General features: G+C 42.5%; 2 protein-coding genes across 2 annotated transcripts; one reads left to right on the forward strand and one right to left on the reverse strand.

The window, feature by feature from the left end:
• Positions 1-573: 573 nt before the first annotated feature.
• RASGRP1 (RAS guanyl releasing protein 1) lies at positions 574-76,002 on the forward strand. Its single transcript, XM_084891246.1, has 17 exons — positions 574-789; positions 5,348-5,532; positions 40,937-41,042; positions 48,140-48,202; positions 49,575-49,706; positions 51,735-51,888; positions 54,988-55,161; positions 56,249-56,365; positions 59,216-59,491; positions 60,814-60,894; positions 62,108-62,212; positions 62,994-63,103; positions 63,995-64,139; positions 64,840-64,876; positions 65,612-65,764; positions 67,166-67,551; positions 73,485-76,002. The coding sequence occupies exons 1-17, from the start codon at positions 755-757 to the stop codon at positions 73,617-73,619; spliced, it is 2,394 nt and encodes a 797-aa protein (XP_084747372.1). The 5' UTR covers positions 574-754; the 3' UTR covers positions 73,620-76,002.
• A 4,060-nt stretch (positions 76,003-80,062) lies between these two features.
• FAM98B (family with sequence similarity 98 member B) lies at positions 80,063-119,330 on the reverse strand. The gene is made up of 8 exons (XM_084892270.1): positions 119,221-119,330; positions 110,867-111,012; positions 109,130-109,264; positions 106,073-106,251; positions 103,260-103,340; positions 101,826-101,942; positions 85,197-85,364; positions 80,063-80,811 (listed from the first exon to the last, which is right to left on the reverse strand). The coding sequence occupies exons 1-8, from the start codon at positions 119,289-119,291 to the stop codon at positions 80,458-80,460; spliced, it is 1,251 nt and encodes a 416-aa protein (XP_084748396.1). The 5' UTR covers positions 119,292-119,330; the 3' UTR covers positions 80,063-80,457.
• Between the last annotated feature and the right edge of the window lie 24,849 nt (positions 119,331-144,179).

Consider the following 144,179-nt stretch of genomic DNA (forward strand, 5'->3'; position numbering starts at 1 on the left):
CAGGGACAACAGGGGGATGGGGGCATGCGTGGGGAGGGGTTTGGGATGGGAATAGGGGAAATGAGGACAAATATGTGATACCTTAATCAATAAATAAAAATTTTTAAGAGGCCTGGGAAAGCATAAGAGGCGCCCAGGAGCCATGCTGAAATACAGAATGACAAGGGGCCTGGGGGGACGAAGGACAGGGTGAGGAGGATGGAGGGAGGGAGGGTGTTCCCGAGAGCCGCTGAGTGAAACTGGTGCCCTTGGGAGCACACCTGCTGTCCAGCCGCGGGTTTGGGGGGGGGGGGGGAATCCAAGGCACCGGGCGCCTCCCCAGCCCTCCTGCTCCCCCGGACCGCACCGTCGGGCTGGGAGAGGGAGAGGGCTACGAGAGGGAGAGGGCTGGGGCCAGAGGCGAGGACGGGGAAAGGTGCTGGCCTCTGGGCACTACCCGGTGCTGGGGGCAGGGATCGGCAAAGAGCCGCAGCCGCCGCACAGCTCCTACGGCGATAGCATCAGTGGGCGTGCCCGCGGTGCCGGCAGGGAGCGCGCGGCGGAGGCAGGAGGAGGGCGCGCGCACAAAGTTTGTGCGGCGGCGGGTGCGCGGCGGGCGGCTCGCCGGCTCCGGAGCGGCGGGTGGGCGGCCCGAGGGCGGGGAGGCCCGGGGCGAGGGCCGCGCTGGCGGCGGCGGCGGCCGTGCCGAGGCGATGCGCCCCGCCGAGCCCGTCCCGCCGCGCTAGGTGAGCCGTCCGCACGCGCGGCCGCGGCCATGGGCACCCTGGGCAAGGCGCGAGAGGCTCCGCGGTGAGTAGCGGCCCAGGCCCTCGGGGGCGCCAGGGTCCTTCATCGGGGCGGGGGCCGGGGTGCGGGCAGCCTCCGGAGGCCTCTCTGGGGGGGGTGGGGAGGAAGAGACTGTGGGGCGGACGACACGGGAGTCTTCTCTAGGGGAAGTTGCCGGCGACTCATGGGGACGGCAGGCTGAGGTCTCGGCTCATGTCAGGGGAGATGCGCGCAGCGGAGACCAACGCAGGGGACGGTCGCGCCGGGAGCGTCCAGCTCCGCGCGTGGGGAAATGGGGAAGGGAGCTGGGTCGTGCGGCCGGAGTTCGCCTGGCGAGCTCCGGGGTTGCAGGGACCGGCCTCCTCCCCCCGCTCCTCGCTGCCCGGCACCTGGGACTCCCACTCGCGGACTTTCCCGGACGCCCGCACCTGCTGGGGCTCCGGGCTCCGGGCTCCGGGGCGCCACCTGGTGGTCTCTGCCGGCCCTGCGGGTCTCGGGAGGGCCCAGGAAGGCCGGCAGGGCTTGCAGGGAACAAGCAGAGGTCAGGGAACCATGGAACCTGGGGGAAAATCTGTATTCCCCACTGCCTGTATTCCCCTCCACCCTACTGTGACTCCGGAGAGATGTTTCAGGGGGCCCTTGGGGTGCAGAATATGAAGAGTGACCGTTAGTGAAAAAGCTCTTGTGAGGAGAAAGAGGCCTGGAAGTGCCAGGTACTTTTGAGTTTGTCCCCCCAAAATCCTGGAATGGGACAATTGCCTGGACAGGGGCCTGGTCAGCATAGGGCTGGGCACAGTGTGCACTCCCCACATCTGTCCACATGGACTCTGGGTGATGTGCCGGCCATGCCCAGCTGCACAGGCATGCCCAAAGATGCGGGAAGCTTTGCCCTGCTGGACTGTCTAGCTAAGGGTCCTTGGTCTTTTATGCACCCGCCCTGTGTCCCCGAGGGTCCGACACCGTACCTTGCACTAGATGGAGGCGAAGGGCCTCAGTACTTTAAATTGAGCCTTTTGGGGAAGGGAAGGGAGGAATCCTCACTAGAAGCCAATAGAAGCCACCTTGCACGGCAAAGAAAGCCGTGGAAGTTGCCATACAAAGTTGAACCTTATATTGTGACCTCCACTGAGGCCACCTGTGCCTGGAGAGGATTTCATTTGAACCATTTCTGAGTGTTGACAGTGTCCTTCAGCTACCTTCACCCAGCCTTAGCCAATATTGGCCTCAGAAACCACCTTAAGTTAATTTGTTTCTCTCAGGGATTTTTTTTGTTTGTTTGTTTTGTGTTCTTTTTAATTCACAAGGGAATGGCGACTATCCTTGAAAGATAAGCCTCTGAAGATTAGGTCTATTTGTTCCATGGGTTACAACACCTTCAAGACCTGACTATAGAGAAGTCTTTTATTAATCCTATGTGCAGCCATTTCACCGGAAGAGACAGTTTTGAAGGTTTGTCACAAAGTAGCCAGTCAAGAGGCTGCACAGAAGAGCTGAGTTCCCCAGGTCATGGTTCAGATAACCCTTCTCCCTAGACCTCTCAGGTCACAATTTGGTTTCTAGCAGCTCTTTTCCTCCCTGGTTTCTCCTGCCCCCGGGCCCTCAAATCTCTCTGGGCTCCATAGTTCCCAGGTTGCATTTTTCACACACACACACACACACACACACACACACACCAAAACTCCCTTCACGTTTTCTCTTTCTACTTGAATCTACCCCAGTCCTTTTTAGTTCCGGTAAAAGCATCTCACCTTGTGAAACAAAGTGGTTTCTGTTACTGCTGACATGAGGAACCATCGCTAGAGTTAGAACCAGGGCAGTTTTCAGGGTCCTCAATGATCATTGCTACCACCTGAGAGAGAAAGTGGCATTTTCCTCGTATCCACCAGCTGAGAGACCGAGGGAGACACCTCCCGGCCCCCCGAGGGGAGAGCCGTGTGTGGAAGCCCAGCCTCTGCTTGCAGGGGCCCCTTCTCCAGGGGTCAGAGAGAGGCACTGGCAGGCCTAAGAGAAAAAGAGGCTGTACTGAGAAGGACTTTATTGTTCTCTTTCCCAGCTCCGCCTCCGGTGGAGATCTTCATGGTAAAAAGGCAGCCGCTAAGGCAGAAAGCTGACTAATCCCAACAGCTGTCAACCAGCCCCGGGTTTGGAGACTGTCAGTGCCTCCTGGAAGGGCAAGGCGTCCCGGTGGGCACAGGAGGCCTGCCTTCTGCCTGTCTCCGCGCTGGTGGCCTGTCCCATCGCCCTCCTGATCCTGGACCCCCACACATCCAGTGAAGGGCTCGGAGATGACCATGGAGGCCCAGGCAGCCTCTGGTCTGAGGACTGCCCCGGGGAACAGGCAGGAGGAGGGGCCCAGATCCAGCCTTTACATGATCAGCTGTGATGTCAGAGGATGTTACTTTTGTCTTATGGTTGAATTGACCTTCCAGCCTCTCTCGCTCATTCTGATAGAGTGAAAAGTGCGTAGTTCCAGGCACAGTAAATCTCGATTAAGCAAATAGAGCCAGAGAGGTGCCCTGTACAAACCCCAGATCTAGCACAGAGGAGTTGTACTTGAGCAAGTCATTTAGCCTCTTTCAGACGCAGTTTCAGCATCATGAAATGGGGATGATGTCTCTCTGGGATATACGCTTTAAAGACCATGCAGATCCCCAGCCCAGTGCCTGCAGGGTCATAGGTTCCCAACCCATGGTGGTCATTTTCAGGGACTGATCTGCTCCTGGGGCTATCTTAGACCCAGGGTAAAAATCAGTAATGGCCAGAGATCCTGTAACACCACCTTTCAGAAATCCCTGCCTCTGGTCAGTAGATTCCTAATAGCCAATGGCTGGTTCGGTTTCGCAGTTTCCCTGGGTCCACCCTCGGTGGGAACAGAGCTCAGCAACCGCTGCCAGCCCAGCACCCTGCAGTGGTTGTGAAATGCAGGGTGCTCCCTCCACAGGTCTGGCTGTGTCCTGAGGGGCCCCACCGTTCAGCAGTCTTCCTTCACAGGCTGTGTATGCCCCAGTGTTTTCATTTTGGTTTCAGTACTCTTTTAGCCTCTCCTGGGTGGGATTTCTTGTCAGAGAAACTCTCCCCAACACTCCAGCTGTAGCTGGCTCCCCCTTCTCTGAGCACATCACTGCCCTTCCCCTCCCACTCACAGGGCACTGAGGATGGACAGAGCGCTCTTTCCTTGGTCTCGGTATGATTCTCCAACGAGAGTTGTGCAGTGAAGAACTTAGAGATAGATGACCGTTAGACAGCATCAGCTAGCATGTAGTCAGTATGATTTCCAGTTCACAGAGAGCCCTCACTGTCCTACTGCCTTCTCTGACCCATCACCATGTCTTACCCATGGAATAAGCACTTTCTGATTGATGGGTGCCCTCCTGTGTTCAGCAAAGCACAGAGGGAGTAGCTAATGTTATGGGTCTGAGGCATGTTTCTTTTTCCTTTGCTTCTTGCCTCCTCTGTGTAAATTGAGAAATAAGCAGGCCCAGTGGGGAGGGAAGAGTTAACGATATGCTCAAAGAAGTTACAAGTAACAAGACCCATCACTATTGAGCCTTCAGAGATGATGGACATGTGCCTGTGTGTGTGTTTATGTTTTTTAATGGAAGGGAAAACAAAATGCTCAATTAACCTTCACGTATCATGTTGCAAGCAACGTGACTTATACTGCGAGGTCATGAATAAAGGAAAAGCTAGGTGGGAGTGGGCAGAGGTGACCTGTAGGCACTCCTAAGCCTTTCCGTATCCAGGTGTGCTCTTTTGGATTCAGTTCTGGCATGAAGCTCTCATGAGCTCTGCCCCTCCACACCTCCTCCTCCCCCAACAGGTAAGGACCCAAGTACAGGCTTAATGGAATGGTATTTAATGATAAAAATGACTCATAATGATTAACTGTATTGTCAATCATGAAAGACAGAATCTTAAACCCCACCAACATTTGTGAGAAAGGCAGGACTAGCTTAAAATCTAAATACCACCATCTTCCCCCTCCCCCCTCCTTGCCCCCCTGCACACGGTCCTCAGTCTTTGACACACACACACCCCCCCCCACACACACAAAGTCCTTAAAGATGTTTTTGAGGCCATCTGAGTTTCTACAGGGTGTTGCTCACGATGAATGAATTTAGCCAAAGATGAGGTCTTCTGAAACTCAATTCTGAAGACGCAAGCCAGTGGCTTCGAGGCTGAAATGGAAAAGCATTTCTAGGACCGGAGGACAGCCAAAGCAGCCCTGCCCCTGCCCCTGCCCCTGCCTCTGCCTCTGCCTCTGCCTCTGCCTCTGCCTCTCCCCTCAGGCAAAGGAGACAGCAGGCCGAAGCAGTCCCAACCCCCAGAGGACCAGCCCTACTTGCAGCCCTGAAATCTCACCTTGTTGTTTGCTTGGGAGATGTCTCTTTAACAGCCAACCAGTCCGTTGGGTGCATTTGCCAAGTGGGAGGGGTGTATCTTCTATCAGCCCAACTCCCAGAATTAATTGTCTTATCTCCAGTCCTTCCCTCTCTAATCTGCCTTCAGAGTGTGGAGCTGCCCCGGTCTCCTTCCCCCCTGGCCGCTCCGCTTGCGCTCACTGCCTCCTCTCTTCCCCCAGGAAACCTTCCCATGGCTGCAGAGCTGCCCCGAAAGCAAAACTAGAGGCGAAGCCAGCCAGCAGCCCCTTCCCCTCCCATCCCAGCCTGGCCCAGATCACCCAGTTCCGGATGATGGTGTCTCTGGGACATTTGTCCAAAGGAGCCAGCCTGGACGATCTCATCGACAGCTGCATTCAGTCGTTTGGTGAGTGGCCCACATGCATGAAAATCACTATCCTACTTTCTGCGTCCTTAACAAGTGCTTTATAGAATAGCAACCTAGACTGCATTTTGGCTTTAAAAATAGCTTTTTGAGCCTTTGAAATGCTGGAGAGGGTGCGCGGTGCCTGCGGCACATGACTGTGTGGGTGTAACAGGTCGTGATGAGAGGTGTGATTTAAAGTGAGAAAAGTTACCGAGGAGACTTTACATTTTTCTTCGGATGGAGGTGTTTTTTTTTTTTGTTGTTGTTTTTTTTGCGCGGGGGCGGGGGGGGGGGAGGGGGGGATTATACGATGCTGTTGTGCTCCTGGTGCTTTGACTTTTTGCCCTTGTGTTCTTGGGGCGCCCAAAAACCAGGTTCTGTGAGCAGACTCTATTATCAAACAGAAATGTGAAAGTTTTTGAATCATTTGGACAAAAAAGTCTTAATAATTCCCTTTACAACCTGAACGGTACTTACAGAGGACTGGGTAGGGATAGGGTAAAGTTGGAATTTCTGTGACTGGGAGATACTGATTAATAAGCATTGCCATTGGGGGTCAAAGATCTGAGCAGCATGCAGACTCACGCCGGCAGTGAATTACCTAAACTCGGTCCTCCATCATCACCTCATCACCGTGAAGGATGCACCCCTCAGGGCAGCTGACAAGCAGCTATCTGCAAAGATGCCCTATTTTTAAAAAATTGTATAATCAGTCTTTCCCTTGGTTGTTATTTGTGAAATAGTGATGGAAGAGTACTAAGTATTTTCTCCCTTCAAAAAAAGGAATGATTAAAATTGATGGAAAAGTCATAGATTTCCCCTTTGCCCCCCCCCCCCCCATCCCTCCTTTTGAGCCCCTCATCTCCCATCATGCAGCAGAGGAGTGAGCCCTAGTGGCTCAGCTCAGAGGCGCCTGCCCAGCCGGCTCCAGGAGCCGAGCCACCGGGGAGGTGCTCCTGTCCCAGGTCGCACGGCATGCAGAAGCGCTGGAACTCAGAGCTGGGACTCCTGGCTGGACTTGTTCAGTGCTTGGCCAGACCTTAATTCTAGAATTGGGAAAGGCTTGACACCTCAGGAACACTCACTTCGTGCGCTTTATTACAACACTGAGAAGAATAGTTTTGATGATTTCAACACTGTTTAAAGCAGTTGTGCTCAAATGTTAGTGCAGAATCGCATGGAGGATATAATGCATTTACTCCACCTGCAAAGTTTCTGCTCCAATGGGCCGGGGGTGCGGTCCGAGAATTTACATTTCTCACAAGTGGCCAGGCGGCGATGCCGATGGATGCAGCTGATCCAAACAGACCGCTTTGCTTTTTAACCAGGAAAAGAGGGAGGGTTTTTATTGTTTGTTGGACCTTAACTTTAATTGAGTTTCTATTTATCTACATGTTAATTTTTCAGTGGGGAATGAAGTCGGGGGCAGAATGAATGGTTTCCTATTTCAAATGAACCTCCGTGGGAAATACACGGGCAGGGAGAGGCGCTGGGACACGGGGAGAGGCGCTGGGACACAGGGAGAGGCGCTAGGACACAGCGGAGCCTGGGGGAAGCGCGGCTGTGACAAGCTGTTCTGTCACCCCGTTTCCAGTCTAACACGCCACAGAGCTCCTCACTCGGGCCTGGCAGTCGGTGTCCTGGTCGTTAGCAGGGCACTATGACTATTTCCTGCACGAAGATGTTTATGCTCTTTCCATCTCACTGTTGATGAGAAAACGGCGACCAGCAATGTATTTAGTACTTATCACGCTTTCTTCCTCCCATGTCCGTCACGCCGCTGCTGGCTGAGTATTAGCCTTCCAATAATCATGACATCAACCTGAAAAATACGTGACTGGTTCTGCAGTCCTTCCCTGAGAAAACCAAGCCCAGCCCACACCCCTCAGCAAATAGTAGATTATTTCCTAGACTATGTTGAACTGAAGGATGTACCTTAAAATCCCAAAGCTGTAACAATCCCATGGAGCCTGAGAGTCTTCGGCAATTGACCGAGAAGCATGGAAGTCCCTGATTGCCTGTGACGCTGTGCTGGGCAGTGCACCCAGAGAATGGCAGGGACTGCACACCTGTCCCATTCCTAGAGCTTAGAGCACCTGAGATGTGCCCTGTTCAGGGAAAAAAAAAGAAAATGATACAAAACCCAGGGCAGTCATAAGCGAAGTGCAGGGAGAATAAATCCTTTATGCCATGTAGAGTTTGAGTCAGTTCACCTCCAGGGTGAGGGCCTAGATTCGGGAGGACAGCCAGTGTTTGTTCAAACCCCTCTTGGGGCCGTGGGAATGTTTCAGGAGGGCAGGAAGGTGAAGATCTCAGGGCTTCTCGTATTATACTCTGCGGAGTTTCCTGCCACAGAATTTACATGAAAGGGGAAAAGAAGAAAAGACACCGAATGTCTGGAGAGAATGGGAGACAGCACGTAGCCTGTGATTTTTGAGTGGTTGGTAGTCAGTTGACGTGTCTAGGGGGGGGAGGGAGTGCGATTGAGCCGCAGAGGTAAGTCGGGGGGTGGGGATGGGCAGCAGCAGCAGAACTATGTCCTTGGGCTCCTACCTGTCAGCCTCCTCAGAGGCGATGGGAGAAGGGTGCAGAGTGAGGTTAATGTTTCTCTCGAACCTGATCTCACTGGTTATTTCTCAGCCTTGGGTAGAAAAGTTGTCCTATGGTAGTGGTTGGCAAACTCATTAGTCAATAGAGCCAAATATCAACAGTACAACCATTGAAATTTCTTTTGAGACGCAAATTTTTTAAACTTAAACTATATAGGTAGGTACATTGTTATTAACTTAATCAGGGCACGTGGTATTTTGTGGAAGAGCCACACTCAAGGGGCCACATGTGGCTCACGAGCCGCAGATTGCTGACCATTGTCCTATAGATTAAAGTCATCTAGTTTAGCTTTGTGTTAATGAGTTTAGATGCCATCACAGTTTAATATTCATGAAAGAAATGGGAGGAAATAGTACTGGAGGATTAGGGAAAACTGTTCTTATTTTATGGTAATCTCTCACTTCAGACCTTGATATTGGCCACTTCTTCCAATGTGGAAAAAAAAAATTGTTTTGAACATCAAGACTGTAATTAGTTCATGTATGTTCTACTGCTTTCCCAGCCTCACTTGCATGCAGTTTGCTTTGAGGGGGGTTGAATTGGCTAGAGTTGTGCTGTCCAATATGGTGGCCACTAGCCCCACATGGTTGTTTACATAGATATTTCCATTAATTAAAATTATATCAGATATGAAATTTAGTTCCTATTTCAAATGCTTAACAGCCACAAGTGGTAGCTGCCCCCGGACAGAGTAATAGAAAGATTCCCATCATCGCAGGAATTCTGTGGGGCATACTGGACAGGGTAGATGACCTACTTGGAAAGGAAAAGCAACAAATTTTCTGGAAACTGAGGGATTTGCTTTTTTCTAGCATCTCTAGGTAATAGTCTGAGTACTCCCTGAGGCCTCGTGTGCATTTGGCAGTCTTTACTGATGGCCCTCTCTTGAGTAATATTGGCCACTAGTTACCACCCACACTGTTCTCAGAGGAAGGACTTACTACAGTGCTTTTAAGAATGGGTGATCAGCCGAAACCGGTTTGGCTCAATGGATAGAGCATCGGCTTGGGGACTGAAGGGACCCGGGTTCGATTCCGGTCAAGGGCATGTACCTTGGTTGTGGGCATATCCCCAGTGGGGGGTGTGCAAGAGGCAGCTGATCGATGACTCTCTCTCTCATCGATGTTTCTAGCTCTCTATCTCTCTCCCTTCCTCTCTGTACAAAAAAATATATAATATATTTAAAAAAAAAAAAAAAAAAAGAATGGGTGATCAGCCCTGGCCTGTTTGGCTCAGTAGGTAGGGGATTGGCTCGTGGACTGATGGGTCCTGGGTTTGATTCCAGTCAAGGGCATGTATCTCATCTGTGAGTGCAGGAGACAACCAATCAATGTGTCTCTCACATCGATGTTTCTCTGTCTATCTCTCCCCCTCCCTCCCAGTCTCTCTAAAAATCAATGGGAAAATATCCTCTGCATGAGGAATAAATAAATAGTTAAAAACAAAAAAGAAAGGGATGACCAGCACCCACAAAGTAAGTGTCCTCTTGCAGGCCTCGGGCAAGCCTTCCCGTGTCACATACAAGGTTACAGATTTGGGACTAGAAACTCAGAACCTTGAGCAGTTCATTGCTTTACCATGAAGCAACCACCCCCGCCTTCTGTTTCAATCAGAGATCACGCTTTACCTTCTCAGCCTGTTATGGGGAGTGAAGTCACTCTTCAGCTGAGCACAATGAGGCAAATCATCACAACCTGGTACATTGATGTCAGACGCGAGTGAGTCACACCCTCTGTTCCAGAGGTAGAAAAGACTGACAAAATCATCTGGGCTTTTTAAAACGTTTTCACTTCGTAGGAGGGCTGCCAGCATTGGAGACTGAGTGGAAGGCTTCAGACGTCCAAATTCCCAAAGCTCTTCTCTTGTCCTCTTGTGAGTACAAGACAACTCTGACAGCATCAGCAAGAAGGCGGCAAACACATGCCAGAAAGGGACCCTCCAGAGGCAGCTCTGCTGCTCTCCGCTTGGACGTGGGAGGAAGCTGCAGGTCTTTGTCTTACCTGTCAGCGTGTGGGGAAACGCAGCCTGGCCTCGTATCTTATATTCAGAACTAAGAGGCCCGATGCACAAATTTCATGCAAGGGTAGGCCTTCGCAGCCCCGGCCACCTCCTGAGCAGCCCTGGCTGCCTCGGCCAGCCCCCCAACCCCGGCTTTTTCCAGAAGGTCATCCGGATGGTTATTCCGCGGATAGGCCATTTAGTCGATTTGCACATTATGCTTTTATATTATAGATGATTATAGATGTTGATTTTTTTTTCTTGGAGTCCCACATGTATTGATTTCTTTTAAACTCAAAACAACTCTGAAATAGGCAGGTCAGCTCTTATTGTCTCCATTGGACAAATGAGAAAGTTAATTGAGCCTCATGCCCCCAATCTGAGGAGAAAACATGCTACTCAGGTGCTCCTTCCTCTGCCCCAGCAGCCCCTGGGCCCTGAGCTGAGGCAGGCGCAGGTCCCTCTCCTAGAACAGGCTTCCTCTGCTCAGGGGAAGCCCACAGGCCACACAGGGCCTGCCTGTCCTGGTCCCTCATCCTCCCCCAGGATGGAAATTAAACTCCATGAAATACAAGAACTTTATATTTGGATCTCATCTTCATAACAGGTGTCTGCCTGAAATGTTCTCTTGAACAAAGTGTTAATTGATTAAAATTACCAGGTGTTTTATATTAATGCTATCCAAAGACCGCCCAAATAGAAATATCCCAAAACTTCAGGTATATATCCCACACCATGGAGCAGCTGGATGTTAAGGGTAAAACACTACACCTGTTTTTAAAGTTAGAGCCAAAGAAGGCAAACACTCACTTGGAACCAAACACTCCATGGCAAAGGGAGGGGTAGGAATCCCTCACCACTCTGCCACTTAAGAGTCTGCACCAAAGCGAGGTGCCCCTGGCAGCAGGAGCACCAGACCAGAAGCCCGGGACTGACTGTGAGAGCCAAGGGCACCCGGACCCACGAATGGGCAACTCCAGGCTACAACGCCAGGTGTGAGAGCAGCGAGGGGCTCACGCCTGGGCCACTGTTGATGACATTGGGAAGACCACAGAGAAGACCACAGCAGACCAGTAGCATCCTCAGTGGAACCCCCAGTTGCTGGAAGTCCTGGCCACAGGTTTCACATGTAGAGGATGGTCCTCCGGGCACTCCCTTCCTAAGGCTTCCAGGCGTCAGAGCAGCTCGCAGGCATGGCTGTCCTTTTTTAAAGTCATGGACTGACTTAATTAGCATTCTGTGATCAAGACGCTGTTTATTCCAAGGAGCCTCTTTGCTGCATGTTTAACAGGCTGGCAACAGCCCGTGCCCTGGGCTGGCAGGTCTGCCTCTCACGGGTGTGAGATGAGGAAATGGGAAACACCTTTTACGCTCTCATCTGTGCTCTCCTGTAGGGTATTTATTGCCAACCTCCCACAGTAGGAGAGGACAGCAGCAGTCATAAAAATGCCTGTGCATGGGGTTGACAGTGTCTCGGGAATTCTGAGCACTGTAGGTCAGTAAGTCCATCCAGAGAGATGAGATTGACTGCTGAGAGAAAGAGAAGGCCGACAGATAGGTCTAGATCAGTAGGCAAACTGTGGGTCAAGAGCCACATGCGGCTAGCAAGCTGCAATTTGCCACTCTGTTGACTAATGAGTTTGCCACCCCTGACCTAGACTCTTGATTCCAATAATTACAGGCTGTTGTATCTTGTGATTAAGCCTCTATCCCAGTGGTCAGCAAACTCATTAGTCAACAGAGTGGCAAACAGCAGCTTGCGAGCCGCAGTTTGCCGACCACTGGTCTAGACTGATAGTGGTTGGCTCTGTAAGCGGCTGAGCCTTTACCTGAATTGGTGCCATGAATTTTTTTTTTCCCTCTTTCAATTGATAGAAAATGGAAGCTCAGGGACATTGGGGAACCTGTGGGTTGTGGCCCAGCTCATTAGTGAGAGGGCCCCTGAGATGTGAACTCGGCCATTTATGTCCCGGACCCACGTTCTTCCCTCCCATTCTACCAGAGGTTCTCCGCCCTTACCATGAGCGGGCATCGGGGAGGGGGTTCATCTCTCAGGTTCCTGCGGGCCCATCCAGGGGTTCCCACTCAGTCGGCCGTCACTGTGCTGCTGATGAAGGTGACACGTGAACCGATGGCATGCTTGCTTCTTGGACACCCCAGGTCAGTGGTCGGCAAACTGCTGCTCTCGAGCCACACGTGGCTTATGAGCTGCAGTTTGCTGACCACTGCCCCAGAGCCTCCTGCATTTCTATTCCTTCTGTATGACAGAAATTCCCTTCAGAACCTCCAGCCTGTTCCTCTTTGGCCATGGAAATAAGGAGGATGCAGGTGTCTGTTATCACTGTGGTTTGGTCCTTCCTCTTCTGCATTTTCACCTTTACATTTACTGTGGTTCTATAGGGCCTTGCTCCCTGTCCCCCTCGGGTCAGAGGCCAAAAGTAGTAGCTTAGCTGGTTGAGGAGTAGGGACGGGAGAGGTGCTTTCTATGAGAACTCCAAAAGTACCACTTTTCCAGCAGATTTTTTAAGGCCATAGGTTGACGTGAGAGTTATTAAAGTTCATGATGGAAACACGTTAGCAAATAGTGTGAAAGCAAAAGCCATGTGCTCAGTGATTGACGGAAGCAGCAGTGGTTGGGCAGTGAGACCTGGGAAAGGTCCTCCGAAGTGGAAGCCACCCCCAGATCCACCTCCTCAGGGTAGGACCTGCCTGCCCGTGCCTGGAGCAGTTACAGCTGCTGGGCCTGGGGACCTGTTCTGCACATGGTTGGGGTCATCCTAGAGTGGTTGGGAAGGAAACATCCGGGAAAGAGAAGAGTGTAAGCTGGGCCAACTGCAGGGGCACACCCCGTGCAGGCATGCAGGCTCCCACGCTTCGTTAAATACTGTAACCAGCCTTGAAAGACTTAACCTGCAAGAGCAGATTGCCAAATTTTCAGAAATTTTGCAAGTCCATTGTTAAACACGGCCATCATTAAAAATTAAATTGTAGCCTGGACAGTATGCTTCAGTGGTTGAGCATCAGCCCATGAACCAGGATTTCATGGTTCCATTCCCAATCAGAGCGCATGCCTGGGTTGTGGGCTCGATCCCCTGTAGGGGGGTGTGCAGGGCAACCAATAGATGATTCTTTTTCATCGCTGTTTCTATCTCTCTCCCTCACTCTTTCTCTCTCTAAAATCAAATTTAAAACATTAAATTGTATAAACCTACAAGATAAATTCTCAAAACTCATCATTGCCTAATATATTACCACATTTTACTGTCATCTATGCTCTTGAGGTTGTCTGTTGTTCCCATGTGGTAGGAATGCTAATAGTGGTGAGCAATAGTATGCACAGCTCTTCCCAGCTCCATGTTCAGTGAAGTCGTGCTAGTAGCTTGACATTGTCTGTGCTGGGAGTATTTACCCCATGGAAATGGACAAGCACTGCTAAGGAGGGCTTCTTCTTTTGCCCCACCCCTGGAGAGGCCAGTGTTGAGCACCACTTTGCCCAGCTACAAGGGTGCTTACATTGCAAAGTTCTGAGGTGAGAAGGCAAGCTACAACTGGACATTGAATTTTGTATAACCTAATTAGAAGGTAATATTTGCCATTGTTTTTGCTCCTTTTATCTAGTATCTTATAAAACAAAGAAACATTATACCTTAAAGAAAAGGAAAGCAAATATCAGTGAAATTGAAAACTTTTCTTAAAGAAGTGACAGTGGAACTTAAAAATTAAAGCTGAGATTCTCATTCTGGAGTCAAAGTTACCACTCTGTAGGGTTTTCTTGTTTTGTTTTGATTTTGTTTTTATTTTACATTTACCTCCTCTAAAAATTTCTCATGGTTTAACTATCCCTTATTTTTGACCAACCAACCCTCAATTTTGTGAATTTCTATTCTTCATGTCTCACACGCTGTCTCTATTTGTTTCTGATTCCATCTGTTTAATCATTTGCGTTCATTTCATGCTACATGGTAACAGGGTGTATATATAACCAAGCTTTTGTTGAGTGTGTTTTCATAAGTTTGTTTGCTAACTATATCTCCAGTTTTGCAAACTATCTGTTCATATCCTTTGCCTATTTATCACATTATTATTAGATGGTTGCAAAAGCTTTCTACAAAAAGAAAAAAAAAAGCTTTTAACTCTTTGAATACCACATGCTTCAGGAATTTTTTTCCCTCTCATCCATTTTTACATTGGGGATTTTAATGTACAGAAATTTTACATTTTTATGTAGTTAAATTTTCCATTTTTTCTGTTTTATTTTATTAACTTGAAAAAAAAATCCCTATTCCAAAGATTTGGTGAATATTCCATTATGGTTTTCATCAAGGTTTTATTAAATCCATTCTGTGATATACAGTAATTCTATAATCCCCTGTGTGGATGGTCAATAGAAGTTTGTCAGCAAGTGTTTGCTGGAGAAAAAGAAGCCTTCAGCTTTGTTTCTGAGATTATCACTGGCTTACCACCAGAGTGCTTAGACAGTCACTCTGCAGCACAGAGCCTCCGTTTCCTCTCCCTGTGGTTCTGCTGAAATGATTTCTGAGACCGAAAATATCTGGGAGAAGTTGTAATGAGGTCTTAAGCGTGAATTTGAAGAAAGTCCTATAGGAATTTTTATATTTGAAGAAAGTACTTTTTTCCTATTTGCAGAGCCAATATCCTTAGGGCAGAGACTTAGAAAACCAACCAAATTTAAACCCATTATTTCTAAATTATTAATACACACTGAATCTATATTGTTATTACATAAAATTTTTATTATGATAACATGTACACAACATGAAATTGACCACTTAAATACATTTCTAAAACATTATTTTAGTAATAGTTAACCCTTGAGTATTTACTATGGACAACACACGTTTCATATTAGCATATGTTATATGCATATTCTTATTTAATTCCCACTCTTTTGTAAGTTTATGTATTTACAAAAACCTAATTGCAACTCTGCTCTTATATTTATTTTTTTATTTTACTTTTTAAGTTTTTATTTATTAACTAGAGGCCCAGTACACGAAATTCATTCGAAAGTAGGTCTTCCTTCCCCTGCTGCCAGCACCAGCTTCCCTCTGGCACCTGGGACCTGGCCTTCCCGAAGGTCGTCTAATCTAATTAGCATATTACACTTTTATTATTATAGATTGGTTTGAGAGAGAGACACACACATTTATCTTTTTTCCACTTATCTATGCATTAACTTTGAAAATTATTCCTGCTCACTTTAGAAAAATTAGAAAATACAGACTAGGAAAAAAAAGGAAATGGCAGTCATCTATTCTGCCACCAAGAGCAAGATAAGCAGTGTCAACATTGTTGGGAAAACCTTCCTAGATTCCCTTCTGTGCATGTTGATATGTACTGTAATCACGTGAGCTCTTTTATGGTAAACTCACTGCAATTAACTCCACTTTCCATAATTCACATTTTAAACAATTAACACTCTTAAAATCGTCAGTTTTTATAAATAGATGTGCTAGCACAGAAAGTTGCTTATTCTATCCTAAAATTGATTTTTAAAATAATTCTACCTTAATCCTTTCAAATGTGGGACATAAAAGTGACAGTTGCTTGGCAACTAAAATGATTCTAATGAGGAATTAAAAACATTGCTAGAAGTGTAATTACTCATTTCTTTCTTTTCAAGGCCAAATGCTAAATATGATAACCAGGTGACTATAGTTATAATAAATGAAGAAAACAAAAAAGTATTGCTATTAAAATTCTAGGTGTGGGCTTTTTTTTTTTTTTTTTTTTTTACTGTATGAGGGAAGTTAGATGGGTTTTGTGGAAGAGAAGCTTTGTTTTCAGAAACAATGAAAAAATCTTGTGTCCCCTAACTTTCTAAGTAGCAGCTGCAAAAGATCGGAAACGTGAGGTTGTTACAGTTTGGTCCATCTGTGATTCTTGTGCAGAGTAGAAGAGATGGCGGCCAGTGGTGTGATGGAGACCACGTTGCCCATTGTCTTTTTCCAGAGAGTGGTGAAGGGCCCTGGAGAGATTGCCAAGGTTCTTACCAAAATCTTCAGGCAGGAGATGCTGCCAGAATGGAGCTTGGGTTGGAGGGACACGGGCGATGAACTGAAATGGACAGAAGGAGTGGTGACGGGAGGCGCTATTCCTGCCAGTTTTGTAGTGAAGGAGAGAACGAACGGGGTAACCAGAGGTGTGAGGTAGTCAGTGATGAAGTCACCGGGGAATCTGGGGGGTGGAGGAGCAAAGGTAAACATTCCTGGCATCCTTTCACTGACCTCTCTGAATTGCTGTCCAGGACTTGTATTGTTTTTTTTAATCTTGTGAACAGCCCCGTTTAAGGGGACTACCAGGGTATTTAGGGAGCCAAGTAATGCCCTGCATTATCATTCATGAGTCTATCTTGTTAGAATATAATTACAGCCTTAAATATGATGAGCAATTAATCATTTTGGTTAATTACACATTCACTTATTGAATGCCAAATGCATTTTCCTGCTTCCTTTTCCTCTTCCTCCCCAGTTTGTTGGCATCATGATACCTCTGATTTTTTTTCTTTCTCAAGATTTCTTTGGCTCTTTGGAGTCTATTGTGATTCCATAAACATTTTAGGATCATTTGTTCTAGTTCTATTGAAATTGAAAATGCCATTGGTATTATTATAGAGATCACATTGCTTGGGGTATTATGGACATTATTAATTCATTCTATCCATCAGCATGGTATATTCCTCCCCTTATTTGTGTCTTCAATTTCTTTAGAATACAGATCTTGTATTTCCTTAGGTAAATGTATTTTTAGGTATATTATTCTTTTTAATACAATTAAAAATGAGGTTGTTTTCTTCATTTCTCTTTCTGATAGTTTATTTGTATATAGAAATTTAACAGATTTCTGAGTATTAATTTTATATCCTGCCACTTTACTGAATTCATTTATTAATTCTAATAGTTTTTGGTAGAATCCTTCAGATTTCCTGTATAGTATCATGTCTTCTGCAAATAGTGACAATTCTACTTCTTCCTTTCTAATTTAGATACCTTTTATTCCATTTTTTTTGTGTCTATTCCAGTACTATCTATACTAATAAAAGGGTAATATGCTCATTAGAACAGATAGACCAGACGTCTTCTTCCAGACATCCTTCCAAACAAAGCCACAGTGGCGGGGCTGAGGCAGAGGCGGTTAGAGGCAATCAGGCCAGCAGGGGAGAGCAGTTAGAGGTGATCAGGCTGGAAGTGGAGAGCCATTAGGGGAGCTCAGGCAGGCAGGGGAGCAGTTAGGGGCATCAGGCAGGCAGGCAGAGTGGTTAGGGGCAATTAGGCAAGCAGGCAGAGTGGTGAAGGGCAATCAGGCACGCAGGCAGAGGCAGGAGTGATTATGCAGGCAGGTATGTGGTTAGGAGCCAGTGGTCCCAGATTGTGAATAGGATCCCAGATTGGAGAGGGTGCAGACCAGACTGAGGGATGCCTCCTTACAACCCATGCATGAATTTCATGCATCGGGCCTCTCGTGTTAAGTAAGAGTGATGAGAGTGGCATCCTTGTCTTGCTTCTGATCTTAGAAAAGCAGTTTTCAGCTTTTCACTGTTGAATATGTTAGCTGTGAATTTGTCACATAAGGCCTTTATTATATTGAGATATGTCCTTCTGTACTCACTTTGTAGAGAGTTGTTGTTTTTTAATCAGAAATGGGTATTGAATTTTAGTACTTTTTCTGCATCTAATTTTAGAACCATGTGATTTTTATCCTTCATTTTGTTTGTGTGGTATATCATTTGATTTGTGGATATTGAGCCACCTTTGCACCTCTGGATCAGGTATATGATGTGTTGAAGTCAGTGTGCTAAGATTTTGCAAAGGATTTTTGCCTCTATGTTCATCAGGGATTAGTCTGTAATTTTCTTTCAGTTGCAGTGTCTTTGTCTGATTCTGATATCAGAGTAATGCTAGCATTGTAGAATGAGTTTGGAATCTTTCCCTACTCTTCAATTATTTTGTAATAGTTTGAGAAGGATAGGTATTAATTCTTCTTCGAATGTTTGGTGGACAAATCAGATGGTTTGTAAAGCCATCTGGTGCTGGACTTTTGTTTGTTGGAAGTTTTTAATTACTGATACAATTTCATATCTAATCTGTCCAGATTTTTTTTTTCCTAATTCAGTTTTGGAAGATAATGTCTCTCAGAATTTATCCATTTTTTTTCTAGGTTGTCCAATTTGTTAGCATACTATTTTCTTATAATCATTTGTGTTTCTGCCATGGCAGTTGTCACTCCTCTTCTTTCATCTCTGATTTTATTTATTTGGGCCCTCTTTTTGTTCTTGATAAGTCTGAGAATTTATTGACTTCGTTTATCTTTTCAAAGAACTAGCTTTAGTCTTATTAATATGCATTTTCTATTGGTTTTGTTTAGTCACTATTTAATTTATTTCTGCTTGATCTTTATTATTTCCTTTGTTTGGGCTTTTTAGTTTTTCTTTTTCTGGTTCCTTTAGATATAAGTTTAGATCATTTATTTTTTATTTATTTCTTCATTGCTGTGAATTTCCCTATTAGAACTGCTTTTGCTATGTGCCCAAAATTTTAGAATTTGTGTTTTTATTTTCATTTGTTTCAAGATTTTTTATTTCCTCCTGATTTCTTCATTAACCCGTTGATTATTTAGTAGCTTTTTGTTTACCCTCTATTTATATTTTTCCGTTTTTTTTCTTGTAATTGATTCTAGTTACATACCATTGTTATTATAGAAAATGCTCCATAGGATTTCAATCTTCTTAAATTTCCTGAGGCTTGATTTTTTGCCAAACTTGGACTATGTCTACTTCTGATTTTTGGGGAAATGTTATAGAGCAATCTATTAACTCTACCTGGTATAATGTGTTATTTAAGGCCACTCTTTCCTTGTTTATTTTCTGCCCAGATGTTCTATCCAATGATAAAGTAGGGTATTAAAGCCCCTTACTATTATTGTATCCATCTCTTCCTTTATGTCTGTTAATATTTGCTTTGTGTGTTTTAGTGTTCCTATTGGGTGTGTAGATGTTTACAAGTGTTATATCCTCTTTAATCTCTTCATCATTATATTAGAGGCCCGGTGCATGAAATATAATGGGTTCCTCAGCCCGGTCTGTGCCCTCTCACAGACCAGGGGGATGTCTGATTGCTGCAGAGGCAGGAGAGACTCCCACCACCGTAGCTGCGCTTGCCAGCCATGAGCCTGGCTTCTGGTTGAATGGTGCTCCCCCTGTGGGAGCACACTGACCACTAGGGGGCAGCTCCTGCGGTGAGCATCTGCCCCCTTGTGGTCAGTACACATCATAGTGACCGGTTGTTCTGGTCGTTCTGGTTATTCCACCGTTAACAGTCGCTTAGGCTTTTATTATATAGATAAGTCCCTTCTTTTCTCTTGTTACAGTTTTTGTTTTAAATTCTACTTTGTCTGATATAAGAATTGCTATTTCTGCTTTCTTTTTGTTTCCTGTGCATGAAATATATTTTTTTATTACTGTTCTTAACCTGTGTTAACGTGTTAAGTCTTGACAGTGTTAAGCATAAAAGTGTTAGTCTGAGTTATTTACTTCCAAAAGGACAGATATGAAATATAAGTGGATTCAAATTTCAGCAAGAAACTGCAGCTTCCCATTTATAAAAGTATTCAGGATCAAAACAAAAACTTTCAGTCTGGTCATAATGGAATATTGGGTGTTGTTATTATGTTCCTGCTATAAACAACGATAAAAATGGACAACATATGTGAAGCAACTATTTTCAACTATTGGAATGTGGATAAAATGAAAAGCCATATCTTGGCTTTTGCCTGGAGGCACTGTACAAATTTTGGTACAGGGAGCTAGGCCCTGGAGAGCAGCATCTTGCTTGGCAGAGGAAACAGAGTTTGTGTTCAGAGCTTCAGGGATTGCTGGAATTTGTGGAATAGGATACTGGAGAGAAGGGATCTCCTTTAGTCTTTGGCCAAATACTAAACTGTGTATGAATATGCTAAGACTCCATGACACCAATTAGTCACTGGAGGTCTGTGAGTCAGAGGAAGCCTCATAAGTATCATATCACAGTTCCAACCAATAGGATGGAGAGATATAACACCTTGTGCATTCAGTTAGGATCTGAGAAAGACTGCAACCTAGGAGTTGAGTTACTCTAGCCCTAGAGTAAGAGCTACCCCTGACCCACACTAGCAAAGCCTAAACCCAGACCTTGATAGTACCAATGTAAGGCTCAAGCAAATTAAATGTCTCAACATTGTATGCACCATGCCCAGCATGTAATGGAAAATTACAATACAGATAGAAGCAGGAAATAAGAAGAAAATAAGTTCATAGAAATGAACTCAGAGTTAGCACAAATGTTGGAGTTAGTCCATAAGGAATTTAAAACAGCTTTTTGTAAATATGTTGAAAGACTTAAAGTAGGGTGAACAGATGGGTAGCCTCAACAGAGAAATAGAAACAATTACAAAATGGAAATTCTAGAAGTGAAAAATAAAATACACCAAACGGAAAAATTCGCTTGTTGGGCTTCATACTTCATTGAACTCTGGCGGGGGGGGGGGGGGGGGGGGGGGGGGAAGATCATTGAATTTGAAGACAACTCAATAATTCGAAAAAACGGAAAACAACACTAGAGTTTCAGGTGATACAACTGGAGCTTATATGGAAATGAAAGGACCTAGAATAGCCAAGACAATCTTTTTATGTTTTTTAATACTGCAGAGGTCTTTCCCCCCTGCACTTACATTGCCATGACTTCATAGGGAGTGGGTTCCCGCAGCTCAGCCTCCCTTCCATTGGCTCACACAATCATTTCTGCTTGTCATCTACCTGCTTCTCTGGGTGGAGCAGGCTGATGCTTCAGTGGAACCCAAGTCCCTTTCTCTTTTGGCTTCCTTCCTTTTCTGATCATTTTCCTTCACGCATTTCAGGGAGCTGTCTTGGCTCTTAAGAGTGCCTAATATGCTCAATACATCCATTAATTCTGTTGGCAAGACTCTTGCCCTTAACTTGCTTGTTCACAGTAATGCCCACTGCATGCTGGGTGACACTGTAGACTCTTCCAGTTTTGCCATGGTAACATTTGTGGGGCACTCCTTTTTGAACCGCTATCATTCTCTTAATGTCCACATTATCACCTTTCTTGTAGTTGCATATGTATGTGGGCAAAGGAACAATTCCATGTTTTCTGGAAGGCCTAGAGAACATAGCCCTTTGCGTTATGTCATTTTGGCGAATTACTGGAAGATGGCGGTTCGGGCCAAAAGGCCAAAACAATCTTGAAAAAGAAGAATGAAGTTGGAAAATTGACAATACCTGATGTCAAAATTTACTATAGAACTGTAATAACTTAGACCATATAAGTATAGACAAATATATCAGTGGAACAGAATAATGAGTTCAGAAATAAATCCACATATATGGGCAATTAATCTTCAACAAAGACACCAAAGTAAGCATGGAAAAAGGAATGTCTCTTCAACAAATGGTGATGGAACAACTGCTACCCATGAAAAATAAATGACTGTGAACTGTATTTCACACCATAACTCAAAAAATAATTTGAAATGAATCAGAGAGCTAAATATAAAGTTAAAGTAATAAGGCTTTTGAAAAGTAAATAGAATGTTTTTGTAAACTTTGGGTAGGTAATTTTATACAGGATGCAAAGGATTTACCATAAATAATTTCTGCTCGTCAAAAGAGCCATTAAAGAAATGAATGACCAAGTTACAGAATGGGAGAAAATACTTGGTAACACAACTCTTTGACAGGAATACATATATATAAACTCCTGTGACCCAATAATAATTTAAAAAAAAAACAATTAAAATGGACAAAAACACACACATCACAAAGGAAGATACATAAATCCAAATAGACACATAAAAAATCCTCATCATCATTAGTCACTGAAAAATGTGAATTAGAATCACAATGAGATACCACTGTTACAGCCACTGAAAAGGCTAAAATTAAAATATAACACCAAGTGTTGGTGAGGATGTGGAGCATCTGAAACTCTTAAGCATTACTGATAGGGCTGTAAAATGATATAATCACTTTGGAAAACTGCTTAGCAATTTCTTATAAAGTAAAATATTCACCTACCCTGTAGCCTATCAATTCCACTACTAGGGCTTCATGGAAGAGGAAGGAAAACATATGTCTGCAATATGACTTGTACCAGAATGTCCATAAGAGCTTTAACCATAAAAATCTAAAACTGGAACAACCCTAGATCACTTGACAGCAAAAGAATAAACAGTGTTATTATTCAACAGAATACCAATATATCCATGAAAAGGAATGAACCGCTGATACAGTTAACACTGCTTCATCTAAAAAAAAACATTTTGCTTCATGAAAGAGGCATTGTGAACACACAAAAATACATACTGTATGATTTCAGTGATATGAAGTGCTAAAACAGGTAAAACTAATCTGTTGTTTTGCGTGTGTGTTTTTAATACTGGCTTTATGGTTGGAGGAATTGACTGGGAATATTAAGAAATTTACTGGGTCATAGAAATATGCTAGATCTTAAAAAGGGTTTGATAGAGAAAGTTATTTTTAAAAAGGAAACAAACACCGAAACAGCCTATCAGAAACAACAAAATAGTTCCTTCTTTAGGAACTTTAAGTGAAGAAAAATCTTATCACAATTCATGCCCATGAGGTCGAGCTTGCTAGAAGGCAGCAGCAGGTGGCAAGTGGTGATGACTGACTTCTGCTTCAGCCGGGTTACTCTGCGGGGCCCCTCTGTGATGGTGTGTGATCAAACATTCGAGGGCCACAATCTGAGGGCAAATTTCTAGTAATGCAGAAACTAGAGACCCCTTCTGATGACTCACTCAGCAGGGCTGGGAGATAAACCCCCCCTTATTTAATCAGGTGACCTGCTGCTAATGAAGTACTCTTTGACAACCCCAAGAACTAAAGAGGTACCCTAACCGGTTTGGCTCAGTGGATGGAGCGTAAACCTGCTGACTCAATGGTCCTGGGTTCAATTCCGGTCAAGGGCATATGCCTTGGTAGCAAGTACATCCCCAGTAGGGTGGGGGGGGGGGGTACAAGAGGCAGCTGGTTGGTGTTTCTCTCTCATCGATGTTTCTAGCTCTCCCTCTCCCTTCCTCTCTGTAAAAAAATCAGTAAAAATATGAAGAGGTGAAATGGCAAATTCCTTGAAGGAGGGGTTCATTGAAATGTGCCAAGAACCCTCACGTTGTAATCATCCTTTTGAGCCTGTTGCAATTGTTTTCCCAGAGAGGAAAACAATTGGAACAGACTGAAATGCTATAAAATAACCATGGGTCCTCTCTCAGCACAAGTGTTGTCAGCGGTAAAAGACCCAAGAGCTGGGTGGCGGGAAAGGGGCCGAGAAATGTTTCCCTGTCCTGGATGCTGTGCTCCTGTCCAGAGCAGAGCCGAGTCATCTGGGATTGAGCTTCTGGTGCCCCTTTGCCAATTAACACCTGTAAAGTCATAGACCCCAGGGGACACCTCCTCAGACACCAGAGGCTAGGGGGAGAGAGAAGCTGCCCACACCCACAGGCAAAGATCAGGGGCGCCGGAGGCCTTTATTTTAGAGTATGAAGGGCCAGGGTCTCTGGCTTCAGGAACAAAGTATCATCCCAGAACGTGGCTGTGCAGGGGATAGGATAGGGAAGGGGAGGGGAGAGGGGGAGAGAGAGAGAGAGAGAGAGATTGCTTTGCTAATATCCAACAGGAAACTGCCCGTGGCCCAGGCCTGTTATTTTTATCTTGGTCCCTGGCTCACCACAGACAGTGCTGGCACCAAACCCCCTATTTGTTAAACGCTTCCCTTGTATCCAACCCTGAAAACAACTGAAAGACCGCCCCACTGGGTTCTGAAATCGGAAGTGACTTCCTGGGCTCACTAGTAGCTTAAAAACCTACTACCCCTGCAGGGCAAGGAATGGGCTCACTGGGCTAACTCAGCCCAGTCAAGCAGATTGCTCATCAGGTCCCTGGAAAGATTGCAAAAAATACAAGTTATGTGCCCCGTTCCTGGACATCCTGATGTGATAGATATGAAATCAGGACTTGAATTTAGTGGTGGTGGTGGGGGGGGAGGGTGGGGAGGGGGGTAGCTTATTTTTATTTTCAACCTACCCAGGACATCTTGAAGTCAGATTTAATATATTTATTTGCTTCTGGATAAGCCAGAGCATATTCATCCTGAGATACAAAACCATTGTTTTTTATTTCCCCTGAAACTCCCCATTAACACCAAAGCCTACTCTCTAGAAAAGGGGGAAAATTCCCCAAATTTTACCTATTGTGAATTTTTTCATTTTGTTGTGTCATTGCCTCTCAGAGTGACTGTTACCATGCAAATATGACTTGCAGAGTACTGAAGTCTCCAACACCTTAACACACTCTGTCCTCCGGTTTCCAAGGGTGGCTGTGCAGGTGGGAGGTAACGGGAAATACTCACCACGTGGGGAAAGCATGGCAGCCCTTACCTGCATCGCAGTCTTCCTGGTCCATTTGGACAGGCCACAGGTCACAGCTGTATTTAAATCAACAACAAGGACCAGGGACAGATGTACCAGCTGGTGCATATGAGGGACCAAAGGTGAAATAACAGCACTTACCCCACTGTGATACCGTGTTTCCCCGAAAATAAGACATCCTCTGAAAATAAGATCTAGCTCATGGAAAGATAAGACATCCCCTGAAAATAAGACCTAGCGCAACTTTGGGAGAAAAAATTAATATAAGACACTGTCTTATTTTCGGGGAAACAGGGTAAAACTCAGCTAAACAGGGGGCACCAAAGTCTTGCCAAATTCCAACCCATCCTTGGTGGCTTCTTATACATTTTTGGGGAGTCTGACTTTGCCTAAAAGTGAGTGACAGACTTGGGAAGCCCTCGAGTCGATGCTCCCTGCAGCATGGATGGCCTTCCGTACAGTTACTCAGCTCCCAGAGCAGCAGGGAAGGATGTGGGGGGTGAAGATGCTAACGCTGGCAAAGTGGGGAAGGAAAAGAAATAGCTGTAAGTAACCGGGCTTCCTAAACAACAAATCAGTTGAGTTCAGCAAAAGCCACTCTTTATGTCATATTGGGATGTGGCCTCACTGTAGCAGCAAGCACACACACACACACACACACACCCACACCCACACTCATTCTCTCTCTAGCCCTCCCCTGGTGGCTGTGTCCCTTCAGGGGCTATGCAGTTAGGGAAAGATATGCAAGTAAAAATTACAATCAAGTTCAAGGCTCTCGCACATTTGTCAAACACAAGGCCCGCGGGCCAAATCCAGCCCGCCAGGCCTTGCAATGTGGCCCGCACCGCGCTGTCATCACTGCACTCCGCTGTCAGTTTATGACATTGTCAGTTTATGACTGTTCAGTAAACCATTCGGCCCGCGATTTAGGCTGGATTTTAGATTTTGGCCCCTTCTCTGATTGAGTTCGACACCTCTACTCTAGAGTGTTCCACCTTGAAAAGAGCCCTGGGCTCAGGTTGTAGGTGTAACAGCCTAGCCATTTGATAGGTTACTAGGTGAGAGGATGCTGCTTTCCTTTTTCGTCGCAGAATTTTAAGATAAAGATCAGACTTGGGGCCGCTCCCCGATTAGTATGTGAGGTCCCCATACCCTGACCCTGACCCATTCCCACACTTCCCTCCCTGCCTAACTAAACTGTGCATCTTCTCCTGAATATATTGTAACTCCCTTGTCCAAAAGTAGACACCATTTCTCCCCCACCCAGAACACCCTTTCCTCCAGCTTAGTCTTTCCAAATCGGACCCCTCCTTCAAAGCCCACCTCAGATGCCACCCTTTGTGAAGGTTGAGCCATTGCTTCTAGTGAAATCTGCCTTTCCGCCTTGCCCACACCGCCTTGGCGATGTATTTCCAGGCCTTACCGTACTCCTTCCACACCAGACCCCGTACTTCCTAGACCTGGAGCTCCCTGCAGTGCCCAGCCCAGGGCTCTCCCAACAAAAAACCCAGGGCTCATGATAGTGGCATCAGCCAGGAACACCAACTTTGCCACTGGCGTTACCCTTAGGCCAGTTGCTTATCTGCGGTGACATTCACCATAGTTAACTGGTGCGGCACAGGCCCCACCCATCGGAGGACCAGACAGATGGAACATCCCTTTGTGTGCCTCTCTCGTCCGTAAAATAGGCACAGTCCCTGCAGACCGTACATGTGAAAGTGTTCTGCAAAGTGAGCATTCTGCGTACATCAGGCAGGGCTGTTCAGTGGTATTTTCATGGTTTGTGTGTGGCGTTCATGGCCCTGCCTCAGCTTTCCCTCTGCCCTGCTCACCGCTCGGGCTCCCAGGAGCTGACCAAGGGGTTGTGCCCATGGAACAGGACAAATTGGAGAACTCAGAAACCAGTGGTTAGGTCCCACAGACAGACAGGACGCTAGCTTCTGCAAGCATCACTCCTTACCGTTTCCATCCTGAGAAGGTCAATGTTTCAGTAGATAAGTTTTGGGCGATCTAATCGAAACCAAATGCCTAGAAAAGGCTTTCTGAACTTGAAGCTTTTCTCACTTGAGGACGCCTGGCGCTGTTGCACAGTGACCTGAGAGTCCGGGTTCCTGAAGACCTCGGGGACCGCTGGCTGCTGTCGTGTGTCAGAGGGTGGCTCTGTCTGACCCTGCAAATGGAGCAAAAGGCCAGGGACATTAACACACCTGGAAAGAACAGTCTGAATCTTAGCTCCTGCTTTGTCCTTATAGTGTATTAACTCTTCCTTTTACCCTTTCTTAAAAACCATTGTTTTTTTCCTTCACTATTAGTTCCCTGCATGCCCTCATGTCTCATCCTGGGAATACAAAGCCGTAGCTATTTCTTCTTTCCAAAGACATTTAACTCTCTCCTCTTAGTTGGTGCTCAGGGGCTGTTTTGTGTTTACTGATGGTTGCTAGTTGATGTCTAATCTTCTCAACAGCAATCTGAGTGAAGGAAAGGGCCGCAGTGTAATGTGTGCAGCGGAGACCACAGGCTGTAGGAACCGATAGAAAATAGACACAACCTTTGCCTTATCCTTGGAGGATCTCCACTGAAAAGGCAGTGCAGGCCCTGAGCAGTGTTTCTAAGGGGTTAGAGCATCTGCCCAGCAACTGAAGGGTTTGATTCCCAGGCAAGGGCATATACCTCAGTGGCAGGTTCCATCTCTGGCCTACTTTCATATTCTCTCTCTCTCTCTCTCTCTCTCTCTCTCTCTCTCTCTCTCTGTATGTGTGTGTGTGAGTTTGTGTGTGTGTGTGTGTGTGTGTTCTTCTCTCTACCTCTTCCCTCTCTTCCACTTTCTCTATAAAAAATATGTTCGGTAAGGATATAGAAAAATAAAGGCAATGCAGGACTATCACATCAAAACCCCCTAGAATCAGAACGATGAACCAGGACAATCCCCTGCAGCACCTTCCTGCCAGTTCTTAGCTGTGGGACCACGGATGAGTTCTCTTCCCTCTCCTGAGTCTGTTTCTTCATATGAGAAATGGAGAGCTGGGGTAAAAAGTGGAGAGGGTGTCTGCAACATGGCCCTGGTTGGTGGTGATTATTGTTTGTCTTCTCATTGAGCAGGTAGGCTGGCTCCAGAAACCCGCAAGTGCTCAGGAAAAAGGTGTGCCTCTCACCCTTACCACTCTCAGGATGAGAAGCAGGGGGAGAGGGTTGGAAGGGCAGGGCTCCAGGCAAATGCCCAGGACTCAAGTCTCAGTACTCACTCATCAGATGTGTGACTTCAGGCAGGCCCTCCCCTATAAAATAACATTACCTGCCCCACAGAGTCACTTTGAGGCTCCAATGAGCTAACTAATGTGCAAGGAGAGGGGAGTCGGAGAAAAAGCACTAATAAATGGTGTTACTAGTGCTTTGACAACAGCCTGAGGGTTACATGTGCCTACGTGACAACTGTCAGGCAACCTAGATGTTTGGGACCTGCAAGTCAACCAGAAATCATAGCGGTTTAGACTCAGTGCAAGGCTTTGTTCTCCCCCAAAAGATAAGAAAGCTTCCTTATCTTGGCTGGTCTCCTATCTTGACTGGCCTCCTGATTATCTCCCTGCTGAGAGGAATGGGGGCAGGACATTGTCCAGCGCTCATTCCGTAGATGAGCAACCTGAGGCTCAGACACGATCAGAACTATCCCAGGGCTGCACAGTCTGGGTTCAAGTCCCAGGACTGCCACTTGCCAGCTAACCTTGGGGAAGTTACCTTTGCCTCTGTTTCTTCATCCTTAGATGACCGTAGTACCGCCGACCTCATAGCGTTAACACACGCAAAGACTCTCTGGGGCCCAGGAAACACTCGGGTATGTGGACAAAAAAAAAGCAATGCAGAGACAGAAGAGCCAGGGAGAAATAGTAGGTATTTTGGAGAGAGAATCAGGCTGACCTTTGAATATAGTTCATTTCTTCAGTCAGATGCTACTTTTCCTCCCCAGTACCTACTATTTCTCCTGGTTCTTCTGCCTCCCCATTGGCACCAATATTGTGAGTTTCGGTGTTGCATTTGGGCTTTTCCTGTAAGACGGTGACAGGGCACCAGCTCATGACTTGAGGTGGTTTGAAACATTCTTATTTGGCTCCTGGCTCCTGAGTAGAGGGCAGTTTCTTCTTTCACTCAGAGAATGAGAGGCTCCTCCCCCACCCGTGCAATTCCCTTTTTCACAGTCATTCCCCCCGGCCCTCCTGCGGTTTCTTTCCAGCACCTCAGTAAACTCTAAGACATCTGTCTGCCTTCAAGGTCTGAGGGCAGGGTGCAACTAAAACCCAGGAGGGACAGGAAGTTTGGGCTGCCCCCGATGGAGCCAGAACCACCCTTGAGGGGAAGCCGTGTCCGGGCTCATCGGCACGGGCAGGGTGACACCCACAGAGGCAGCCACTCTCTGAGTGGTGGTCAGAGGCAGTGCTGCATGAAACATCGAGATCCCATCTGGAATAGCTGGAGACTAACAGGAGCAGAGAGACGAGTGGAATGGTGTTCCCGATCCAGCAAGGGAAATAAGACCATTCACCGTTCAGTGTGCCACAGTGACTGGCACTTTCCTCCATGCCCTCAAACGCAATCGAATCCTAACTACAACCAAAGAAGGGTCAGGAGACTTTCAGAATAACTTCAGTCACACAAGATGAGGCTCAGCAGCACAGCTAAACGCTCTTTTTCACTTTAGGCCAGTGGTGGGCAAACTCATTAATCAACAGAGCCAAATAACAACAGTATAATGATTGAAATTTCTTTTGAGAGCCAAATTTTTTAAACTTCTTCTAATGCCACTTCTTCAAAATAAACTCACCCAGGCCATGGTATTTTGGGGAATAGCCACACTCAAGGGGCCAAAGAGCCACATGTGGCTCGCGAGCCATGGTTTGCAGACCACGTGTTTAGGCAATTCATATGATGATGCCTGGTGATATGATGATGTTTTGGGTACACAACTCTTCACTGCAGAGAACTATAAACCAGGGACAGTTTTATGGTGAAAGCCAATTTGTGCTAAGATTGTACTCAGTATAGCTATTTTATGTCAACATACCCCAGGGCTTCAGCCCTGTTTTGCACTGGATTGAGGTTACTTGGGGCTCTTAGGAAGTAGCCACACATTGAGTTTCTGGAGAAGACAGAGTTTAAGGCTAACCAGTCTCAGCAAAGCCTTGTTTTACAGGAAGTTCCCTAAATCGCTGCCCCAGATCTTCCTCCCCGTTTGTTTGCATCCTTGTTCTTTGGGTCCGCTCCTCCTCTGCTGGCCTCTCTCCAGCCACCTGCTGGCAGCTCGGTGTCCTTTGTACGCCCCCAACCGTTGGCCCCGCCAGGCACATTTCTGTGTTGCTGTGGTGGGGATGACCCCTGTGTGTGAGCCAACCAGTTTGCATCACCAAAGAATCAATCCAGGTCATGTGATTGTTCGCAGGGCGGATGGGCCCCAGAGAAGCAGCCACCCCAGGAAGTTCAATGGGTGCTACCTTCCAGCAATGGCTCTGAGAGTCTGAGGTCATGGAGTCATCCCAGCCAGATCCCTGGGTCTGCTGGTCCACCCCAACTCCTCCTTCCTCTTGTTGCTTAGTGCCAGCCCAGCCTCCCAACTCCCAGTCCCAAAACTGGAGCCAGTGTGCAGACCCGAAGAGGACAGCTGCCCTCGAGACTTCCAAGGCCTCTGATTCCTCAGATGTGACAAGTCCAGTGGAGATGGCAATCCCCAAGGAAGGCTGGCGGCTTGCTCAGCAGAAGCAACACAGCTAAAAGCTCTTTTTCACTTTAGGAGATTCATGCGCTTGGTTAGACATTTATTGATTGCAGTCGCTCATCCAAAAAATCTAGGTCACCCTTCTCGCAGAGCTTTGTGCTTGTGCAGAGGCGCGGTGCCCAGGGAGGGATGTGCCTGCTGCCATCTGGTTTGGCTGAGGGAGTGGAGTGTCTGCCACAGGAGGACAGAGGGGCCAGCACAGGGGCTGTGAGCTCTCAGGGGACTTGGTATTTTCACCCACACAGCCTTGGCTCACAGGCTCTCTGGTTTCGAGCTGCCCTAGCTAAACGGTGTCAGGAACAGCTGCCCTGTGATGATGTATATGACGAGTGGTGGTGCTATGGGTTCGGATCTCCAGAGAAATGTTTAGAGTACATGAACCATAAATGCAATGAAAAGAGGGAAGAGGTTGGTCTGAATGGGTGTGGTGCTTCTTGGGGAGAAAGGGAAGTGGGTAGGGGTTTAGCTTTATACCACGGATGGCTGAAAGTTAGAGCTCTTCCCTGCATAACTAGTTTTCACCGCACCCATCTCTTAATTCCTAAGGAGAGTCAGGTTCCGAGGAAAGAGCCTGAGGCTAGGGGCCCGATAGCCATTCCTGTCCAGGAGCTGTCACTCACCAGCTCGGGGGCCATAGCCAAGGCACAAACCTTGGTTTCCTCATCTTTAAAATCCTCAGCAAAATGGGAATAGAGGGATGAAACCTCAACATAATAAAAGCCTTATATGACCAACTTATAGCCAACATCATACTCAATGGGCAAAAACTAAAATCATTTCAACTAAGAACAGGAATGAGACAAGGATGCCCACTTTCACCACTCCTGTTTGACATAGTACTGAAAGTGTTAGCCATAGTGATTAGACAAGAAGAAGAAATAAAAGACATCCAAATTGGAAAAGAAGATGTAGAACTATCATTATTCGCAGATGACATGATACTGTACATAGAAAACCCTCAAGACTCCATCAAAAAAATTATTAGACTTAATAAATGAATTCGGCAATGTAGCAGGATACAAAATTAATGCCAAGAAATCTATGGCATTTTTATACACCAATAGTGAACTTACAGAAAGAGAGACTAAAAAAGAAAAAACCCATTTACCATCGCACCAAAAAAATTAAGATACCTATGAGTAAACTTAACTAAGGAGGTAAAAGACCTGTACTTGGAAAACTACAGGACACTAAAAAAAGAGATAGAGGAAGACAAAAACAGATGGAAGAACATACCATGTTCATGGGTTGGTAGAATCAACATAATTAAAATGTCCACACTATCCAAAGAAATCTATAGATTCAATGCACTACCCATTAAAATACCAATAGCATATTTCACAGACCTAGAACAAACTCTCCAAAACTTCATCTAGAATAAAAAATAAATAAATTAATTAATTAAAAAAAAAAGACCCTGAATGTCTGCAGCATTGAATGACTGAATGTCTTCTGAGAAAGAAGAACAAAGTAGGAGGGATCTCAATACCAGATATCAAGCTTTATTATAAAGTCCCTGTTCTCAAAACAACCTAGTACTGGCACAAGAACAGACATATAGATCAATGGAATTTAATAGAGAACCCAGAAATCTACCCAAACCACTATGCTAAATTAATATTTGACAAAGAAAGCAAGAACATACAATGGAGTCAAGACAGTCTTTTCAATAATTGGTGTTGGGAAAATTGGACAGGTACATGCAAAAAAAAATGAAACTAGACCACCAACTTACACCATACACAAAAATAAACTCAAAATGGATAAAGGACTTAAACATAAGACAGGTAACCATAAAAATATTCGAGAAATCCATAGGCAGAAAAAATCTCAGACATAGCTAAAGCAATTTCTTCAACAATATAGCTCCTAGGACAATGGAAACTAAAGAGAAAATAAATAATTGGGACTACATCAAAATAAAAAGCTTTTGCACAGCAAAAGAAACCATCAACAAAACAACAAGAAAGCCCACTATGTGGGAGAACATATTTTCTAATGTTATATCCGATAAGGTTTTAATGTCCAACATTTACTGGAAAATCATACAACTTAACAAAAGGAAGATAACCCAGTTAAAAAAAAAAAATGAGCAATGGACCTAAACTTTTCAAAAGACATAAGGAAGGCCAACAGACATATGAAAACATGCTCAAAGAATCATCCCAGAGATGCAAGTCAAAATGACAGTGCGGTATCATCTCACACCTGTCAGAATGGTTATCATCAACAAATCAACAAAGGACAAGTGCTGGAGAGGATGCGGAGAAAAAGGAACCCTCTTGCACTGCCGGTGGGAATGCAGACTGGTGCAGCCACTGTGGAGAACGGTATGGAGTTTCCTCAAAATACTGAAAATGGAACTCCCATTTGACCCAGTGATCCCACCTCTAGGAATATAGCCGAAGAAATAAAAAACACCAATCAGAAAGGATATATGCACCCCTATGTTCATAGCAACACAATTTACAATAGCTAAGATTTGAAAACAGCCTAAGTGCCCATCAGCAGATGAGTGGATTAAAAAACTGGTACATCTACACAATGGAATACACACTGCAGTAAAAAAAGAAGGAATTCTTACCCTTTGCAACAGCATGGGTAGACCTGGAGAGCATTATGCTAAGTGAAATAAGCCAGTCAGAGAAAGATAAATATCACATGATCTTACTCATGAATATAATGAACAATGTAAATTGATTAATAAAAACAGATCCAGAGACAGAGAAGCATTGATCAGATCGTCAAACCTCAGAGAGAAGATAGGGGAGGGTGGGGGTAAAGGGGAGAGATCAACCAAAGGACTTGTGTGCATGCATATAAGACTAACCAATGAACACAGACACCAGGGTGGTGTGGGCATAAGTGGGAGTGGGGCAATGAGGGAATAAGGACACGTTAATCAATAAAAAAAATTTTTTTTAAATAATTAAATGGAGCCCACAGTCCCTGCTGTTGCAGAAGTGTGCAACTTGTGTTCAACACAGGTAAGGGTTTGCTGAACCCAAGTGCTTAAGAGCATGATGTGTGGCTATCAGGTGTTCTCATCTCGGGAGAATAGTGGTTCTCCAGGGCTGGCTGATTTCAGGTGCTTGCTGGTGTGTGTGTGTGTGTGTGTGTGTGTGTGTGTGTGTGTGTCTGGATGCTGTGTCCCGGCTACACCTGCCCCTCCATTTCTCCTCCCTACTCTTCTGACCCAGCCGGACAGTGACTACATGTGGACAGAACAAAGGGAGGAGGCACAGGCTCTTTTCTTCACCAGGTGTCTCCCCAGGGGGCCTCTCCAGGACAGGAGTGGAGGGTTAGACCAAATCCCCTTTGTGTGGGGGTTGATCATCAGGCTTTTCTTCCCTGAGTCCCTAGCCTTGGCTATCATCTCACCCCAGGGGTTAGGTGGGAGCAAAAAAAGGTGAGCTTTTTTTTTTTTTTTTTTTTTTAATAAATCTTTATTGTTCATATTATTACAAATGTTCCTCATTTTTCCCCCCCTCCATTTCTCCCCTCCACCAGGTTCCCACCCCACCCTCTACCCTTTCCCCACCCCCCATTGTCCTCATCCATAGGTGCACAGTTTATGTTCAGTCTCTTTCCACATCCCCCACTCCCCTTTTCCCCGAGAATCGTCAGTTCACTCCCCTTCCATACCTCTGATTCTATTACTATATTCACCAGTTAATATTGTTCATCAGATTTTTTTTTTAATTCCCTTGGTTTTTAGATTCACTTGTTGATAGTTACGTATTTGTTGTTCATAATTTTTTAAGACTCTGCGTATAGGCCTGTTGCAGAAGTTTGAAATTGCAGGTCGTGGTTAAATTGAGGTTGTGTATTTTCTATCTATATCATTGATGTCCCCTGGCCATTGCAAATAAATGGTAAGATTTGGAAACAGCCTAAAGCTAATTATAACCAAGATACTCAGAGCTTCTGGACACTGTACTGGGCCAAGGAATAGAAAATGCTCTGGCTAGACATACATGTGCTCACTAGCGTGGCAGACCCCACACCATCGGCCTGGGCAAGACACAACAGCTTGTCCCAGCAGAAACAAGAGCAGGGCTAGATTTATAAGAAACTGGGAACTTCTCTTCTCCCAAATCTCACTTTATGTTAAATTTTTGTCCTTGGCTTGGAGCACTAGCCAGTCCAAGAAATCCCTATCACAATGCATATCTGAAAGGATTCACCCTTGAACAAGTCCAGAGGAATTTGCTGATAGGGATTAACTCCTCAATCACCAGGCCATGCCCAGAGGGCATAGGTCAGGGGTCAGGTGGAGAGTGCAGTGGTACAGGAGCATCCAGGAGCCAGGACCCCAGGTAGGAAGGAATACAACAGGAAGCTACACAAGCACTGACCCTGGGACCTCAGGTCCGCGCTGAGACCTGCAGCCGCACCTTGATGCAGAGCTGAGGGCAAGCATCTCTCCGGGCTCCACGGCTTCACGTTGGTGGCTTGGAATGTGACGTAAAGGCAGTGTTCACACCACAGAAATCTGCAACCACTACAAATCGGGGTCCCCTTCTCCCACCCCCAGGAGAGCTGTTATCTAAACTCTTCCCAGACCAACACCGCAGCAGCCAGCCTGCTGCTCACACTTGCCCTGGGAAGTGAGACTCCTTAGCAGACAGTAGCTTTTCCTGATTGTTCTCCTCCCCCGTCCTGAGGAGCTGGGGACAGAAACAATAAAGGTGGTGCAGATGCCTGTGTTAAGCTGCTCGGGTAGTAGATAGAAGCTATGAGTTCCAAGTACGTGTCGCCATGTTCTTCACGTGCACTTCCTGCCCCGTTTGCAACTGTCGGCACTAAAAACAACAAACAACAAACTAGTGACCTTTTCGGCTTGCCAGCTTTTGTGTACTTTCCACACAGGATTTAATGGATGTTGTAGACTTGCTGTCAAGTAGGTTTTGTTTCTTTGAGGCATTTACCACATTGTCATACCTAAAGATTGTGTGTGTGTGTGTGTGTGTGTGTGGTTGTGTGTGTGGTTGTGTGTGTGTGTGTGTGTGTGTGGTGTGTGTCGGGGTCCCCCCCAGAGCCAGTCTTCTGATTTATGAAGATGTTGACCTCCAAGAGCCGCGTCAGCCCGCCTGAGGCTGCAGGTCTAACTCTGCCTGCGTGTTTTTCTGACACTGGCTCTCCCATTACCATCTTCTGGGCCCCATTTAGGACACTCCTGTATTTTGGGTTATGCCCCCTGTGTTGACAGCCTGCCTGCCCTCCATATACCAATTCCTGACATCTGCCTTTAGAATACTCAGGATCCTACGCACATCAGCAGATTTCCATGGAAACCAAGACAAAGGGGAAGGAAAGACTGCTTTGGCATCTCTCTGGTGTGGGATGTGCTTTGTGTCCATTTTGCAGTGAGTAGTTTCCACCACATCCCCGACAGGCCCCCACTGTAGGAGTCACCCCACCTCCCGTCAGTATGAAGCAAGTTCAGGCATGCAACCCTTTGCAAATTTCATCACAGGATTCTAACCATCGGGGAGCAGTTCATTGCTCTCAGGGGCAAGCAGCTTATTTAAGATTAAACCACAGAAAGGGGAAGAAAAAAAAAAGTGTGCAGGCTGATTTAGAGGAAGAGGGCTGGATCATAAGGCCTCTTAAATCTTGAAGTTCTGGGTCACCTCACCATGTATATTAGGAGATGCTTACTGAGCCACCACACTGGATAGGATCTCTCTCCTCTGAACTTGACCACCAGTCCACCGCTTCACTCTTCTTATTTACTGTCTAGTATTGTTTGGCGTCTTGGGTGTGTGTCTCTTTCCCCAACTAGACTGTGAGCTCCTAATGGTGAGTTCGGAACCTAGGATGGTGCCTTGCGCAGAGCGGATTAACAATCAGTGTTGACTAATTATGTCCAGTACTGTTTTTAATCTAAGTAGAATGAGACGTTGCTATATAGAAAAGGAATATCCTCTCATTGGAAGGGTACAAGCAGAAGCTAGAGAGCCACTTGCCTGCGACACTTTTAGAAGGAAACGTTGCATCGGGTGGAAGGTCGAGGTAGATGACTAAGGTCTTTTCCACCCCAGGATTCTGTGATTCCATGAAGTGTCGCTATTGCTGCCACTGAGTCTAATGATGGAAAATGGTTTGTTGCTTCAAAGACAAATGACTGTCCAGAAGCCACATGACTTTCCTGTTTGCTTGAGGAACAAACGGTCCCCAGGTTGGGTGGGTCTTTAAGCTGTATAGCTCTCTGGCAGCATCCTTTATTCTCCAAGATGAGGATAGAGTGTGTAAGACTGACATTTTGTACCCACTGAGTTTTCACCCCTTTAAAGGAGTCTTCCCCTGAAGTGTAAGGAGAAGCAGATGGGGATGAGAAAAATCTGCATATTTTATTATGCATTGCACATTTTACTTATTAGAATTTTTAGTTTGACACCTTGCATTTTTAAAAAGCTTCAAGATGCAAACAAAATGAAATTATTCATTGAAATATTTAAATCACCTTACCCCAATTACATCAAAATACCAATGAAATCCAGCAGCCTGGCGGGTAGATTCCCCTTGACTTTCAAAACGAGGCTCTCCCCCTCAAAAAGGAAGAAGTGCTTGCTCTGAGAGGAGGTCAGGCAGGAAATGCACCCATGGTGAGGTCACGTGGGGGGAGATGGCGGTGGGAGGAGGGCAAGTGACACACCCAGGCATTCTCCTGCTGAGAAAGGCGAGCTCAGGACCCAGGTGCCCAGGTGCTTCTTCTGTGGCCCGTCTATGCCTCCCGCTACTGAGGGACCATCCCCTCCTGGCCTTGCCCTCACTCCACAGAGAGCACATGAGGATTAACAAGCCATGGCGGGGAGCCTCATGGAACTGTGTAAAAGCTAGGGCGAGGTAAAATGATTGTGAATCTTAGACACAGCATGCTTCTTACTTTAAAGGTAATGTTAATGACCAATATCAATTAACCAAAGCATGTAAGAGATTTTCAAAAAATACTAAAGTCCCAATCCCACACCCCAGTGACATCTCTTACACTTGTATCCTAAAGACAGGAAGAGTTCTTTTAGTTCATCCACTTTGGCCTCCCATTTAACACTCAAATCCCTTATCCCAGTGGTAGGCAAACTGCGGCTTGTGAGCCACATGCGGCTCTTTGGCCCCTTGAATGTGGCTCTTCCACAAAATACCAGGGCCTGGGTGAGTCTATTTTTGAAGATGTGGCATTAGAAGAAGTTTACATTTAAAAAATGTGGCTCTCAAAAGAAATTTCCGTCGTTGTACTGTTGATATTTGGCTCTGTGGACTAATGAGTTTGCCGACCACTGCCCTATCCTAAGAAATGGTTGTGCCCTGTGAAGCCAAGCGCAGTGGAAGGAGCAAGGTTTCCAGAATCCAACAGACCTGGAGCAGATCCTAGCTCCTCCGCCCATTGTCTCCTTCACCCAGAACAAATCACCCAATGTCACCATGCTTTCAGTTCCTCATCTGTGCGCCATGAACAACACCAACATTGCAGCGCTGTGAGCATTAGAAATGACATTGTTAAAAGATGCTTGCCAACCACAAGAAAGAGCTGAGTCAAAAGCCTCAGATCCTGTCCACATGAAAGAAGCCTGGGGCTGTGTCCATAGCTTCTTTGGACATGCTAATGCCCTACAAGTACATTTCACAGTCTTTCCTGCTCTTTACCATCCTACATGGGAAAGGGAGCACTACTAGCTGAGGAAGGAAAGCTGCGTCATGAAAACTATATTGTCAGATACTGAATTGAGAGGTTACCTCTCTAATTGTAGTATAAATGATTGCATAAGTAGGGGTATGGAAAGGAGTGATAAGGTATAAAACAGGAAATAAAGTGGGAAATGGTAAAAGGGGCCAGAACCTGTGGAGCTCCATTCGCCATTTGTAAGGATTTTGAGTTTTATTACCAGTATAATGGAGTTCATTAAAGTATATTAAACACGTGACCTGATTTATGGGTTTTAAGAGCTCATTTCTGACTTCTGTGCAGAGGGTTGACTATAGATTGGAAGCAGGAAGGGCATCTAGGCTATTGCCTTGCAATCATGGCTACAACTAATAAAATGTCAGGGATGGAGAGAAATGGACAGGTTTGACATACAGTTTGAAAGTAACATTTGAAAGACCTCCATGGAAACAGCAGAGGCTTGCTGATTGGTTGGCAATGAGAGAAAGTGAGGCATGAAGGATGACTCCTAGGTTTTTTATTTAAGAGGATGGTTGGTGGTGCTATTTGCTGAGATGAAGAAAAATGGGGGAGGAATGAATTTGGCGGAGGTCAGGGTGGATGGTCGGGAGTTTTGTTTGGATGAGTTAAGTTTGAAGCCAGATATCTGAATGGATTTGCCAAGTGTGTTGGACAGACTAATTTGGTACTCAGGGCTGAAGATATAAGTTGGGCAGTCATCAGCATATAGGTGGTATTTTAGCCAAAGGACTAGATGAGTTCACTTAGGAAAAAAAGAAGTTAATTTTTTTAATTTAAATTTTAAGGAGTTTTAAATTTTAAAAATTGTTAGAAAAAAAGAAGTGGGAGGAATAAACCACAGAGTACAGTGACATTTAAAAGCTCAGCAGAGGAAGAAGAGGCAGAAGAAGAGCCTGAGAGAGAAGCTGAGAAAGTGCGATGTTATGGGAGCCAAGAGAAGAAAGTGTTCCAGGAAAGAGAGAGTTGTCAACGTGGGTTGGCTTGAATGCAACTTGAGTCATAAAGTAAGCTGAGGACAGAGGCATACACTACAGGGTTTTGTGGAGCTGGTTGGTGACCTTGAAAATACAATACATAGTGGAATGATGGGGTTAGAAGTCAGAATGGGATGGCTGGGGAGGAATAGGAGTTGATAAATTAATGACAGTGAGGTTTTGCTGAAAAGGGGGACAGAGAAATGGAAAGGTAGCTAGAGAGGATGCCAGTGTAAGGTTTTGCTTTATTTCATTGTTTTAAATAGGAGACTCTGATGCATGTTTATTAAATGCCAGTGGGAATAAAGTAGGAAAGAGAAAGAGAGAGGAGAGAAAGGAGGGGGGGGAGAAAAAGAGAGAAAGAGAGAAGTTGATGATGGAGAGAAGAAAGTAGATGAAGGCAGGATCAGAGTCCTTGAGGAAGGAGATCCAGAACTCATTGGAAACCACGGCCTCCCATGGGAACAGCAGGCAGTGATTGAATGTGTGTAACTCCGTGGATTTGGTGTCAGCAAGGAGAGTGACCCTGTCAGCTTCCTTCCATGTTCTCAATGAACTGTGGCTTCAGGTCATCTTTTGAGAATGAGCAAGGACTTCTGAATCCTGAGTTCAAATGCACTATGTCTTTTACTTACAGTTTGGCACACTTGGAACAAATGAAATGACAACCGCTTTTGTATAATTTACTTTAAAGAGCTATCAATGATAAAGCAATTCACATTTATTCTTCATTTGATACTTGATCCGGAATTATTCAAGTTCCCAACAGAGAATAGAATTCGCATGGTTTGTTTAATTGAAGACACATAGATGAAGAAGCTAGTTACAGAGATAAAGTAGAATTAACAGATGTTGCCCCCAGAGATTGACAGCAGCCACAAGTCATTGCTAGTCTTAGGGCCAGAGGGCCAAGGCCAGGGCCAAGAGCCAAGGAGGTGAGCAGTGCTAGATCCCAAGGGAAGCCGGGGTCACAAGGGGCCAACCAGCGGGATGGTCCATGGGAGAGACCTGCAGCCCCTTTCAGGGAAGTGGTGCAGAGCAGAGAAGGGAGGGCAAAGACATGGCCTGTCTTCCCTTTTCCCATCTCTTGCTGATGCTTCCTCCTGGCCGAGCACAGCTGGAAGCTATCTGGCCCTGGTGATGCAGTCCATGGTGAAGGACAGAGAGCAGGTCAGGCAGCAAAGGACCGGCACAGTCCCTAGTACCTCATGCCATCACTATTGAAAAGATTTTGAAAACCACTCCAAGAGAAATCTTTATACCCAATGCCAGTGTATAGAATGCATCTTATTGTTTGACATCAGCTGGGCTTTGGAAAACCTAGCTAACCATGTGTTTGGATATAAAGCATCATGGACCCTTGTAACTCACCCATAATCTCCAAATGCAATGTCTTCCTCCTTTATTGTCAGGCAGAGGCCTCCTGCCCATAAAACGAGGGGAGCTTGTTTCAGGACTCCTCCGCGGCCATGGGAGAGTCCGCGCCATGTATTCAGATGGTCATGTTTTGGCCAGTTCCAAAAGGAAGGCATTTTAACTGACATCTATGAACACTGTGCTTTGTGGACTGTGACCCTGGGAAGGACCCCCATCATGTGTGCTTTAGGCCCCACAAATCCTGGATCTGCTTCTGCTGCTTTCGGGTACACTGATGCAAATGTTATCCCTTTCCCAAGATTCCACCACCTCCCGGTGGGTGGGTAATGGGCATCAAAATGGACATTTTGCGAAGGGGAGAATACAGCAGGAGGATGAGAAAAGCAAGGCAGGGAGGGAGTGTGGCGCCAGAGGCAGCGAGAGAAAAGCACTGTGCCTGGAGACCCCTGTTGGGCCACACCATCCTGTGATGGCGGGTGGTCATGGCTGGTTTCTCTCTGGGGCCTCACTCAGATGTTGCTCTCTCTGTTGCAGATGCAGATGGAAACCTGTGTCGAAGTAACCAACTACTGCAAGTCGTGCTGACCATGCACCGAGTTATCATTTCCTCCGCGGAGCTGCTCCGGAAAGTGATCATCCTATATCCTTTCAGCAGCCCCCCTGCAGCCCCAGGCGGGAGCGCTCAGAGGAGCTGAAATCGGAAGTGTGCTTTAATTTGGTTGGTTTGGAATAATTCTGAGTGGTAAATGGGTTCACATGTCACACGTCCTTTCAGGGGCACGGTGTGTGTGTGTGTGTGTGTGTGTGTGTGTGTGTGTACATACATGTGTATGTGTACCTTCGGTTGGGCAGGGCGATGCTATTGATGCTGATTGCTCGGGGAAGCAAAGAAATCAGCATGCAAACTGTCTTCTCTGGCTCGTAACAAAACTTTTCTTGTAGACTCATTCAACTTCACAGTCGCCCTGTGCAGGTTGACAAGGGTGTAAACATGACTCAAGTGATGACATGCATTCTGGCTTTTCTGACCAATTCTGGAACCTTCCCCAGGTTCTGGCCAAGGCTTCCTGGTGCCACAGCAACTGGAGTGTGCTGGTGCCTTTTGCCTCGGGCAGCAAACCCAGCTGGACTGTAACCTCCTTGTGGGGTGTGGACCGAGCGGGGTGGGGAATTGCCTGCCCTCTCTCTCCCCCTGACTGCACTGTAAGCTGTGGCCTCCAGAGAGAAGCCGTGGGCGGGTAAGACTGTTTAGCACCCGAAGCCCAGATCCCCGTCTCTGAGTCATGACTTGCAGCTCTTCTCATCTTCACCACCTCTCCTGGCCCTACCTTTTCACCTTATGGCAGGTGCGCGCGTGCACACACACACACACATACTCACACTCACACACACACATACTCACACTCACACACACACATACTCACCCTCACACACACACACACACACACACACACACTCACACAAACACACACACACACACACACACACACACACACACACTCACACACACTCACACACTAACCCATACCAATCGGGACCGAATCCCTTTTCTACACCCTTATATGTCTTTTTTTTTAAATATTTATTTTTGAAAGTATTAAGTATGTATGTCCCCTTTGTTCCCCCATTAACTCCCTCCAGCCGGCCTCCACTCCACTTATATATCTGTACCTCTCCTCTCAGAGGAGGTGTCTCCAGGGCCCTCCAAGGGCGGGGCCTTGGGAGGGGTTCACGCCATCAGAGGTGCAGGTAATAAGTGGTGTCTCGTCTGCAGAGAATTTTAAAACCGTAATAAAACCGACTCAGAGTCGGTCTGCTTTTTATTAACTCCATGTACCAGCAATTCTAAACAGTGCCAGGGATGAAGTATTTCTCACTGGAGAAACTGTTTGTTGGTCTAAGGATTAGATTGTACCTGAGATGCCCACCCACACGGCGAACGGACGCCTCTCCCCTTCCAGCCTTCCTGCCCCTGGCCACAGAATCCACCCCATCAGTGACCTCTCCTCTCCTGTCCTCTGAAACTGCCCCGTCAGTGGCACCTGACCCTCAGCCTAAAACACATGGAAATGCCTCCAACCTAAAAATAAACCCTCAGCCCCACCGCCCCTTCATTCCATTGTTAGGGTTAGCAATGTGATGTGCAAGCTTCTTAAAATAGTCTGTACCCACTATCTCCGATCTCCCCGCTCCCTCCCACTCCTCATTCAGCCATGGCCCCCACCCTTGCACTCAGACTTTCCTCTGATGTCACCGGCAGCCTCCCAATGGCTTTTTTCCGTGTCTCAGTTCACGCTGAGCTCCCAGAAGCCCTGGGCTCTGCTGACACCGCTGCCTCTGTAAGCCCGCCCTCCAGGGTCCCCCTCCTCCCCGGCACCCCTCCAGCTTTCCACCCAGCACCTTCTCTGAGGGCCTCTGAACCACCGGAAGAGCATCCTGGTTGTTCTCTCACCTCTTCCTTCCCTGGGCGATGTCTCACCAGGATTTTCACCGCCATTCCTCTGTGTTGATGACTTTCGAGTCTATATGTCTCTAACCCAAGTCGTTTCTTTAAAAAGTGTGGACTAGTTTGTCCTGTAGGGACATCAATTTTAATATGTTCAAAACTTAACTCATTAACTCACCACCCCCTCTGCCCAACTACCACCCCATTAATTCTGCTTTAACACCTGTATTTTCATTTTCAGTTTATGGTGTCATCACCCACTCAGTGGCCTAAACCACATCAGAAGCACCCTCAAGTCCTTCCTGCCTCTCACCTCCTTCAGGCCATCACCCAATCCCAGGGTTCTGACTTCAGAAATGACTCTCATCTGGTCTCTCCTCTGCATTTCCATGCCAGGGCTGGCTTTGGTCCCAGGGTTTTCTCACCTGTGTGCCTTCTTCCCCCCCACCCCCCACCCCACCCCATTGTCATCCTCTGAAGTTACTTTCCTAAGAAAGGGGGTAGCCTTTGCTTCAGAGCCTCTGCCCACTAGGGGCTGACATCAGACTCCTCAGTTGTCAGGAGACAGCCCTCCAGGGTCTGAGCCAATTCAGTGTCTCTCCTGCTTTGTCCTGCAGCTCCCAGAAAGCCTTCCTGTCCAGCCAGTGTGGTTCAGCAGTTGGGCATGGACCCAGGAACCAAGAGGTCCCTGGTTTGATTTCTGGTCAGGGCACATGCTTCGTTTGTGGGCTCCATCCCTAGTAGGAGTGTGCAGGAGGCAACCAATCAATATTTCTCTCATCGATGTTTCTTTTCTTTTTCTTTTTTTAAAAATATATTTTATTGATTTTTTTACAGAGAGGAAAGGAGAGAGATAGGGAGCTAGAAACGTCGATGAGAGAGAAACACCGACCAGCTGCCTCTTGTACACCCTCTACAGGGAATGTGCCCACAACCAATGTACATGCCCTTGACCGGAACCAAAACTGGGACCTTTCAGTCCGCAGACCGACACTACCACTGAGCCAAACCGGCTTCGGCTCATCGATGTTTCTATCACTCTCTCCCTTCCTCTCTCTCATTAAAATAAAAATAATAATAATTTTTAAATAAACCTTTTTCCCTCCACACTGAGCTTCTCAAATGCCCCAACTGTCATGGGTCCTCACCCAGTTCCTGGTCTGGAGCGCCTTTTCCTTGCTGCAAGCCTAGCAAATTCTTTTCTGACCCTCTGAAATCTTTCCTGACCTCTCCACCCCCTCCCCCTTGGAAAATACATCTCGTGCTTTAAAATACATCTAGTGCCAGTGATGTGAAAACCTATTTAATTCCGGTGTCTCTCGTTCTGTATCATGTAAGTGGTCAGTGTCTCTCTCGTGTGTGTCTGCCTGGGTGTCATCTCATCTCCCTTGAGGGACTTTTCTTTCCGTTCCTTTAACTAAGTACATTGATCTGCCTGAACTTCAGTTTGCAACTTTTGAAATGTAATACCTATATTCTCTTGTATTTATAGATGACATTTAAGGAAAACTCAAAACCTTTGGTCTAGTTGCTGTCCTTTGAATTGTGTTAGTAATATGGAATTTTGCATAAGGGTATTGAAAAATTAATTAAATTACAAGTTACTTTAAGAGAAAATAAATATAGTTTTAACCTATATACACACGCCATATTGTAACTTACCTATTTATGAATTGTCTCCCCCAGAAACTGTGTGTCTCCCTCAAGGGCAGGAACCAAAGGCGTATTTTTCTTCTTGGTTTCTCTAGAACTTAGCTAAGTGGCTGTCTCATGCTAGGGCTCGATGAATGTTGCACTGTTGTGGATGCAAAACACTGAGATACTTTTCCTGTGTCTGTCAGGACCTTTAGGTGAGAAACCTGGGCTTTGCTCAAGTCTGGGGTCAGGGGAGGGATTCTAAGAAGGGAATACAAAGTAAGATCTTCCGTCATTGAGACTCAGGTTAAATATTAAAAGCAAAACTGTTTTGTCTTCACAGTTAGTTCACCTGTTCTGGCTTGGAGGTAATAGAATTGTTAATAAAATAAGCTCAGATTGTTTCTTGCTTTTCCATTGTTTAAAAAAGAGAGGAAGAAAAAACAAAACAAACAAACATGCTTTGAATAGTTCAGATGCCTGAAGAGCACAGTCAGAACTGCCCTGGTACTTCCCAGGCACAGGATCATCTGGGAAGGGAAGGAAGAGGGGTGGGGCCCGAACTGTCAGCAACAGGGACCTTCACCAGGTCGCAGGTGCCCAAGCCTCTGGTTGCTGGCCTGTGTCATCAGCATTGGCTTCCAGCTCCAAAGTGAGAAAGCGGTGCCCTGCCTCACCTTGGGCCTCCTTTGCCATGCATCGGGGCTCTGATGGCCTTGGAAGGCCCTGCCACCCGGCCTGGCACCCCACATGCCCACAGAGGCTCAGCCCCTGCCTGTACCACTGGGTTTGCAGATGCTGCCCACCCCCCATTTGAAGAGGATAAGAAACCACCAGAGGAAGGTCAACTTCACATAAAGGGCACCATGTTGATTCATATGTCCTTTAGTTGTTTTAAAATAGATTGGTTTTTGTGCCTTATTAAAAAGGAAGAATAAAAATTTCGCCAAAACTGGTTTGGCTCAGCGGATAGAGCGATGGCCTGCAGACTGAAGGGTGCCGGTTTGATTCCGGTCAGGGGCATGTGCCTTGGTTGCAGGCACATCCCCAGTAGAGGGTGTGCAAGAGGCAGCTGATGGATGATTCTCTCTCACCAATCTTTCTAACTCTCTGTCCCTCTCTGTAAAAAATCAATAAAATATATTTTTTTTAAATTTCAACAAGTTGGTCAAATAATGAAAATATAGAATCTAAGACATAGCTATCTAAAATGTGCCTTCTGTATGACCCTCTTTGCATTCAGGGGATGCATTTTTTTTCTTTTTTATATGTATGTATTTTTATTAATTTTTTACATAGAGGAAGGGAGAGGGATAGAGGGCTAGAAACATCGATGAAAAAAAAACATCGACCAGCTGCCTCTTGCACACCCCCCACTGGGGTTGCGCCCGCAACCAATGTACATGCCCTTGACCCGAATCGAACCTGGGACCTTTCAGTCCCCAGAACAATGCTCTATCCACTGAGCCAAACCGGTTTTGGCAGGGGATGCATTTTCTTAGCGATGTGGCATTAAGACATGTAAAGTCACCTCATTCCCACTCCTACCTTTTAGGCCCAAAGGAAGGCCCGTGTCTAAACCTGTTACTTCATGAAGTTTGCCAGTTGGCCAGGCTTATTTTAATCTCTATTTCATTTGTCGATGTGGGTGTGGTTCTGTTTTGATGCCGTCAAAGACAGATTTTATAAGCAGTAAACCTATTTAAATAAGTTTTTAAAATTAATTTTATTGAAAGTACAAATTTCACAACCATAGTATTTTCTTTAGGGACCTGATTTTAAGCTTACAAGTTGTATTCTTTCTATAAGTCTCACATGTTCCACCAAATATTTTTAAGGGACCTTGAAAATGTTTTGGTTAATTTGGAAAACGCTAATTAAATACTCCCGATGGTTTTAAACAATTATGAATTTTACATTTTAGCTTACTTTTAAAGACTTCAGAGGCTCCCCTGAATTCGAAATAGTTTTTATAACTCTAGTACACATGTGTCAAACACAAGGCCCGCGGGCCAAATCCAGCCCGCCAGGCCTTGCAATGTGGCCCGCACCGCGCTGTCATCACTGCACTCCGCTGTCAGTTTATGACATTGTCAGTTTATGACTGTTCAGTAAACCATTCGGCCCGCGATTTAGGCTGGATTTTAGATTTTGGCCCCTTCTCTGATTGAGTTCGACACCCCTACTCTAGTAGATTAAAGTTATAAACAGGAAAGCCAACATTATCTTAGATGTGCCAAAGCAATGCATAAACTTAATAAGTTTTCAAGTTAAAACCACAATTAATTATATATTCCAAATTGGAGTTTCCATGCTATCATTCTAATATACTCTTAAACTTTATAGGCATATAAAATCTCAACATGCACAGATGCCTTCCTAATAAAAACATCAATAATGTGCTTTGGGCTGTCTTTTACTTGGCTGTAGTTAACTCTGAGTTTCGGAGGGGGTAGGTACAGTATGCCCTCCCACTGAAGGAAGGCCGCTCCCGTCTGGCTATTTGAGATCTCTGCTGGCTTCTCCCTGGGTTCATTTCAGGGGCCCGGCTGCAGGTGAAACCTAGATGGCCATTATGGCACAGTTTTTAGATGAGAAGAGGGCAGAGTCTTGCAAGGCACACAGCCGACTTGGCCTGCTTGCTCATTCTGTTTGTGGAAGATGGTAGGGCCTGCCCGGGTTCATCACTGGATTGGATTTTGCATTTATTTAAGTGGATATTCTTTCCATCTAAGCTCTAAAGCAGCAATTTTCAACCAATGTGCTTCAAGACTTTTTAAAACATACAATACCTGACTACTTAGCTAGGAGCTCTGATTTCTGTTTCCTTAGATTGTCAAACAAACAAACAAAAAATGACAGTAGCCAACACAACAATAATTGTCCAGTGTAAATGAATTAAAATTATACCTTTTTATTTGTCAAATTGGCAAAACAATATATTTTTTGGTGCACTGCAGAATTTTAGTAATCAGTTCATGTGTACCATGGGATGAAAAAGGTTGACAATCGCTGCTCTTTAACATGTGAACTTGATGGAATCTGCTCTTCTTTCATATTCTTAGGATGGCACCATTTCCTGGAATATTCCAGGTGGTATGGATCCTTAACATGTCTCTGATTGTATTTTGGCCTTATTCACATTAGTCACATGGCTTTGTCCAACTTGTCATCCTACTTACAAGGTCAACCTACTAACATCCTCTAGGCATATATTGTCATTTTCCTATTATTGTCATGGCACTAGATCTGAATACTTCTTCCTTCCCCCTCTTCTCTAATCCACTGCACAAATTGTTTACCAGTTACTCGAAGCATTGTATACGATGAGAAGGGGCTGCTCTCTTTAGCTGGTCTCATTGGACTCCTGGTCTCCTGGTCTCGGGCAGGAGCTCATTGCTGCTCTGGCACTTCTTATAGTCACCTGTGCAGGCCTCTCCCCGCCATGCACTTCCTAGCTCTACTTCTGCAGAGGAGACGCTGTGGCCGCCTTCCACCGCCATTTCAGTGTGAGCACACACCACGTTGATTTTTATCTATGGCCAGAGAGATAAGAAAACATTTTTCTTTGAAAATTATTTCGGGAGGGGGTTGGTTTGGTGTGAAGCTGTTTGGTTGCTATAGCAGAAGCTCCATTTGCCTTAACCACAGCCCACATATAAGGATGCCTGGGCCAAGAAGTCACCAGGGCTGTGCCTGAAGATCTGCTACTTTGTAAGGTAAGGACTCTGCATGCACTTGGGTCTTTGTGGCTTGGGGTGAAGGAAAAGACTGCAGCAAGGTGAGCTAGTTCTTCCCCATGCCCCTGCCTTCCCCTTCCTGACCGTCTTCCTGCGGGTCACATCTGGGCAACCTGGGGGGGCGGGCGTTTTTCCTGGTGTGCCTGAGCTTAATGTAGGCCAACACTTCCCTCAGTCTCACAGTTTTTTGGTATCAAAGGACATGGGGAGAGGTTATCTTGTTTGTTTTTAGTCTGAATCATAAAAGTAATATAGCTCCTATCAGAGCCTTTTGAAAATACAGAAAAGAATATAACTATAGTAATAATCTCTCACATCCAACTACCTGTTTTGGCATTTTTTCTTTGTCTTTTTTTCTGAGCAGATTTTTTTATCATAGTTGCAATTAAAAAACATAAAGTTTTCTATCCTATTGTTCTCACTTAACTTTAATATCATTGAAAGTGTCTTTAGTCATGAAAAACTTTTGTAAGTATTATTTTTAATGGCCATGTAATAGTCTGAGACCTGGTAAGTGTAATCTACACATACATGCCCACCTTGGGACCTTCGGCTTGTCTGTAGTTGTCTTATTTATGCTTATCTCTGATGCACATAGCTGTGCCTAGACCTGCCATGGCTGCGAGACACCTTATCCTATCCAAGCCTTCAACACGAGGAGAGGCAGAGAGCTGTAGACAAGTGGTTTTTTTTTTCCCCCTCCCCACTTCCCCACCCCCACTCATTATGTTCTATGTTCCAGCAGAAACCGGTTTGGTTCAGTGGTAGAGCGTCGGTCTGCAGACTGAAAGGTCCCAGGTTCGATTCTGGTCAAGGGCATGTACATTGGTTGCGGGCACATCCCCGGCAGGGGTGTGCAAGAGGCAGCTGGTTGATGTTTCTCTCTCATCAACATTTCTAGCTCTCTATCTCTCTCCCTTCCTCTCTGTAAAAAATCAATAAAATATATTAAAAAAAAAGAAAGAACATATATTCTAGCCTGACCGGTTTGGCTCGGTGGATAGAGCATTGGCCTGTGGACTGAAGGGTCCCAGGTTTGATTCCGGTCAAGGGCATGTACCTTGCTTGTGGGCACATCCCTGGTGGGGGGTGTGCAGGAGGCAGCTGGTCAATGTTTCTTTCTCATCAATGTTTCTGACTCACTCTCTCTCTCTCTCCCTTCCTCTCTGTAAAAAGTGAATAAAATATTTTTTTAAAGGAAAAGAACATATATTTCATGTTCCCAGGAATATAGAAGGGCAAACCCACCTGTCTTTTTGTCAGTCCTCTTTGAGGGAAGGACGCAACAAAGTGACCTTGCCTTCCGCTTTGGCCTGTGTTCTAACCTCCCCCCCCCCCGCCCCCCATACAGGTATTGGATAACGGAATTCTGGACCATGTTCAAAATGGATGCCACCTTGACAAACACCATGGAGGAGTTTCAGGAGCTGGTGAAGGCTAGTGGGGAGGAGTTACACTGCCGCCTGATCGACACAACTCAAATGTGAGTGCCAGGGTGTAGAGGCATCTCTGCTCCGCTGGCCCGGACACCCACCTGGTGTGGCTGTGGCTGTGGCTCTCCCGCTGGGAGAGGCCCCTCAGACAGGCAGGTTCAAACCACCTCACCAAGTGCAAAGCTTGACATTTGACAAGCAAGCAGAGATGCCCTGGTGGTAAAGCTGTGGGTGACTAATACTCACGAGCAGAAACCATGTAAGGCCCAGTCAGAAAGAAATCGGGTAGCAAGACAGTGACTAAAACGTGCCCAGGTTGTGAGAAACTGAAAGCACAGTGTCTACACGCACGCAGGACCACGGGGCGGCAGCTAATGCCTGGAGGCCCCTGAACTTGAAAACGGGGAAGGATGGCTGACGGTGTATTGAACAGAGGGCGTCTGGCCTGTGGAGTCTGTGAAAGACACGTGGACTTCGGGACCTGGAGAGATCGCAGGGATATTTCCCATTACTTCCTGGATTTCTTATTTATGAGGTCAACCCACTCTGGAAATACAGGGCAGGGTAGGCTGCACACATTGCATACTAAAATTTTCACAGGGTGGCCACTTTATTTCCCAATAGTGCAGATCCTTAGAATATAGAATTCTGGAACTGAAAGGAATTCTAGAGATGGTTTCATCCAACATCCCAGGAAACAGACTCAGCAAGGTTGTCTGGCTCATCTGGGGTCACAGAATGCTAAGCTCATGGCCGGACACAAGCTCAGTGCACTGGGTCATAGCCGTGCAGAAAGGTAAATGTCACATGTCATAGTCCCCAATACATCAGTTTGTCACTTTGGACTCTCTGGACCTCTACTTAGAATAATACAACTCAAAAGATACAAGAGGCCGAAACCGGTTTGGCTCAGTGGATAGAGCGTCAGCCTGCGGACTGGAAGGTCCCAGGTTCGATTCCGGTCAAGGGCACGTACCTTGGTTGCGGGCACATCCCCAGAAGGGGGTGTGCAAGAGGCAGCTGATCGATGATTCTCTCTCATGGATGTTTCTAGCTCTCTATCCCTCTCTCTTCCTCTCTGTGAAAAATCAATAAAATATATTTTTAAAAAATACAAGAGATTTTCAAGTAACAATTCCCTCATTTTAAAGATGCAGAACCTAGGCCCCAGGGCACTTCTCAAACCTTAATCTCCTTGTCCCAATGCACTGCCGGTGTGACTTTCCTCTACCAGTATCTCTCAGGCTGTGCTTTAGGAATTAGTCAGCGAGGTATAGCCTCACCAGATACATTTGAGAAAGAGTGAGTTAAACTTGCAAAATTTGCAGTGCCTCTCAGAGGCTGTAAATGCTCATTGGACAACAGGCTGCAGACTTTGTAGCATCTCCCAAACTCATTTGGCCACCGAGCCCTCTGTAGAGAGAGACGGGGTTCTCAGGAATACCAGTTTGGGAAACACACATCTGCAACCTGCTACCTCACAAACGGCTTTTCCCCTTTGCTTCCTTAGTGTAGGAAACAAGCTGAATCAGACACACACGAGTTAGTTACAAGAAAATAGCGGGGAGGAGGGAAGAGCGCTAGCTCTCTTGGGGACTCAGCTAGGAAGTGGAGGGAAATGCCAGCAGTCATTCAGTGTTCCTCCCCATGACCCCTGTAGCATGACCCCTCGCCATGGTTCTCTGTGCCCTTCCACCATCTTGAGATTTCCAACCAGTTAGAGTCCCTATGACCCTTATGAGAACGATGGGCACTGAGGAGGCATGGAGAGAGCAGACGTGCCGGAACTGAAGACCAGGAAACTGGGGCAGTGCCTGAGCCCCGTTTCCCACGGCCTTAAGCCCCTGTTCCCCAGTCCCCATGTGCATTGTAAAGGTTCACAGGAAGCCAGCCAGGCTTCCTAGTTGCTGCCATAGAAGAAGTTGATTTGGGAAAACTGTTGATGCAGAGTTTTGGCCAAGGAAAGTGAGCTAATGGTTCTTTGTATAAGCTCGTGCAAAACTGGACTGACTTGTATTCAAAGGCAATTTTGATGTATTCTTTTCCCCCCTTCTCTCTTTCACGTTTACTCACAAAAGCAACGCCCGTGACTGGTCCAGGAAACTTACTCAAAGGATAAAATCGAACACCAGCAAGAAACGGAAAGTCTCCCTGCTCTTTGACCACCTGGAACCGGAAGAGCTGTCGGAGCACCTCACCTACCTGGAGTTCAAGTCCTTCCGGAGGATCTCCGTAAGTTCCCAAGGGGCAGGAGAAAGCTTCCCTGGGACAGCTGGGCATTTCTGCAGAGAAACAGCAGCCCCTTCACCTCCTAACCCCCCGAGGCCCTCTGCTGGTGGACCTTCCCATTAGACTTTGTACCGTCCAAAGAACCAGTGCCCTAAATTCCTGGGCGGTCCCTCCCCCTCCATCCTACATGCCCACCCCTCCCCCCCAAGTGACAGTACAGTGGGCATACATCTATAGTGTGTATACACACACACACACACACACACACACATACACACACACACACACACACACACACACACTTTTTAACCCTGTGTATCATTAGGTTGCCAGAAATTTTATCGTCTCATTTTCCTCCCTCCAAAATGGAGCTATCCTCTAAGACTTTGAGTTCATTCTAGGGTAGGTCTGAATGGCTGTGGAACATGCCAAAATAAAGTAGATGCTACTGGTCCAGCCCAGAATATACCTAAGCCCATGAAGTGGCGCTGACATGGCCCAGCCATTGCTGATGATTCTAGAGATACACTTTGCTGACCCAAACTTGCTCCTTACATCTCCATACAGAATGCCAAAGCACACTGGTGCCACACGAGATAGCCTGACTGCACGCAGGTGCCACCGACCCTCACTGACCAATATGCTTTCCTGGGGAACGGCACCTTTAACCTGCCCTACCCCAAAATGATCTCTAGCTTTGCTCTAAATTAGTCCACCTCAGTCTCTTGTTGCTGGATTTGTTTCATAGAGTGACAGGGTGACCAGGGTTTCCCAGGTGAGGGGATGGAGGCCTGGAGATTAAGAGCTGGGGCTGGAATTACATGCCTGTCTGTCACTCAGCACCAACTTACTGAGTCTGGTATTATTTGTTGTTGGTTTTTTTGTGTGTTTATTTATTAATCTTCACCTGAGGATATTTTTCCTATTGATTTTTATAGAGGAGGAGGGGAAGGGAGACAGAGAGAAACATCCATGTGAAAGAGACACATCGATTGGTTGCTCCTGCATGTGCCCCAGTCGGGACCAGAGATAGAGCCTGCAACTGAGGTACACGCCCTTGGCTGGAATCGAACCTAGGACCCTTCAGTCCATGGGCCGACGCTCTAACCACACTAGCCAACCCCGCTAGGTAGAGCCTGGTTCTACTTGAAAGGAGTCCGGCAGCCAGGTGACAGAGGTTATTTCATCTTTCTCCCATCATGTTGACATCTGCCTTTACACAGCTGTCTGCCAGCCAGGAACCTCCCAGCTCCCTTTTGGAAATAGTCTTCCAGCGTGAAGACTCTGAACTGGCCCCGGACCCCTCATGGCACCCCTGACAGAACCAGGGGACTTGCTGGAGGCCCCAGCTGGGGAGTTTCCATTTGGCAGTGCCTTCCCATCACAGGAGGGACACTGAAAGGAGCCATTCTCAGACTGAAAATTGCGCTGCTCCGGGCCCAGCTGGCAGGGAGCCCCGTGCTCCCCGGGTGCAGCAGAGCTGTTTGCAGAGGAGCACAGCATTTGGAAGCCTCCTGGCTGTTGAATGGTGCAGCCCCAGAGAAGACGGCTGCCTGGAGACTTTGTTCTTCATGCACAGCTCTAAGCAGTTTCCCAGCCAGCAGTCTCCTCTCCGACATGGACCAGAAGGAGATGGCTTCCTGCTGTGAACTGATGGCATTTGCTATTTCCTGTTTATTGTAATACTTGGGGTGAGAGGAGCGAGATTACTGGGATAATTCTTTTAAAAAACAAGTAAATTTGGTGTTATTTATAGTGGGAGGAATATATAAATGAATTCACTGGAATGAGTCACGGGAATTTTCTGTTAGAACCAGGAAGATTTTTGCTTCGTGTGTGTCTCCTAAGGAGTAGTTTTGGTCCTACTCAGAGTTTTCGCCCTGAGTCATCACAGCACCGTGAAATAGGCTCTGCTCATTTGCATTTATTTTATTTAGGTTGTTTCTCATCAGTGTACCCCTAGTCAGGCCGGACTAAAGTTACTACATACTGAAGTAACCCCCTGCTCCTCCCTCACAATCCCGTGGCTCGACAAAGCAAAAGTGTATCTTTCACTCACACGACATATGTAACATGGGTCTTGCAGGGACCCATATGCGGAAGGCTTCATCTTACACAGCTTCTGCAGCTGTGGACCGGCAGCATGGCGGATGGTTCAGTGGCTCTTACACCTTTCCCTCAAAAGTCCCATCACTTCCACTCCCATGCTGCTGGCCCAGCTCTGAATACATGGTGAGCAGTGCCAAACGTCCAGAGGAGCACTGGAGCAGGCAGGCAGGCGCCGCCTCCCTTTGGTTATCCTGTGAGGCAGGATTGTTTGGGGTGAGGCCACGATAGCTCCAGTCGCCGCTTCTACAGCTGTCTCTGGCACCTGTTTCACATGTGTTGTTTGTCAACCACAGTCAGTGCTGTTGTCCAGTTGGGAAACTCTGGTCATGGAATTGGCTAACCAGGTTTCATATACCCAACTCACTTGGCCTCTGTTCAAGTTCAAATTTTCCATTCAGGCAGGTTTGTTTTAGCATGAAGGTAATAATTATCCCATTAGCACCACCTCACATTGATGTAGCACTTGGAAAAGTTAAAGTGGTTTCATACCTTATCATGTTTAATCTTCATAACAATTTCATGTGCTAGATAGAGCAGATGTTATCATCCCATCAAGGTAATAAAACAGCTGGCGGAAAGGGAGGGAGAAAGGAGAGAGGAGGGAGATGGAGAACAGGGGGGAGAAAGTCTTGTGAATTCCTTTTTTCCCTTAACCTCGGCAGCAGACGTGAGATTAGTCCTGAAATTTTTCTTCTATTCTTTAGAATTTAGAGGTACCAATGTCAACCCAAAATACCAATGTCAACCCAAAATACAGTATTTGAATTACTCGTGTGTTGGATGAATTAGCACACATCCATGTATGCCTAATGACTTTTGGTGTAGAGACCATGCTGTGGGTAGATTTCCTTCCCACCATTTTGGTCAGCCAAGTAGAGGACATACAGGAGAGGTGGGCTCCTCGGTCCCACAGCAGGTCCGAGCCATCAACTGATGCCCCTCCGATGCCTCAGAACACCAGAGCGGCAGTCTGATGGGGTCCTTTTCCCGCAGTTCTCCGACTATCAGAACTACGTGGTGAACAGCTGTGTGAAGGAGAACCCCACCATGGAGCGGTCCATAGCGCTGTGCAACGGCATCTCCCAGTGGGTGCAGCTGATGGTGCTCAGCCGGCCCACCCCGCAGCTCCGGGCGGAAGTCTTCATCAAGTTCATCCAGGTGGCTCAGGTGAGTGGCGGAGCCAGTGTGGCCTGGGCTGAGGTGAATTTCCCCTCCTCCCACAGCCAAGTGTTCCCCTCCGGAGCCACAGTGGGTCAGTGTCCTTGAACTGTCCTGAGGTCTAGATATGGCACCTTTCCTGGTTCCCACACAAGGGCACTATGAAGAGGACCATCTCGGGGCTCGGGGTTCCGTTTTAGATCTGTTTAGATATCTAACATTTCTTAGAAGGTGCTTACCTGCCTACATGGTCTTCTCAAATGGGGCCCCCATGACAAAGGAAAGGGCAAGTCCAAGTTTTCCTGGGGCTGGAGTTGTCTTAGGTCTCCAAGCCCACAGTTAAATGTCTGAGCTGAGTTTGAGAGGCAGCATATTAAGAATTTGATAAGAGGAAATGGTACACTAAGTCCTCACTTAATGTCATCAATAGGTACCATGATGTATAATGAAACCAGTTTTAATTAATATAAATTTATTTAGTGCGCTAATTGACATGGCATTTCATCAACATAATAATGAAGTGATGTTGACTGAAATTCAAGGACCTGGAGTTCTATGAACACATATTTGAAATTCCTCAGAGATTCTAGGTTCTTTGTCCCAATTATTGACCAATATAGCTACTGGCACTTGTTCCTAAAAAATAAAACAGTGCAGAAGATATAAAGGATTATGCTTATTTGTCCAGTACTAAATGGTCCAGTGTCCTCAAAGTTTGGTACATGGACTGCCTGCTCTGATATTAACTAATGGGATATTAAAAGCTCAGATTCCTAAGCTCCACCCCAGATCCAGGCAATCAGAAAATTTGGACTTGGGTCCAGAAATCTGGTGCTGACAGACAAGTACTTTGGGTGGTTCTTAGAAATCACTGATTTCGGTGGTCCAGGACCAGCAGAGGGAGGGAGACTGACGCCTTGCCAGGCTTGGGATTCCCGGGTCTGGATTAAGCCTAAGGGGAGATCAGGAAGCTGCAGCACCTGGTTGCTAGTGCTCGACAATGTAAGGAAGATGAGGCCCAGAGACAGGGCGGCCTCTGAGCTCGCATGTAACAGGCATGTTCAGTGACTGTTCTCACCTGTTTTGTGTGTCACAGAAGCTCCACCAACTGCAGAACTTCAATACTTTGATGGCTGTGATAGGCGGCCTGTGTCACAGCTCCATCTCCAGGCTCAAGGAGACAAGCTCACACGTCCCCCACGAAATCAACAAGGTCAGTGCTACTGTCTCTTCGGAAGCCTCAGCACATTCCTGGGACAGCGCCCTTTCCTCCTCCAGGGGTAACCCAGGAAGAAGCGTTTGCCAACCACACCATCCCGTCAACCGGGCAAAATACCCAGGAGGCAAACCCCAAGGAAACCCACGGAGTGGGGATGTCACAGATCAGAAAGTGCCTGTGATTCAGTCTCTCTGTGGCCGCCAGTGCCCCCGCTGGTCAGGTGAAATATGTGCCTCCTTCCCATGCTTATATGCCACTGAATGTTCATTTTGTTGATAATCCTCACCAGAGCATTTTTTCCATTGATTTTTTAGAGAGTGGGAGGGGGAGAAACATCAATGTGAGAGACATCCTGATTGGTTGCCTCCTATACATGCCCAACCAGGGCTGGAATCAAACCCTGACCCTTCAGTCTGAGGGCCCACACTATCCACCGAGCCAAACCGGCTAGGGTTGTTATTGTCTTTAATACTGACTCTCTTGCCCAGAATATTTTCCCCAAAGGACCAGTGTTTCCGTCTGCATGTCAAGTACACTTAATACAGGGACACATTGAAATCCTAGCTCTCCAGATCCCTTGGAGTGACATTCTGGATAGTTGAATTTTCCCAGATTAATTGGAAATGAGCTTTTCAGGTGCCATTTTGTAACAGTGTTTCATTGAGGAATATTTTTCTCAAGGGTCCAATGCATTTTCCTACATTCTTAGATTTTACAGGACCAAAGTTAATCCTTTATAAGTCTGATGTAAATATAAGGCATGATTATACTGAAGGTATCGGTGCAGCTGTGTGGTATGAATTAGATAATTTGAGCATTTTCACCTATTTAAGAGGGCCACCCCTCCCTTCCTAGCCCCTAACCCACTCCTCCCAAGCTGGCACAGAGACTCCCTTCTTAGTGAGAGACATCTGTGCCTCGTGGCCTCGTCTGTTTTCCCAGGTGTTCAGCCTCCTTTTGGGGGTCTCCAGTCAATCACCCTGCTCTCATAACACTCGGCTATGAGGACACTGACTCACCCCCTCCCAATGGTCTGGTCACCTCGTAATTAATTCCCTAGGACACATATGTCAAACACAAGGCCCGCGGGCCAAATCCAGCCCGCCAGGCCTTGCAATGTGGCCCGCACCGCGCTGTCATCACTGCACTCCGCTGTCAGTTTATGACATTGTCAGTTTATGACTGTTCAGTAAACCATTCGGCCCGCGATGTAGGCTGGATTTTAGATTTTGGCCCCTTCTCTGATTGAGTTCGACACCCCTACCCTAGGAGTTCTGCTGAGACCAGCCCATGTCTCAGAGGTGGCAGAGGAAAGCCACAGAGACTTATCATTTCATTTATAAGATACAAACTCGCTCCTCTTCAGCTCGGGGTCCCAACAGTGCTTCCTGTCTGTGGCTGCTGGCCCCTAAGGGTGGTCCACATAATCAGTTTAGACCAGCTTAAAGCAGGTGTCCCCCAGTATTTATTTCACCTTCCAAGGAGAGCAAAAATACATTATTTTGCTGTTGGTCTCTCATCGGTGAGCACCTTCCCTACTCACACGCCCCTGCACTGTTTGCTAGAGACGTGTGAGGAGGAGGTGTTGCCAGCTCAGTGGCTGAGGGAGGCTATTCCAGAACCTTGGGCTCTTCACTGGAGAGAAATGGTACTACTTAGGCCACACTTTTATTAAAAGGATCTGTGGCATAGTGTTTAAAAAGATAATTTTGTGTTGTGACGTGGTTGGCAGACAGTCTTGACTTCCCTTCTTTGCTTCTGAGAAAGTTGGTCAGCACAGTGGGGAACGGGGTCCTGTGAACGGCTGGCTGACCTGCGCCAGGCAGGTCAGAAAAGAACACAGGTCGGCTGCTGCCTTTGGTGCCAGTGAGCAGCCCTGCCCCTTCCGGGGCGGGGGAGGGGTGGGTCCTCTGCCTCATCCTCTGCCTGTCCTTTCCTGGGAATTGGTCTGGTCTATTCTGTCTCTCCGTGTCAGAGTTTCAGTGGGCAGATGGAATGTCACCTGCTTCCTAGACAAAGACCTGCAGTGAGCATCACTGAGAGAGGCCCAGAGAGCAGCATGAAGAGTAAACTGTGCAGGAGACTGAGGCTCTGGTGCCTTCCCCAGGCCAGCAGCACTGTCAGCACAGCCTGTATCACACTCCAAATGGTAAACAATGTCCTTCTGGCCTAGGACTCAGAAGACACTGGGAAAAGGAAATGCGTGACTTAGGGACAGAGGTCAGACTGACACACTAGTCTCTGTTCTCTTGTTCCTTTTTTACTTTCATATCAGATGCTTATGTTTTTGCTTATGTTTTTGTTTATATATATATATATATATATATATATATATATATATATATATATATATATATTATTGATTTTTTTACAGAGAGGAAGGGAGAGGGATAGAAAGCTAGAAACATCGATGAGAGAGAAACATCGATCAGTTGCCTCCTGCACACCCCCCACTGGGGATATGCCCACAACCAAGGTACATGCCCTTGACTAGAATCGAACCCGGGATCCTTCAGTCTGCAAGCCGACGCTTTATCCACTGAGCCAAACCGGTTTCGGCTATGTATGTTTTTAATAGAAAATTTTAATGTAAAAGCAACAAATAAGACCTCAGTTTTCCAGTTATGTTGCAGAATCAACTAAAGCACACCTGTGTTTGTAAATACTCTCTGAGCCTTTTGACATAAGCTGTAGTTTTAATTGGGGATCATGATCTGAACCTTTTGGATGAATCACTTCTTCCCAACAGATTAGGGGTGGGGTGCAATCATGATAGAGACTGAAAGCAGACAATACAACCTGCCTGGCAGGTGCAGTGATGGGGTCTCCTCTTCCGCTTTTTAGGTCCTGGGTGAGATGACTGAGCTGCTGTCGTCCTGCAGAAACTATGACAACTACCGGCGAGCCTACGGGGAGTGCACCCACTTCAAGATCCCCATCCTGGGGGTGCACCTCAAGGACCTCATCTCCCTGTATGAAGCCATGCCCGACTACCTGGAGGATGGGAAGGTGAACGTCCACAAGCTGCTGGCCCTTTACAATCACATCAACGAACTGGTCCAGCTGCAAGAGGTGGCCCCGCCCTTGGAGGCCAACAAGGACCTGGTGCACCTGCTGACGGTGAGGCTCACCACTGGGTGTGTGCCAGGCATCACTCTCTGCACCTTACCGAACATTAGCCCAGCTAATCCTCATACAAACTAGGACGTAGGTACTGCTATTATCCCCTTTTTATGGGTGGGGATACGGAAGCACAAAGACATAATTTCCCAGAGGACCAGACATTAATAAGCAGCAGAGCCTGGATTCAGACCCAGGAGGTAGGACCCTAGCAGCTGTCCTCTAAAGCAGCATGCTTGACTCCTGGAAATGTTCCCCTCTTTCTGCAAAAGTCAGTCCTCAAGCTCTCTGGGAGGAGCTGAGAGCAAATCAGGATACAGGCTTGGTAAGCGATGGGGACTAAAACAGGTTCATTATTTGATTTCTGTTCCTGGAAGTGTTCGAGCTAAGGGGAGGCAAACACTGGTGCAAGGACCAGGATCTGCACTTCAGGTGCAGGGGGAGAGCAGATGGACTCCCTTCCAGCCCAGCAACTGTGGGCACCTAACTCTAAATATCCTGTCTCCTCCTCTGTAAAATCAGGATTATTCTGTGAGATGACTTCTAACTTCTTTGAGTTCCAAAATTATACAATTTTTAATGTGCTTTTTTGGCAGAATGAAATAATTATAACCTCTTCCTACCTCACAGGATGATTCCAATGGGGCCCTGAGCTTTGCATCCAACTAGCCCTTTCTCTAAAGGCCAGGTGACCTTGGTCTTGGCCTTAGATGTCATCTGTGGAAAGATGTACAGAATCCTAACTTTGGGGGAATCACAAATCCTGTAATGAAAGCTGGATGTTGTTCCCAGAAAAAAAGATACATAACCCAAGTATTTTTGAGTTCTGAACCTCCTGAAGCCCATCCATGGACTGTAGGATCAGAACAAGAATATTTGTAAGACCTCTCTCCTCTAAAATGTTCAAGCTCTACTAAATATGGAATTTATTAACTCTGAATATGGTTTAATAATACCGTTATTTAAACTGGGTGCTGGTGCAAGAACCAAATTTTAATAGTATCAGACCATACAAATTATCCTTTCAGATTATCTGTCTGTCTGCTTTGGGGAAGAACAAGTGAGGTGTGGACCTTTTGACCAAACATGGCCTAAATTCTACATAAAGGCTTACAGGTTAAATTTTCATTTAAATGAGGGCATCTTGAGATTTGTCCAAAATTTAAAAACATTTAACAAAAAAGAATTAATGCTTGCCCCATTGCCCTACTGTGAATTTTAAAAACAAACTACTAAGAGCCTAGAAGAGTAAACCACTGGAGAGGAAGAACCAAGAAAGAAATACAACATCCTAGCAGTTAATCATCGTTTCTGATCCACAGTTATCCCTCGATCTCTATTACACTGAGGATGAAATCTACGAGCTCTCCTATGCCCGGGAACCAAGGAACCACAAAGCCCCCGTGAGTTTTCCTATTCCGATTCTTGCAGGTAACGGGATCGGCCTTTTAGTTCAGTTTTATAAGAGTATTGTGTGTCTCCTTTGTGCCCCAACCTGTGCTAGGCAAAGGGAAAACCTCCACATGTGTGAGGAACAGTTCCTGACCAAATAGTCTTCTTGAAGGGGTAACTAATGTGTGAACAGTAAATCACTAAATACCCTAAGAGCATCAGATTGCATGGTGGATTGGCCAGTGGTTTGCAGATGAGACAGGAGAGAATATTGTGGGACAGAGGGCCCTCTCCCTCCTGTGTATCATAAAGTGGCCCCGCATCAGTTTCCCTCCTGTGATTTGTTAGTAAGAATGTGAGCAATATACAGACTACCAAAAAGCTAACTTCAGAGGATTTCCAGCTTGGTAGACAGAAAAGCCCCATCATTCTGCAGTCATCTGGGTCTGAAAGACAGTCTACTAAGTGTTTTGGCCCCTGTGCCAAGACCTCCAACAGCACAGAGCTAGCGCTGCACAGTCGGAACATACCAGGTTATCTGACTCTGCCTCTCCTACCAGTAACTCCCCACAGTGGTACTCCTCCCTTGAGTACCTCTTCCCAAAACAAGTGGTACTCAAGGAAAGATTTGCCTCCACAGAAGAAATTCAGCTTACCTGTGGCTAAATTTCATCTTATCTATACAGAAGATCAAGTTCTAGCTTCCCATTGTAATTAACAATGTTCACTGAAAATACCTGATAGATTCCCTTTTCAGAATGTTGGAAGGCATTTCAATGGAAAGGGTACCTTCTGTTTTTAGAAGAGCTTTTAATTTGGGCCAAGTCTTAAATACTTAAGAGTGGATTCCATCTCAGCTTGTCTAGGCCTCGGATTTTTTTTATGCACCTTCCTGCCTTTTAGCTATTTTCCTCCTCATCCTATCTCTATTAGTAGCCAGTAGAGAACGGAGAGGAAATTTAAGTGATCCACTTTCTTTTTGTTGATAGCTCTGACAAAAGGTTTAGAGGTCATATATGTGAGGAGCATAAACAGTAAAACATAATGCTTGTGAAAGCCAAGATTACTGTTCTAACTTTCAGTATGTGGGCACTCTGCTCCCTGCCACGGGCATAGCTGGGGGTCGTCCGCAGTTGGTCGCAGCCTCAGGTAGCGGGAGAAGAAGGGGCTGTAGATTATACTGCATTTATAGTCATGGGGATCTCTGTGATTATTTCATTTCAGCCACTAACACCTTCAAAGCCACCAGTAGTAGTGGACTGGGCCTCTGGAGTATCTCCCAAACCTGACCCAAAGACTATAAGCAAGCATGTCCAGCGGATGGTGGATGTAAGTACAGCTTTCACCAGACAAAAGCAAGGCCCTGCCTGGCTTCGTTTTGTGTGTGGGGATAAGGGGAGGGGGTGCAGTGGTAAAAACACAAGGTGAGGAACTGGAGACTTGTTCACATGTGAGCCCAGGGACAACTGCTTCTCACACTGTGGCTGCAGGACAGCTCAGAAGTCACATCGTGACAACACTCTTTGGCCTTATGTGGGGGGAGGTGAGCCTCCTCTTAAAGACCCAGCAGGAGAGAATACATTTAAAGTTTGTCAGTTGATCTGGAGGCAGAAAGATGTTGAGAAAGGTTTGAGTAAAAGATAATGACAATCTACAACTGAAAATCTTGGCACCTGTTTGAGTGCACTGTGCTAAATGCTGAGGGGCAGTACATTCGGTTCATATTTCTACATTCATCCCCATGGACCATTCCAGCATAACAACAGAAAGTAAGCCAGAGAGTGTCAGGACAATGAGTGAGGATTAAGGGAGGGAGCCCTTCCAACTGCGCTACAGCTTCACAGAGGAAGTGCCATCTGCTCTGAGCAAGGACAGAGCGAGGGAGACCACCCGCACAGCGAGCACGTACACTGGCCAGGGTGGTGGTGTAACTGCTGTGCTAATGGGTCCACAGCCCCTGGCCACCCTCCAGAGGTGACACGCGCTTCTTGGCAGCCAGCATTTCTTCATCCCTGTCTCTCAGAGGGGGAGAAGGCGGCTCCTACCAGGTGCCCCAGCCCCTTTATCACTTGCCTAAAGAATGATCACCAAAGAAACTCCTTTTTCACAGTCTGTCTTCAAGAACTATGATCTTGACCAAGATGGATACATTTCTCAGGAAGAATTTGAAAAAATTGCTGCGAGTTTTCCGTTTTCCTTCTGTGTGATGGACAAAGACAGGTGAGTTTGTGTACGGGAATGTGGCTGTGAGCCCTTCAGTAAAAGTAGTTTGTGCATAACTAAAAAGAACTCATAAACTTGGATGTGTCGCTGCCATGATTACTTAATGAATATTCAGGCTAAAGAGCAATCATCAAATGAATGCCTGCCTATCTGGCTTTGGATTGGACCACAAGCAATCATGAAGCCAGTTTAATAGTCAACTACGAATTTTATAAAGTTTAGTCTCCTTGTTTTGTCCTTCCAGATCATGAAAAACTAACATTTATTAATGATCTGCATATTTACTTTTCATAAGATTACATCTTGCTGGGACCGGTTTGGCTCAATGGATGGAGCGTCGGCTTGGGGACTGAGGGGTCCCGGGTTCGATTCCGGTCAAGGGCATGTACCTTGGTTGCGGGCACATCCCCAGTGGGGGGTGTGCGGGAGGCAGCTGATCGATGACTCTCTCTCATGGATGTTTCTAACTCTCTATCTCTCTCCCTTCCTCTCTGTACAGAATCAATAAAATATATTTAAAAACATAAGATTACATCTTGGTTCTATATATAAAACCAAATATATGGTTGGTAGGTTCAAGTTAGGTATTATTACTGTCTGAAGTCAGAAACTGCAGCATAAGGTATTTCTATACACACAATTTCCATAATTTTTCTTAAGTCCAATAATAGTGGTTAAATTTATTGGGAAAACCTAGGTTAGCCAAAGAACAACTCCATAAAAGTGAGTAATGCTGCCTCTGCTACTTATTACAAGCTATTCATGTATGATGAAAAGGACTGCTCATGGCGGTAATTATCAGGTAATACATCATGTCCTTCCACTCAAGGATGAAAAGGTGAGTTCTCCCCCTCCCCCCTCACATCCTGGTCTGTCCTTTGCTGGCAGGGAAGGCCTCATCAGCCGGGATGAGATCACGGCCTACTTCATGAGGGCCAGCTCCATCTACTCCAAGCTGGGACTGGGCTTTCCTCACAACTTCCAAGAGACAACCTACCTGAAGCCTACTTTCTGTGACAACTGCGCTGGATTTGTAAGTTGTCCTTGGAGTGCTTCAGGGTTGAACTTGGGGAGGGGTATAAGACAGGTGAAATGACTAAGCCACACACAGACCTCGGAGCCCTTATCAGCTCATCCCAGCTTAGAGCCTAAGCAAACACCTAGAATAACCTAGTCCTCAAATGCATTTATGTGCATTCATCTTTTCCAATTCCTTCCTGATTTATATTTCCCTCTGGTACGGGGCCCTGGATAAATAAGTATTAAATATGGGATATATATTTTTAAGTATTATATATTCCTATGTTGTTCCAAATGTTAGGAAAAAACATCCTCACCCATCCCTACTTCCAAGGAATTACCTTTAAGAAGTCATTGGGCTCTGCCCATCCTCTGTCCCACCCCTGACCCAAGAGTTTTCTCCAAACCCAGTGCCTGACCCGGTGGTTCTATAGACTTATTCTTAGTTTGGGGTCCTGATATGATTCCGCTTGAGGCCTAGAGAAGTCCTGACTCATAAATCCTGTGAGCTTCTTGAGAACATTTGACTGATCAGCACGAACTCTTCCAGTTTTTAATTTAAGGTCAGGAGGGACAATACATAAGAGAGAAATGAGGTTTCCCTCCCTCTTGAGGTAGGAAGTAGAATGAAGGAAAATCAAGAGTGATGTCAATGCCTTGCCTCCTATCAGATAGATGAGTGACATTGGTGCATTCTGTCTCTTGTCTCGTAGCTCTGGGGAGTGATCAAACAAGGATATCGATGTAAAGGTAAGGCTCAGCTTTGTCGGCTGCATTGTTTTTCCCTGGTCTTAGGTATTTTCCTATAGATAATTTCTTCATAGTAGTTGTCCATTCAGTCCACAACTTCTGAGCATGGCCTATTCCTCAAACTGGCTTCCCTAGAGCAGTGGTTCTCAACCTTTATAATTCCGCAACCCTTTAATACAGTTCATGTTGTGGTGACTCCCAACCATAATATTATTTTTGTTGCTACTTCATAACTGTAATTTTGCAAGTTAATGAATCATAACATAAATATGTGTTTTCCGGTGGTCTTAGGTGACCCTGTTAGTGGTTCTCAAACTACTGTAGAGCCTAAGACCATCGGAAAATACAGATGTTTACATTACGATTCATAACAGTAACAAAATTACAGTTATGAAGTAGCAACGAAAATAATTTTATGGTTGGGGGTCACCACAGTATGAGGAACTGTATTAAAGGGTCAGCAGCATTAGAAAGATTGAGAACCATTGCTCTAGGAGGTCTCCTTAGAGTAGGCAGTACATGTGGGATAATCAAGACACCACCCCTTCCCTCCTCGGCAACAGGGGCCCCTTCCTCAACTTGTGGTAAGGGCTACAACAGGACTGACCAAGTGAGAATGCTGGGTTCGCTGGGTGTCCTCGCTCCAGAAGACAGGGCAGGCATGTGTGACAAGAGGGCCCTAGAGAAGAAAGCGATGTGTGCTCAAAGACTCTGACTGGGCTGTCTTGTCCACAGACTGCGGGATGAACTGCCACAAACAATGCAAAGATCTGGTTGTGTTCGAGTGCAAGAAGCGAGCCAAGAACTCAGCAGCTCTCACTGACAATAACACCTCCGTGGGGCCAACATTCAAACTCTGCTCATTGGGAGCCAAAGATCTGCTCCATGGTAAGGAGGCATTGGGAACATCTATCTTGGAAAGTGAAATCGGAAGGATGAAGATTTCAGGGAGGAAAGATTACCTTTATCCTTCTCTTTCTTTTCTTTTTGTAAATATATTTTAATTTATTTTAGAAAGAGAGAGAGAAACATCAGTGATGAGAATCACTGATTGGCTGCCTTCTGCACGCCCCACACTGGGGGATGAGCCTGCAATCCTGGCATGTGCCCTGACTGGGAGCCGAACCATGACCTCCTGGTTCATAGGTTGAAGTGCAACCACTGAGCCATGCCATCCTTCTCTTTCTTAATAGAAATCAGCACGAATACCATTATGAAAGACATGCCTGTATATTATGTACCCTCTATTTTAAGAGTTGCATCATCTTTGGGTACAACTGCCCAAATTTTCATGCAGAGAATAACACAGAGGTCTGTCTGGGGTCTCAGCGTGAAGTCTGAAAAAGACAGTATCTTTTTATACTTACTTTACTCCTCCAAAAGAGACAGTGAAATTATTTCAGAGTAAATATAACAATCTAACAACAATTAAATAACAGTATAATTATGAGCTTTATTTGGAAAAATATTTAATGTTAATTTAAATTATGTTCCCCTAGAGAAAAATTAAACTAGGTAGGATCCTTAAAAGTATTACAAGTATTTCTAGTATTACAATTGTTGATTTAGATTACAAATGGTAAGAAAAAACTCTCATTGTCCAGAGCCATTTTACTTTACCAATCCAATGTCTTAGCTAGAAAATTTGCTAATAGGAAAGCATATTTAAAAATTACTGCTGAATCTTTGCAAAGCAGTAAATATAGATGATTTGCTACCTATCTTAAAGCCTACCACCCATCTCAAAGTCATCTGTTCCTACTCTACATCTCCTGGAACTTACTTGGTTAATATCTAGACTGGGTCCTGGATAAGGCTGTTGGTTCAAAGAAAACCAGAATGACTCCTCTCTCCTTTTCTAATATCATAGGAGGGCAATATATTTGCTAGAACTTCCCTATCACAGTTAAGCTGCGCCTATTGTACAAATTTGCAAATAGGTGCCACAGAGAATTCCTAGCAGCTAATTAAGGCCATCTGTATCAAGACCAAAACCTGAGTGCTGACAGATATTTATGAAACAGTAGAGGCTACTGAAAAGGCAGGGGCTTCAGTTTTCCCTCTAGGGGAAATAGAAAAAGATGCTCTTTCCTCAGGGTGAATGAGCCTAATACCGGAAACCATGGATTGGCCAGCAAAATCCCTAAATATCAGTCCCCTTTACCCCCTAAACTGGGTGCCTAAAAATGAGCCCATTTGGGGGGCCTATGAGCTTTCTGAAACTAATGTGTCAATACGAGTCTCTGCTTTTCTGAACTAGATCACTAACACGTCTCATGTCTCCCTCAGCACCTGAGGACGGACCTTTTCCATTCCCTAATGGGGAGGCTGTGGAACAAAGTGAAGAGAGTAAAGATCGGACCATCGTGCTCATGGGGGTGTCCTCACAGAAGATTTCTGTTCGGCTGAAGAGGACTGTCGCCCACAAGGCCACCCAGACCGAAGCACTGCCTTGGATGGGCAGCGACGGCCCTTCTGGTCCTTTTGCACCACCTTCCCCAAGGAAGACAGCCCAGGACACTCTGTACGTGCATCCTAGTCCCACATCTCCGTGCCCCAGCCCAGTCTTGGTCAGAAAGCGGGCTTTTGTCAAGTGGGAGAATAAAGACTCCTTCATGAAATCGAAGGAGGAACTCCGCCACCTCAGACTCCCAACTTACCAAGAACTGGAACAGGTACCTTTTCCTTTGTTTTCAGACTTTGAAAGAAATGGGGCTAAACCAGGGAAGGGAGTGTAAACTGAAGATTCAGTCCAGGTTGATTACTAGGAGATTAAAACAAGTAAAGAGATCCTGGCTTTCTCTCAAAGAAACAAGTGGGGACACTGAGTCACATTACATGACTACAACAGGACATATACAGGCTCCCTGTTGCACAGAAGTGACAGGGCCCAAACTGTTCACAATAGGCTCCAAAACAACAAGTGATCAGTTTTACGGTGCTGACCGCAAACCCCTTTTCTATATGGCACTTATAGTGAACTTGCCTAAGTCCTCCTTCCTTATAGTTTTTACTCTATTCATCAATGTTATGTTTGGGAACCTTCATGGTTACCTAGACATCTTCCTAAAAGAAGGCAGGTGATCAGTGTGCTACAAAAAAAAAAAAAAAAAAAGTGTACTATTTCACCAACTGAAAGGGCCTCCCTCTTAATGTAAATGAGGGAGATCATTTCTAACACATCAGGTAATGTACTGAAGAGCTAAGTCAATAGTAGTTGGCAAGTGCATAGCTGAATATAATATACAGCAATATAATCCATAAAATGGTAAAAATTGTGTTTTTTCTGTTAAGCTCACAATGTCTAATAAGATACCAAATGGTGGCAAAAAAGGAGTTTGGTGCCAAAGATTTGAGAAAAGGGAATAATGAGGTTAAAAAAAAAAAAAAAAAAAAAAAGGAAAATAGGAGATAGAATAACAGGTAGTTTCCAAATACTCTACTCTGTAAGGTCAATTACTATAATAGCATATTTATTTTTATTTAGCGTACAAAGCTCATAGTGAGCTGGCTTACAAGACCTCTTGTTTATAGATATAGTTTCTTACCAATGGCAGGTAAGTTAAGTCATTTTAGAGATCATTCACTTTATTACAGGGAGGAATGCCTATCTACCCCCCTCCCACCCCACCCCTGCCAGTATCAAGGTTGGCAATGTCTTTTTGAAGATCTATCACTATCATTACAAATATAGAACCAACGTTCACCTAGGTAGAATGCCTTACATAAGTCTATATAATACACAGTGAAGTTGTGCAAGATGGCCTCAGGATTCCCACCTTGTTCTCAGTGTTGTACCTTCCCTGTCAACACTATTTAAAGAAACAAGTTATCTTTAATAACTTAGAGGCACTGACTTAGAGGCACATTTAAAGAAACAAGTTACTGACTTAGAGGCACATTTAAAGAAACAAGTTATCCTGGCATGGCTCAGTGAACCAGGAGGTCACAATTCGATTCCTGGTCAGGGCATATGCCCAGGTTGCTGGCTATCCCCAGTAGGGGGGCATGCAGGAAGCAGCCAATCGATGATCCTCTCTAAAATCATTAAGAACATATATTAAAAAAAAGGAAAGTAAGTTATATACATAATAAGAAGAAAATTTTGGTTTGGTGTCTGGAACAAAAACATATAACATTAGGAGAAATGAACAGATATTTTGGATAAAAGGTACTCTCTTACTCAGAATATTTAAGACATGTTTTAAGTCGATCAAAAGGTGAAAGAAATCTTAAAAAGCGAACCCAATAGAAGAGAAAGAACTTTACAAAGAACTGTGTTTCTAGCCCCCAGATGTTTCTTGCAAACTACCCATTAACATCTGTGACCTATTTGGTCCTCTGTAAAATACAGGGCCAGGATTCCATATGCTCTCTTACGGTTTGCTTTAGAGCTTGACATTTTACATGTCCATGAAAAGGAACAGTGTAGAGTAGACAGCAACAATGACTTCCTGATGCAAGAAATGGGTGGTAGAGAGATTTCAGATGAGATAGGTCCAGAATAATTACTAACATCTAATACCAGAACTCATAAACCCTCTTAGCATTTGCCTCTCTTTACATTTATTCTTGTCATAGGGATAAGAATTCACAATTATGTTTTAAAAAAACCCACACCAATGAGTCCCAAAATCCTTACATGATTAGTCTACCTACAATTCAAGAGCCCCATCCACCCTGTAAACTCTAAGAAGAAGTACATTATTAGTATTGATCTTACAGAGTATTTAGAAAACTATTGGCCCAGTTGTCCCATAACCTATTTTCCTACATTACTCTAGCAATAAACAGAATTAGAAAACCTGTAACTATATATTAGAAGGGTGTGTTAACTACTTGTTATAGCACTAAAGGCCTGATGCACAAAATTCGTTCAAGGGGCTCAGCCCTTGCAGCCCGCTTTGTCCGGAAGGTCGTTCAGCTGTCTGGTCTAATTAGCATATTACAATTTTATTATTATAGATAAAGACTTAACGAGTATTAAAAAGAATTATCTAATTTCATTTCTCAATGAATTGAAAGCATAAAGAGGTAAATTGTGATATCAAAAATATAAAAGTTGAGAAGTAAAAAGGTAGAACCTTTATAGACAAATGAAGATAAGGTGCTACCAGGATAAAACGACTATTTTATCTATGGTATGCTTTTTATAAGCCATATGGTATCCACAAAGCAAAAATCTAAAGGAGAGTTGTGAAGAGCTAAAGTGAAACATAAAAAGGGAGACTAAGCAAATTACCATGGAAAACTACCACTTTACAAAGGTAAACAGAGAAAAAGGAACAGTGCAGATACACAACAACCAGAAGGCAAACAATAAGATGGCAGTAGTAAGTCCTTATACATCAACAATCACTCTGAATATAAATAGATTGAATTCATTAAATTCAAAAGGCCATATGGATTTAAAAAGAGGCCCAACTATATGCTACCTATAGCAAACTCATTTTAGTTTAAAGACACAAACTCAAAATGAAGGGATAGAAAAGGAAATTCCCTATGAATAGAAACTAAAACAAGGTGACCATAGCCACACAAGACAAATGAACAATTGTAAATATATATATGCAGCCATCATTGGAGCACTGATATATATTAAGCAAATACTAACAGATATAAAGGGAGAAATAAACCATACAATACTAATAAGGGACTTCAATACCCTACTGTCAGCAATGGATAGATCATCCAGACAGAAAACTAACAAGGAAATTGTAGAACTGAACCACACAATAGAACAAATCAACAAATATACATAGAAAATTCTCTCCAACAGCAAAATATAAATTTTCCAGCATAGATCATATGATAGGGCACAAATCACAGCAAATTTAACCCTTTGCACTCCGAACCATCCTGGACATTGGCTACCAGCTACTCGACGCTACTTTGCGAAACGTGTGTTGAATTAACTCAATTCCCCGTAATCACTAATAAACTGCAATGTCCCCTGAGAGGGGACATCCGAGTGATATGCTAGAATTCCGATGTCCCCTGAGAGGGGACAGCGGAGTGCAAAGGGTTAAAAACTGAAATCATACCAACTATATTTTCAGATCACAATAATATGAAACTAGAAATTAACAAGAGGCAAACTGAATAACCATTAAATCAAAGAAATCAAATTATATCTAATTAAATGGTAATATGCAAATTAACCATCACTCTGTCACAAAGATGGCGGTGCCCATAGCCACAAGATGGTGGCCACTGAGAGCACGCAGCATGAGCGTTCCACGCCCAGCTGCGAATGGGCCTCTGGGCCACGGAGAGCCTCTGGGCAGTGGGCATGAAGCAGCCACGCCCCTCAGAGAGCTACTGGCGCATCGATTTGTGCGCAGGGCTACTAGTCGGAAATAAAAAAATTACCTGTACACAAAGGGAAATACAACATATCAAAACTTACAGGATGCACCAAATGCATATCTTAAAAAAAATCTCAAACAACCTAACTTTACACCTCTTGGGACCTAAAAAAAGAACAAATTAACCCAAAGTTAGAAGAAGGAAGAAAATGATTATGATCAGAACGAAAATAAGTGAAATAGAGATAAGAAAAATAATAGAAAAGCTCGACAAAACTAAAAGCTGGGTTTTTGAAAAGACAAAATTAGAAATGCAAAATGTGATATTACAAGTGTTACTATACAAATACATGACACCACAAGAAACTATTATGAACAATTATATGCCAATAAATTAGATAACCTAAAATAGATACATTTCTAGAAACATAATATACCTAGACAGAAATAGAAATCTGAACAGACTAAAAATGAACAAAGAGATTAAATAGTAATGAAAAACCTCCCAATACAAAAAATCTCAGGATAATGAAATGGCTTCACTAGCAAATTCTACTCAAAGAAGAATTAACACCAATCCTTCTCAAACTCTTTCAAAAAATTGAGGAGGAAGGATACTTCCAAATTCATTCTACAAGGGTATCACAATAAAACTACAGATCAATATCACTGATAAATATAGATATAAAAATTATCAACAAAATTCAAGAACACATAGAAAGGATTATATACTGTGGCTAAGTGGGGTTTACCCTTGGATGCAAGGATGGTTCAACATATGCCCAATCTTATTGAGTATAGTACTGAAAGTCTCAGCCAGTGATTAAACAAGAAAAAGAAATAAAAGTAATCCAAAACAGGATTGTCTGTGGATAATATGAGTCTGTATTAGTATATAGAAAATCCCAAAGATTCAATCAGAAAACTGTTGGGACTAATCAACAATTTCAGTAAAGCTGCAGGATATAGCAATCAGCTGAATTTCTATATATCTAAAAAAAATCCATTCACAGTAGCATCAAAACCAATAAAATACTTGGACTATATTTAACCAAGGAAGTGAAAACTCTATACAATGAAAACTACAAGACTTTGCTAAAACTGAAGAAGATATAAATAAATGGAAAGACACCTGTATTAATGGCTTAGAAGAATTGTTAAAATATCCACACTGTCCAATGCAATCCCCATCAAAATACCAGCGGCATTCTTTAGGAAACAGAAATAACAATCCTAAAAATTGTATAGAACCACAAAAGACCCCAAATAGCCAAAACAATCCTGATTTTAAAAAAAATTGGGGGAGGTACCTGATTGCAAACTTCACCATAAAGCTACAGTAATAAAAATAGTATGGTACTGGCACAAAAATAAACATGAAGACCAATGTAGCAGAAAAGAGAGCTTGAATGAAACTCCTGCTTATACAGGTCAGCTAATATTCAATGAGTGAATAAAATGGTTGTTACCAGGCAATGGGGGTAGGAGGAGAGGACAGATGTTAAGGGTACAAATTTACACCAAGTGATAAATTAGCCATAGAGATATAATGCACAGTACAGAGATTATAGACAATAATATTGTATCATCAAACTCACTAAAACGACTAGAATTATTCCAACTTCTAAAAAGAATTATGTAACATGATGGAGGAGTTAATTATAGCGATCATGCAATCATATTACAATACATAATTATCAAATTAATAGGTTGTACACCTTAAATTTGTTATGTACCAAATATATTTCAATTAAAAAAAACAAAAAAAAACCATCAAGACTGGAAACCAACTGTTGTCCATATAATTAAATCACTGAAAATTAGATAACTGGATTCCAGTTTAGAGGCTGAAAAAAAATTCCTGTCTTTGCCAAGAGTTCATTAGTTTTCAATGATTTGGGGGTAAAAATACTTGAAGAAAATGAACTATGATATATCATATTACAGTATTCTGAATCACTGCTTTCATACCTCAAACCTGACCAGAGACTTTGTTTCTGCCAAGTTGAAGTCTCCTGCTACACAACTTGCATAGGTTGTGTCATTATCCACCTACTGCCGGGAATGGTTTATTCTGCCTGTTAGCCATCACATCACTGATATGCTTAACAAAAACTAATTGCTGTTTGTACATGTTCATTTGTTATTTAACTTATTATTTTATATTAAGGGTAAAAAATTTTTAATACTCAGCCAACAATGCATGGAAGATGCTAATCAAGTGTAGTACTCACAATATTGTAACTGATTTACTATTCATTGCTGCTTTATTAACATACCTCATTCTCCTTTCTCTTTAGGAAATAAATACACTGAAAGCAGATAATGATGCTCTAAAGATCCAACTGAGATATGCACAGAAGAAAATAGAAAGCCTCCAACTTGCAAAAAGCAATCATGTCTTAGCTCAGATGGAACAGGGTGACAGTTCTTAGCCCAGAAACTCAAGCAGCACAATCTGTAGATAAATGGATTAGAGATCTCATTTCCCAAACCAGTTAACACAAAGATTGGGGAACCTTAGAGTGACCAGTTTTAAAGGGGGTACTTTAAAAAGGAAAAGCTAGTCTTCCCATCCCCCACCCCCAATGTGTGATATTGTTTTCTCTCCCAGTCAGTTGAATCAAAGGGGAGGAAAACTGAAAAACACAAAATTTTTGCCATTCATACCACGAACATGTTTCCCTGAGACTAAAGGCAAAAGCATGATAAAAACATGACTATAGTTTTCTAACAAGGTAGCTTCTCTTATGTGGCCTGCCTGGCTACTGCTCCTTAGAACTAAAATCCCTGGAAAATGAATTTGCTTCCTTCCCTGGGGTTTTCTGTAAACTGGGAAATTTACTTGTTCCACTCAAAGCTTACTTATCATATTAAAGTAGATTCACTTCCTGTACATTCCAGCATTCTTTATGAATCTGGTTTCCAATTCACTACCTCAAATCTAATCAATTAGCCCTTTCCCCACCCCCATCCTTCCTTACTGTGCTCATCATATACACAAGGGTATCTCCCTAGAGCTGAACTTCTAGAATATAAGTTCAAATTGTGGGGACCTATTCAACAACATGACACTATCCAGTTGCATATCAACTAATAGTTTGTCACAAAGTCATAATAAAATAAGTAATCAAATTAAATACCTGAAAACATGGCTATTACCATTTTATACATGACTTGACTAATTAGCTAAAATAAATGTAATGCAAACATGTCTGTCCTCTTCAGTGAATAGAATTAGGACTTTATGGCTATTTTTTTAAAAAGCAGAGTCTGCTTAGCTCTTTGTGTGCCATCTTTACCCTTTTTTTTTTTTTAAGTAATTTTTTGAGCTGAATTTGTGCTTACCAGTATACTCCCTTCACTATTAATACTATTTAGAAATAAGCTAATTGTATCAGAGCCTTCAATAAGAGCTGACAGCATGTATATATGTGTATATATTATGTATATACAGTACCAGGCATGTATGTGACTTGGAATTTTGTTTCCTCCTTCATAAAATGTGGAAGTGAATTAAACAACTTTTAGTCATTTACATAAATTCACAAATATAAAGTTCAGTTTGTTATAAGATGAAGGATTTACTTACAATGTAAATTGTATTATTTGCAAACTCAAAAGAGCCCTGTAAGTTATTATTAATGAAAGCTAATGATAAATGTGTTCATTTAGCTGTCTGGGCAACTGATCACAAACTCCTTTGTTAGACTCTTTATTTCTCTAAAAAAGTCCAATGATAATTTTTTCTTTTCTTTTTTTTGGAGGGGGGTTGGGGGAGTGAGAACACAACTTACCTTCCATGCTTGGAAAGCCTGGTAACAAATTGACTTGAAATTCATAAACAAGTTGAACATGCCAAGAATATAATACCAGCCTTTAGAAGTTCCAAACCTAAAGCCAACAACCCCAAATCTTAGAGTACAAAGTACATATACACAGTGTAGCTTCTTTGGAGGATTCAGACTATTTAAGAAGTTTATTTGATGAAAACTGCATACCTCCTTATACTGAGCTTTAGTGACAAAGCTAGTGACTAATTTTCCTTTGTGTTTTAAAAAAATCACTTTACACACAGACTTAGTCTTTCCTAAGTCTAAACTAAAAAAATCTCACCACCTAATATGTAAACTTATAGAAGCTACTCTACTGTGCTACTTACATTATATGGAATATAAGTTTATGATCCTCTTTAAAATTCATATTCTTCACTATTATCCTTTTCCTCTGATATAAACCAAAAACAGTACAGCTCAATTTTCTTTAAACATAGCCACATAACAGTAATTTTTTCATTTTTCTTCCCCTCCACCCAAAATATAGATTCCAGGTTAGTTTCTATGTAAATAATTTATAATCAATAGGAATTCAAAAGGTCAGTCCTCTTAGTCAAATTAACATGGCTAAAGGATCTTACCACTGAAATGGATAGGAAGTAATTTCATCACAGGTTTTTACAGCCCACCTAGGGCCAAAGTAGTCTGTAAATTAATATTATTTGTGTGGAATCCACAGAAATAATTTGGCATAGACTTTTGGTTGTTAAGCGTAGGATACAAATTTTTGTGTCTTGTACTGACTTGGGCATATATTTATCTGTCAAAACAATGACAAGTTTTGTTTTGTTAACAGCAATGTCACTTCTCATTTTCTTTGGTAACTTGAGTTGCCTTTTCATTGGTTGTGAATTTCTAAAGATGTATTATGTAAAAGAACTACAAGGAAAAAACAAATGTACATATTGTAAAGTTTTTTTATATCTAATGTAAGTTTTCTTTATGTAATATTTATATGATAAAAGACATTAGGATCCCTATAGCATAGATGTCTTGTATTTCTTCTATAGTTCATGAATATGTAGAAGCTTCACCTGAATTCTTATTTAATCCACAGCTGAGACCATTCCCCTATTATATTAACCAAAGAGTTCTGGAAGAAAAAACAAAGCAACTAACTAGTAAATTTTTTTCTAAATCTTTTTATAACACAAAGAAGTAACAGTACAGAAATATTCAGCCTTTTCCCATCTTACTGCATTATGACTTAAAGTGATCCCTAAATACCTAAATATTAAGTCTATAAACACTTAACAATGAAGGAGACAGATCTGACGCTGTCATTTCTCTGTGAGTTTGGTCTTTAATTACACAGTTCTATCCAAGAAAACTGGCAAGTAGAGAAACTTTGAAGCCGTGGGTGAAATTGGTAGAGAATGATGGTTCCATCTAGTATACAGACCACCTGGAGCAATTTGTGCTCATCATTATTTAGTGACTAGAAGCCTGGTGCATGAATTCATGCACAGGTGGGGTCCCTCAGCCTGGCTATGGAGGCCTATAGGAAGGGCTGGCCGGCCGGGGAAGGGGCTGCCAGAGGTTGGCCGGCTGTGGGGAGGAACCATGGGAGGTTGGCCAACCAGTCCCCCACCTGGGGGGAGGGACCACGGGAGGTTGGCTGGGTGGCTGGCTGAGCAAAGGGGCCGCAGAAGGTTGGCTGTGGGAGTGCACTGACCACCAGGGGGAAGCTCCTGCGTTGAGCATCTGCCCCCTGATAATCAGTGCATGTCATAGTGACTGGTCAACCAGTTGTCTGGTCATTTGGTCATAATAGTCATTTAGGCTTTTATATAGATTGATAGATAGATATACACTGAGTGGCTAGATAGATAGATAGATATACACTGAGTGGCCAGATAGATAGATAGATAGATAGATATACACTGAGTGGCTAGATAGATAGATATACACTGAGTGGCCAGATAGTTATGATCCCTGAACACAAAATAATCTGGCCACTCAGTGTGTGAGTGTGTGAGTGTGTGTGTGTGTGGATGTGTGTGTGAGTGTGAGTATGTGTGTGTGTGTGTGTGTGTGTGTGTGTGTATTAGAGGCCTGGAGCATGAATTCGTGCATGAGTGGGTTCCGGCTAGCCTGGCCAGAAGGATGGGGCATGGGCAACTGGCCAGCTTGCCTGCTGGTCAAACTCCTGGTCAAGGGGACAATTTGCATATTAGCCTTTTATTATATAGGATATACACTGAGTGGCAGATTATTATGCATCCAGAGATAATAATCTGGTCAGTGTATATAGATTAGAGAGAGCCATGATTTCCCTTAATCCCCAGCCAACTTTTGTGTAACCAGACCAAAAAAGGAAGAGAAATTCCAATCACTGAAATCCCAATACAGAATGCATTGTGATACACTTGGATGTGGGTGTAGTCATCATTTTGGCAATTCATTATACTATATACAAAATAATTAAGTCACTCTGACAACCTAAATCTAAAGAAGGGATTAAATTTCCTCTCCTCCAGTCCCAATTCCCATCCCAAATCTCTATCCTGTGCTCCTTATACTATATAGTATTACTGCTTAGGACATTCTCTGGTCACAGATCTTTTATGGAGTTTCAAATCTTCTTTCAACACAAAGACAGGCAACTAAATGTTTTTGGTTTAAAATGTTTTGTGGTTGCTGTTTCTTTCTGTTTAGTGAGTAAAGTTTCCCTGATCTGCAGAACACAAGGGAATAGGTTCAAAGAAAACACATGACCCCTCTTTGCTGAGAGCTGACATGTAATGTGGTGGTGGTTATGTATGGACAGGACTTACATTATTTATACTAGTGCAGTCCAAATGTGAAGGTAGTTACCTTTTTTAACACAGAAACTCCCAGTAATGACATATCTATAGATGCTATGAGATAACAAAGGCTAGACCAATGCAAGAAAAATTAAAAAGGGGAGGGAAAACTAGGTAATATGAAAATGAGAACCAGGCAAAAAGGAATGAAGCAGCACACAAAAAAAAGGTACTGAACTTTAGGAAGCAGTGAAATAGCATTCATCATACTCTTCATTTGTATTGCACTCAATTTATAAAACATTTTCACATTATGGCCTTTCAATAAAGCCCCCGATGGCCTTATTGCTATTTTATTATTTTTTAAAATATATTTTTACTGACTCAGAGAGAAAGGGAGGAAGAGCTAGAAATATCAATGATGAGAGAGAATCGTTGCTCAGCCGTCTCCTGCATGCCCCACACTGGGGCTAACGATAGCCCGCAACCTGGGCAAGTGTCCTGGCCAGAAATCAAACTGCGACCTCCTGGTTCATTGGTTGATGCTCAGCCACTGAGCCACACCAGCTGAGCACCTTAGTACTATTTTAGATACTGCTTAGCACACTCTTCTACAAATAAATTTTTTACTGAACAAAGATTATCATTAAAATCTTAGCTCAGAAGAAAGAATAAGATATTTGAGTCTAGACCACTCAGCTTTTATTCAAGTGAAGTTTATAGGAATGTGTAAATGTGTTGCTCCAGCTCTGACATGATTCCAGGAGCAAGTGCTAAACCTGGATAAAATTTACAGTGAGTCCTGTGGATAATCCAACAGCACTCATATGAAAGTACAAATCTTACAGAAATTGATGAACTACTGTTTCTGTCATTATTCATAAACCTCTAGTGATAAAAATTGAAGGTAGTTATAAGCCCCTTCTAAGTCAGCAACTAAAGCTTCCGAAAAGAAAGAAAGCAGAAATGTAAAAGTTTAAAAATGAATGTTTTAACTAGCAACTTTCTTGAAATACTTTACCTTAGTGGTCTCTTCTTATATATTTTTTAAAAATTATTTCTCAGAGTTCATAGCTACTCATAAAAATGTTTTCTTAATTATGGAAAACATTCTTCTCCAACAATCACAAATAAAATTAAGTATTTTCATTAACTATAAGCACATTTAAAAATAATCTAAGTTTACAAATAATCAAAAACATTTGTTTTCCTATACTTAACAAATTTCTTTGAAGGGTTATCTTGAAAAACACATGGCTAAGACTACACACAATGCTACTTTTAAAGTTTTAACATTATTTTAGGTTCACCACAGGGTTTACTATAAAGCAAAATAAAACAACAAGAACTGCCAAATACCAACATCCACTGGTACTCAGCTTTCTATCTATTCAGTTGGTTAGAGCATAGAAAGTTGTTATGCATAGGTGTTGACCAGAAGCCTACATTGAGTTACAGATTTTACAGTGGGAATTTAAAAAATCTGTATGGCTATCACTTTTTCTCTCTCTGTACATTAAGAGAAAAATATATAACTTGGCCCACTTCTTAAACCATTCACAAGAGGCACACTATGAAATCCCAACAAATTTCACTTGTACTTAGGTCTATATGAAACAACCTGGATAGTGCTCAAGCATCACATAGATTCCTCATTTGACAAATGAGGATAAATCAATCCTTGAGATCTTTGATCATTTTAGCCCATAACACCCCTCAGCTAGCGCCATAATTCAAATTCACAACTTCTAGTCACCAAGCCTTTGACTGCTCCAACCACATATAATGCTTCTCTAACACTGTATTTTCCAAATCTAACTGTGAATCAGAACTACCAAGGGATGCCTTGGCCTACCTCTGATTTATTAAAACTGGAAAGTACTGCTCTAATCCTATGTAATACAGTTCAGCCTGCCATTTAACATTCTAATATCTAAAATGATGGCCCAAAGGATGAAGAAACAATTTACAAGAATTTTTTACACCACCATGTAAAACTGGTTCATGTCTTTGTCCTTTCAGAGTAATTCTGACTTTAATCAAACTTTGCTTTGTCAAACAAAATCACAAATTTAAAATCCAGTTGGAAAATAAATCAAATATGCATACCAAACGTAGACCCAGGATTCAATTAGTGGAATTTTAACAGAAACCTGAGCAGAGGAATCACTTCTATTAAAAAAAAAAAACAAGTCAGAACAACTACCTTTTGAACAAAACTATCAGTACCTTTCCCTATTTTGTAAAGTAAAATTAATAAATATAAAACACAGGAATAGAGATGAGGCAACAGTCTAATAACGAGTGGGGTCTGTTTTATGTGTGTCAAACCTGAATAAAATACAGGTAACAATCTAAATTCAATCATGACAATAAAATACTTTCCATTTTTCCAAGTCTGATGTTAATATTTACAATTTTAAAAATAGCCTTTGCTCATTTTTTTTTGTTTGTTTTTTAAAAAGACATAACATGCTCAAGGGTACACAGATATGAAAAAAAAAACCATCACTCCGTCCAAGAAATCATACAGTATTAAACAATGTTCTTACATATTAACCCAATTCAAGAATGATATCAAGGAATCTAACAGTGTTTACTTCATAGATGACATTCAAATATGTTCCTTAGAACACTATGCCTAATGTAGCTAACAAAAAGTAAACACTGCTATCTAATTTTTGTACCTTTCAGTATCTTCTATATCCACCACCACCTCCTCCTCCATATGGATCTCCATAACCTCTTCCACCATAGCCTCCTCTTCCACCATAGCCCCCTCTCCCCCCATAGTCTCCCCTCCCCCCATAATCTCCCCTGCCTCCTCTACCACCCCCTCCCCCACCTCCTCCCCACCCTCCACCCCCTCCCCCTCCACCTCCCCAGCCACCTCTTCCACCCCCACCACCCCCTCTACCCCCACCTCCACCCCAACCACCCCTTCCGCCGCCTTCTTGTCTCTTTTGCCAAGGTGGCATTTCAGGGGGTGGTGGTTCGATTTCATTCGGCCGTCCTCCCCTGTCAGGCACCCTTCCCATCAGCACCTGTATGAAGAAATATTTTCTTTCAGTTACTAATATTTTAAAAATTAAAATTGACATAAAGGACTCAAGTAATACTGAAATTATTGTTCTAATAAAGAAAAAGAAGCCAAACATTTAAGGACATGAAAGTATCAGAATGACAGTATGAATTAATATTGAAAATATAAATGGAATGTATGACAAATTCCTTACAATGTGGTATTATTGTTAAACAACCTAGGAAAATATTTCTAAAACTTAAAGGCTTATTATTTTCCATTGTTTAAACGTGTTTAGCATAGCCTGTAACAAATGTAGTACCCATAATACTAAGAAACCTTTTTAGCAAAACATTAATATACTTAAACTACAGACCTTAAGTTAAAATCATATCCATTTATACAACAACTCTGGACTTTCCACTGCTACTGGTTTGGTAATGGACGATCCAATTGTATTTTTAAGCACATTTTTATCTCACAAGTATGAAGTATATGTGATAACATGTGGCTAGGTCAGAGACGAATATAATGACTATAACCCAGGGTAGCATTGCAAAGAGATACAAGGATTCTCAGTGAGAATCCTCTATTATGAGAAACTTAAGCTTACTAACTTTCAATGATACTAGTTATTATTATTATTAAAAAGAAAATACTTGCCGTCCTTCCTTAACCATGCTTTATAATACTTTAAAGGATAAATCAAGAATTTGGTTTAAGACCTCAGACTTCTACAGAAAGGCTATTCTCTATCTGCCCATGAACAGAGAAGACAGCTGTGAGGAGGATGCCTCCCCAACCACAGCCAGGAGTAAGCCAATAGCTTCCTGCTAGTCTGTTTCAGGAAAGGAGGTAAAGCAGTAACTGCCTCAACCAAGCTGACCTATAAGTCAGTTAGGTTCTACTTCTATTGATCTTCTAAGGAAAACTATGTTTTAGTAATTTATGTCATAAAGAAAAGACAAAAAGTACAACATTCTCACTGTGGGACAAGATTCAAAGTATGTAAACATTCTTTTAAAGTCAGCAATAATGCCCTAATTACCAAATCAAAAAAACTGCTTTTCTTGGTTGTCATTCTCATTGGTCTCTCCAACAAATATGCTATGTTGGTGGGTATACGGGGATGCTGCTCCAAAAACTGATCATAAGATTGCTTTCAAAAAGATGTTCTAACATTTCCTCTGTTCATCTCTGTCCCCCTGAAAAAGTCCCAGAAAGAACCCATCAATGTTTCTCCTTAATGCCCAGGTTTCCAATTCAGTTCTGTTCTATATCACTTTAGTAGCCTCTTAGAAGTATTTTGAAAATATGGAGTTCAAAAGTACATTCTGCCACATGGGTGTTTTAGAATACTGACCTAGCTACAGGGCCACATGACAGATTATACGTGGTAGCAGCACTGGTTTGATTAAAGTTGCTACCATGTACATTGACACCATATAATGTGCTGGGGTGGGTATGTGAACACTTTCTACCCTGCAATAAGATGATTTAAAAACTTCTTGACTTTGCACCATGTCCAAAGGGATACTACTGGGTTGAGTTGTATTTGCAATAGAGAGAAAAAAGCCATTAGGTTAAGCAAATGATTCAGAAGAAAGGGGATGGAAGAATGATGGTAGATACCTGATGGGGAGGTATGCTGAATGCTGTCATCCTTATGTTTATCCCAAACCAACCTATTAGCCTTGTTTGACCCTCTTATTTTCCCTTGAAGGTTTAATTAAGTTCGACCATATTCTGTCAACTGTTTCAGTTTCAGTGGAATCCTGTATTTCTGGTTTAGTATAACAAGAAATTGTTCCCTCAAATGTAGGGGGGGGGGGGGAAGTTGCCTCAAATATAATAACTAGGCTGTAAATTATAAACTCAGAAAAAGGATGGACAATTTCACTTAAAGAAGTAGAACTCTTGTTGCTATAAGAGCAAATAACCTGAAGCAAGATACTGAGTAACATACAGGGTGGGGCAAAAGTTTACAGCTGTTTATATGGAAAATAACACAATAATCCTATATAATAAAAGAGTAATATGCAAATTGATCAAAGAGTGGAATGACCTGTTGCTATGACACACACAGACCACCAGGGGGCAGGTGCTCAATGCTGGAACTACCCCTTGGTGGTCAGTGTGCCCCCACAGGGGGAGTGCCACTCAGCCGGAAGCCTGGCTCATGGCTGGCGAGCACAGCATTGGTGGCAGGAGCCTCTCCCGCCTCCACAGCAGCGGACATCCCCTGAGGCTCCCAGAATGCAAGAGTGTGCAGGCCAGGCTGAGGGACCCCCTCCCCCAAGTGCACAAATTGCATGTACCAGGCCTCTAGTTAATAAGTAACAGTAAAAGAATAAATTCTTATGTTTTGCATACTCACACTATAAAATGTTGCCCCCACCCTGTATTTAAAGACAGGACACTTTCAGAAGATAAAGACTGGTCTAAAATAGAAGTAGGAGGCATGAACACTAGAGCCTGAGCAATGATTAGGCAAACTGATGTTTTAAACCATCCATCTGGCTAGATATCCTGCATCAAGGATTTATTTCTCACTATACTAAATGAAAAACTGTTTTAAAATTACCCAAATCCATTACTTCTGCTCTTCTGTAAAGTTGTCATAGGCTGCTCTATCTAAATGAAGACTACTTTCTAATTGAGCTAACAAGTATTTCAGATTAGTTTATTGTTGTTAAAACAAAAATTTCAGACTCTATGAACTTCGTTAAGACTGAGCTTGTCAGAGAAATGGATCTATACCAGTGGTCGGCGAACTCATTAGTCAACAGAGCCAAATATCAACAGTACAACGATTGAAATTTCTTTTGAGAGCCAAATTTTTTAAACTTAAACTTCTTCTAACACCACATCTTTAAAATAGACTCGCCTGGGGCTGTGGTATTTTGTGAAAGAGCCACATTCAAGGGGCCAAAGAGTCACATGTGGCTCGCGAGCCGCGTTTGCCGGCCACTGATCTATCGTCTATGAGTCAGGAAACCTCCGAGAGATTCAGTAATTTGCCCACAGTGATTCCTCTAAGTAAATGAACCCAGATTTGTATGGCTCCAAAGCATGTACTCTTCCCTTTACACCAAGAATATAGGGATTTCATTGACAAAGAATGATTGATTACATTCTTAGAAAGAAATAATTCTTCCTAAAGCTATTGATAAAACAATTCTTAATTCCTCTAATTCAGATAAAACTTTGGTTTAATTAATGAGTATAGAGATTCAAATGAACATGCACATACAAAACTAAGCCTAGATGGACTGAAGCCCTTACATCAATGTCTTTTCTAGAGCACCAGGATATAAAGGGAAAATGGATTAACATCTGTAAAAAGAGCATCAAATTGAAAAGGGAACCCACTGTATTGGAGAACATATTTGTCAATGATACATCTGATAAGGGGCTAATTTCCAAAATATATAAAGTTATCATACAACTCACCAAAAGGAAGATAAACAATCCAATCAAAAAATGGGAAGAGGACCTAAATAGACACTTCTCCAAAGAGGACATACAAATCGCCAAGAGACATATGAAAAAATGTTCAATGACACTAATCATCAGAGAGGATGCAAATTAAAATGACAATGAGGTACCACCTCATACCTGTCAGAATGGCTGCATTAATAAATCAACAAACAATAGGTGCTGGTGAGTATGTGGAGAGAAAGGCACTCTATACACTACTGGTGGGAATGCAGATGGTGCAGCCATTATTGGAAAACAGTGTGGAGTTTCTTCAAAAAATAAAAAATGGAACTGCCATTTGACCCAGTGATCCCACTTCTAGGAATATATCCTAAGAAATCCGAAATACCAGTCAGAAAGAATATATGCACCACTATATTCATAGCAGCATTATTTACAATAGCTAAGCTCTGCAAACAGCCCAAGTACCCATCAGTAGGTAAATGGATAAAAAAGTGGTGAAATTTACACAATGGAATACTATGCAACTGAATAAAAGAAGGATCTCTCAACCTTTGAGATAGCATGGAGGGACCATAGAATATTATGCTAAGTGAAATAAGCCAGTCAGAAAAAATCAGTATCATGTGATCTCTCTCATATGTGGAATCTAATAACAAAGTAAACTGACAAACAAAAGAGATCAAGAGAATGGAAGCATGGAACAGATTGATGAATATCAAAAGGAAGGGGGGGAGGGGAGAAGGGAGGAAGTCAACCGAAGATCTTATGGACGTATATGCATAACCCATGGACACAGACAACAGTAGGGTGAAGACCTGGGGAGGGGATGAGAGTGGAGAGAAAAAGGGAGACATCTGTAATACTTTCAACAATGAAGATACATTTAAAAAAGTAAAATAAAGTCTATAAAAATATCAAATGAGGATATTATAGATTCATGCTCCACTGTAAAGAAAAACCAACCTTGTTAATGGCGCATGCCGTCTTCTCCCGACTAGAGCCACTACTTGTCCTAATGATCTTGGAAAGATCTTCACGAGCAGCAAGTAAATGTGCCAATGTAATCGTTGTCTTGGGTGACAAAGCATAACGCTTAGGCTGATAAATTCTGGCTATGTCATCTGTTTTCACCTAAATGACAAAAGATAGGGGAAAAAGTAAGTGAACCAAAGGACATTTCAATGAAAGAGCAATAGCAATCATAAATATATGATAATTTATATCTAATGAAAAATGTAAACCAACAGATGCTAAAAGAAAACATAACTACCAGGATCAACTCATTAAAAACTCTCTCTCACACACACACACAAAAACAAACAAAACAAAAAACACACAAAAAAGCAAACACAACAACCACATATAGAACCAACCAAAAAAAAAAACAAACAAAAAAACCCTAAATCTTACAAAACTTGAAAAATTGTAGAGAAATACTAATTTTCTGGATGGGGACACTGAATATTATGTTTTTTCTCCCAAATTAATAATAAATTTACTGCAATCCTATTAGAATGGTTTTTGAAAGGACAAGAAGGAAAAAAAGGAATCTAAAGATAATCCAGAAACTAAATATTTAAGAATGACAAAAACAATTCTGAAAGAGTTCTACCAGATATTAATATGAAGTTATCATTGTCCTAACTGCTCACATTCTTTGAATACTTATTTAAATGTGCCAGGATACTATTCACTTAATAGTCATTTTTTAATTCTCAAAATACCCATTTAGAATGGTTGAATTTATTGCCCCCTTTTGTATCTGGAAAAAATCAGACTTAGAAAGCTTAAACAACTCCCTTAAAATACAAAGAGAATCCCAGGTTTGTCCACTTACTAATAAAGATCTATTTGACCCACAATACAGAATACTATCCTATCTCAGTCAAATTACATGGAACTTGGGAGGAAAAAAAAAAAAGAGAGAGACTGATGAAGCAAAATAGGCAACTGAGATTCAGAGTCCCATATATGTGTGAATGCAATAAATAATAAATAAAGAACAGTGAGAAAAGAGATGGATAATTCTAAAATGGTGCTGGAATAAACTGTTGGCTATTCAAAAAAATAATAAGGTATACCATATTGAAATTCCAAATATATTAAATAAAGAGGTAATATGCAAATTGACTGTCATACCCTTGCACAAGATGGCCGCCCCCATGTGGTCACAAGATGGCTGGCAGGGGAGGGCAGTTGTGGGCAATCAGGAAGGCAGGGGAGTGCAGTTAGGGGTGACCAGGCCGGTAGGGGATGGAAGTTAGGGGGAACCAGGCCTGCAAGGGAGGACAGTTGGGAGTGACCAGGCTGAAGGGAGGGCAATTCTGGGCGATTGGGCCAGCCAGGGAGGGCAGTTGGGAGCAATCAGGCCAGCAGAGGAGCAGTTTGGCGTTGATCAGGCTGGCAGGGGAGTGGTTAGGGGGTGATCAGGCTGGCAGGCAGGAGAGCGGTTGGGAACCAGCAGTCCCGAATTGTGAGAGCAATATCCAACTGCATGCCTAAACTGGCAATCGGACATTCCCCAAGGGGTCCCAGATTGGAGAGGGTGCAGGCTGGGCTGAGAATCCCCGCCCCCCCACTCCACTGCATGAATCTCTAGCATATTATAAAGCTTAACATTTCTATACATCAAAAATAAATAAATAAATAAAACAAAATCAAAAGACAATGGGACCAAAACCGGTTTGGCTCAATGGATAGAGCATCGGCTTGGGGATTGAAAGGTCCCGGGTTCAATTCCAGTCAAGGGCATGTACCTTGGTTGCGGGCATATCCCCAGTAGGGGGTGTGCAAGAGGCAGCTGATGGATGACTCTCTCTCATCGATGTTTCTAACTCTCAATCTCTCTCTCTTCCTCTCTGTAAAAAATCAATAAAATATATTTAAAAAAAAAAAAAAAGACAATGGGGAATTTTTTTTCAACAAATAAAGCAACTAGCTAACTTCCTTAATATAGAAAAAGCTCAATCAAAAGGAAAACAGGAAGATCCCAAGGGGAGGAAAAAAAAGACAAGACACAAAAGAACTTTAAAAAAAAAGAGAGAGAAAAACGGAAATGACTAATATGCTTATGAAAAAGGGGTTAAAAATTTCCCACTTATAAAAACACACAAATTAAGAGAAATTCGTCTTTTATAACCATCAAGTTAGTAATAAAATTGGTAATATTCTAAATATTAAAGAGGCTAAACTGAAGACAAAATTTCATTTATCTTACTGATAAAAGTTTAAATTCACACCAACTTTCTAAAAAGCAATTTTGCTATGTGAATCAAGAATATTGAGTGTCAATAACCTTTGACACAGTAGCTTTCGATTTAGGAACCCACTATAAGAGTATACTTTGAAGTTGATAAATATATAATAAAAGCCTAATATGCAAATAGTTTGAGAGTTTGGCGGCTCACTATAATGTACACTGACCACCAGGAGGCAGCACAGAACATGGTGAGCACTGGCGACACAGAACGTGGTGAGCACTGGCGACGCAGCCCTGGCAGCAGTGGAGGTGCTGTCAGCCCAGATGGGCCCCGACAAGAGTGGGACCACAGTGGGATGTTGGAGCAGGCAGGACTAGGCCAAGGCGGGTGCGAGTGGGGGGTCCAATTGCCCCACTGATCACCTGCAAACGGCAACCAGTTGTGGCAGTGGGGGGCAGGGCTGCCCTGGGTTCCCAGTCACTGAGGGAGCCGGGCAGGGGACCTAGCCCCAATCCACTGCAGGCAAAATGGTGGAGCAGGTGAAGGTGTGGCACCAAGCCATAGCAGGGTGCCAGGAGGGGCTTGCGGGGCTGAGGGCACCCACCTGTGCACAAATTCATGCACCGGGCCTCTCGTCCTATATAATAAAAGGGTAATATGCAAATAGACCAAATGATCGAACAACCAACCAGTCGCTATGACGTGCACTGACCACCAGGGTGCCCACACGGAACATGGTGGGCAGGATGGTGGAGCAGGTGAGCAGGGGCACCAGACCAAGGCGGGGCACCTGTCGCTGTCTGTCATCAGGGAGAGCCTCTGGTGGTTACTGAAAATTCTTTGGTCCCGCAAGCCACAGTTCTGCCTGGCACTCGCATTTGCTGCCGGTGCCAGCCCTGGTCACCCCTGAGGTCTTTTATACCTCCCTGCTCCTTATGAAACCTTTTTTTCATAAACGTATTATTCATTAGCTCGCCCCTCAGGAGCAGGGGGAGATGGAGAAGCCCTCAGGGACGAACAGGCTAGCAGCTGCCGTCCACACCCACTGATGGTGCTAAGTGATTGGTACGGGCGCTGGGTGCAAGCAGCAGCTCCAGCGCCAGCTGCAGGTATAAGTGAGGCCAGCACCAGCAGAGGGTGTGAGCCCCGGGCAGGACTGTGGTGCATGGGAGCAAAGAATTTTCAGTAACCACCAGAGGCTCGCCCCAATGACAGCGACCAGCGCCCCACCTTGGTCTGGCATCTCTGCTCACCTGTTCCACCATCCTGCCACAGCCGACACTCACCAGTACACATTGCCGCCTGTTGCAGACGCTGCCATGTTCCACACGTCCCCTGGTGGTCAGCACATGTCATAGCGACTGGTTGTTTGGTTGTTCTGTTGTTTGATCTATTTGCATATTAGCCTTTTACTATATAGGATTAGACATATTAACATTCCTGGTATTAGTTATGTAGAAAAATGTATAAAATGTGAAAGTAAATTATGGTATCACAATGTGATAAAATATAATAGGCATAAACAGATACTAAAAGGAAGTACTGTTATATGAGATGACCCAGATGAACCGCTATAGAAAACAGGTTCCTCAAAAAATTTAAAAAAGAAGTATCACATGATCCAGCAATTCCACTTCTGGGTATTTATCTGAAGAAACCAAAATCACTGACAACATGTAAACAACCTCCATTAAGTTTCCAGAGGTCAGTAAAACCAATAACTTTCATACATCTAAACTCTACTGCATTTCTTGAGGTCAGCAATCATGTCATCTACTTCTTTGTTAACTCACAGCTCTTGAGGCAACTGAGCTTTTTGTGTACAATGTCCCTTCAATGACATGGACACATACACATCTCTGTACTTTATCCTGGCGTGCATGCAGAAGAGAAATAGGCTTTAACCATCTGAGAAGCTGACTATGTATTAAAAATACAGAAATCTTCTAAAAATGTTCTAAACATAATCACATAGGGTACTGAAATGCTCATCCAGAACCAGGTGCAACATAGTGCTTGAGACATGAGATGCTGAACAAATGTTTATTAAAAGAAAATACATAAATGACCGTCTTCATTCTGACTCACAGCTATTCTATTATGCTAAAAATGTCCCCTGAATTAATAATAGTTTTCATTTCACCAGCAGCCCTGTTCTAATCACTCTTCAATTTTCTTTTTTTTTTTTTTTTTTTTTTTTTTTTAATATATTTTATTGATTTTTTTTTTTTGCCCCCCACCCTCCCTCCCACACATCCCCTCCCTCCCCAGAGTTTTGTGTCCATTGGTTATACTTATATGCATGTATAAAAGTCCTTCGGTTGATCTATTATCTCCCCCAGATCTTCCTCCCCTCCCCGCTGTAATTTGACAGTCTACTTGTTGATTTACTGTCTCTATATCTATCTTTTGGTTCATCAGTTTATAATGCTCTTTGTTATCCACAAATGAGTGAGGTCATGTGGTGTTTCTCTTTCATTGATTGGCTTATTTCACTCAGCATGATGTTCTCCAGTTCCATCCAGTTTGCTGCAAATGATGAGAATTCCTTATTTTTTATGGCCGCATAGTATTCCATTGTGTAGATGTACCAAAGTTTTTGGATCCAATCATCTGCTGACGGACACTTAGGCTGTTTCCAAATTCTGGCTATTGTAGATTGTGCTGCTATGAACATAGGGGTGCATATATCCTTTCTGATTGGTGTTTCTAGTTTCTTGGGATATATTCCTAGAAGTGGGATTACTGGGTCAAATGGGAGTTCCATTTTCAGTTTTTTGAGGAAACTCCACACTGTTCTCCACAGTGGTTGCACCAGTCTACATTCCCACCAGCAGTGCACGAGGGTTCCTTTTTCTCCGCAACCTCGCCAACACTTGTCGTTTGTTGATTTGTTGATGTTGGCCATTCTGACAGGTGTGAGATGGTACCGCATTGTTGTTTTGATTTGCATCTCTCGGACAATTAGTGACTTTGAGCATGTTTTCATGTGCCTTTTGGCCTTCCTTCTGTCTTCTTTTGAAAATGTTCTATTTAGGTCCATTGCCCATTTTTTAATTGGATTATTTATCTTCCTTTTATTTAGTTGTATAAGCTGTTTGTAGATGTTGGAGATTAAACCTTTATCAGTGGTATCATTTGCAAATATGTTCTCCCACACTGTGGGCTTTCTTGTTGTTTTGTTGATGGTTTCTTTTGCTGTAAAAAAGCTTTTTATTTTGATGTAGTCCCATTTGTTTATTTTCTCTTTAGCTTCCATTGCCCTAGGGGTAGTATCAGTGAAGAAGTTCTTTTGGCATACGTCTGAGATTTTGCTGCCTGTGGATGCTTCTAGTATTTTTATGGTTTCCCGTCTGATGTTTAAGTCCTGTATCCATTTTGAGTTTATTTTTGTGAATGGTGTAAGTTGGTGGTCTAGTTTCATTCTTTTGCATGTGTCTGTCCAATTTTCCCAACACCATTTATTGAAGAAACTGTGTTGACTCCATTGTATATTCGTGCCTCCTTTGTCAAATATTAGTTGAGCATAGTGATTTGGGTTGATATCTGGGTTCTCAATTCGATTCCATTGATCTATATGTCTGTTCTTGTGCCAGTACCAGGCTGTTTTGAGAACAGTGGCTTTGTAATATAGTTTGAAGTCTGGTATTGAGATCCCTCCTACTTTACTCTTCTTTCTCAGGATTGCTGTGGCTATTCGGGGTCTTTTATTGTTCCAAATGAACTTTTGGAGAGTTCTTTCTAGGTCGGTGAAATATGTCGTTGGTATTTTAATGGGGAGTGCATTGAACCTATAGATTGCTTTAGGAAGTATGGACATTTTGATGATGTTGATCCTACCAATCCATGAACATGGTATGTTCTTCCATCTCCTTACATCTTCCTCTATCTCTTTTTTCAGTGTCGTGTAGTTTTCCCCATATAGGTCCTTTACTTCCTTAGTTAAAGTTATTCCTAGGTATCTTAATTTTTTTGGTGCGATGGTAAATGGAATTGCTTTTTTAGTCTCTGTTTCTGCAGTTTCTCTGTTGGTGTATAGAAAAGCCATGGATTTCTTGGCATTAATTTTGTATCCTGCTACATTACCAAATTCATTTATTAAGTCAATTAGTTTTTTAATGGAGTCTTTTGGGTTTTTTATGTACAATATCATGTCATCGGCAAATAAGGATAACTTTACTTCTTCTTTTCCAATTTGGATGCCTTTTATTTCCTCCTCTTGTCTAATTGCAATGGCTAGTACTTCCAGTACTATGTCAAACAGGAGTGGCGAGAGTGGGCATCCCTGTCTTGTTCCTGTTCTTAGAGGGAATGGTTTTAGTTTTTGCCCATTGAGTATAATGTTGGCTGTGGGTTTATCATATATAGCTTTTATTATGTTGAGGTATGATCCTTGTACTCCCACCTTGTTAAGAGTTTTTATCAGAAAAGGGTGTTGGATTTTATCGAATGCTTTTTCTGCATCAATTGATATGACTATATGATTTTTATCTTTCAATTTGTTTATGTGATGTATCACGTTTATTGATTTGCGGATATTGTACCATCCTTGCATTCCTGGAATAAATCCTACTTGGTCGTGGTGTATGATCTTTGTGATGCTCTTCTGGAGTCGATTTGCTAGAATTTTGTTGAGGATTTTAGCATCTATGTTCATGAGGGATATTGGTCTGTAATTCTCTTTCATTGAGTTGTCTTTATCTGGTTTTGGTATTAGGGTGATGCTGGCTTCATAGAAGGAATTTGGAAGTGTTCCTTCCTCTTGGATTTTTTGGAATAGTCTGAGGAGGATAGTTTTTAGTTCTTCCTTGAATGTTTGGTAAAACTCTCCTGTGAAGCCATCTGGCCCTGGGCTTTTGTTTGCTGGAAGCTTTTTGATGATTGTTTCAATTTCTTCCCAAGTCACTGGTTTATTGAGATTTTTAGATTCTTCCTGATTGAGTTTTGGAAGATTATATTTTTCTAGGAATATGTCCATTTCCTCCAGGTTGTTCAGTTTGTTGGAGTAGAGTTGTTCATAGTATTTTGTAACAATCCGTTGTATTTCGGTGGGGTCTGTTGTTATTTCACCTCTTTCATTTCTGATTTTGTTTATTTGGGTCCTCTCTCTTTGTTTCTTGGTTAGTCTGGCTAGAGGTCCATCTATCTTGTTTATCCTTTCAAAGAACCAGCTCTTGGTTTTGTTGATCTTATGTATTGTTTCTTTGGTCTCTATGTCGTTTATCTGTGCTCTGATTTTTGTTATTTCCTTCCTTCTACTTACACTGGGCTTTTCTTGTTGCTCTTTTTCTAACTCTTTGAGTTGTAGAGTTAGATCATTTGTTACACTTTTTTCTAGTTTTTTGCAATAGGCTTGTAAGGATATGAACTTCCCTCTCAAAACTGCTTTTGCTGTGTCCCATAGATTTTGGATTGTTGTGTTTTCATTGTCATTTGTTTCCAGGATGTTTTTAATTTCTTCCTTGATTTCTCTGGTAACCCAGTCCTTGTTTAATAGCATGCTGTTTAGTCTCCATGTGTTTGATTTCTTTGGATTATTTTTATTGTAGTTAATTTCCAGTTTTATGCCATTATGGTCTGAGAAGATGCTTGATATGATTTCTATCTTCTTGAATTTGAAGAGACTTTGCCTATGTCCCAAAATGTGGTCTATCTTTGAGAATGTCCCATGTGCATTTGAGAAGAATGTATATTCTGTGGCTTTGGGGTGGAATGTTCTGAAGATGTCAATTAATTCCATCTGGTCTAGTGAGTCATTTAGGATTGATATTTCTTTGCTGATTTTTTGTTTGGATGATTTGTCGAAGGGTGACAGTGGGGTATTAAAATCTCCTACTATGATTGTATTGCTGTTAATCTCTCCCTTAATGTCCTCCAGCAGTTTTTTTATGTATTTGGGTGCTCCCGTATTGGGTGCATATATATTTACCAGGGTTATTTCTTCTTGTTTGATTGCTCCCTTTAGTATTATGAAGTGGCCTTCATTGTCTCTTGTTATGTCCTTCACTCTGAGATCTAATTTGTCAGATATAAGTATTGCTACCCCAGCTTTCTTTTCATTTCCATTTGCCTGGAAAACCTTTTTCCATCCCTTCACCCTCAGTCTGTGTGCATCTCTTTTTCTGAGGTGGGTTTCTTGTAGACAGCAGATGTATGGGTCTTGTTTTCTTATCCAATCTGTTACCCTATGTCTTTTGATTGGAGCATTTAAACCATTTACATTTAATGTTATTAATGATAGGTACTCATTTGATGCCATTTTTATTCTATACCCCTGTGTTCCTTCTGCGCTTCCTATTTATTTATTTTTACAGTAGACCTTTGAGCATTTCTTGCATTGCTGGTTTGGTGGAGATAAATTCCTTTAGTCTTTTTTTGTCTGTGAAGCTCCTGATTTCCCCTTCAATTTTGATTGATAGTCTTGCTGGGTACAGTATTCTTGGATTCAGACCCTTTCTTTGCATGACTTTGTATATTTCATCCCATTCCCTTCTGGCCTGATAAGTTTCTGTTGAGAAATCAGTTGTTAGTCTGATGGGGGTTCCTTTATATGTAACTTTCTGTCTCTCTCTGGCTGCTTTTAAGATTCTAACTTTGTCATTGGTGTTTGCCAATTTAATTATAATATGTCTTGGCGTCGGTCTTCTGGGATCCATTTTGCTTGGGACTCTGCGAGCATCTTGGATTTGTGTGGGTTTTTTCTTCTCTATCTCAGGAAAATTTTCTGTCATTATTTCTTGAAATACATTTTCCATGTCTACCTCGGTTTTCTTTCCTTCCGGAACCCCTATTATTCGAATATTGTTTTGTTTTGCATTGTCCCAAAGCTCCCGTAGGCTCTCCTCCTGCTTTTTAATTTTTTTTTCTAGAAGCTGCTCTAATTGGGTATTTTTTTCCATCTTGTCTTCTAGCTCACTGATGCGATCCTCTGCTTCTTCTAGTCTGCTCTTGATGCTATCTATTGAGTTCTTCATAGTAGCGATGTCATTTTTCATTTCATCTTGAGTCATCTTCATTTCCTCTTGGGTTTTTTTCATTTCCTCTTGGGTCTTACTCAAATTGTCAAATTTGTCTTCCATTCTTTTTAGCCATCTTAAGATTGTTACTCTGAATTCTTGCTCTGGTAGGTTGCTTGCCTCTATATCGTTTACTTCCTTTTCTGGTGAAGCCTGCTTTTCTTTCATATGCGGGCTGTTTTTTGGTCTCCCCATGATCTATGATGTCTGGTTGTGTAGTTCTCTCTCTCCTGCTTTGATTTAAAGGCACAAAATACAACACAACCAGGTACAACACACAAGGCACTGAATCGAAATGTGTTTGCGATATTAATAACCACCAATAAGGGTGACTAGAACCCAGCTAACAAAAACATGCAATCAAACAAAAAGCATAGGCAAATCAATCTTATAAAAGAAAAGCATACAACTTCAGTAAAGTTAACATTCAACATACAACTTCAGAGTTAGAGAGTAAGACTGTTTTGTTTTTTTTGTTTTTTTTTTGTTTTTAGGACAACTGCGAGGGAGGTGTGAATGGGTTTGGAGCAGGTAGTTGGAAATTAGATATATACAAGTAGGGTGAAATTTTAGGAGGGGGTAGACAGATGGAATGGGGGAAATCTAGAGCAGGAAAGGGTTAAGATAAACAGGGTATCAAAGGAAAAGATTGGAAAGAGGGTGAGGGCATAAAGGTAGGGTTGAGATAGAATAAAGCGTTGGAGAAAGAAGGATAGATAAAGACTGTAGAACAGTAATCCTGAAATTAAAAAAAAAAAAAAATATATATATATATATATATATATATATATATATATATAATCAAATGGAATAAAAATAATAAAAATAAACAAAAGAAAATAAGATGAAAAAGGTAAATTAGTAGTAGTAATAATGTTGATTACATATACAATGTAATAATTATCAAGATAAAATCAAGTGAGGAAAAAGAAAAAAAATAGTTTCTTGAGTAAACGTTGCAAATAATGAAAACAAAAGTAAAAAACAAAAATTTAAAAATTAAAAAAAAATAATAATAAAATTTTAAAAATTTAATTAAAATTAGCAGTAATGAAGGTCATTCGCTTCCTCTATTGTTATGATCCAGTCCTGATTTTCAGGCAGGTTTTGCTTTGTTTTTATTACACTAGAGTCAATTTGTGACTTAGCCTCTGGGGGCAGTGTTTCTAGGTTGACTTCCCAGACTCTTAAGCCTCTCCAGCTTTTTTTTTTTTCCGTCCTCTCTGAAGCTGGAACTATGGAGGGGGGGAGGGGGCAGGTCCGAGCAACTGCAATCTCCCGCAACTCTCCGATATCCCTCCGAGCCGGATCCAAATGTGTTGCTCTTTAGATATCTCCCCTGTTAGGAGCCCCGTCCACTTTCAAGGGTGACAACCGCCCAACAGCGGGGGCTTCTACTTGTAATCACCACCCCTGTCCTCCAGCTTCCGGGAGCGCGCTCTGTGCGCACAGGCTTTTTGTTTTCGCCGCGAGCGCTCTCCACCCTCTCCCCGCGAAATCTGACCTTTTCGCTGAGCAGTGGGGCAATCCTGTGAGGGCAAGTGTTCGCGCCGCTTGGGATCCGCGTTCTGGGGGTCACAGATGCTTGGTGGTCGCTGCGGCTGTGGATATTCAGGCCTCTGACACGATCCAATCTTCCTCTCAAGATGGCGAGGTTTCCCCGTCCAAGCCGGTAGGTAGCTCCGGGCAGGGACACAGCCCGCGTGGGTGCTTCTCTGTGAGGGGCACCTCTGTCAGCAGCCCCCCAGCAGTTTCTTCTAGTGTTCGCTGTCTCCCAGCTTGCCAATAAACACTCACAGCACAAGACCCTCAGTTGCTCTCTCTTTCTGCTTCGGGAAAGGGCTCAGAATCCGCCCATCTATTCTTCCGCCATCTTACCTCCACTCTTCAATTTTCTACATTTGTCTGTCAGGTATTTGGAAGGAGGAAGTATTTCCTACGTATAATACATGAGGGAGTAATTCTAAGCAAATGAGTCAGACTGACCACACTAGGTTATAAAAAGGCATACAACAACAAAGAGAAAGGAAGAGATACGGAAGGGAACCAACATCTCAGAAAATGAAATATGGAGACAAAAATATAGATTATTTGTAGAATAGTCTATTCCTCTAGTCTCTGGTGCCACACTGCCACTCTTCCTCCCCTGGCCAAAGAAAAAAATAAGGTTTCCCTTCTTGAAAAAATGAGCAGCTACTGAGAAAAGATCTCTACAAGTTGGCATTAGGAATTCGCACAGCACGATAGCCAGTTCCAAAGCCTCATGTCAACAATTCCAATCAATGACTGGAGATCCCCATCAGTTTTTTCAGTATCATGCTCTTTAAAATGAACAACCAGCAACCATTGTGCATTTGAAGAAAGCCACCACAAAAGAAAAAAAACAAATAAAAAATTATCCAGTAGGAAACAAAAATAATGAGGCAAAAAATATGGGGTTTTCTTTTTTACATTTTTCATCCTAATCAAGAAAATAGCATTATCACTTGGCTGGTGTGGCTCAATGGTTGAGCATCAACCCATGAACCTAGAGGTCATGGTTCAATTCCCAGAAAGGGCTTATGCCCTGGTTGTGTGCTTGATCCCCAGTAGGGAAAGTGCAGGAGGCAGCTTGTCAATGTTTCTCTCTCATCAATGTTTCTCTATCTTCTACTTACTTCCACTCTAAAAGATCAATAAAAACATATTTTAAAAAGATAGCATATCCATAAAACAAGGAAGAAAAATTCAAGAATTAAAAAGAAGTTCTGGAAATTAAAAATTGATTACAGAGCCCAGCCGGTGTGGCTCAGTGGTTGAGCAGCAACCTATGAAACAGGAGGTCACAGTTCGATTCCAGATTAGGGCACATACCAGGTTGCGGGCTACATCCCCAGTAGGGGCGTGCAAGATTCTCTCTTATCACTGATGTTTCTATCTCTCTCTTCCTCTCCCTTCCTCTCTCTCTAAAAATAATCAATAATATATATATATGTATATAAATATATTTATACTTATAAAAGGATAATATGCTAATTAGAGTGGACATCTTCTGGACGTCCTTCCGGACAAAGCCACAGTGGCTGAAAGGGCTGAGGGCAAGCAGCCATGGCGGTGGCTGCAAGGCCCGGGGCTCAGGCAGCCGTGGGCTCAGGTAGCCATGAGCCCTGGCAGCTGTGAGGCCCAGGGCTCAGGCAGCCGTGGGCTCAGGTAGCTCCATCAGCCGACAGTGGCAGCAGCAGTGGGGTGATGGGTGTGGCGCCTTCCCCTGATCGGCCTGGTCACCTACTGCAGAGAGAGGCCAGAAGCAGCAACAGTGAGGGGGTGTTGGGGAGCATGCCTCAGCTGTCAGTAAGACATCCCCTGAGGGCTCCCAGACTGTGAGAGGGGGCATGCTGGGCTGAAGGACCCCGCCCTCCAGTGCACAAATTTTCACGCATCAGGCCTCTAGTATATAATAATAAAAGTGTAATATGCTAATTAGACCAGAAGTCCTTCTAGGCAACCTTCCAGACAAAGCCACAGAGGTGGAGGTGGGGGCAAGCCCCTTGCACGAATTCCATACATAGGGCCTCTAGTCCTACCTAATAAAGAGTAATATGCAAATTAACCATCACTCCGCTACATTCACAAGCCATGCCCACCAGCCAATCAGAGCGAGTATACAAATAAACCCAACCAAGATGGCTACAACCAGAGACAGCAGGAGGGAGGCTTGGGTTTCCCCAGCAATGGAGGAAGCCAAGCTTTCCGCCTGCCCTTGCCGGCCTAAGCCTCCCTCAAGGATACAAAGTTTCAATTATAGAAGGTAAACAAATCCAAACAGAAATGGTGGCAGCCACGGAGTTAGAAAGAGGAGGAGGCTAAGGTTGCCCCCAGCAATTGAAGAAGCAAAGCTTTCTGCACACCCTGTCTGTCCCAGGCCTCCACTCCAGGCTACAAAGTTTCAATTATAGAAGATACTTAAGTCCCCACAAAAATGACTGCCAGCCTCAAAGCGAGCAGGAGGCTTGGCTCCACTCCAGGCTACAGTTTCAATTGCAGAAATAAATAAATTCCAGATACCAGGGACTCCACTTGAGCCGCCAGGGGGCGTGGCTGGCCTGCAAACCACCACAGGCCCCCACACCCCAAGGGAACCCCCACCCTGATCCAGGACACCCTTCAGGGCGAACCAGCTGGCCCCCACCCATGCACCAGGCCTCTATCCTATCTAATAAAAAAATAATATGCAGATTGACCATCATTTCAACACACAATATGGCTTCCCCCAAGTGGTCAAAGATCCTGCCCCTATGTGGACACAAGATGGCCAGCAGGGGAGGGCAGTTGGGAGGCATCAGGCCTAAAAGGGAGGGCAGTTGGAGGCGATCAACCATGCAGGGGAGGGATGTTATGGGTGACCAGGCCGGCAGAGGAGGGAAGTTGGGGGCAAACAGGCTGGCAGGGGAGCAGTTAGGCATCAATCAGGCTGGCATGGGAGTGGTTAGGGGGCAATCAGGCTGGCAGGTAGAAGCAGTTAGGGGCAATCAGGAAGGCAGGCAAGGAGTTGGGAGCCAGCAGTCCTGGATTGTGAGAGGGATGTCCAACTGCCCACCGGGATTGGGCCTAAATGAGCAGTCGGACATCCCTCGAGGAGTCCCAGATTGGAGAGGGTGCAGGCTAGGCTGGGATACATCCCCCGCCCCATGCATAAATTTCATGCACCGGGCCTCTAGTATGTATGTGTGTGCATATTAAGTATAAAAGAAAAAGAAAGCCAAAACTGGTTTGGCTCAGTGGTAGAGTGTCGGTCTGCGGACTGAAAGGTCCCGGATTGGCTGCGGGCACATCCCCGGTGGGGGATGTGCTGGAGGCGGCTGGTCGATGTTTCTCTCTCATCGACGTTTCTGGCTCTCTATCTCTCTCTCCCTTCCTCTCTGTAAAAAAATCAATAAAATATATATATAAAAAAAAAAAAAAAAGAAAAAGAAAAAAAGCAACAGCACATGATAATAAAATATAGTGTAAGAAAAAGAAAATCCAATTAGAAGGAGGATGAGACATCTGGTAAATTGAATAATAGCCCCACAAAATGTCCACATCCTAATCCCTAAAACCTGTGAATATGTTACCTTGCAGGTACAGATATGATTACTAGTAAGTTCAGGATCTTGAGATGGAAAGATTATCCTTGTTTATCTGGATGGGCCCAGTATAATCACAAGGATTCTTCTAAGAGACAGAGGCAGGTGAAGTGACAATGAAAGCTGAGAGAAAAAGGTCGAATTTTCCTACACTATTGGTTTTGAAGATGGAGGGTAAAGTCAAGAGCCAAGGTATACAAGTGGCATCTGAAAGCTAGGAAATACAAGGAAACATATTCTCCTCTGAAGTGTCTGGAAAGAATGCAACCCTGTCAATTATCTTCACTTAGGATTGTGATCTTTAGAACCATAAGAGAATAAATGGATCTACCAGTATAGATATAAAACCCTAATATGCAAATAGATCGAAAGGCAGATCAACTGAACAACCGGTCGCTATGACGTGAGCTGACCACCAGGGGGCGCGCACAGAACATGGCAGGCATTGGGAGCAAGAGACAGAGCACAGAAAATGGCAGGCATTAGCCGTGGTAGAACAGTGGAACAGACGAGCGGGGGCGCCAGACGAAGGCAGAGTGCTGGTCGCTGTCATCAAGGCGACCCTCTGGTGCATACTGAAAATTCTTTGCTCCCGCATGCCACAGTCCAGCCAGGCACTCACACCTGCTGCCAGCTCCAGCGCCGCCGCCTGCACCTGCTGCTGGTGCCTGGCACCGGTCCTGATTGCTTGGCGCCGTCAGCAGGTACGAGCAGAGGCTGCCAGCCCCGATTGCCCCTGAGAGCTTCTCCACCTCCCCCTGCTCCTGAGGGACTTGGGTACCTTCAGTGGGTGTGAGTGGGGCCAGCACTGTCAGCTCATGGGAGCAGCAGTGGCAGGAGCAGGGCTGCTGGCAGACAGGGGCCAGGAGCTGTGGCAGTAGAGGCTGGGTGGGGGTGCGGAGTATGGTCCAAGAATTGGCCCTGGGCCCACTGCAGCCTCGTGGCACACAATTCCTTTCAAGATGCATGAATTTGTGCAGTGGACCCCTATCCTATATAAAAGGCTGATTTGCAAATCAACCAGTGACTATGACGCGCACTTACCACCAAGGGGCAGACCCACAGGGGGAGTGCTGCTCAGCCAGAAGTCAGGCTCATGGCTGGCAAGTGCAGCAGTGGTGGCAGGAGCCTCTCCCACCTCCACAGCAGTGCTAAGAATGTCCAACTGACAGCTTAGGCCTGCTCCCTGTGGGCCTAAGCTGTCAGTCAGACAGCCCCTGAGGGTTCCTGGACTGTAAGAAGGCGTAGGCCGAGCTGAGGGACCGCAGTCCCTGGCCCCTGGGTGCACAATTTCGTGCACCAGGACTCTAGTATTATATAAGCAACTAAGTTTGTGGTAATACATTTCTACATCCATAGGAAACCAATATAAGACACCACCTGGAGAGACCACATCAGAGCCAAGAAGACAACCAAAGCACCCCAGCAGACAGCAGAACCCAGACATGTGAGACAAGCATCTTGGATGTTCCAGCTCAGCCCAGCCCAGGCATCAGCTGAAGCTGCATAAATGACCCCAGCTAACACAACATGGGCAGAAGAAATGCCCAGTTAATATGAAGAGTAGCATGCACAGATTTACTTTATAACCTGAAACAACTTTAAAACAGGACAACCCACATGAACCAGTGATTTTTCAGATACTGGGCATCAAGGAGCACAAGACAGTACTCCCTGAAACAAGGGAAGCAAATAATTCCCAGTTTACTGTTTGGAGAGTTTTCAGAATATGTTGCAAAATAGGACGGAATTCTAAACAAAGCCTGGGTATGGGTTAAAGGCATAAAACGGCAGTGATGAGAGACAGCTCTCTAGAAATCTACCAACAGAGATTCTACTTGTGGATGCCTCCAGTTTCCAACCCCCTCTTTAACTGGACCATACTCCACAACCTTAAGACACTTTTAAGAAAACTTGTTCAGGCATCCATACTACCTGTATCTATTCTTAAATCCTGCTTTCTTGATCGGTGGCTCACTATACCTATCTCACTGTTTCATTTTGATGCCTTCCTTAATGCAACCCTTGCATAAACCAAAAGCTATGAGTTTAAAATAAGTGTGAAACATTTGTATAGAAATTAAGATAACTGCAAACAGGGATTTACACAAGGCCAAGATCTTTATATAAGACCAGTAGTAGGCTTGGGTATGTGTTTCAAATACAGTGAAAAAGTGCAAATGTGGTGCAGTTACATATCAACAGACAAGGGAGTCTGAAGAGCTATCACAGAGTACCACCTACAGGACACAAACGGGAAGACAGCCTTACCTTTGCTCTATCAGACCATCCAAAGGACTGCACTGTTACATCCAATCGCTTCATCAACATCCGCCGACGGCACTCATACTCACAGGAAAGAGCATCATTGATTCTTTCCAGTTGTTCCTGAAGAATTTGGAAACAAATATCATCAATTTTAGGTTCTTTCATTTTGCAAAGAAAAGAAGTTTTAAAATTATGGTCAATACCTCCTACTGATTCAAAAAGATACTGTACTTGAGGACCATTTTCTGATCCCATGAGATTTTTCATTAAATTACACAAATAATAAAGGGTATTTGATAGAACATTTGTGATATTCAGAATATATTAAACATATAAGTTAAATTTTACAATTGGTGAATTTACCTCATCTTCAATCAAATGTGTTAAGTAAGACATATACTTGCTAAGTAATAGAGACCAAAAAGGAAAGAAAATACAAATAATGTCCTATCTTGCTGGTTTTGAACTACTATCCTTTTCAAATCATAATTATACTAATATCCTGGGCACTATAAAAAACTCTTGGCCAGATATTTTAAAAAGTAATAATCAGAGTGAAGAAGTGTTTGGACTTATCTGTATATATAAAACGCTAATAAGCAAAAAGACCAAATGGTGGAACAACTGAACAACCAGTTGCCATGACGTGTGCTGACCACCAGGGCATGCGCACAGAACATGGCAGGCATCAGCAGCAGACGGCAGAGCACAGAACATGGCAGGCATTGGCACAGCGGGATAGTGGAGCAAGTGAGCGGGGGCGCCAGTCCAAGGTGGGGCTCCGGTCGCTGTCATCAAGATGAGCCTCTGATGGTTACTGAAAATTCTTTGCTCCTGCACACCGCAGTCCCCCAGGCACTCACACCTGCTGCCGGCGCAGGCCTCACTTGTATCCGCTGCTGACTCTGAAACCGCCTCACACACCCACTGCCGCACCTCTCGGCACTGTCAGTGGGTGCAAGGAGCAGCTATTGGCCCTATCGCTCCTCAGAGCTTTTCCACCTCCCCCTGCTCCTGAGGGGCAATTGGGGCAGCAACCACCAATCACATCCACTGATGGCGTTGGCCCCGCTCGCACCTGCTGCTGGTACTGGACCCAATCCCTGCGCTCCATCAGCAGGTGTGAGAGGGGCGGGAGGGAGCGTGGCTGCCGACAGACAGAACCAGGGGCTGTGGCGGGAGGAGCCGGGCGGAGCTGTGGAGGATGAGCCACGATGCACCCCTGTTCCCACCAAGCCTCACAACCTACAGTTCCTTTTAAGGTGCACAAATTCATGCATTGGGCCTCTGGTTATTCTAAATACCAATTCATTTTAACTTTCCAAAACAACATATGCACACTACACACTGTAAGCTCTAAATGCTTATTTTAAAATTAAGTCATATTCACTAGGTGAATTACACACAACTAATAAAATGCGGGTGATGGGGACTTACTGTTTGTTCCAGATTTAAATCCATTTTCAACAGTGGTTTTCCCACATGATTTTTCTGGACTTTTGAGAGAATATCTTTCACCTAAAAGTAAATATAAATAGATTGTGAGAATGTATATTCTCTAATTTAAAACAATTTTATTCTTTAATGCTATAGAATAAATATGTTAAAGTGAAATAACCTTAGCCCTAACCAGTTTGGCGCAGTGGATAGAGCATTAGCCTGCAGACCAAGGGTTCTGGGTTCGATTCCAGTTAAGGGCATGTACCTTAGTTGTAGGCTCCTCCCCAGTCTGGACCCTGGTCGAGGCTCTTGCAGGAGGCAACCAATCGATGTGTTTCTCTCACATCAATATTTTCCTTGACTTTCCCTCTCTTCTCAACTCTCCCTAAAAATAAATGAAAAATATCCTTGGGTAAGGATTAACAAAAACAAAAAACAACAAACAAAATATATTTTTACATACAAGGAAAGAATATCACTACAAAGCAGAATATCTTTTTTGCTTTCTTAATATATATGAAAGGAGGAGAGCCGAAACCGGTTTGGCTCAGTGGTAGAGCGTCGGTCTGCGGACTGAAAGGTCCCAGGTTCGATTCCGGTCAGAGGCATGTACATTGGTTGCGGGCACATCCCTGGTAGGGGGGTGTGCAAAAGGCAGCTGGTCGGTGTTTCTCTCTCATCGACGTTTCTAGCTCTCTATCTCTCTCCCTTCCTCTCTGTAAAAAATCAATAAAATATATTTAAAAAAAAAAAAAAAAGAAAGGAGGAGAGACAGAAACATCAATGATGAGAGAGAATCACTGATTAGCTGCCTCCTTCACACCCCCTACTGGGAATTGAGCCAACAGGGCATGTGCTTTTGATCAGAATCAAATCTGGGCCTCTTCAGTCAGCAGGTGGATGGTCTATCCACTGAGCCAAACAATCTAAGGCCAGAATATCTTTTTCAAAGAGCATTAGAGTTGGAGGCTTGGATTTTCTTCTTAAGATGGCACTCTCTTAAATCCTGGAAAATGCTCTAAAAGGATACCTTTGACGAGCACATTGATTTTTCTCAGTTAAGTACTATGTACACATTCCAATTGTAAGTATTCTGGTTTCATTGTTCAGCAGGCCACCATAGGAGTCCAAGCCCACTCACTTATCGTCACCACATACAAATTTCATTATTTTTGCAAACACATAAAAATATAGAAATATTTCCTTTTGATAGGAAGTCCTTTTACCAGTAAGTAAATATTTAGCCACAATGACCCCAGTAACAACTACCTTATAATTAACTTGTCAGCATTTGAACAGAGGCATTACAGCCTGCCTTAAGAAGGGAAAAGAGGTTTGGGGAAATTATTAATACTAACTGGAACCCATAAAAGGAAAGGAAAAAGCTTTTAGAAAGAGGCCAGAAATCTGTTTCATTTTGAAACAGTCCCAAACATTTTAGCCAATACCAGATCATTCCTAATCCAGAGGAAATGAGGGGAAAAGAAACATTGAAGAGTAACTTGTTAACTCTAGAACAATGTTTTTGAGCTGGGATTTCCTTATTCTTTTAGCTGTGCCCATCTGGTGTGGCTCAGTGGCTGAATGTTGACCCAGGAACCAAGAGGTCACTAGTTAGATTCCCACATGGTTTGCAAGTTCTACCTCTGCCCCCCAAAAAAGTTTCTAATATTGCTTTCATCTTAATAATACTAAAATTATCTCACATTCATTAAGGCAAATATTTTTCTTTTCAGTTCATAAAAAAAAAATCAATGCAAAAAAATAACTTTATTCAAAGTTTTAGTTTAAAGCAGAGTGTCTAAACATGGAGTGAGTGTCAGTACCTATTCTTAAGGGTGAGAATTTTCTTTTCCTTTAAAATAAACCCTATAATATTCCCTTGCTCCTACAAAACCTAGAAAGTAGGTCAGAATTTAGTCTGTGAGAGTAGAATTCTTTCTAACATATGGCTCAACTAAGAAAAAGGGTAATTTAATAATTGAAAATAACTCAAAAAGCTTGAAGTAGGTAGTTTGTGGTTATTTTCACTCCATCAGAATACTCATTCATTCGCTCTACAACAAACATTTACTAAATACTTATCCACCAGAAACTGTGCTATCAAAGAGAACTACATTGCAATTCTATTAACAATATCCACTAAAAAAATTTAATTTGACTTTGACCTTAGAGGATAATTCTACTTGTTTCACTAAGTTGTATTTCAATCTTGTTTAGGAAAGGAAGACTTAAGTTTGCAAAGCGATTTCTATCATGCAACTCTCAAAAGCCTGATGCAGATTAGGTCACATACATATTAACTCCAAGTCCAAAGTTGTTTTCATGAAGATAAACTCTCTTGAAATGGAATGTACCGTATTTTTCGGACCATAAGACGCACCGGACCATAAGACGCACCAGTTTTTAGAGAAGGGAAATGAAGAAAAAAAGATTCTGAAACAAATAGTGTCCTAAAATATTTTATGTGCATTAAAACCCAACATCACAGTCATAAACACATGTAATCAACCCTGTAAAGTAAACAGCAGCATTTAGAACCATTTTAGAGCCGGGCAAGCACACAGAGACCACACAGAGCCGGGCAAGTAAAAAAACTTTTTTTTTTACAGTATATGTGTAGGCTATATTTGGACCATAAGACGCAGGGACTTTTTCCCCCCACTTTTGGGGGGAAAAAAGTGAGTCTTATGGTCCAAAAAATACGGTATATCTCATATTTAAAGGAAATATTTTCATTTTTAATACAACATTTCTATATTAGCATTTAGTTGAATTTTGGAAAAATAAAAATAAAACAAATACAATACCTTTGACTCCACTTGATTTAACATAAGTGGAATGTCAGAAGTCGCTGAGTTGGGAACACCAAGGGTATCACAGATAGCTTGAACTTCCTGATAAATTTCACTGTTTTTATCTAATTGAGAATTTTTACGTTTCTTGTTTTGTAATATCTGTAAAGCTTGAAGTTCTGTACTTAAAAATACTATAAGAAAAAGGAAAAACAAATAATGTTAAAATGTACACAAACTCCTTTAAAAAATCACATTTCTGGGTATATATCCAAAGGAATGGAAATCAGGATCTCAAAGAGATATGCATTACCATGTTCACTGCCATATTGTTCACAATAACCAAGATATAAAAACAACCTATGTTCTTTGATAGATGAATGGGTTAAGAAAATGTGATATATACATACAAAGGAATATTATTCGGCCATTAAAAAGAAGGAAATCCAGCCATTTGTAACAACATGGATGAACCTGGAGGCCACTGTACAAAGTGAAAAAAGTCAGACACAGGAGTACAAATACTTCATGTCACTGTGATGAGAAACCTAAAACAGTCAAACTCATAGAAAGTAGAATAATGGTTGCCAGAGGCAGGATGAAACAGAGTTATTAGTCAAATATAAATTTTTTAGAACTAATAATGTTTTAATGAATTTTTAAAATCAGAGGGACCTTGGCATAAGTCCCCATAAGCCAAGTTGGATACATAGTGATCATATATAATGTTAAGTCCTAGAGATCCACTACTTCATAGCATTGTGGCTACAGTTAACAGCACTGTACTGTAATTTTTAAATACTTAAAAATTTGCTATGAGGATAGATCTTATACTGTATTCTTAACACAAAAAATAATAATAATAAAGTGCGCTGAAACGGGTTTAGCTCAGCGGTAGAGCGTCGGTCTGCGGACTGAAAGGTCCCAGGTTCGATTCTGGTCAAGGGCATGTACATTGGTTGCGGGCACATCCCCGGTGGGGGGTGTGCAAGAGGCAGCTGGTCGATGTTTCTCTCTCATCGACGTTTCTAGCTCTCTATCTCTCTCCCTTCCTCTCTGTAAAAAATCAATAAAATATATATTTTTTTTAAAATAATAATAATAATAAAGTGGAAGAAAACAAACAAAAAGACTGTGCCTACCCATAGTTTAAAGTGCAGTAGGAGAGACACACCTGTAAATCAATAATTTAAGAATGTATAAAAATGTGTAATATTCTGATAATATATTCTCTCTTTCATATGCACAGACTGCTCAAGCCAAGGAAGAACGTGTAACTAACTAATCTACAAGCAGATAGAGTAATCTGAGTAATTATTTGCCTTCAGGATAGACCACCCCTTTACTGTCACCATTTCATTTAAGTCTTTCAACGGACATATTTAAGAAAATTACTCAAAATTTTAAGATGGTTATAGTCTTATTTTAAATTAACTTTCACCACAGTTGTTAAAATATTAGGGTTCTGCTTGTTTTTATTTGTTTAAAGTTACACACACACACACAGTTTAACACAGTAATTTCAACTTCAGCTAAGCAGAAGTATCTGAGAAACTTTAAAAGTATATAGTAAGTGCCAGGATCCTATCCTCAGAGATTCTGAACACATCTGAAGTAGGAGTAGGACATCTGTGGTTTGTTTTACATCTAAGGTGATTTTCATGGGCAGACAAAATTGAGAGACACTGATTAAAAGACTTCTCCATGCAATCTACACATCAGACTGTCTAAAGAGAAAACAAAAACGTTAAGACTAATAAGTATTAAACTTTGCTTATGAAGATATGCCAAGGTCCCTCTGATTTCAAAATTTCATAAAACAAATCACCAGTTCTTCAAAAATTTGTATTCTTTCTAGAACCTTGGCTGAAGTCTGCTTTGTTCTATGGAAGCATGCTCTATGTAAAAGTATAAGCAAGAGTTCAATCTAGTATTTAAAATGCTAATCTATGCAGATGGTAAACAATACAGTAAAAGTCTTCCCACCACAGATCCTCAGATTCTCCTTTCCCTGAGGCAATCACCATTAGTTTCTTGGCTATCTTTTTAGGTATGTATGTGTATGTATATTTAGCATATGTACCTACCACCTATGCTCTTTAATTTATTTTCTACAAGACATACTACAAATGTTCTGTATATTCAATTATTTGCCAATATAACTTAGAGACCATTCCACATCAGCACATTTGATCTATTCTCATTCTTATAGCTATAAAACAGTAACATTGCAAAGATGTGTATCACTTCAAAGATGTACCATCACTACTTAACTACTACAAACAATGCCATAGTGAACATCCTTTTCATATATCTTTGTACACTTGGGGAAATAAATATGTATACCTAATCATAAAATTGCGAAGCCAAACGGCAGGTGAATTTCAATGGTATTAATAAACCCTTCCAGAGGCTGTACCAGTTATTCTCCCACCACATTCTAATAGTGTATGAGAATGCTTATTCCCCCAAACTTTATTATGACTTAAAAAAAAACTTTGGGGGGGGGGGGGTATTTGCTAGCCTGATAAGTAGGGGGGAGAGGGGGGAATGATACCCTGTCATTTTATTTTTTTATAACTCTTTAACTTTGAGGGATATTATGCATCTTTTCATGTTTAACAGTGATTTAAAAAAAAATTTTTTGTAGGATGCCTTTGACTTATGTGTATTATATATTTTTCCTTCTTGATTTACAAAAGTTCTCCACATAGTAAGGAATTTGGCCCTTTTTATTTTATACATGTTGCACACACTTCCAAGAAGATAAAGAGGTTCTTACATATGTTTTCAACACACTCAAACTAAAATTATTAAAATACTACATAAATCACAAACAGCTCAAATAAATCATAAGTGTTAGAAGTCTTACACTAGTAGAATTCCTTAGTAGAATGTATACTACCTTTATATAAATATCCAAGTCAACTTCATATTTTAAGTCAAATATTAAAACCTTTTAAATAGATAAGATATCTAATGCTTCATTAATAAAATTTCATAAATTTTGACTTAAAAAATTTAAAACAAAGATCAAATACATGCATTTAAATGTTCAAAGAAAGAACTTACATAGAAGTTTCAAGCAGTCATCCTTCTTTTTTAGACGCTCTTTAATATCTCCTGATATGAGTACAGAATATGGACATGCCATTTCTTTTAAAAAACCACTTATCTCAAGCTGGAAGCTTTCTAGATCATCTCTCCCTTTAAAAAAGTAAAATCACAAAACATTTACTGAATATTTACCATATAATCTATACATTCATTTCAATTTCACATTCAATTCTAAATTTTCCTTTTGACATTAAATCCTTACATGTGTGACCCAAAATAATTTCTACATTTAGAAAGTCACACTTAAATTCAGAAACATAAGTATCAATTTAAGAATATAAATATGTAATTGTAAGATTATAAATATTTTTATATTTAAATTTGATTAGTATTTTCCAATATATGTTCCAAAAGCAGATAAAATAGGAATATTTTTGTATGAGTAATGAAAATATTAAAAGCATTATTATGGCTATAATTATTAACTGGCTTCAGAGCTAATGATATTTCTATGGATTCAGATCATAAATGCAGATCTAACTAAGCCTCATTGCTTATCTTTCTTTCATAACCTAATTATATGGGAGCCTGTGTCATGTGATTTGAAGTAAGCTTATCTTACTTAGTTTCAAAGGAATTCTATTAGATTTGGCAAGGAAAAAAAAAGCAATATAAAAAGACAGCTTCAAAAGGGAAGTCTACTTTGTCCCCTAGCAAATGCCCAATAATTTATTTTTTCATTTTATTACACCATCTGAAATTCTACCAGACCCACAATGACTCCAATTATCAATACAGCAATGCATTAAATTTTATGAACAAGTACAGGAATCCTATATAATAAACAGGTGATATGCAAATTAATCCTCATGCCCTCACAAGATAGCTGCCTACGACCAGGCCGGCAGGGGAGTTAGTGAGGGACAATCAAATGATGAAAAGCAGGCTGTGTGGGGAGACCAGGTTGGTGGGGAAGAGGGGGAGCCGTGAGGGGCAACCAAGCCAGTGGGGGGAGCAATTGGGGGCAATCAGGCCAGCAGGGGGGACATTTGGGGGTGACCAGGCCAGCAGGGGAGAGCAATTGGGGTAATTGTAATCAGTCTGGCAGGGGGGGGCAGTGAGGGGCAACTAGGCCAGCGGATGAGGCAGTTGGGGGCAACCTGGCCAGCAGCAACGAGCAGTTAGGGACGACCAGTAAGGCAGGCAGGTGAGTGATTAGGAGCCAGCGATCCAGGATTCTGAGAGGGATATCCGACTGCTGGCAGTCAGACATCCCACAAGGGGTCCAAATTGGAGAGGGTGCAGGTTGGGCTGAGGCGACAACCCCCCCTTGCACAAATTTCATACACCGGGCCTTTAGTATTTTATAAAAGCATTCCTATGTGAATTCCTAAATTAGGGATTACCTGTACTTAAAAAAAAGCACAACAAAACCCCACCTTAAATCAAAAAAGCAGCATTCAAAAATTAAACTTCTTAAATAACCAAATTCAGTCTACTTTTTCTTAAAAATATTAAGGTTAAGAAATCAGATAAACAGAAATTGTTTATAATCTTATACAAATTTTAAAAATGAATTTTGGATTAATATAACATTTAATCCAAAGATATTTAATACAATATACTGAAGTTCTTAATATTAATGATTTTTCTTTGTATAGATTTTCCTTTTTCTAGATAAAACTGTAAATCATAAGCTATCCTTTCATTTTATTATTAAACAAAAAAGTAAATAAAACACAATGGCAATACCAGCTGAAGTGATACTTTCTTCCAAGTTGCATAATGATTTTATTTGAGAGCCTAACCAAACACAGAGGTCTGAAAACTCAGGTGAAGATAGTCCACCCTCAGCTGCCTTGGTAAGGGCTTGCTCTTCTAACAGTGGTCCCTTATACCTAGAAAGAAAGAGACATAAAAGGTTAAAAATTAACAAAAACCTCATATTCTGTATCATAGCCTACTGCCTGTTTTTGTAAATAAAGTTTTATCATAGTACATCTGATAAATGTATCAATTTACAGACTATCTCTGGCTGCTTTCACACTGCAATGGCAGAGTCCAGTCATTGTGACAGAGACAGCATGGCCATCAAAGCCTAAAATTTCTACTATCTGCTCTGTTATAGAAATGGTTTACTGATTTGTGCTCTATCTAATTAACATTTGGCTTTTTCCCTATATTTTAACATCTTTTAGTAAAATTATCAACCAATTTTAAGAGAAATATTACATATAATAAAGTCAAATAGAGCTAAATCTAATAATTATTCTGGTTATAAGAGTAAGAAAAAAGTAGTGACAAAACAGATGCAAATTTTAAATTTAAAAAATTAAAGTTGAAAAAGACCTATGAGATCATTTTAATCTAAACCATTTTTTTTTTTACTAGAGGTCCAGTGCACAGATTCATGCACTGGGGGGCATGGCATGTAGGGATGGATCGGCCCCCTGTGTCATCCTGGTCAGCTGAGCAGTGAGCATATGACCCTAGTGGTCAGTGCACATCATAACAACTGGTTGACCAGTTGTTCTGGGCGTTCTGCCGTTCAGTCACTGGGCTTTTATGTATATAGATACTTTCAAACACTGCTACAAAGTATACTTGAATAGTACCTTAAATTTTTTAACTATCTTATAAATTATCTTAATTGAATTAGGTATCAGTTTTCTACTTTATTCCTCTTTCTGCAATTGAGCTTTTATTTCACATTATAAACATATTTGATGGGTTTTAATCCACTGTAGTTATTTTTCTTTTCAAACAGTCCTATCTTTGGTTACTGAGAGGCCATTCTTGTTTGATTTATCCCCAGTATTCTTTGAATACTTTCCTTGATTTCTTTGACAAGATGTTCTTGTCCTGTACTTGTAATTGGCCATTTCTCCAAGATGCCCTGATTCTTTTTAATGGTGTTTAGAGTACACAACCTGGTACTAAAGGTTAGTCACTGTGTCTGAAGCTTTTTCAAAGAACTTATATCAGGATTTCACACTGCTATTTCCAATTCAAACTTAGAATTGTGGGTTTTTTACCTAATTTGTTTTGTATTTTTATCTATTTTCTATAAAATTGTGTTTTTTTTACTATTTTTATCTATTTTCAATTAAAAAAAATATGGTTTCTAATGACATTTATATATATATAATCCTAGTAAAAAATATTAAGTTACATATAGTTTCAGAGTAGAAAAATCAGCATTTTTACTAACAACAAAATCACTGAAAACAATTTATGTTTTTATGTTTTAGAATATATTCCAGTAAGGACATATTTTTTTAAGTTCCTATCTGTGATTACACCACCTACTCAACATATTGACAGACCTTTGTTTCATTTTGCTTTAAAATTCAGAAATTTGTCTCATTTTGTCCTGATTTCATTTTTAATTTTGCTCTATAATTATGTAATTATATGGTTTCAAAGTCTAGTTTACAAAACAAGGTACATTCAGACAAATCTACTTAGCAATCTCAATTGTGTTCCCTCTACTCTAGTTCCTTCCCTCCCCAAAGGTAACCATATTTATTAGTTTTGGGATGTCATTCCACAATGTTTTTTAAAACAAACATAAATATACCTTTTCTTTTTTTTAGATAAAAGGTAGCCTACTACATACTGTCCTATTCCATGCTTTAAACACATATATATTCACATACACATATTTGCATACCGGTGGCCCAGAGCACGAAATTCATGCATAGGGGGAGGGGGGAAGTGTTCCTCAGCCCGGCCTGCACCCTCTCCAATCTGGGACCCCTCAAAGGATGTCCTACTGCCGGTTTACAGGGATCGGGCCTAAGCTGGCAGTCGGACAACCCTCTCGCAATCCAGAACTGTTGGCTCCTAACCACTCACCTGTCTGATTGCCCCTAACTACTCTGCCTGCCGGCCTGCTTGCCCTCAACTGCCCCCCGCCACCAGCCTGCTCGCCCCCAAATGCCCCTCCATGCCAGAGTGCTCGCCCCCAACTGGCTTCCATGCTGGCCTGCTCATCCCCAACTGCCCCCACTGCTGGCCTGCTCGCTCCACTTTCCCTCCCCACTGGTCTGCTCACCCCCAACTACCCCCTGCTGGCCTGCTCACTCCAAACTGCCCCACACACAAACACTGTCCTGATCACCTCCATCTGACTCCCATTTACAGCCTGCTCACCCCCAACTGGCCTCCCTACTGGTCTGCTTACCCCTAATGGCCCCACCCCCCACCAGCCTGATCACCCACAACTGCAGTCCCATCCTGGCCTGATCACCCACAACCGCCCCCCCCCCCCCCTTGGCCTCTACCTGCCTCTACCTCAGCTCCACCACCATGGCTTTGTCCAGAAGAACATCCAGAAGATCTCCTGGAAGGTCTCCCAGTCTAATTAGCATATTACCCTTTTATTAGTATAGATACTAGAGATCAATAGAAATACTACTCAATCATTTTTATTGTCATATAGTACCTCTGTCTGGATGCACCCTATTTTATTCACTATGCCCTTACTGAAGGATATTTGCGTTAGTACATTGTTTTCCTATTATAAAAACTGGCAGATTTTTGTCAGCATATATTTGGGATAGATTCTTGGAATTAGGACTGTTAGGTCAAAGAGTAAATGGATATGTAATTTTGCAGGATACTATTATATTTTCCTCCATAGAGGTTGTATAAGTACCCATTCCTCATAATTCACCATAGTTAATTTGGATTTTTGACTATCTGGTATCTCAGTATAGTTTTAATTTGCATTTCTCTTATGAGCAAGGCTGTACATCCTTTCACATGTTTATAGGCCATTTGCATTTCTTTTTCTCTGAATTCTCTAGTGGTATCTCATAAAGTATATTTTCAAACCTCCATTTTACAGGTAAGAAATTAAGGGTTAATGAGGTTAGTATTCCTACTTTATAAGTACTGGGCCAGACACAGTGCTAGATAGATAGATAGATAGATAGATAGATATTCATATTTATAAATACATTTATTTATAATTCATTTAATGTTTACAACAATAATTTGAAATTAGTATTATCCTAATCCTGGGTCATAAAGTAACTAGATGATGACATAATATAATTTAAACCCAAATATGACCCCAAATGTTCCATGTGAATTATAAACTGCTGGCTACACTAATAAGGAAATTAAGCCAATAACCTGGCTAAGTTATGCAGCTGGGTAAAGGCAGAGCTGGGAATAGACCACTGTCTTTGCTCGTTTAGCCAAGACTGGTTCCTCTATGCAATTACCTTTCTTCCATGTCTTACAGTGCTTTTCATTGAGATTTAATTCATAAACATCTTTATTTCCCCCTACTTGCTTGCATTTCTGCAATAATCATAAACTCTTGAATAAATGTATCTAATTCATATAGTTGGTGATATTTTAACTCAAATGCCAACCATAATTCAACAAACTGATTAAATCATCAGAAATAAATAATTTAGAGGGAGAAAACCTCACAATCCTTAATGCCTCTGGGTTCATCAGATCGATATAAAGAAAAAAAAATGCATTTAACAAACCTAACATCTAATAACAATCACAATACAACTAAAATTTATAAACAGCTCTTATGGTGGTAGGCCAGTGTTATGTGCGTTATGTATATGGCCTCATTTAATTGCCATAATGTCCTAAAAGGTATTATTATTATTATTATTATTATTATTATTATTATGCTCTTAGTTTGTTCTATATATTCTTATTTAATTAGGAAAGTGCTACTCTTATTCCAAACACTGCAGAAACCTCCCCTAGGCCTACACTCCCCCAGAAGTCCTCCATACAGTGGAACCATAGCTGCTGGTCTGACACTTCAAACTGGCTGATCCAATCTTCAATCTGTGGAAAACCTCCACAAAGACACAGCCAGATTCTACCTTACTTTGCTTTCTATTTGAATTAGGCAGTATACTAGCATAAAACATGAGATCCTTTCTCCTGTCATCTGCCCAACCTATTGGCTTGCTTCCGATCCAGTTCTCCACTTCTCCCTGCTTCCCAAGTTCTTCCGCTGTGTTCCATCCATAAACAGCAACTGTCCTATGCTGTCAATCCCTTTCAGAAAGATTACCCCAACCACCTCTAGCTTTGGCTAGTTTACTCTCTCAATCAGATGGCAAGGTCTGTCCTCTTTGCTTTCCAATATAACATCCGTATCATTGCTCCCTCATGTTCGTAAAAATATCTCCTGCTCTCTCCAGGCTCAAGCCAGTCAGATTCGCCACCCTCTTTCTCTTGTAATTTTCGTCTACCAATCTCTTAGGTACTCCCCAACATTCCCTGTGCTCACTTTTCCTTCCCATTACTTTTTTTCCTCATTATATTAAGTTTCTTCCAAGCCCACACGTATACCTTCTCCATTACCCTGAACTCTCAATTCTCTCAACTTCCTCTTTTCCATCCTTTGCCACTACATCCTAGACCTTACTATCACCTGGAACTACTCCACCTTGGAAATCATTAATTCAAATATGTCACTTCCTGACCACAACCTACTATCTATCTTTTCAGCTTGCTCTTTTGACCAGTCACCTACAACTACTCTTTTATATCACCTCTACCTCCACATTCTCTGCATTCACTAGCTCCCTGCTATCTTCACTTTCTTCCCTATTCAATTTAGATTCCAATATATACTTCATTGTGGTGCTAAATAAATACCTATTGCAGAAATGAATCCTTGATATCATCATCTCCTCCAGCTCTAATATCCAATCAATCACTAAGCCCGATAAATGCACTTCCATATCCACTGCCACTAAGAAACCATCGCTTCCTGCCTAGACTGACTAAATTCTCCAATCCACTCTCCACCTTCCTGACAGAGGTAACTTTTCAAACTAGACATCTAATCACTCCCTTTTTTAAAATCCTTCAATCATAAAGATGGCGGCATAGGTAAGCACAGTACTCGTCTCCTTCCACAACTACATCAAAATTACAACTAAGCTACATAACAACCATCATTCAGAACCGCCTGAAATCTGGCTGAACAGAAGTTCTACAACCAGAGGATTAAAGAAGGAGGAGGAACGGGCAGGGGGAGGGCTCCTACACAGGAGCTCTTCTGGAAGGAGAAGAGAGGGAGCAAGAAATTGAAAACCTATATGAATAAATAATGACAGAAAATTTCCCTTACCTGGTGAAAGAAATAGATATATAAGTTCAAAAGCACAGAGTCCCAATTAAGATAAACCCAAAGAGGCCTATACCAAGATACATCATAATTAAAATGCCAAAGGTTTAAGGTAAAGAGAGAATCTTAAAAGCAAGAGGAAAGCAGTTGTTACCTATAAGAGAATACCTATATGACTGAGCTGATTTCTCAACAGAAACTTTGCAGGCAAGGAGTTAGCAAGAAATATTCAAAGTGATGAATAGCAAGGACCTACAACAAAGATTATTACTCTACCCAGCAACACTATCATTTAGTACTGAAGGTCAGATAAAGAGCTTCACAGACAAGAAAAAGCTAGAGGAATTCATATCACCAAACCAGTATTACATGAAATGGTGAAGGATATTCTTTAAGAAGGAGGAAGGAGGAGAAAGGAAAAGAAGGAAAGAAAAGGGAGGAGAAAAGGGGATGTGGAGGAAGAGGATAAAAAATATGACAGTAAAATGGCAATAAATATTTAAAAAATGAACAAGGAATCTAGTGTGAACAAAATAAACTGATGAATAAAATAGAACCAGAGGCATAGAAATATGCTTATACTGCATCCCAAAAAAAGATCATGATTCACTCAGTTTATAGCATATACGAGACCGGAACATTTTTTCACAAGCTCCATACATGATTATGATGCACAATCAGGGTTGAGATCCACTGTTCTACAAAATCAGAGACTCTCAGAATTGAAAGAGACTTCTGAAATCTCTGCTCCTTTCACAGATGAGAAAACTAAGTAATTTTTACCCTATCATTTATAACAGACCATATCACTCAACTGTTCTTTCACACAGATGTCCACTTTTAATTCCTCCCTTTAGTTACCTGACAAACTAAAGTACCTTCATGATATCTCATGTTTCAATCACAATAGAAAATTACTTACAATCTACAAAAATAGTATTTTAACTGTTCAAGTATAACACCTATTCAATTATTGAATATAACACCTATTGTAAGTATACAACAACTAGAGGCCCAGTGCACGAAATTTGTGCACTGGAGGGGGTGGTCCCTCAGCCCAGCCTGTGCCCTCTCGCAGTCCAGGATCCCTGAGGGGGGCAGGGGGAAGATATATGACTGCAGCAGAGGCAGGAGAGGCTTCTGCCAGCCACCACAGCTGGGCTTGCCAGCTGTGAGCCCCACTACTGGTTGAGCAGCGCTCCCCCTGTGGGAGCACACTGACCACCAGGGGGCAGCTCCTGCATTGAACAACTGCCTCCTGGTGGTCAGTGTGTATCATAGTGACCAGTTATTCCACCATTCATTTGATTTGCCTATTAGCCTTTTATTACATAGGATAGTACTTTTTTTTCCTACTTTTCATCATCATTATAGGAAACGTCAAATTCTTGTCCTCAGTTATTTAGGAAAAATCAACTCGAAAGTATGTAATTTTTACTTTCCATATTGAATACTCTGAAACTAATTTTCCTTAATAAAATTCAAAGTTATACCAAACTTCATTTTTCAAGCACCTATAATATAAACAAATTCAAGGAATAAAGAAAGCAAAAAGGAGACTGACTTTACCTTTTTCATAAACTACAGAATCCCACTTATTCTTATCTGGAATACTTAGGAGCTTAAACGTTTGAGGCCTAAACACTTCAACACTTCAATTAAGTATTTTAACTTCTTGTTCTGGTTACTTCCTTAACCAAACTAAGTGAAAATTTCCAAGGGATTTCACAGAAGAAAAAGAAAAAAGAAAAAAGTCCCTAAATAATCAGTGGCTCTCTTCTTTCATTTGGCAAACATTTACTCAGGACCTACTAAGTGCAGGACTTTGTAATTCTGGGTCACTTGCAAAGTAGGTGCTAATCAGGGTCCAAAAGCAACCCATAGAGGATCAAGTGCAGCTTCAGGAAAAGAGAAAGGGAGTAGGGGGTTCAAGCTTCACAATAGCACCTCAAAGACACAGTCAGATCATTCAAGAAACTCCAGCATGTAGGACGGCAAACAATTGTGCGGAAGGCTCCATTCTCTTTAACGTGTGTTTTTTACTCTAAACTACCGGGTCCTTTGTGTACCTCTGTGCACACTCTTCTATGAACTTTTCTTCATTCGTTCCCCCATTCATTCACCCACGATTTATTGTGCCAGACACCACTGTAGGATGAGATTTGGAATAAGACCAGAAAAGCACCTGTTTTCCTGGAGCTGACTGGGATGAGGGTGCATTCCAGATACAATATGCAGGTCAAGATAAATTGTGAAAAGAATAACGGCTATGAAGAAAAGCAGGCTAAGTCTGAGGCAGAGGCTGAGGGAGAGGCTATGCTGTATAGATATTGCTCCCCAGGCCTGGAAGCGTTAGGACCATCCCCGGAGTTCCCACTCTGGACAGTAAATGCCACACTCTGTGGAGCCCCCACGACTATGAAAACTAGCAGTAATCTGAAACTGGCTCTTCCTCCGCCTAGCACCTAAAGAAGAACACAGTAACAAGAAATAAATACGCTGTTAACGAACGGTGGCTGAATGAATGGACTGAACCAAAACATTTTCCACCGTCAGGGAAGCTGGAGAGATGCGCCCCCGAGCCCTATCGAAGCCATGGGTGAGCCCTAATTAAGACACCAGGACCTCCCACCCCCGGGGCTCCGCAGCCGCGGAGACAACAACATCCCCGCGGGCTGGGGGGCGCGTCCCGGGAGGGCTGATGCCGGCCGGGCCCCCAATGCCGGCCGAGGCGTTCCAGGCCAGGAGTTTGGAAGAGGGGCCATGCGCCCCGGCTCCCGGCCACACTCCACCCCCAGGCCCCAAACGGACTTCTTTCCCGCCTCCCGCTTAACTCCATTGGCGCCGGAGGGGGCGAGGCGGGAAGGAGGCCTGCCCCGAGCTGCCGGAGTCCAGCACAGGCCCAGAGGCGGGGGCTGCTGCAGCCGGGCCGCGGGAGAGCTTACGTTTTCGGGGTTAAGACGTCCCTAGGAATACGCACCCCAGCGCCTCTAGTGTGTCCAGAACGTCCCCTTCCATCGTGGGTTCGGGACCCGGCTCGGGCCCTCTCATGGTCCTCCGGGCAACAGCTGTCCGCCGCTCTAAGGAGCCCGCCGGAAACCGGCGTCACCGCACCAAGGTTCCGGGCGGGATCTTGGCTAGGATTGCCTGCGAGTGCCTCTGACTGGGAGCTCAAAGGTTCCCGGCCTGGAGGCAGTCTGTGCTCAGAAGGCTTTATTTAAAATAATAATAGAAATAGTAATAAAAAGCGTTAGTTCTTACCTGTGGAAGCCAATCTTAGCAAACATCGCGATTCTACCCGAGTTTTTCTCAATCTGTCAGACTCCAGCCCTCTCTTTTTATAACAAAAATACCTAAATAGAATAATTAACTTGAGCTAAAATTAGTACGTAATATCATGTATCCACACATATAATTTTTACATCAATATAAGGGGCTGCTAATTTATACTTTTTTTTTTCACTGCAAAATGTGCAAGATTGATGAAACTATCAGACGTTTGCACCTATCTACAGAATCTTATACACAATATGTATCCTATTGCTGAAAAAGTATAGGTGAATTGTATAAGAGACATCAATAAAAGTTGCATGTCACCATCTTAGAGTATTCACTAAAAGAATAATCAAATGTAAAACTTATAACTAACAATAAGAGAAAGGGGAAACAGAATAATGAAAAATAACACACACACACAAAGACTAAATCTAAAAACTAAAAATGGGGGGGGAAATAAAATAAGTTAAACCATAAGACAGTGGGTAGAAATATTAACATCAGAAAAAAAAAGCTGCTAATGCAGGAAGTATCAGAGAGACATAAAGAGGGACACTTCATAATAACAATAAAAGTATCAAGACCACAAGAGGCTATAACAATCCTAAATGTTTATTTCCTTAAGTAACCAGTCTCAAGATATAACCAAATGAACTTAAAGGAGAAATACTTAAAGGTGAAACATTCTGTGAACTCTCAGTAATATGTATTGTAATAACTATGTACGGTGTCAGATGGATACTGGACTTATTGGGGTGATCTCTTAAGTTACATAAACATCTAATCACTATGTTGTACATCTGAAACTAATATATTGTATGCCAACTGGAATTGGAAGATTAAAAATTTTGTAAAGTAAATTAATTGTAAAGTAATTTTAGAAAACAAAAACATATCAGAAAACATCCTCTAAGGACCAATTTAGGGTAAAGATTAAACATACAGGCTTCTTCCTCCCGTGACTTAAAATTGAATTGGCCACAGACTACGAAGAACAAACTTATAGTCTGACAAAATCAGATGTGTTGATTTTCAGTGAGGGAGCACACTGCAGAGGAACTGTATTGGTCAAGAGTCTTGAGAGAAATAGAAGCAACAGGATATAGATGAGATTTATTATATAGAATTGTCTCGTGCACTTATGGAGGGCAAGTGCCACAATCTGCTGGCTATAAACTGAAGAACCAGGAAAGCTGGTGGTATAATTTAGTTAGAGTCTGAAATGCAAGAACCAAGAGCTCCAGTGTCTGAGGGCAGAAGATGGATGTCCCAGCTCAAGAGAGAATTTGCACCCTAGCTGGTTTGGCTCAGTTTGTTGGAGAGTCATTCCATACCTGGAGATGTTTCTCTCTCTTTCTCTTCCCTTCTCTCTGAAAAAATCAATGAACATGTTCTCGGGTGAGGATAAAAATAAAATGAGAGAAAGAGAGAGAATGTGCCCTTCTCTCACCTTTTTGTTCTGTTTGGGCCCTCAACCGACTAAATGATGCCCGCAAACATTGTTGATGTCTACCTTTACTTGCTCTACTGACTCAAATGGTAATATTTCTGGAAATATCCTCACAAACACACTGAGAAATAATGTTTTGCCATCTATCTGGGCATTCATTAGCACAGTCAAGATGATACATAATTTAAACATCACAGGAGCTGTGGCATGCCACTCAACAAGAAAGAGAAAGAAACATCTTGAGTAAGGTTTGGATTCCACTGAAGGATTCTAGAATGTGGCCATCAATTATGGATTGGTTGCTGCTTCTGAGGTAGAATTAAAAATGGGAATCAATGAGGGATTAGGTGCTTAAAAGATACTCTTGACTAATGCAATCCTATTAACATTTACTAAGGTTCTATAAGCTAGACTGGTCTCCAGACACTTTTTCACCTAACTCCAAAGATAAGTTTACAGAGTCAGTCTCTCTCTCTCTCTCTCTCTCTCTCTCTCTCTCTCTCTCTCTGTGTGTGTGTGTGTGTGTGTGTGTGTGTGAACATGCATGCATACTTATGTGGATGGGGAAGGGTGCATCTCATAGTACATGCAATTGGTGTTGAATAATTATTCAAATATACATACTCTGGATATTTATAGGAGATTATAAGCTCAAGTAACTAATAAATAAGTGCACATATTGTACAAGGTGCTGAATTATACCCTGAGAATAAAATCATGATCCAATATCATCCATGTTTTCAGAGATATGGTTACACAGCAAATCATAGTCAAGGCAAAATGTAATGTGGGCAGTGAGCCCGCATAGCACTTCAGAAGGAGGGGAGACACTTGCAGTCTGGCAGAGGTGGAGAGAACTCCTATCAAGCACAGAGTGGGAGCTGGGCTTTGACTGAAGAGTAAGATTTAAATGTAAGTGTGAAAGAAGACATTTTTAAGGGATTTAGACAAGGGGGTAGAAAACAATTAAAGAAAGGGTCACTAGAACAGTTTGGGTCAGGAGAAAAGCTCCTGAAGAGAGGAAAATAATATGTTTGGAAATGTAAGTTCAGATCAATCTGCTGAGACCCTGAGGATTAATGTCTTATTTGGTAGGAACTGGAAAACCATTGTAGATCTCTGATTAGAGCAAAATCAAGACAAATGTGTATTTAGAAAAAATGTACTTCATAATTCAATGCTTTTTACTGGGAGAGAGAACGGAGACCTTCTGGATGCTGCTGTCTAGCGATAAGGTAATAAAGGTATGAATGAACCTTGGGTGGGGCAGAAGGAATGAAAGGGCAGGAGCAGCCAGTGTATTTACTGAAAGAGGGAAATTGACATCTCACCACTGATGAAATGCAAGTGAATGGAAGAAAAAAGAACCACAGAAGAGGCCATATGTTTTTTTTAAACTAAAGAACCCTTGAAGAATACATAACCGAGATCCATTTTACTGGTGAGCTGAATTCCAGAGAGGCTGAGTACCTTGTCCCACGTCACACATGTGGTCACTACTAGAGCTGAGGAGCTGCCATGAAGCCCAAGCCTGTCCCATGCTCAGCCTCCTATGTGTAGGTGAAGACCTGGTAATCAATAAAGATGGTCATAGGATAGAGCAGTGGTCTGCAAACTCATTAGTCAACAGAGCCAAATATCAACAGTACAATGATTGAAATTTCTTTTGAGAGCCAAATTTTTTAAGCTTAAACTTCTTCTAATGCCACTTCTTCAAAATAGACTCGCCCAGGCCGTGGTATTTTGTGGAAGAGCCATACTCAAGAGGCCAAAGAGCTGCATGTGGCTCGCGAGCCGCAGTTTGCCAACCACTGGGATAGAGTAATGAAGAAGACTGACAACACCCCAGAGTGTGGATAATAGTCAAAGAAAAACTAAAAGTGGATGAGGCCAGGGAGGAGAAGAGGGTGGAGGATGTTATATCTATAAGCTAGACTAACTATTCCAACCACATCTCCAGAATAAAAGCATAAAAATATTAGGGAATGGATCCTAATCCCTAGAAGAAAAGGGATTATAAATATCTGAGAGCTGATAGGAGTAGGCCTTCTGAGAGATTTGCTTGAAGCAAATACATTCATACCATTTGAAGCTGATTAAGCTCAGAGAGAGGAATCTAGGGGCTACCGTTAAGTTTGAACCATCAACTTTCCTTCTAGCTTGTTCAGCAGGAAGGGTCAGGAGTAAAAATTCCATGCTAGGGCCAATGTCTGGCAACAAGGACCATGTCTAGCACATCATGGGCTTTATGTGCCAAGAAACAATGAAGAAGGTGAAGACAGTAATGAGAGTCCCCTAACAGGCAGCCTGCTGGGCTTCTGATTCCTGCCAGCGAGGAGGATGGTGAGGTTAACAGAACTGGGAACTCTCCACTGGGCAAGGCAGGATAAAATGAAACACAGATTTATAAAGGCCCCCTCAGAGCCCTGGGGGTTCCTCCTAGTCCCCCTGTAGTGGAGGGAGGAGGCAGCTAATCCCCAGTACCTTTACCTACCACACCACCGCCAACTAGAGCAATTCTAGTTTATCTTCCCCTTGTCCTCACAGCTCACAGATCAAGCTAGCACATTTCAAAACAAAAATGTCTAACTTAAACATTGTTTGAGAACTATTACTGCAAGGCATCATCCCAGCTGCATTCCACTCCCTGCTTTTTGGTGTTATTTGATTAAAAACACAAACACAGGGATTTGGATTACTTCATCTGCACTGTCCCAGAGAGCAGGGACGTCTGCCACGGAGAACCACCTGGAGAGCTTTCTCCACCAACACACATCTGAGCTCTATCCTCAGAGATTCTGATTCAGTAAAAGGGACAGAGCCGCCCTAACTGGTTTGGCTCAGTGAATAGAGCGTCAGCCTGTGGACTCAAGGGTCCCAGGTTTGATTCCAGTCAAGGGCATGTACCTTGGTTGTGGGCACATCCCCAGTAGGGGTGTGCAGGAGGCAGCTGATCGATGTTTCTCTCTCATCAATGTTTCTAACTCTCTATCCCTCTCCCTTCCTCTCTGTAAAAAAACAATAAGATATTTTAAAAATAAAATAAAATAAAATAATTAATAGAGTAAGAGAGAGAGAGAGAGAGAGAGAGAGAGCAAGCAGGAACACGAGCGCCTAGGGATTTGTATACCGTTGGCCCTTGAACAACATGGGTTTGAACTGCGTGGGCCAGCTACATGCAGATATTTTAAATAAACACAGAACTATGTATTTTTCTATTTCTTATAATTTTCTTTAACATTTCCTTTTCTCCAGTTTACTGTAAGGATACAGTATATAATATATAATACATACATATACATATATATATTGTATAAAATACAAAATATGTGTTAACCAACTGTTATCAGTAAAGCCTCAAGTTAGCAGACTATTAGTAGCTAAGTTTTAGGGCAAGTCAAAAGTTACACAAGGTTGTTTGACTTCATGGGAGTCAGCACCCCTAACCCCTGAATTGTTCAAGGGTTAACTAATGTATATTTTACAGTTCTTCAGATGATTCTCATGAAGAGTCAGACTTGGAAACTTCTACTGTACTATGCTTAAATATATTTTGAATTTAAACAAAAACATAAACAACTAACTTCTCCCTTTTAAGTTGTACATATTAAAATATTAAAAATAAAATTTAGAGGGGAAAAACTCATGGACACAGACAGTGTGATGATTGTGGGCGTGGTGTGCAGGAGGGTATGGGGGATACGTGATGATGGAAGGAGACTTGACTTGGGGCGAACACACAGTACACTGAACAAATGAATTGAAGAATTGTGCACTTTAAACCTGTATAATTTTGTTAAGCAGAATCACTCAATATTTAAAAAATGTTGGGGGAGGAGGGGAAAAAGGAAAGGAGACTTAATGGCATACCTTTCCTTATGTTCCAGTCTTTCCAATTCTCTAAATATGTATGCGTACATCCTTCTCTCTCCAACTGGTCATCACATGCAATTTTTACATCTGTGTTTATTACTCTTTAACGCTTCGTCTTTCCTGTTGTTTTCAGTCTGAGTCACAGCTCCAACTGCCGCTGAGGAGCTCATCCTTGTTACCTAGACCAGTGGCTGGCCTGCCCACGCCACGCTGTTACAGGCTGGTCAGGTGATTCAAATGAACAGCCAGATTCGGGACTGCAGGCTAAGTGCTGTTTTCAACAGCCTACCTTAAGTGGTCAGCAAACTCATTAGTCAACAGAGCGGCAAACTGAGCCGCAGTTTGCCGACCTCTGATCTAAACCATGACTAAATGCATTAACTGAAACCTATTCCCCCAATGCTCGAAAGAAGAGATAAGACCTTCTTATGGGCGTGTGTGTGAAGAGAAAGGAACTCAAGTTATAAAGTTTCTATACTGAGTTAGAAATAATGTGAACTTAATATAGATTGATTAAAAGCACTTGTTTAGATTTCACTGGGTAAATTTCACATGTGATTGGATTTGTAACTGGAAGGCAGCAGGTTCTGAATTCAAAGATTTCTTAAGAACAAAACAAACAAATGCTACCATGCATCGACTTAAATTCTGCTTAGTCAGCAGTAACTTCTGAAAATACCTTTTAGAAAGATGAATGTTTCTCACATTTTAGAGAAAAGTGAAGCTTCTGATTGAAAAAGCTTCCTTAAGGGGATTTGTGTGTTTTTGGAGGCTTAGGGATATCAACTTCTGGGATGTAGAAGAAAAGACTAACATTAGCAACAACCAATATACAATTTGATCCCTCAGTTGAAGTCGCGTTGAATTCAGGAAGAGAAGAAAAAGCGCAAGGATATTTTACAGTTTCATGCTAAATAAAATATATTTTGAGCCTGTGCCAGTTGTGATGGGAAAGGTATAAGTACTGAGTGCAAGTTACAGAGATATGTACTAATTAAACAATATGATTAAGACATGGGTCAGTTTAAAGTATAACTGGTAATAGGACATGCTTATTAAGAAAAATACTCCACTACTAAATGTCCTTAATTATGCTGAAACATTGCTTGAAAGAAGCAGTTTTTATTAAGGTGCAAGATGTATATGTAGATTGTAAGGTTTTCAAATAATAAGATACCCAAATAATGTACATAAAAGAAACCAAAAGATAGGATAATTTATTCATAAATAAACAGTCATTAAAAATAGACATGTTGACAAAAAATAGATAAATTGAACTTCATCAAAATTAAAAACTTTTGTCCTTCATAAGACAATTGAAAAACAAAGATGGTGGTATAGTAAACGCCTGCACTCACCTCCTCCCACAACCACATCGAAATTACAACTAAAATACAGAACAACCATCATTCAGAAATGCCTGAAATCTGGCTGAATGGAATTCCTACAACTAGAGAAGTAAATAAGGAGCCATGGTGAGACTGGTAGGAGGGGCAGAGGCATGGAACAGGCTGGTCCAACAACCAAGTTTGTTTTTTTTTTAAATCAGGAGGAATATCTCCAAGACCTCCTATGAGAAGTAGCAGGTCCGACCTGCACGCCAGACCTGCAGCCCAGGGCCCCAGAGCTGTAAAGAGAAGTCCCCATAACTTTGAGCAGTAAAAACTAGCAGTGATTGTGGCTGAGTGACATGGAGGCTGCCGGAGTCCCAGGTATTCCTCTTAAAGGCCATGAGAATGAATTTACAGGGTCCTGTTTCCTCTTGTTATAGACTTTATTTTAAAGTCTGTTTTGTCCATCCCAGCCAACATGCCTCAGTGTTTGCGCATCAACCATAAACCAGAAGGTCAGGGTTGGATTCCCAATCAGGGCACATGCCCCGGCCCGATCCCCAGTGGGATGCATGCAGAAGGCAGCTAACCAATGATTCTCTCTCATCATTGATGTTTCTCTCTCTTCCTCTACCTTCCTCTCTGAAATCAATAAAAATATATTAAAAGTAAATAAATAAAATCTGGTTTGTCTGATATAAGTATTGCTACCTCAGCTTTTTTCATTTCCATTTGCATAAAATATTTTTTTTTCTTCATCCCTTTGCTTTCAGCCTGCATATGTCTTTCCATCTGAAGTGGGTCTCTTGTAGGCAGCATATGGGTCTTGTTTTCCTACCCATCAAGCAACCCTATGTCTTTAGATTGGAGCACTACAATTCTTTCCATTTAAAGTAATTATTGATAGATATGTAGTCAATGCCATTTTTTTTTAAGTCATGGTTTTAATATTTTGTTGTTGTTGTTGTTGTTGTTGTTTCTTCTTAAAGAAGTCCCTTTAGCCCCACCAATGTGCCTCAGTGGTTGAGCATTGACTCAGGCACTGGTGAAGTTGATTCCCAGCCAGAACACATGCCTGGTTGCAGGCTGGGGCGCATAGGAGGCAGCTGATTGATGATGTTCCATTCACCACTGTTTCAATCTGTCTATCCCTTTCCCTTCCTCTCTCTCTAAACATCAGTAAAAACATATTTTAAAAGTCCCTTTAACATTTCTTATAATATTGCTTTGGTGGTGATGAACTCCTTACCTTTTTCTTGTCTAGGAAGCTTTTATCTCTCCTTCAATTCTAAGTTGTAGCTTTGCTGGATAATCTTGGATACAGGTCCTTGCTTTTTATCACTTTGAATATTAGATGGCAATCCATTCTAGCTCGATAAAGGTGATTGTTAATCCTCATTGTAATAAATACTGTATCTATTCTCACTTGCTTCCAAACTCTGGAGAGAAAGAAAGGGCTATTACATACTGACCTTTAAAATGCCAGCACAGCCCTTACTTGGTTTGGCTCAGTGAATAGAGCATCGGCCTGCGGACTCAAAGATCCCAGGATCAATTCCGGTCAGGGGCATGTATCTTGGTTGCGGGCACATCCCCAGGAAGGGGTGTGCAGGAGGCAGCTGTTTGACGTTTCTTTCTCATTGATGTTCCTAACTCTCTCTCCCTCTCCCTTCCACTCTATAAAAAATCAATAAAATATATATTTAAAAAATAAAATAAAATAAATAAAAATAAAAATAAAATAATAAAATAAAATGCCAGCACAGCCTGGCCAGTGTGGCTCAGTGGGTGAATATCAGCTCATGAAAAAAAACTCTCCAGCCTAGAATTTCAGCTTTTCCTTCAATCCCATGATCTATTTCCAATTTTTTAAATAATTTATTTTTAACTTTCAAGTTATTTTATAGTTAGTTTCTGTTTCTTGTAACCAACCAAAGTAATGGGGGTGGGGGGGAATCACTCAATAAATATTTAACTGAAGCTAAAATTTATGATAAAATCAACATTACATCTAGGAGTATATGTTTTAGCATAATATTTAGCTGCATTTAAAAGGAAAGAATGCCAGTACCAAGAGTCATTTAGCTGCTACCTATAACTTCAAAATACCCTAAAGCCCAGTCCTATGTATGTAAGTCATACTATTGACAGCAGGACTATTTTTTAAAAATATATATTTTATTTATTTTTTATAGACAGGAAGAGAGAGGGATAGAGAGTTAGAAACATCGATGAGAGGGAAACATTGATCAGCGGCCTCCTGCACACCCTCCACTGGGGATGTGCCCGCAATCAAAATACATGCCCCCAATCAGAATCTAACCTGGGACCCCTCAGTCTGCAGGCCAAGTTCTATTCACTGAGCCAAACCAGTTTCAGCAGGACTAATTTTTTTTATCCCCTTCTTGTAAATCATATTATTAACTCAGGATGCCATATTTTTTCTAAATTATAGCCAGTTCTATTCACTATTGTTTTGTGGTTTATTTCAAATTGATTGCAAGACAAATGTAATGATCATTAAACTAGAAAGGAGCATGATAAGGTTACTGAAAGTAGGTTAATTTTACTTGGAGTCTGTAGATGATGTATTTAAAATATACTTTTTTCTTTCCCCAAAGAAATAATATCAAACTCTTTCTTGCTCTAATAAATCATTATGTAAAGTTATTTTTTTTAAAGAACTAGTAATTTTCCTGTCATTCTAAAATGCATGTTAAAATAAAATTATATTAAGCAAGGTTTAGCACAGGAAATGAAGTAATCTCTTAAAACAGAATTAGTATATTTGGATCTGAAATGAGCAAAAATATAAGTATGTCACAGGTATTTCCTTAGACCATTCTTTGTGTATAAATGTTCAACGATTATGGTCTCCTGAAGGGCTGAGATAGATGTTGGTCCCTTTGCTTAGCGTGATGAGGTCATGTGGAACTGTTTGCTGCAAACAAGGAGTGACACATAAAATGAAGAAACACTGAATGGACACCCTGATCACAGAAGAATTTTGGGGAAATTTTTTTAGTTTTGTTATATACAAACTCTATCAAGTTCAATTATTCACAAGCAGAGAATGTTAAATTGCTGACTATCCATGTGGATTTCAGAAGCATTGTCAGACCCCATTATTCCAGCTCCCCACATCATCCTCACCCATTTACTGATTTCTGGAATGCCACCAACATCCTATGTCAGCTCTTTGGCTTGAAATTGTGTCTGTGGTTAAAAAACAAATGCCACTCAGTTCTAGGATTTAATAATGGTTTAGGAACTTGGCTCCTTGGAAAGAACCTCTGCTTTAATCCTACCTCAAACACATGCTAGGCTATAGAAACACCTGCAGCAGGTTTGGGTTCGAATGGTACATGCCACAGCACTGATTATTTTATAAGAGCTCTCTGAAAGAAGACAAATCTTCCCAACATTTCTGCTCCACAAAGAAAGTTTCAGACCTCTTTGAAATCAGCTCTTTCAGATCACACCTTGACCATTCCCAGGAGGGCTTAGAACTTCCAAAGACCCAGACCCCATCACCCCCAAGTCAGTGCAAGACTTGTCCACTTAATCTCACCTCTTCGCTGCTTTAGGTCAATTTTGTTTCTAAGGGCTCTTAGCCACCTCAGTGGTCCTTCTCAATAGGACTCCCTAATGCTGACTCTTTCAGGGTGTAGGGTTTGAGATATTATTCTTTCCATCCTGGGAGACCCTGCTTTCCTTAGACCAATTGGCCAACCTCCTCCCCAAAGGCTTTGCTTTCTGGTTCAGATTGCTGCCCAGTTTTTGAAGAACAACAATCAACTGCGATATCTGGCCAAATGAAAACTATCGGGAGATGCAGAGAGTGTTGTGACCTGGTGACAGAGTTTACTGGGTAGTAGCAGGTATTCTTTCTGTTCTCACCAGTCATGTCCACTTTTTTTGTTTGTTTTTTTAAAATATATTTTATTGACTTTACAGAGAGGGAAGGAGAGGGAGAAAGAGTTAGAAACATCAATGAGAGAGAAACATCAATCAGCCACCTCCTCCACACATCCTCCTGGGGATGTGCTCACAATCAAGGTACATGCCCTTGACCGGAATCGAACACTGGGACCCCTCAGACTCCATCCGATACTCTATCCACTGAGCCAAATCAGTTAGGGCAAGTCTTATCCACTTTAGCAAGGGAGCAGTAAAAGTGGAACAGAAGATCAAGACAATGCCAGAGCAGCAGATGGGGATGTGCTGAAGGGGGTTCTTGGGAAGTCAGGCCAAGCCAGGGGTAGGGGATCTTGTTTAGGAAAAGCAATGCCTGGCAATGAGCTGAGATCTGGGTGATAGAACAGAAGAGGAAAGGGATATCGAAGGGGTTGAAGAAGCATGCATGAGATATTCTAGCACAAGAAGGGAACCATTTCCTCAATGTACTAGTACTAGCAGACTGGGCCAGACGTTAGGGTTTAGTTGTACTTATTCACAATCGTCCATCTAAACTTTCTATTTTTAAAACAAAACCCACATTGATTGACTCGTAAGACCAGAGTATTTCAAAATGTAGAGTAAGAATCACTGACAATGTTAGCAGGGACCTCAGACTTTATCTAATTCTGCACTAACTCCCTGTGTTGAATTTTTCTCTGCACCTTCCCTGACAGAGACTAACATAGCTCCTCTTTCCTTGGACACCACTCCCTCAAATAGCAGCACGTTTTGATTGTGAGGTCAAATTGTCGGATTGGTAGACTCTCTATAAGAGTCCAAAATGGAGGGAGTCAATGTTCCCACATCATCACTATTCAGACGTCTGCATCTTAGATTAAAGCAAACCACATCGCAGTCTATGAGTGAGCACGGTCTACACTAATAGTTTTAGGTGTGACCCCAAGAAGAGATGAAAAAACAGGAGTACTTTGTTATTGAACGATGTTTATCTCCTCAGGGACTATTTTCAAATATTCAAACGACTCTGAAGGGGGAGTGTGCCAAGGGAAATAATGCATTTTCCCCATGAGACCAGAATTCAGATGGGGTGTTACACACTAGTACACACGAGCATGGGTTCCTTATTCTATTCAGTCAACTCATATTAAGCTCATACTATGGGCAAGACTTTACTACCCAGAGACAAAAGAGTTCAACGCTCAATGGGCTAGTCTACAATTCAGCAGAAGAAATGTCTAGGGCCCCAGGTCTTCTAAGATATACCCCATCACTCTCAGAGGTTACAGGAACTGCTTAATTCTCTTGCAGCTTAGGGGTTTGGGAGCAGAGATCAACAGAGGTGAGCTCCCAGAGAGCAGGGTTTTCCAGGAGTCGGCTATTGGAGGTGGCTGTGTCCTGAACCTGCACCTTCGGTGTCTCTGTACACTGGACCTCACTTGTGTTCTCTTGGGCAGAACATGAGAAAATTGTATGTGAAGGGAGCAGGGACTAAAGACACGAGGAAATGAAGAATCTCAATTACCTACTGTTTCCATGCTTCAGGGATTTTTTTTCCCATTTAAAGCCATGCAATATGGAACAAAGAGCCCTGAATACAACTGATTTCAGAGATGCAGAACTTGCTGTGATTCCCTAATTCAAGTACGCTGGAGCTGCCAGATGGCAGACAGTGCAACCCAACTGAATAAGGAATAAGGAAGGACTCTGGAGGAGACGTCGCCGCGGAGCCACTAGGGGGCGACCTCAGCACCATGAGCAGCGGGATGCTCCAGCACGGAGCACACACACAGGGATGCCACAGGAGACTACCTGTTGCATTACTTTTGTCCTTTACAATTCTTGACCCTCGGATTTCTGCCTCTTCTACATCCACAAATAGGAGAGCACGCAGTGCTGCATTTACGCGTTATGAGAAATCATTAAAAATAGGAGGGTATTAAATGAAACGTCCATGAAGGGGCATGACGTTTAGGGTCTCATCTCAATCTGTCCTTTAAATCCTGCTATAATTTTATCATGAACGTAAAATAAGACACAAATGAGTTATAAACTATTCTGCACGTTGTTAGGAGGTAGAGATGCTGGAGGGAGGGGGCGGGGGCTGATGGGATCAGGGTGGAGGGTAGAGCCACAGCCCAGCACGGCTTCACCACGGGCAAATGCCTTTACTGCAGGGAAGGGGATGTTTTAGAGGCGAGAAGCATTTCTTTTAGTTGCATCTTTATTAGTCTAAGACTGAAGCCTGCATTTCCCTCTAGGGCAAATGCTTAGCCAGTAGCACCCAATCACAACTTTCAGAAAATTCAAAATAAAGGTGAGATCAGTCAGAACCTATAAAAGAACAAAACACAAACCCCTGTTCACACCACGAAAGAGCTAACAATACAAAAGCATCATTATTTTTTTTTAAAGACTGTATTTGTTGTGGGATTTCAACAAATTTGCAAGAAACTTTCATAGTATATTTACAATAAGTAAATTCCTGAAATTTAAAATAGATGAAAATAACAAAATTTAAAACATACTTACTCATCACTGTATTTCTGGCATACTGCATTATTCTTACAATGGATGGGGCATCATCTTTATAAGAGATCAGTGCCATTACCATTATTTTTTATTCTAAGGTTAGTTTTATGTGCTGTGTAATGACCTCATAAAAGCAATGGGAACAAAATTTCTGCTCACATTGTTTTCCCCTTTGTACCTACATGTTTAATACTTTGACTTTTTAAACTATCTAAATGCAAAGATTTCCATTACATTGCTGAACTGGAAATTGCTGAGATCTGTCTTCAAAATTTTATTTATGAAGGAAAAAAAATGAATGAACCCTATAATAACTAAAGCTATGGATATATATTTTTCAAGTAATGTTTGAGCTCCAAATTAATAATCTCTGCTTTAGACTGGGGGGTAACCTAGGCTATAGGAAAAGATAAAATATACCCGAAGCTGAAAAGGCCCATCAACCCCAAAATAGCATCTGTTCTTCCCGCCCCCCAGGCAACCAGAGTGTCAAGCCAAGAATGCTTGGCAGGGAATCTGTAGGGTCTAAGCTTTGCACAGGAATGACTAGAGTGGAGGTCTTCACACAGGCCTGCCAAGGGCTGAGCCTGCTGGTCTGTTGTGGGCAGTGAGGGTTAAACTGAGCAGCTGGACCTCAAGTCTCCTGCCTTCAATCCAAGCAGCTCCATCTGTTTATATACAGGGCTTCTGAGTACAATTGTGAAGGAAAGTTTTGGATGCTACAAAATATGACATAGAGGATGTAAAAGTGCTGAAAAGGTTATCTCCGGGTGCTTTTATTTTTTTGGATCATCCGTGGTTGTTTTGCTATTTTTGCTTTCTGCATCTTCTAAATTTCCAAAAGTGAAAAAGTGTTAGTTTTGTAATCAACATGCACACAGTTACATTAAAATAAAAGAATAAGCTTTGCCTACTTCTCCAAAAAAAAGAAAAAAAGAAAAAAAAAAGTGCTGAAAACAGGCTTTCCGTTGGGATCATAGCATTTTGAACGTGAGTTGCAGTTTTCAAACACAAAGCACAGCTGTTTTGTCTCTTACTCTGAAGCTGTGAAAAAGGGAAAAGATTCTGAAAGCGGCAACAGGAAAAGGCTTGAGAAAAGTGGCTGTTATTTCTGGGCTAAAGTCTCCCTGGCAACAGTCTTCTCAGAAGCTTTGTCTTCCTAGATGGACTTAGGGTTTATGAGCGATGATTCCAGAGAATTCATGGGACCCAAAGTCAGCAGAGACCAGAAGAGATTGGAGACAAAGCAGAAAGTCAATAAACGAGCCACAGAGATGTGACAGACAGATGGTAGATAGCCAGCGAGGAGTAGTTGTCTGTACAGCCACACCGTCCACAAAGATATGCAGGAAGATAGAGAAGCCACTAGTTAACCAGCCATACAGGTTAAGCTGAGGTTCCTGATTTGCAAGAGGTTCGACAACCTCAAGGGCTGTGGCTGAAGAAACATGCAGCTTCAAGAAATAGTTCCAAAGAGCAGAAGGTGAGTTTAGTCAGCAGTTGCCAGGGCAGGGAAGCTGCAGCATTGTAAAAAATGGGTAGTGGAAAATTGGGGGTAAGACATGCCTTAGAGGTGACAAACTCTAAAGCCGCCACTATGATCACAAGCGTGCTGGGGCCAGTGCAAGCTTAGAACTAAGTGCAACAGATAAAAAGGACAGTCACAGCTTTCCAGACTAGATCACAGGTGTTCCCAGACCACCGAGGTAAAACAATGACTAAACGCATGCATGCAATGAAAAAGGTAAGTTAGAGATTTAGAAAACAAAAACAAGAAACTTGCATCAGAAAAGGCATAAAAACGTACATCATGGAAACTGGACTGAAGCCTTGACAGAGAGAGCCTGAATCTGCTTCACATTAGTACACATCGGAAGCAACGGTTCTCAAAGTATGATTCCCAGCCCAGCAGCACCAGCAGGTCCAAGGAACTTGCTGGAAATGGAATTCCCAGGCTCCACCTCAGACCTACTGAATCACCAACAATGAGGCCCAGGAATCTGTTGTGCCCACCAGATGATTCAGATACACACTGACGTGTGAGAACCATTTAGCCAGAGGCATTAAGATGACCAGGAAAATCCACCTACCAAACCCAGTATGGCAAAGCAAGGAATGTCAAAAGAGAATAATGTCAAATATAAGCAATCAAGAAAGTCAACGATGGCTAGAATCCTTAGCAATCTCTCCACCCTAATTCAAATCATCATTGCTTGTTGCCTGGACAACAATAGTTCTTTGACTATCTCTCCTGGTTTGAACCTCTGGTCCTGGTATAATGATTAAAAGTCTCCCTTTAAGCCCCTCCTGTGTGGCTCAGTGGTTGACTGTCGATCATGAACCAAGGGGTCATAGGTTCAATTCCTGGTCAGGGCACATGCCCGGGGTTCAGGCTCAATCCCCAGTGGAAGGCATGTAAAAGGCAGAAGATCAATGATTCTCATCATTGATGTTTCTCTCTCTCTCTCTCTCTCCCTCTCTCTCTCTCTCTCTCTCTCTCTCTCTCTCCCAAGTCAAAATCTATTGGAGGGGGGGAGGAAGCACTAACTTATAATCAATTCTAGTTGACATACAAGATAAAGCCATTTATGATTTCTGTGTTCTAGGTCATTGTGATTCGTGCATTTCTCCATGTTGTCAAAAACCTTTAAAAACATCACTTTTAAGGCAGAATGACTTTTCCATTTCCTAAAGATAATAATTTAAGTAGTTCACAATATTTTACTATTCTAAATAGTACAGAGCTATTTTTACATGATATAATGCTGTAATGAAGAACATAAGTTTTGTCTTTATTTCTAATTTTTTTCTTTAGTATAGGTTCCATCCAATAGGGAGCATAAATGTCAGACCTTTTATATCACAACATTGCAACCTTTCCAATATTCCATTTTTCATTTTCATTTATTTCTCAGGCAGCTGCACTCTTCATGTCATACATGGTGGTGGGAGGACACAAGAAGGGGAGAAATAGATTGATGCAATGAAAGATGGGGATGCTTCTTCTTTACTCCCGAAGTCACCAGTGGAACACTCTGGATCCTCTTCCCATCCCCTCACTCACGTTTCCCTGAGTGGGAGTGGGAGTGCAGCAGTGACTGATCAGCCCCGCAAGTTTGAGCTCAAACCCAGACCTCACTGGATTTGCCCCATCCTTTCTGAACCAAGCCTGCTTCTGCTCCACCCAGCCTCTGCGTGCAGGATGTTTCCAGAACAAACACTGACCTGGGGGAGACTTTTATGCAAACAGCTTCTAGTCCCTGGGTTCAGCTAGGAAATCCAGTCTCCCACAGAATGGCACAGCCTCCAATATGAGCTTTGTTAGCAACATAAGGGAACGTTGTGGCCCATCTGACTGACTTCTGACAATTTCTAAGTCAATTGAGAACCTGGGCTGAGAAGATGGGTGTTACTGACTGTATGTACCCCAAACCCTCCATAAGTTGGAATCGCTATAGTCAATTCTCACATTTCCTCAAATCTAACATATGAAATTATCTTTGCATTTTTACAGGAAGTTGTGCTTTATTTATGTATAAATTTATTTCGAACCATTTAGCCTCACAACTTTGGCAATTTTGCTACATTTTCATGGGACATTTTGTTTTATAAAGTGAAAGATCTCCGGCTAGCCTGGATGCTGTTTCTTATTCTTGCTTTTGTTTGTTTGTTTAAAATTTATCTTTATTGTTGAAAGTATTACAGATACCCTCCTCATTGACCCCTTCCACTGGATGCTGTTTCTTTGTAGCTAATTTTTACCCTGCATGAATGTTTTAAAAATCATTTTTCATTTTTTAAAATGTCAGTTTATGCCTGAAGATTATTCTCTTTTCATTGATTTTTGTTTGGAATGTGGCAAGCTAGTTCTATTTACCGATCACATTTATTTGTTTTTACTTTTTAAAGTTGGGAAAATTTTCTTTGATCATGGTTTGTAGTCCAGTTGTCTTTTTTTTTTTTTTTTTTTTTATCACAGAAACATCTATTATTGCTGGATTAAACCTCCAATTTCTGTCCTCCACCTCAATCATCTTCTCTCTTTTTTATCTCTGTCCTCCCTGCATTTTTGAGAATCTTTTCAAGTCTGTCTTCCACATCTCCGACTCGATGTTTACCATGTGAACTCTGCTCCTTACCAATTCTAGTTTTGGGCTTGTTTTATATGTGAACATTAAATGTTTCCTGAATAAATAACAAATGAATGGTTACTATGGGGGTTTAGTTTTTCTGTTTGTTCTTTTCCCTCCTTTCCTTGTACTACTCTTCATTTCATGCCGTTGTTTCTTTGTTTCTAGTTTTTTCTGCCACTTTTTTATACCCAATTTATAGAGTCATGTTGTCCCGCATCCTAGGAGCACACCTGGTTCTTATGACAAACCATTTTTCAGAGGTCTGTTCTTCTGAGTCTTCAGAGTGATGATTTCTTCCTTTTACTTGGCAATGCTGGCCTCCTCCCACTTGAGACCCATATCTCACACTATCTCCTCATGATAGAATGAGGTGATAGTGTGAGACACATAGTATGCATGCTTTTTACTTGGCCCCACTGCCAGTGGGGTGGATTGGGTCACCTTCTCAGATCTTCGTCTGATGTCCATGTGTGATGAGTTGACGCACACAATTTTTAACTACTTCCCAATTTCTGGCAGGAGTGCATCTAATAGGAATATGCTGGGATGAAATAGAAGCTTGCCCTGCCCCACTGTGTGACTCTCAGATGTCCCGGACACATGGAGTTCATAAAGTGCAGCGGTCCCCATGTGCCGTCAATGCTTCCCGAATGCTCCTACCGCAGGGCTCCGCTTGTGGGAATCAAACCTCCCAGGATGAAATTCTGTCCTCTCTCACTTCCTGCCCAGTTGTTTCCTGAAAGTGTTTTATTCTGCTGAGCACAGAAAAAGAAAAAAAAAGAGGTACAGATGGGAACCAGGGACAGCACTGGCGGCTTCGAGAGAAAGCTCCAGCACAGGGGCGGGGACTGCCCACTTTTCCGTTGGGTACAGACCTCCCCTTTGTGAACGACAGACAGATAAGCGTCATCTCATCTTTGTTCTAGTTGGTCACCAGAACAGATCACCATTCGCGTCCAAATCAGCTTCCAATTTGTATCACCTTTAATAATGCAAAAATAATTGTGTTTTTTTATGTATGTAATTATAGTAAAAATGAGCATTTGAATAAGTTTTTGGGGTTTTTTTTGGCAATTTGTTTTTTTCCCTTTTCCTGTAAATTTCCTATTTGTTTTTTTGTTTTTAATGAGGAATTTTTTTCATTGACTTTTTGGAAAACTATTTAATAAGTATTTTAATTCCTTATCAGTAATAGGTATTTCTTTATAAATGTTTGGTATAATCTACTGGTGTTATATTGGCCTATAGTTTTCTTTGTGGAAAGATTTTAAATTATAGATTCAATTTCTTCCACTGATACAGGACTTTTCAGATTTTCTAATTCTTTTTTAATAAATTTTGGTAAATTATGTTTTTCTAGCAATTTGCACATCTCATCTGAAATTCCAAATTATTTGCCAGAAAAAGAAGTCATAATATCCCCTTTTTGTCTTTCTAGCTTTTAAGATATACACCAATTTCCCCCTCCCCCCCCTTTTTTTATTCATGTTGTTAGTTATTTGTGACCTCTTTTTTTCCCTTGGGGATGATCCATTTTCTTAGTCACTTTGATTTATCAATCGTATAATGACTTTAAAAAGTTCAAGAAATAAATCTATCTTTTTCACTGCTTGGTATTTCTTTTTATTTTTCCCCTCCCAAACTCAGGTGATCATTTGTATTTTCTTTTAGTTGTTTTTATTTATTTTTAATTGCTATTGAATAAAAATTTTAATTAAAACAATATATGCACATGTTTAAAGAAAACATATCAAACAGTTCAGAAAGGTGTAATATGAAAAGTAAATTTCTCTCTCTGTTCACCCCCAACTCCCAGTTTCGCTTCTCAGGACTCCTGTATGAGCTTCTGTGTGTACTTTCAGAATGTATCTATACATGGGCCAGTGTGTGTGTACCACATGCAGTATATATTATTTTTATATTTGGCACAGACAGTTCTAAACACTATGCATGCATTCATATGCTGTCATGTTAGACATTTGTTTGCAGGAATGATTTTGTTCTGCATCAGTGATTCTCAAACTTTAACACACACCAGAATCACCTGTGACATTTACAGATGGCTGGTGCCACCCCAGAGTTTCTAATCCAGTAGGTCTGGGAAGGGGCTGGAGAATTTGCATGTTTAACAAGCTCTAAAGTGTTGCCGATACTGCTAGTCTGAGACCATTCTTAAAGGACCACTGCTCTAAATGGTTATTTCAAAGTCAGGAAATACCCTCATGTAAGTGTCTTGAATGAAGAAGAGTGGAGCCTGGGGTGAGAGCAGTCACTGATACGATGTAACCCACTCAGGGAGTCCCCCTACTGTGACTGCCCGCCAGCCCCCAGGTTAGACAGACCCCACTTTCCAAATGGACATACACCCAGGAGTGTCCTTCACTTAGTTCCTGATAACACAACACTATTGTATAATCAAGTGCTAATATATTACTGAAGAGACATGAGTTTAAGCCATTGTTATATGCGACCACCATGCCTGGCTCACAGGACACATCATTTTGTTAAATTATATTTTATTGAATTTTTTACAGAGAGGAAGGTAGAGGGACAAAGAGTTAGAAACATTGATCAGCTGCCCCTGCACACCTCCCACTGGGGATGTGCCCGCAACCAAGGTACATGCCCTTGAGGGGAATCGAACCTGGGACCTTTCAGTCCGCAGGCCGACGCTCTATCCACTGAGCCAAACCGGTTTGGGAGACACATCATTTTTGATGGTCTGGGAGAAAGTCTAGAGGACAACTGTGTGCAGAGTGAAGTCCTCAGAGCTGCATCAGCATCACTTGTTTGGAATGAAGAGTCCTCCTCCAGCCCTAAGGATCTGGCGATGGGACCCAGAGATGCACATTTTTAAAAGTACCCAAGGCAATTTTTATGCATCCTCACATTTTATAACTCTGGTCTGAAGAGTATGGCAAATTGCAAGACCCCGGGGGCAAATGTTAAGGAAGCCTCCAGAAGCAGGGAGTGGCCCATCAAAAGGGAGAGGGGGGACTTGAAACAAGGGACTGCCTACCACCACAGCTGCCATTGATTAGGCACCTCCTATTTTCCTAGCACTCTCTTAGGCATTTCATGCACATTACCTCCTTTTGTCCTCATAAACTAGGCTAAAAAGCGGCTACAGAGTTGAAGGAAGAACTGGTAAGTGGTAACACTGAGATCTGAACCCATGATCCACCCCAGGGTCTGTGGTCTTTTCTATCCCATGCTGCCTCCTTCCGCATTTCACTAGAGTGGAACAGGAGGTGGGTGGGCATGCTCCCATACATGGGCTGCCCTCTGAGTGGGGAGGTAATGATCCTGGGGGAATTGTGGGTGATCCATTAGGTAAATGTGTCAAGTGATGAGGATAAGGATGGCCGAGTCACTGGTGAGCCTGGTGATCTGGAGGTGCAATCTGAATGGGGAGAGCACGAGTAGTGTTCAGTGTGCATTGTTCCATCTGCACACTGGCGATGCCTCATTTCTCACAGCTACTCAGCCAACCATCCTGTGAGTCACCATCACAGAAAACCAAATGTTCCTGTGCCACCAGGCACCAAGAACAGCAAAGCATTTGGTGTCTGGGAAGGCCCCAAACTCACATTGCCAAGATCTCTTTCCTTCGGATTTTTTCAAGCCATGTGTGCTTCTTGGAAAATGTAATCCACATGGGTTGGGATCACTTATACTTAACCCATCAACATGCAGTTTTATGAGAGCCATTTGATGTCTGAGGGGCCTGGTGTGCTTCCTCTTTCTCTCTTTGTAAGCACAAAGCTCTAAAAGATGGTTCTTTCCCACCCTTCTCCTCAATTTCTGAAGCTGGAAGTTATAGTTTGTTCATAAAAAATTAGCCTAGAAACTAAAAACAGGCAACCTCAGGCCTACCCTAGCCTATGAAAAGTGACACGTTTGAAGTCTGGACAAATGAGTCCTCTTCTTTTCCAGAAAAGCGCCCTTGCCGCTGTGGGAAGAAAGCCCGCCATGGTTCCACTTAGCCTCCTGCACAGACAGCCGCCGCCTGGCTGCAGAGCACAGATGTATTCCAGACCCTTGTTTTTAATTCAAAGAGGGCTCTGCCCACTTTTCTCAGGGTAGCACACTGGCCGCCCAACTTACTGATTCATTCCAGTGAAATCCGCAGGATATTGAGCCATGTGCAAGCTCCACGTTGTCTCCCTCTCACCCCCATGGGAGTGTTTCTCTGGGGAGGTCATCCCAGCCTCTTCAGGGACACCTGAAACTGCCTGGAATCGGAGGGAAATGGTGAGCCTCATCCATAGCATAGTTCTAAGTAGGAAAGGAGTAATTATATGCAAATCTATAGTTTGTTTTTTTTATTTCATATACTCCATTTCCCTTTTGCTTTGCTAAATTGCTATATAATTTTCCAAATTAGGTCTACCATGCAACTGCTAGCAGTCCTTCAAAAGAAAACCCAAACCCAGGGTGAATTATTCCATAGTCTGAGATTCTATTTTAAGTTAAAGGGAATATATTAATAGAAACCACTATGATGATATCTCAAGAAATTCAAAATAAAATGACCATATGATCCAGCAATTCCACTTTGGGGTATATATTGAAAAAAAAAAGTCTTGAAGAGTTATTTTGCACCAATGTTCACAGTAGTTTATTCACAAAAATGTTAGAAGCAACCCAAAATGTCCATTGACAGATAAATGGATAAACAAAATGTCACTCACACACACACACACACACATACACACACACACACACACTAGCATATTATTTAGCTTTAAAAGATGCTGCAACCGGTTTGGCTCAATGGATAGAGTGTCGGCTTGGGGACTGAAGGGTCCCGGGTTCGATTCCGGTCAAGGGCATGTACCTTGGTTGCGGGCATATCCCCGGTGGGGGGTGTGCAAGAGGCAGCTGATCGATGACTCTCTTTCATCGATGTTTCTAACTCTCTATCTCTCTCCCTTCCTCTCTGTACAAAATCAATAAAATATTGTGATAAATAAAATAAGTCAACCACAAAAAAGAACAACGCAATCTAATTTCACATATATGAGGAACCAAGAATAGAAAAATTCATAGAAACAGAACGTAGAATGGTTGTTGTCTGGGGCTGGGAAAAGGAGAATGGGGAGTTATTGTTTAATGGGTAGAGGGTTTCAGTTTTGTAAGATGGGAAGAATCCTGGAGATTGGTAGTGGTGACAGTGACACAACAATGTGAATGCAATTAATGCCACTAAACTGAATACTTAAAATGGCTAGAATGGTAAACTTTATATTAGGTCTTTTTTTTTTTTACCACAATTAAGGGGAAAAAGAATAAGTTGAACCCAAGTAGATAAGGGGGATTTGAGTTTATGTTTGTGACTTGTGAGCATCTGCCTTGGGAAGCTCAATCTTGTTTTGTCCTCCACCTTGGAAACCAGTTTTGGTCGGGTAAGTATACTAACCTCTCCATGGTTTTTATTGTATCTGTATTACTATCATCACTGTTTCTTAGCCTTAATGTTAATGCAGAACTGGGAAGGCCTTATTGAGAAACTGACTTTGAGAAGTGATCAGTTGAATAGTTCATTTTCCCACCTCAAAGCTGAGGGATCCTAAAACCTTCCAGAATAGAATGATGGAGTAAAGCCAGATTTTAAGTTTTATCCCTCAAAACCAAAGAACAATGATCTCAAAATACTTAAAATCAAGTAAGAATAATAGAAGCACAAACCTGTGCTATAATCTTTAAAAAGTGGTGACCAAAGAAAGAGAACACTTCAGAAACTGACTTAGTACTCCTGCCTTACCCCTCCAACACAATCATCAAACAGCAGTGGGGGGGAGGGGGGGACAGAAAAGGACTGATACAACTCTCCTGAATCAATACGTTTAAGAGTGGATTGTGCTCTTATTTTATGTGTTATCTTTTAAAATATAGTTACACTCTTGAGTTATGGCAATGACTGATAACCAACTCCCTGATTCCCTTTTGACCTTCATCCATTACATGTTGAATGAAACAAGAATGTAGACAGGCTGGAGAGAGATGTCATGTAGATGTAGAACATCAGGTCACTACAGACCAAAGCAATTGCAGAAGAAGAGCCACTGTTCAGTATCAGAAATTAAGGGTGGTGTGGAGACCAAATTTAACAATGATTTAGGGAAGAAAACGTGTGCGAATACATGAAGGGCTCTAGAGACTGACCTGTGGACGAGAAAGAAAGCAGCCCAAAGAAAATGTGGGAGAAAGGCTTGGATCACAGATTGTGTTCCCAAACTCGGACTCAAAAGGAAGAAAAAGCAGAGCCTCACTTGTCCTGGGGGACAAGCGTGTGGACTGGTACCCTCGCCTCTTGGTTGTGTATCTAGAAAGTCAAGGTACAAACCAGAAGGACTTGAAAGTTGATCGAGGGGGAAGCTCAAAGTAGGAATAAAAGAATTTGAATCTTTGCCTTGGGAATGCTCAGGGATGACTGATGAGAGGATCCCCGAGCCATTCTGTCATACAACCAGAATAGCACCTAAGTTCTCCCACAGTGAGGTCCTTCTTGAAAACGGTATGCAGAAACCACAGCCTTCACTTGATTCTTAGCCACTGCCTGACCAAACAGGAAGCTCGTCCTAAATTGTACAGAATTCAAACTGTTTGTGGAAGGTGCACGTTTTGCCAGCACAAGATGAGTCAGCCACCAGCCATCAACCAGAAGTATGAGTGAGAGCAACCACTTTGGACAACATGTTATTTTGGAAGTGAGGATTTCTTTTATAACATTTGAGCCTGGGAACATGGTGTGCTTTATATAAAGCAGAAAATAAATAAAAGATTTCAAGGAATTCCTCTCCCACATGACCAATTCAGAAACCCAAGCGGACAAACCCAAGTACTAAAAGATTCAATGAGCATGCATCGAGTCCAACTTTAAAAATACAACACATATGCAACTGTTTTAGAAGTTTTTCCTCTAAAAAAAAAAAAAAAAAAAAAAAAAAAAAAAAAAAAAGGAAGTCACTGAAATAGAAACAACTGGCCACAATAATTTGGTTTTTATGAAGTATGTGCACTGCCTCTGATATTTTCCCTAGATATATAGGAAAGTTATTAAGAGAACAAACCTTAAGCATTCTCATCACCAAGAGAACTGTTTTTCTTTTCCTTTTTTTTTTTTTTTTTTTGTATCTACTAAATGAGATGATGGGTATTAACTAAATTATTGCAGTAATCATTTTACAGTATACGTAAGGCAAACCATCATGCTGAATACCTTAAACTTAAAGTGCTATATGTCAATTTTATTTCTCAGTAAAAGTGGAAAAAAAAAAGAATACATACCGTAATAGACAATATATAAAGAAATGAGCATGGCTGTGTTCCAATAAAGCTCGATTTACTTACTACATATTTATTACTTTATGTCTATATATGTGTTTGCATGTTACCTGTGTTGAGGTGGCTGCATTTGTTT

The sequence above is a fragment of the Pipistrellus hanaki genome (assembly GCF_964339955.1).
Source record: "Pipistrellus hanaki genome assembly, chromosome: 1".
In the NCBI taxonomy this organism is placed as follows: Eukaryota; Metazoa; Chordata; class Mammalia; order Chiroptera; family Vespertilionidae; genus Pipistrellus; species Pipistrellus hanaki.

Excerpts from the sequence above, each read along its gene's own strand:
- RASGRP1 (XM_084891246.1), top strand. The coding sequence starts at position 755 with ATGGGCACCCTGGGCAAGGCGCGAGAGGCTCCGCG. Across the intron at positions 41,043-48,139 it reads CTCCGGAAAGTGATCATCCT|ATATAAGGATGCCTGGGCCA; the intron begins ATATCCTTTCAG and ends ACCACAGCCCAC. Across the intron at positions 49,707-51,734 it reads CTGATCGACACAACTCAAAT|CAACGCCCGTGACTGGTCCA; the intron begins GTGAGTGCCAGG and ends TACTCACAAAAG.
- FAM98B (XM_084892270.1), bottom strand. The coding sequence starts at position 119,291 with ATGAGAGGGCCCGAGCCGGGTCCCGAACCCACGATGGAAGGGGACGTT. Across the intron at positions 106,252-109,129 it reads TGACTGCTTGAAACTTCTAT|TATTTTTAAGTACAGAACTT; the intron begins GTAAGTTCTTTC and ends TTTTTCTTATAG. Across the intron at positions 80,812-85,196 it reads CGGCATGCGCCATTAACAAG|GTGCTGATGGGAAGGGTGCC; the intron begins GTTGGTTTTTCT and ends TTCTTCATACAG.